At 37.1% G+C, this 141513-nt stretch overlaps 8 protein-coding genes across 14 annotated transcripts in view; 7 read left to right on the top strand and 1 right to left on the bottom strand.

Annotated features, from left to right (window-relative positions):
• Positions 1 to 15539: 15539 nt before the first annotated feature.
• On the top strand, positions 15540 to 34439 carry LOC137941442 (RHOMBOID-like protein 9, chloroplastic). 4 transcript variants are annotated; one of them, XM_068786855.1, is made up of 8 exons: positions 15541 to 15746; positions 15853 to 16024; positions 17740 to 18218; positions 18603 to 18843; positions 32891 to 33056; positions 33439 to 33609; positions 33746 to 33900; positions 33986 to 34439. In XM_068786855.1, the coding sequence occupies exons 3-8, from the start codon at positions 17747 to 17749 to the stop codon at positions 34206 to 34208; spliced, it is 1428 nt and encodes a 475-aa protein (XP_068642956.1). In that variant the 5' UTR covers positions 15541 to 15746; positions 15853 to 16024; positions 17740 to 17746; the 3' UTR covers positions 34209 to 34439. The 4 variants fall into 4 exon arrangements, with proteins under 4 accessions (XP_068642958.1, XP_068642956.1, XP_068642955.1 ...); XM_068786857.1 differs by lacking the exon at positions 15853 to 16024 and having other exon boundaries at positions 15540 to 15746; positions 32891 to 33038; XM_068786854.1 differs by lacking the exon at positions 15853 to 16024.
• A 1339-nt stretch (positions 34440 to 35778) lies between these two features.
• On the top strand, positions 35779 to 38821 carry LOC137941824 (transcription factor NIGT1). Its single transcript, XM_068787414.1, has 5 exons — positions 35779 to 36077; positions 36472 to 36701; positions 36841 to 37084; positions 37181 to 37257; positions 38207 to 38821. Exons 1-5 carry the CDS (start codon positions 35957 to 35959, stop codon positions 38576 to 38578), a joined length of 1044 nt encoding a protein of 347 aa, XP_068643515.1. The 5' UTR covers positions 35779 to 35956; the 3' UTR covers positions 38579 to 38821.
• Positions 38822 to 70543: 31722 nt separating this feature from the next.
• On the top strand, positions 70544 to 77535 carry LOC137940589 (uncharacterized). Its single transcript, XM_068785742.1, has 13 exons — positions 70544 to 70720; positions 70890 to 70984; positions 71075 to 71161; positions 71404 to 71536; positions 71659 to 72081; positions 74770 to 74912; positions 75050 to 75217; positions 75305 to 75395; positions 75475 to 75643; positions 75960 to 76070; positions 76165 to 76261; positions 77175 to 77303; positions 77426 to 77535. The coding sequence occupies exons 1-12, from the start codon at positions 70544 to 70546 to the stop codon at positions 77272 to 77274; spliced, it is 1794 nt and encodes a 597-aa protein (XP_068641843.1). The 3' UTR covers positions 77275 to 77303; positions 77426 to 77535.
• A 1299-nt stretch (positions 77536 to 78834) lies between these two features.
• On the bottom strand, positions 78835 to 82835 carry LOC137941802 (uncharacterized). 2 transcript variants are annotated; one of them, XM_068787385.1, is made up of 9 exons: positions 82446 to 82835; positions 81919 to 81965; positions 81693 to 81795; positions 80455 to 80541; positions 80214 to 80297; positions 79869 to 79922; positions 79484 to 79564; positions 79248 to 79293; positions 78835 to 79143 (listed from the first exon to the last, which is right to left on the bottom strand). In XM_068787385.1, exons 1-9 carry the CDS (start codon positions 82713 to 82715, stop codon positions 79085 to 79087), a joined length of 831 nt encoding a protein of 276 aa, XP_068643486.1. In that variant the 5' UTR covers positions 82716 to 82835; the 3' UTR covers positions 78835 to 79084. The 2 variants fall into 2 exon arrangements, with proteins under 2 accessions (XP_068643486.1, XP_068643487.1); XM_068787386.1 differs by lacking the exons at positions 81693 to 81795; positions 81919 to 81965.
• Positions 82836 to 91448: 8613 nt separating this feature from the next.
• On the top strand, positions 91449 to 92907 carry LOC137940590 (lipid phosphate phosphatase 2-like). Its single transcript, XM_068785744.1, has 7 exons — positions 91449 to 91667; positions 91775 to 91862; positions 91979 to 92088; positions 92179 to 92272; positions 92341 to 92529; positions 92614 to 92673; positions 92756 to 92907. The coding sequence occupies exons 1-7, from the start codon at positions 91452 to 91454 to the stop codon at positions 92905 to 92907; spliced, it is 909 nt and encodes a 302-aa protein (XP_068641845.1). The 5' UTR covers positions 91449 to 91451.
• A 4212-nt stretch (positions 92908 to 97119) lies between these two features.
• Positions 97120 to 104761, top strand: LOC137940313 (lipid phosphate phosphatase 2-like). Of its 3 annotated transcripts, none has more exons than XM_068785295.1 (8): positions 97120 to 97361; positions 98329 to 98553; positions 98647 to 98734; positions 98862 to 98971; positions 99055 to 99148; positions 103319 to 103507; positions 103605 to 103664; positions 104392 to 104761. In XM_068785295.1, the coding sequence occupies exons 1-8, from the start codon at positions 97275 to 97277 to the stop codon at positions 104595 to 104597; spliced, it is 1059 nt and encodes a 352-aa protein (XP_068641396.1). In that variant the 5' UTR covers positions 97120 to 97274; the 3' UTR covers positions 104598 to 104761. The 3 variants fall into 3 exon arrangements, with proteins under 3 accessions (XP_068641396.1, XP_068641398.1, XP_068641397.1); XM_068785297.1 differs by having other exon boundaries at positions 97243 to 97361; positions 98333 to 98553; XM_068785296.1 differs by lacking the exon at positions 97120 to 97361 and adding an exon at positions 97366 to 97419.
• Positions 104762 to 118731: 13970 nt separating this feature from the next.
• Positions 118732 to 120558, top strand: LOC137941118 (protein ASPARTIC PROTEASE IN GUARD CELL 1-like). The gene has a single exon (XM_068786382.1). The coding sequence runs from the start codon at positions 118844 to 118846 to the stop codon at positions 120299 to 120301; it is 1458 nt and encodes a 485-aa protein (XP_068642483.1). The 5' UTR covers positions 118732 to 118843; the 3' UTR covers positions 120302 to 120558.
• An 18393-nt stretch (positions 120559 to 138951) lies between these two features.
• The window catches only part of LOC137941242 (receptor-like protein 4), a 17445-nt gene continuing 14883 nt past the window's right edge, over positions 138952 to 141513 (top strand). Inside the window, 4 exon segments of the mRNA XM_068786564.1 lie at positions 138952 to 139035; positions 139601 to 140644; positions 141085 to 141168; positions 141171 to 141234. Coding sequence (XP_068642665.1) covers positions 138969 to 139035; positions 139601 to 140644; positions 141085 to 141168; positions 141171 to 141234 — 1259 coding nt within the window. The 5' untranslated portion in view covers positions 138952 to 138968.

Below are 141513 nucleotides of genomic sequence, written 5' to 3' on the forward strand. Positions count from 1 at the left end.
TTTTTATGCCAAAAATTACTCCTTAGGAATGTTAAAAGTCCTCTTGAGTCTCTCCTTAAGTTCTAGTTTGTTGAAGGAGTGACTGCTCAATTCAGTTATTAAAACCCTAAGTTAGGGTTTGAAGAATAGTTTTGGAAAGTAATTACTAGTTATAGTTCATTTTTTATTACTTTCTTACTAGAACCTAGTCCATTGTTTTCCTTTTTAATCACCATTGTTTGTTGAGTGATTAGAATTCTTGTTCAAGATCTCAAAACACAAAAAAAAAAAAAAAAAAAAAAAAAAAAAATCGAAAAGGGATCATGCTTGTGTGATCTATTGGTTGGTTTCCTTGCTTGTTACTTGTTGAATTTGATTACATGACATTACATAGTTTTGCATTCTATATCTTCAAATATTTTTTAGTTTTCATAAATTTTTGTCCTCTTCCCTCCTAAGTTAACCTAAAGGTGAGATTTTTTTAATAAAAAAACCATTTTAAGTCATAATGTCTAAATTGTCAAATACTTCTTCTACTACTACATATGTTGATTTTAGCAAAGGTGATCCCTTGAGGATTACTATAATTTATTTAAAAGCTTGAGTAATTACTTGACTTAGTCCCAATGTGTGAAACTTTTTTTATTACTAGAGATCTTGTTGAGCATATAACTCAGCCACCTATGCATGTGGATCAACCCTCTTACCATAAGCAGTAGAGGAAGTTACACTAGTTATTAACTCGTTGATTAATAGTATGGAGAAACATGTGGCAAACAATGTAGAGCACCTAGAAATGGCCAAAGCAATCCGGGACATATGTTTTGAATTATATTCTAACCCTAATAGTCTACAAAAAATTAATGACATTTTTCAAGAGATGTGTAACACAAAGTGTAAAGACAATCTTCACGAGTACTTTGCCAAATTCAGATGATTACTACAAGAGTGAAAGGTTACATAACCATATGTACTTGATGTTGCCACACATGAAAAACAAAGGGAAGCATGGCTTCGGCTATATGTCTTGCTGATCTGCCACCCTACTTGGATGTTGCCAAGTCACAAGTACTTAGCTCTGCAACATAATCTTCTTTTCATGATGTATGTGCAACCATGCCATGGATTCCAGTTAAGGAGTCCAACGGTCAACCAGAATAAGTAGAAAACTCAGATATATTCTCCCAAGGGAGAGGGAACAATGGTTTTAGTATAGGTAAAGGAAGAGGTGGAAAGACACCTAGCAGAGGAAGACGTAGAGGTGGGAATGCTCCCATCTCTAACACTGGTGGTTAGCAAAGAAAGTGTACCTTTTGTGGGCTCAACAACTATCTAGTTGAAATTTGTTGGAACCAACATGGCAAACCACCTTACTTTGAGGTTAATTAAGCATCAACCTCTACTATATCTACCAATAGTGAAGCACCCTCAAAGTTCTCCAGATGAAGATTGACTCTATTAGAAGAGGATCATGAATTGTTTTAGAAGTTCAAAAATATAATAGTTGCTCCCCAAAGCAACACAACCAGCACAATTGTTACTACTGGTATATCTTCATTTCTTTCATGCTTTAGCAAGCCACTTTGAATTATTGATTCCAAAGCCTCTGAGCAGCTGACAAGTAAAATTGAAATTTTGTCCTCTATGACACCATGCACTTTAGATAGTTTTGTCTCCGTTGCAGATGAATCACAAACTAGGATTCAAGGTATTGGTACATCCAACATTTCACCATCATTTTCACTTTATAATGTCTTGTTTGTCCCTCGATTTCCATTGAGTCTTATGTTAGTGAATCAATTGACCAAAAGACTAAATTGTTCTATTATTTTTTCTATCTTATTGTGTGTTTCAAGACATCAAAATGAAATAGGTGATTGGTAACGGCCATGAGAGTGAGGCCATTACTATACCTACTACATTGACAACAGTAGCAACAACCACAATAAAAGAGGCTTCCAAATGGCATAAAAGGCTTGGCCATCTCTCATTAGAAATTTTAAAAAGTCTAGTTTTTTCCCTTCATTCGGTTTTCACAATTGTTATGTAAATTTTGTGAGCTTGGAAAACACCATAGATCAGTTTTTCAACCCAGGCAAAACAATACTGCTTCTAGTCTTTCTACTTTAGTTCATTCAGATGTGTGGAGATATGTTAATGTCCCAAATAGATCTCAATCTAAGTTTTTTTTTTATATTTGTGGATGATTACTCGAGAGTTACATGGTTAATGTTACAATGTGGGACCCACCATGGCTACACTAGTTGGAGGGACCCACCATGAGGTTGAGAGATGTCAACAAGGGCCCTCATACAAGTTGGCTAGAGCTAGGAGACAAGGAACACGAGTTGGAATTAAATAGAAGATTTGAAGATCAAGTGGGACCCACAAAGATACCACGAGTTGGTATCCCTATCAACATGAGCTGGAAGATCATGTGGGACCCACGAAGATAAGACCATGAGCTGGCTTTCTATCTTGGTTCACATGCTGAAAGAAGAGTTAGGAGTTAATTTAAATTAGTCTCTTAAATAGATAATATAATCTTATCATGATAGGTTTATCTTAGAGAGTTCTAGTTGGAATGTAATTAGGAGTCCTAAGATTACCTGTACATGGACTTTATCACTTCTTCAACTATAAATAGAGGTGATTGTAACTTGGAAATCAATCAAGCAAGTCTCTTAGTTCCTCTTCTCTTGTGTGAAGTTCTCTCTCTTCAAACCTCTTTTATTTTTTTCATCTTCTCTCTCAACCCGAGAGTCTTTCTTGTTTATATTTTATTTTTCTCTCTCCCCTTGCTCGAGGTATTATTCATGGGGTCCTAAATTCAACATGGTATTAGAGCTACCAATGTAGGATCCCCGTATGCTCTTTGAATATATGATTAAAAGTTGCTCATAGAAGGCTCCTTATGAAGCAAGATTGAAGCTCATGAGATAAGTATCTATATATGATATTATTAATTTTATGCTACTGGTTTTCGGTATTATGAGGTGTTTCAAGAGGTCCTTATGCATGTTTTTATCTTATGATATGATGAAAATATATGTATCTCGGATTATCTTTGATTAGAAGAAATTATCAAGGTAGTTTTTTGTCGGTTTGCACAATACTTTGACCGAGACCAGTGCATATTGATTTTTTTTAATAACTCTATGGGAACAAAATTCCCGGATAAAGAAGAATAAGGTTGAGCCTTTTATGAGTCATTGACTATTAAAATTAATTACTTAGCTTTTATGCTAAGCATCTCCATTAACCGAGTTGGTTAAAGTCTTCCACTTGGTCATATTTGGATTACTTGATTGGAGAACTATTATACAAATACTATGGCTGAAGATAATATGAGTCACAAGAGTGACATACTCAGAATCACCACTGTACCCTTACATCGGTTCATTAGTTTCTTATCACAAAGGACCTAGTTGAACATCTGATCAACTGTGGACCACATATTGATGAAGATGATATATTCTAGACCAAATGGTTAAAGGAGGATACATTGGTTATTAGTTGGCTTATCAACAGTATGGAAGAACATATCTCCAATAATGTCATTCACCTAGAGATGGCTAAATAAATTTGGGAGACAAGTGCCAAGTTATATTCAAGCTACAATAACTTACAAAGGCCATATGATATTTTACAACAGATGCTTACCACAAAACAAGGTGATAATATACATGAATATTTGGCCCACATTCGAGGCTTTCTTCAAGAATGGAAGTTTGCCCAGCCAACCTCTACAGATATCTTTGCCCAAGATAAACAAAAGGAGGCTTTGATAACTGTCATATGCCTTGCTAACATTAAACCGCATCTTGAAGTTGTTAAGACTCACCTTCTTAGCTCTTCTGGGATTCCCACTTTTGATTATGTATGTGCTACACTTATTCGTATTCCATACGCTTCTCCCTCTACTACTGAAATACCATCCGCTATATACTTTGGACATAGAGGCACACCATCTAACGAAGGCCGAGGTCAAGGCAGATTTTATAGAGGAAGAGGAAGAGATGGAAGACTAGTTTGACCGAACAGATGGGAAGGAATGCACCTATTGTAAGGGATATGGCCACACTAGAGATACATGCTTTCACCTGAAGGAATGCTCTATATGTGGTAGATTGGGCCACTCTCGAGAAAGATATAGAGCTAACGAGAATAAGGCTCACAAAGCCTTAGCAAGTCATATAAAAGTGGAGCAGTCTACCACAACAACTGTAAAACATACATTTACTGATGAAGACTATGAACTTTTCCAGAAAATGAAGACCATGATGGGGTCCTCCCCAAGTACTTATTCACCGACAGTTGCCACCACTGCTTCAAGTATGCTTTCTGCCTCCTCTTCATCTTGAATAATTGACTCAGGAGCCTCCATATCGTATAAGTAACAGACATCTACTATACTCAATTTCTCCATGTCTTTCACATAATTTTTTTACCATTGTTGACGATTCTCAAACTAAAGTTCAAGGGAAAGGATCCACTTTTGTTACACCATCACTTCCGCTCACTGATATCCTTTTCATTCCCACTTTCCCTTTGAATATTTTATCGGTTAGTCAGCTCACCAAACATTTTAATTGCTCTATCACTTTCTCACCCACTTCATGTGTGTTTTGGGATCTAACAAAGAAGCGGGTGATTGGTGGAGGCCGTGAACAAGGGGGGCTCTACTACTTGGATGTGCCACAAATAAATACTGCATCCACCTATGACACTGAAACTAGGTTATGGCACAACTGGTTGGGACACCTGTCCGTCCAATCTCTTCATCATATTTTTCCAAAAGCAAGGTCAAACATTCATTGTGAAAACATGTCAAATGAGTAAACATTAGAGGTCTACATACTCACCTCGTCCAGAAATTAAAAGTGTCTCTCTTTTTTCTTTAATTCATACTGATGTATGGGGACCCTTGAGTGTCTCCAACATTTCTCAAGTGAAATATTTTATTACTCTTATTGATGACTTTCACTCGTACCACTTGGTTATTTTTATTTAAAGAGTGTTCTGAAATACCATTGATATTTAAATCTTTTTATACAATGGTACTCACTCAGTTTGGGAAGAAAATTAGAGTCTTTTGGCCAGATAGTGCCAAAGAATACACATCCAAAGATCTTGACTTGTTTTGTCAATAAAATGACATTATGCATCAGACATCATGTGCCTATACCCCTCAAAAAAATGGTGTTGCCGAACGGAAGAACCGTCATATCCTTGAGGTAGCTCGCGGATTACTATATGCCATGAAAGTTCCATACTTGTATTGGTTGCATGCAGTTCTTACTACATGTTTTCTTATAAACCGGTTACCATCTTCCGTTCTTGGAAAAAATCTCCTTACTCACTATTATTACCTGATGATGATCATTTTTCACTACCCTTGAGAGTCTTCGGTTGTCAATATTTTGTCCATATTTCCTCCCCAAGACACAATAAACTTGATCCAAAATCTATCAAGTGTATCTTCGTAGGATCCTCTCGTACACAAAAGGGTAATGTTTGTTATAATCCCACTCTTCAGCGTTTACTTGTGTCTTGGGATGCCACATTCTTTGTAGACTCTCCATATTATTCTGATAATTCTCCTCCAGGTTTACCTTCTATACCAGGTTCTCCTTGACCGGTTATGCCTCGTGCTACAAAACCTACTCAACCCCTAGAAACACTAGCTGACATCACACCTACTGAGTTTTCATATCCTACCAAGGTAAGTCCATCTTCTCCAGTTATTTTTGTCTCACAATATGATACACGTCCTATTGCAATTAGGAAAGAGCCCAAATCATGCATCATGCCCTCTACTTCTCATTCCATAACAAACTTTGTGTCTCATCATCGTTTATCCCTTGTTTGTTGTCAAATTTTGTCCACTATTTCCTCCATACTTGTTCCACAGTCCTAACAGGAGGCTCTCAAACATCCAGGGTGGAAGAAGACTATGGATGAAGAAATGCATGCCCTTTATGAAAATCAGACATGGACAGTAGTCCCACTTCCATCAGATAAGAAACATGTCGGTTTCAAATGGGTGTTTACTATGAAACACAATTTGGATGGGATGTAGCTCGGTTGAAAGCTACTATTGTTGCTAAAGGCTATACACAATGTTATGACATTGATTATGAAGAAACCTTCTCTCCAGTGGCCAAATTGAACTCGGTACATATGTTATTATCTCTGGCAACTAACTTTTCCTGGAAGGTATATCAACTGGATGAATGGGGATATCAAGGAGGAAATTTATATGCAGCAACCACTTGGTTATGTGGTTGAGGGGGAATCCGTATGTCGATTACAAAAATCTCTTTATGGTCTCAAACAGTCGCCTCGTGCATGGTTTAAAAATTTAGCCAAGCACTCACACGTGCCGAATTTCACATATGCTCTGGAGATCACTCCGTATTTATTAAAGACACAACGAAGGGCAAGGTAATTCTAGTCGTATATGTTGATGACATTATTATAATCAACAGTGATCCCGATGGCATCCAGAAGACAAAAGAACGGATATGTGCTGAATTCAAGACAAAGGATCTTAGACTACTCAAATATTTTTTGGGAATTGAAGTACTACAATCCAGACATGTAATATTATCTCAAAGGAAGTATGTCCTTGACCTACTAGAGGAGACCAGAATGCTGGGATGCAGACCAGCAGAAACTCACACGGACTCGAACACAAAATTATGTGCAGGTGTCGGAGAAGAGGTAGATGTCGGCAAATATCAATGATTGGTGGGAATACTTATTTACCTCTGCGTAACGAGGCCAAATATTTCATATGCAATCAGTGTGGTAAGTTAATATATGCACAATCCACAACTCAGTCATTAGCAAACACTAGAATGGATATTATGATATCTCAAAGGAGCACCAGGAAGAGGGCTTCTCGATAAAAACCATGGACACTTCAACATCGAGGGTTTTTCAGATGCAGACTGGGCCGGATCCCCAGATGACAGGAAATCTACTTCAAGATATTGTACGATGGTTGCAGGGAACTTGGTTACATGGAGGAGCAAGAAACAGAATGTAGTTGCACGATCTAGTGCAGGAACAAAGTACAGAGTCATGGCACACACAATTAGTGAACTCGTATGGATCAAATCTCTCCTTACTGAGCTGGGATTGTACAAAGAAGCTCTTATGAATCTATATTGCAATAATCAAGCCACAATACACATCACATTGAATCCAGTCTTCCATGAGAGAACAAAGCATATAGAAATAGACTGCCACTTCATATGAGAAAAATTCACTATAGGCATTTTATCTCTTAAACATGTATCTTCACAGAACCAGGTTGTAGACATTCTCACAAAACCAGTCACTCATAAAATTTTGTCCACCGTCTATAGCAAGCATGGCTTCTATGATGTTTTCTCACCCCCCGGTTGAGGAGGAATGTTACAATGTGGGACCCAATATGGCTACACGAGCTGGTGGGACCCACCATGAGGTCGAGAGATGTCAACAAGGGCCCTCATACAAGTTGGCTCAAGCTAGGAGACAAGGAACATGAGTTGGAATTAAATAGAAGATTTGAAGATCAAGTGGAACCCACAAAGATACCATGAGCTGGTATCCCTATAAACATGAGCTGGAAGATCATGTGGGACCCACAAAGATAAGACCACAAGCTGGATTTCTCTCTTGGTTCACGTGCTTAAAGAAGAGTTAGAAATTGAGTTAAACTAGTCTCTTAAATAGATAATGTAATCTTATCATGATAGGCTTATCTTAGAGAGTTCTAGTTGGAATGTAATTAAGAGGCTTAAGATTACTTGTATATGGACTCTATCACCTCCTCAACTATAAATAGAGGTGATTGTAACTCAGAAATCAATCAAGAAAGTCTCTTAGTTCTTCTTTTCTTGTGTGAAGTTCTCTCTTCAAACCTCTTTTATTTTTTTCATTTTTTCTCTCAACCTGAGAGTCTTTCTTGTTTTTCTTTTTTCTTTTCTCTATCCCCTTACTCGAGGTATTATTCATGGGGTCATAAATTCAACAATATTTGAAGAAGGACAGGGTTGAGGTATTTCCTATTTTCACCTCCTTTGTGTTATGGCAGAAAATCAGTTTAAAACCAAGGTCAAAATCTATCAGTCAGATAATGCGAAAGAGTATTTTTCTTCTCCCTTTTAGAATTTTTGCAAGGAAAAAGGGATTATTCATCAATCATCCTATGTTTATACACCTCAGCAGAATGGTGTATCTGAAAGAAAACAATCCCCATCTTGTAGAAGTTGGCCAAGCTATTATGTTGTCTATGAATGTTTCCCAGTTTTATCAATCTTATTTCCTCCCACTTAGGCTGAGACTTAGCGGGTGGACGCGTCCTCAAACAATAGCTCCTTGTAGTGATCATCAACATACCGCTTCTCCCTTTCCTTGTCTTGGCGATGGTGCTTGATTTCGTCAACAAGGGGATTGTTGATTTCCTTTAGCTGACCCAATCGACGAAGTTAAAACTTAACGATGAAGTCAATCGGAAAGATACCTAGAACCCTGCAACCACACAGGCATTGCAAAGCGTGAGATCAGATAGATTGGACTTGTAACCAGAATCAAGCAGCGTGGTTAGTTCTAGCTTGTTGAGCTAGTCTTGTTTGGTTTGGATTCCAACATAGATGGTAGGATCAAGGGGAGACTCAGAGGCAGCTACTATTGCGCCGGTTGGGTGCCTGATGAGGAGTCGTTGCATTGGTAGCACCAACAAGAAGTGCTTAAAGACAATCTTGAAAGCACTAGTAACAAAATCAGAGAGCTTTGAGGCATGCCCTTCTTGAGTTAGCATAGATCCAAGGAAACATGGAATCGAAGCTTTGGAACATTGGGCGACCGAGTAAGTACTCTATGCTGGCTGCATGCGTGACTTAACAGAGAAATGTTTGAAAACAAACATCTTTGGTGCATGCCTTCATGTTTACAAGAAGCTTGTGCTTGACCAAATATCATGTGGATGGCTGCCCAAGATAAAAAAAAAGGGTATTGTCTAGCTTGACAGATAAGAGTATCTTAGACATGGGACTTCGATTGAAAAGAGGTGATAAATATTTCTTGGTAAATCTTATAAACTAGGAGCTAGTCGATAGCGATGAGCAATCGTTGATGGAACCAACACATGGCTTGTTGTTGAGAACATGGAGGGCAATTCTCGACTCAAAGAAACACATAAGGACATTGTAAGAAAAAAAAATTAAACTAAACTAATGGAGAGATGGTGGATTGGAAGAAAAACATAGTCTTTGTATCGTTGATCGAGTCAACTCACAAAACTTTCTCTAATACCATATTGAATTTCTAGAAAGAGAATGATTCACTAACTTAATTATAATTGAGTACAATGAGTTTTTGTTGATAATAAAGGAAAAAGTTAGAATCAGGTTACAATTAAATTACTCATATCTCAATTATAGACAAATTTTAAACTCTTAAAGATAAGTCCTAGAATAATTACACAATTGAACATGAATATAAAACTAAAAAAACTAAAATACATTTTAACTGTTATGAGACTTCCTTCATGGTTGCTCTATGAAACTTGTTGTTGTGAAAGTCATGTAAGACACTTGTATACCTGCTTTTCAACAACATGCATGTGGGAGGTGGTCATTACACACATACATTAACAAACTTGACCCCCTATCCTAAGTGCAACAATGAATAATGCATGGAGTTCAACGTTACTCAAGCAAACCTCAAGACTATCCCTCAAGGGTCGGATTCCTATATCTTAGAATTCTTCATTATTGTGGGTCTTAAACCATTCTAATCAATTTTAAATGATTTAAACCTTAAGAGTTCCATTATAATTATCTTGAAAAATTAGAGACTTAGCTAAGTAATATTTGGAGAATAAAAACAAACCTTTGTATTAAAATTTTAAATAAAAATTAACTTTTCATGGTCTTCCTCAAATTGACTTTTCTCCATAACTTTTTTCTTCAACTTGAAGTTTTGAGGCCTTCATTCATCTTGAGAATGTGTGAATTTCTTCACATTATAATTTTATGGCAAAAAATATCATGTCATTTTACACTCATTTAAACAAGTTTCAAACAACCATTTTTTGTTATTAAAATTAAATCCACATTTAAAGTGAAACTTTGGGCTAAAAGTTCTGGACAATATGAAATACCATTTTTCCATAGACCCTATGGGATGGTTTTATTGTTCAATCAGACCAGATTTATCTCAATTTTGATTTCCCTCAAATCCAACTTCTACGAAACATAACGGATAATAATTTTAGTTGCATTGGATTGGGAAGATCTAATCTAAATAGAGAAATCTAAATTGAAATTTGAAACCTATATGTCTTGAATTGGTTGGATTCTTTAGATTCTTGTTTTTCAAAGATGAACGTGCAAAGTATTAACTGGAATGCAAAGAGTATGAAGCTAAGTGCAACCAATTTTTCATTTATACTAGTAAGTCCGGATCCATGATACAAAAATTTACACTTTCGAATCTTCTACCCCTAACTGAGATTCAAATTTGTATGCGTCTGCCTCTTCTGGATCCGCCGTCTATTTCTTTTCATGGTTTTACTTTCAGCAGTTTGCCCGTTTTCTTTCCATATTAAGGATTGTTTTGGTAGGACGGAGATGCCCATATTCTTTTCAAGCAGTTTGGAACCGTATTTGATGAAAAATCTTGTAAAAATATAGCCGAAAAGTTATGGGCAAGACGAAAGTGTTGAAATGAACTGTAAATTGTGTAATTTGTTACCGTAATTATAGGAAATGATTTGTTCCTGATTCTAAGATCTAAATTAGGTTATAAATTTATTATAAAAAGCCTCCATGAGGAGAAGAACAAACATCAAAAAATCATTCTTTGAATCTTTGTTATTGTTTTGGTTACTTCGTTTGACATGGTATAAAGCGGGAGAAGTCTTCTGCCGTCGTCGTGGATGAAGAAGTTGTCCTATAGCCGAAGACCAGAGCAACAACTTTGTCGCCGAAGGAGAGGAAAAAATAGAGCACCATCACCGTGAAGGAAGAAGACGATGTGCATTTTTAATTTTTTCTTCAGTCGTGGCATAACACCACCGAATTCCGCTGGAACTCACCAAACCGCTGCCGAATCACCAGCCCAGCGAAGAAGGAGAGCTTCCTTTGACGACACTGTGAACAAAATCACGGTCAAAGAAGACCGGCGGAATTTTCGAAAGCTGCTGACGCTAAGCCACCGCTCGGCCTCCCAGCAAACCGTATTGTCGCCGACAAAACCAGAAGGATTGTCGTCACCGAAGACAAAGATGATGAGGTATGCGGAAAAAAATTCACTTAACTTAGGTCTGATTTGATTATTTTGCCGACCTGAACTCGGATCGAACCAGACCGAACCTGACTACCGAATTGAACCAGACTACTTCCTAGACCGGACCCAAAACCGGGTCATCCCAACGGATCAAACCAAATTTCTAGACCGGACCAGAAAAAAAATCCTAATCAACCCAGAGACAGGCAATAGGGAGCTATCGTCCAATCTCTGTAAAAGCTAACAACCGGGTATGCACTCACTGTAGAGAAAAAAACCTCGAAAAAAGATTGTTGGGGAAAAGATACTACCTACGACAAATGTTGGCCATCCAGGTATTATCGATAAAACATCAGTATTCTCTGCATATTCTAAGAATAGAACTTGGATTATTGATATAGGTGCATCCGATCACATGACGAGGGATTCCAGTCAGTTAAAATTTGTCCTACCTTCTCCTCAATCTGTTATTTCCACCGCCAATGGTAGTACCTCTCCTATTACTGGGGAAGGATCAATTATCTTGTCGAATAATCTTACATTAGATACTGTCAGTTCCATCTCTTGAATACAATTTGTTGTTTGTTAGCTAAATTACTTCAACTCTTGCTTGTACTGTAACTTTCTGGCCCTCATTTTGTGTCTTTTAGGACATTCTAACCCGGAAGATTCTTGGTTATGGTGTTAGATGGGGCAAACTCTACTCTTTGGAGTTGATAGAGAATGGGGGATCAAAAATCAGTCAGGCAAATCAAGCTAGTAGTGAAGACAATGCTCAAACAACTATATGGTTATGGCACCGAAGACTCAGCCATCTTTCCATTGGTTATCTTAAGAAATTGCGACCACAACTTTTTTCAGGGTTGAATAATTTGGATTTTCATTGTGACACTTATGAACTGGCTAAGAGCCACCATATCTCTTATTTACTGAGTTTGAATAAGAGTTATGAACCTTTTGAGGTTATTCATTTTGATGTTTGGGGTCCTGCAAAGGTTCCCTCTATTTCTCGAGCTCGGTATTTTGTGACATTTATTGATGAATGCACTAGAATGACTTGGGTATCCCTGCTTATAAAAAAAAATGATGTGTGTCTAGCTTTTAAGATATTTCACCAAATGGTACATACTTAGGACCAGAAGCAGATTCGTGTTTTGCAATATGACAATGGTACTGAGTTTGTCGATGCTTCTCTTGGTAATTTTCTGAACAATCATGGAATTAGACATCAAACCTCATGCACTTATACTTCCCAACAAAATAGATTGGCAAAGAGGAAGAATATACAACTTTTGGAAGTAGTGCGCTTCTCTCTCTTTGGGCTGAACATGCCTCGATTTTAATTGGGGTGAAACTGTCAAATTTGTTGCCTACCTTATCAATCAAACACCTCAAGTTATTGAGTTTCAAACTCCTCGACAAAAATTGCACTCCCTAATTTCCATTCCCCCTCTTCCGAATCTTGAACCCCGGGTTTTTGTGTGTATTGTATAAGTTCATATCCCAAAAGTCTTGCGAAATAAACTTGATCCATGTGCCAAACGATGTGTAAAAAGGATATCGGTGTTATGATCCACACACCCAAAAGCTCCATGTATCTCTAGATGCCTCTTTCTATGAATTAAAACCTTATTACTCAGGGGGAGTCTCTTGGAATTCTCTTCAGGGGGAGAGCTCAAGTGAAGAGAATGTTCAACAAGAGAATAGGGGAGGGGACGAGTTTATAGAGTTAGAAGCGGTGAATGAATTGTTTAATCAACAAGAGAATAGTAAAGGTGCTGAGTTAGAAGCGGTCAATGAATTTTTTAACCATCCAGGTCGTCATGATGTGCAACAAGATTGTGCTCCCAACCACGCAACCAAGAGTGAATCATTAATTTCTCCTGAAGAATCCTCAGAGTTGCCTCCGTCTACACCATCAACTGAAGAATCAACCCAGAATGTTCCTCCTCAGGTAAATACGAATCTTGTGTTTGATGAATCTATTGAAACATGTGTTCCTATAGAAAATATAACTCTTAGATATCCACAAAGATTGAATAGGGTAGTTCCAAAGAAACAGTATAAACCTGATTCTGAAGCCAAGACCAAATACTCAATCAGCAACTACGTGTCCTCCCATAGGTTGACTAAATCGTATATATTTACTGTTGATCAATTATCTAGGGTTTTTATTCCTAGTAATATGCAGGGTGCATTAGCTGATCCAAAATGGAAGAAGGTGATGAACGAAGAGATGGAGGCTTTACAAAAGAATGCCACTTGGGAACTTGTTTCACAACCTAAAGGAGTGAAGACAATTGGATGTCGATGGGTGTTCACGGTGAAACTCAAACCGGATGGAAGTATTAAAAGATATAAAACTCGACTAGTTGCAAAGGGATATACGCAAAGGTATGGGATAAACTATCAAGGTACTTTTGCACCAATAGCTAAGATCAATACAATTCACATTCTTATATCTACAACAACAAATCGAGACTGGCCTCTGCAACAATTTGATGTTAAAATTGTCTTTCTCAATGGAGACTTAGAAGAAGAAGTCTACATGGAGCTACCACCTGGAGTTAAAAGTGGTTCTTTATGTCAAGGTGAAGTCTGTAAATTGAAAAAGTCATTGTACGAGTTGAAATAATCACCTAGAGCATGGTTTGGAAGATTCTCGGCTACAATGAAGGAGTTTGGCTATAAGCAAAGTAACTCAGATCATACTTTGTTTATAAAACACAAAGAAGGAAAAGTAACGACTTTAATTGTGTATGTTGATGATATGGTCTTGACAGAAGATGACCCAAGTGAAATGTAAGCTTTACAGGAGTATTTAGCCACTAAATTCGAAATGAAGGATCTCAGACAACTTAAATATTTTTTGGGAATTGAGGTGGCAAGATCGAAACAAGGAGTCTTCCTTTCACAACGAAAATATGTGTTGGATCTTCTAGCCAAAACTGGAATGCTTGATTGTAAACCAGTAGAGACACCCATAGAAATAAATCATAAGCTCGGAATTCTCCCAGATCAAATCCCAATAGACAAAGGGCGTTATCAAAGATAGTTGGAAGATTAATCTACCTATCACACACAAGACCAGATGTAGCATATGCAGTGAGCATTGTGAGTCAGTTCATGCATGCACCAAGTAAAGACATATGGAAGCGGTCTATCGAATCTTGAGATCTTAAAGAGTGCTCCAAGAAAAGGTTTGTTATTCGCAAAAAAAAGTATCTCTAACATTGAAGGATACACAAATTCTGATTGGGCAGGAGATCAGACAACCAGAAGATCCATGTCTGGTTACTTTACTTTTGTGGAAAGTAATCTTGTCATGTGGAAAAGCAAAAAACATAAGGTAGTATCAAGATCAAGTGCTGAAGCTGAATTTCGAGGTATGACTCATGGTGTATGCGAATTGTTATGGATAAAAAATATATTGAGGGACTTAGGGATTGAATATACTGAATTTATGAATCTCCAATGTGATAATAAGGTAGCCATCGAAATTGCAAAAAATCTTGTTCAACATGATTGAACTAAACATGTTGAAATTGATTGTCATTTCATCAAGAAAAACCTCGATGCAAATTTTATATAATTTCCTTTTATTCCATCCGAGAAAGGAGTATCAGGAAAAGTATTTCATGGTATAATTGACAAGTTGGGCATGATCAACATTTATGCACCAACTTGAGGGGGAGTATTAAAATGAGCTACAAATTGTGTAATTTGTTACTGTAATTATAGGAAATAATTTGTTTTATTGATTTGTTCCTGATTCTACGATCTAAATTGGATCTAAATTAGGTTATAAATATATTATAAAAAGAACATAAAAAAATTATTTTTAAATCTTTGTTACTGTTTTGGTTACTCCGTTTATCACGAAGACTGCGACCCTTGTATCTGTCTACGCCGATCCATCCCCTCTCTCGTCTGTGACTTAAATTTACTTTTCTGCCGCCTGCTTAGCCGTATGGAAAATGGAAACTATGATTCCCTTCGCAACCCCTCCTACAGAAATAGTCGATACAGGATGACAGCCACGACCTTCCATATATTGCAAAGAAAATGATTTGAGTCGCCGAAAACCAAGTGGAGAATGAGTGGCCCGGAAGAAAGTCCTTTTACCACTGGTTGTTCGGCCGAACAGCACAGCCCACGCAAAATCGCTCATGGTGATGCTTGGTGAAGCTTCCTCTTTCTACTCCGCCATCCTTGCTTTCCCTTATGGGTCCCGCGTATCTGCCATTTACGAGCGCTGGGAGACCCTGATTCGACGTGGTGTTCGCTGAGTGGGAGGTGCGTGGATAAGGCATATCTTTATGGGGAGTTTCAGTTGGACTCTTCTCTGAGCTACTTTTACGCTTTCCGACAGCACATAATACTGCATTCGATGTAGCTGTTTTCATTAATGGAAGTACTCTCGATCTCCTCGTCCTTCCCTTCCGTTACTGGACAGGATCCAACTGTTGTCGCCTTTGCAGGTACCTTCCTTCTTGCTCAGTATTTTGTCCTTCCTCCATCCCTTGAGTACCCCTTGTTCGTTCTTTTGCTTCTGTGAAGAAACCTGACGCAATTGTGGGATGTTAGGTTGTTGCATGTGATCCACAGTCGTACGTACTACGAATTTGGAAATAGTCTTTCTTCTGGGTGACATGTAACTGCTGTATGCTCATGTGCTCGCTGTACGTGTGGCGACGTGCAGCCGATCTTCTGAATCAACATAACTGCTCTGCCTTTCGAGTAAACAACCGAAGAAACGGTAGCCAGAGGCAGTTGATTGCTATTTTTAGTAGCATTACAGCTTCATGTGCAATTGTGGGTAGTGATTTAGTGAGGAAGAGTTGGAAAATATCCTACCTCCTCCAAGCAGGGAAGCCAGGATATATGTGTGTTGTGTGACTAGGCCAGTGGGTTGATGTGGGGCCTACTATAGCAAACGAGCAAAACCTGCCCTGTTGTTTGAACCTAAGATTTTGGATATTAATAAATGCTCTCACGGTCAGAATTTGTTCATGGATGTTATTCAAAGCACAAAATGGAAGGGGTGCAACCTTCCATATGATGGACTATCAAGAGGTGTTCTTGTAATGCAGAGGAATTCTTTTATTTTGGCTGATTGACAATGTGAACATAGTCAAATATTGCTTGTGATTGGCTAGTAGTGATGTCTTAAAGCTTTTGCAATAGATACTCAAAATCTATATAAAAACAGAAGAATTAGCGACCTTGAAGAGCCGGTGAGACAATTGAAAAATTTGTCAAAGTCACACATGTCCTTGTTTGAGTTGGTCCTATTTTAATGATGCAAATGAATCATGATAACATACACAGTGAATTTTTTTACTCTTCCCTCATCAATGGGCATGTTGTATTGTGCTTTCATCAGAATTCTCAAGAGGAGATACTTTCATGTTCCACATTTTAATGCTTGAGAAAATTTTGGATTGTTTTAACCACAAACTTTCTGCTACAAATCACAAAATTTATGTAATGATTTCCTCCTCATAGAAACTTCAGATTTGAGATAAGAGTGCCAGTTATTATTGGTGAGTTTTGTAATGATTTCCTCCTCCTAGAAACTTCAGATTTGAGATAGATTACCAGTTATTGTTGGTGAGTCCACTTTTGAGATTTAGGTAATATACTCCTCATGTGAAAATAATATGTTGAACTCCAGTGTAAAAACTGTCAATTATCCATTTTCCAAATATCAAACTCATTTTTCAATATGTTTTAGCTTCAAGATTACTTTGAACTATTATTCAGAAAAAAAAGAGAAAAATAAAGATTGGTCTGGACCATTCACTACAAAGAATCTCTGGAAACTGTTTTATTATTCAGGTCAAAGTTTCAGATTTTGGTGCAGTTGGTTTAAACAAATGTCCAGTTTACTCGATTGTCAATTTGTTGATGAGACATGTGTGCAGCAGAGTACTCCTTAGCAGTAGGGCACAAAAACAGTGCAAAGTGCAGTACTGGACTCATGTAAATATAGTAGGGTCTTCTAAGTATGATTTTAATTCTAAACAGGCTATTGAGGCTGTCCCAAGTCTTATTTCTGTTTATGCTTTTCCCATCTCTTGTTTTTCTTCCATTATCATTATCTAATTGCTGTTACAAACAATTTAGTTTCTCTTTCCTAATCAATATTTTTAATTATGCTTCTCCCATATGCCGTCTCTGGCATTTACTTCTTAAACCCACTCTCCTCTTTTCTCTCTCCAATGGTATCAGTATTATGCAAAGATACTTTTAGGAACTAGCTTTGTGGAACTGCTCTTTTTATCATTATTTCAGATGTTAAACCTTGAGAACTCGTAGAACTTTATGAATATCTAAATACAAATTTTAAAAATAAAGTTAGCAGTTCAAAATTCAATTGTTATCTCTGATATGGATACCATTTGGTCCTTATACTTCAAACATATTTATGTTTGGATGTAAGATTTCATTATTGCTCATTTGCTTGTGCAGGTAGACCATGGCTGCAGTGCCTATATGCTCTAAGATGTTCCAAAAAGATACCATTAGGATAAGACAGTACAATTCCTTCCTTTCCATAGCTAGTAACAGCAAATCTGTGCCATTTCTGACCCCCAAAAAGGTTGTGAACCTGCGGAAATTTTATTGTATGAACACTCACAAGAAATGGGAACACTCTTCAGATGTACAGACTGATGTGAGACAACTGAAGGCGTTAGATGCTTATTTGAGCAAGATTGACAACAAAGTCAGTAACCAGCAAAACTCTTCAATTTCTATGAGTAAGCAACAAAAATCTTCAAAGTCCAGGAGTGATCATGGAAAGGGTCAAAACACTGAAGAACTTCTCATGGAATCTTCTCCTCCAAAGCTGCCTAACAAGAGTAAAAATGTAGCCAACAGAAGTGAGCCACTTAAAGCAAAATCTGGATTGGGTTCTCTTGGCAGTTACTTTGGCAAACTTAAATCAGGTGATTAATTCAATTCTTCTTTGTTATCAGCCTCATTACTGCTACTGTTGTCTTTAGGTTTTACTAAACATTAATTTTAGCAAAAGCTAGGGAAAATTCAGTTATCACCAAAACAGAAATGATGCTTATATAAACGATTCTATTTTGCATGAAGGTATAAATACTTCACAACACTGCTTCACAAACGTCGAAACATCAATCACTCAATAAGATGGTTATGGAATAAATTAAGTGGGATAGTTCTTGGCAGTTAATTGCAAGAGCTTCAACTATGTGTATCGTTCTGTTATTCAAATAGTCTTGCACTTTGTTAAGTAAAAAAAGAAGAAGAGTTTTGCACTTATTTTGGATTCCACAGTTATTGAAAAAAGTGTATTTTCTCAGGAATATCGACACCAAAAAATGAAGTTTCAAGCTCTGAGGGAGAAATTTCAACACCCAATCAAACAAGTGAATCATGTGCTGTTGGAGAGGAGTTTCATGACAAGAAAGAGGATAGTACTGCTGATATGAGCAGTTACATATCTCCAAAAAGTAGTGGTGACATAAATGGTTCTAATGCCTTTGGCAGTGAAAAATATCGTGACTTCCAACCATATGATGAAGGCCATGATCTTGCTCTTATGTAAGATTTATTGCTTATTTCTCTATTTGGTAGCCTTGTGTTGCTCTTTTAATGAAGTTGAGTTTTAAGAGTCATCTTCTTTAATAAACCATCATTATTTAAACAATAAAACAAACAAAAGTAGTCCCACTTGGTAGTTCCAATCTTCTAGTGGACCAATACCATTGATGTTGGTTAGGATTTGCTCTGGGTTTTTTTTGTCTCATCTTTGTTTGCATCATTATTTATAGCTATCTCATGGAGGTGCCTAATGCAATCCTCTTAAGTGACGATTCTTGACCATGTGAACAGTTTATGGTTCACCTTAGAATTCTCACTTTGAAGCAAATTAAACCCATTGTTGATGAGGCCCAAATGGGTGTTATTGACATATAAATCTGGTGGTTTTTGACTTAGCTATCCATTTGAAGACTAGAAATAGGCTAGAATCATTGTCAATTGAGTATTGGATATGTTGAGTTTCTAGATAAGAAAATAATTCATTGACTTGATAAATAATTGAGTACAATGAGTTTCTATTTATATAGAGGAAGCAAGTAGAATTAGATGACAATTAAACTACCCTTGTCCTAATTACACCCAAAGTCTAATTCCTAAAGGTAAGTCCTAGAATAGTTAAACAATCAAACATAAATTGAAGACTAAAATAACTAAAACTCCTTTGACTAAAACACTTCAATGAGACTTCCTCCCATGAGACTCTTGTAAGATTTTGCATATTAATTATTGCTCTGTGTGACTTCTTTATGTGAGAGTCATGTAAGACTCTTCCATACCTGTTCCTCAACACTCTCCCTCAAGCTGGCGTTTGTAACTTCAATTTACATGGAAAAAAAAATTTCATAGATGCAAAATTCTTCATCTTTTGTTCTCCCCCTTACTTGATTATGTTGAATTTCTAGAAAAGTGAAAAACTTCATTGATTTGATGTAATTTGAGTACAATGAACCTCTATTTATAATAAAAGAAACAAGTAGAATTCAATTACAATTAAACTATCCTTATCCCAATTACACCCAAAGTTAAACACTAAAAGATAAGTCCTATCGGGGCTTTCTAGGGTGGTGAGGGACCTCTCTTGCTCAGTGGCCGATTCTTGGAGAGATTGGTCATGGAGTCTCATGTTTCTCCGGGGATTAAATGATGAGGAAACTTTGGATTTTTGCTCTCTCCTCTCCAGACTTAGCAACATTATTATCCGTGAGCATGTAATTGATAAACTGACATAGAAGCCTAGTATTAATGGCCGATTCACAGTTGCATCCGCCTACTCTCATATTAGAAAGCAAAATTACAACATGCATGAGCACAAGGCAAACTTAGCATTGAAACTCCCAATGCCAAGTAAAATCAAATTTTTCGTGGGGACGACCATCAAGGAACAAATCCTCACCTCTGACAATCTCCACAATAGAGGCTACACAACCCCCAATCGTACATGTCCCCTTTGTGGTGTGTGCGATGAGACAGTCTAGCATGTTCTCTTACATTGTGATTCTCTTGGCAAGTTTGGATGAGGATTCTTCAGAAGATTGGGCTTCAACTGGGGCTGCATCAGGACCTCTTTGGCACCTATGAGATGATTATGGGGATCCTCCTTCCTAGGTTAGGCAAGTTAATTCTCTTGGCATGCCTCGCGTATGTCCCTTGGTGCCTATGGCTAGAGCGAAATAACCAGATATTCAATTCCAAGGCTAGCACCCCATAAAATATGGCTTCTCATGCAGTGGGCCTTATCTCGAGCTGGTTACATACCAGAAAGGAGTTTGCCTCTCTATCGGGTGTCTCCCTTTGGAAAAATTGGGATTTGATCGCACATATGGCGGGCCCCTGTTGGAGTTTGGTTATGGCCACCTAGGATCCTCCCCCTTGCAACTACATCAAACTCAATTTTGATGGCAGTGCTTTAGGTTGTCTTGGGTCGGCTGGAGCAGGGTGTTTTCATAGATAGTAGTGGAGGCCCTATTCTATCCTATGCTGGGCCGGTGGGCATTGTTGATTCAAATACTGCTGAAGTGAGTGCTCTTTTATTCGGACTCCGAATTTTCAAAGAGCATCTCCATGGCAAGCTGCTTATTAAAGGATACTCAAAGACTGTCATCAGCTGGTGTTCAAAAGATAGCTACCCCCCTTGGCATCACTGGCCTACCACTGATTGTATCACTGACATTGTGTCATCCATTCATTATAGTTGGAACCTAGTTCCTAGATCAACCAATTCTCTGGCTGATAAATTGGCAAAATTCGGAACCTCACAACAATCTCTCATTGTTTGGGAAGGTTTCCCCCCTTGTAATCTGCTCGTTTGAGCTTTCTCTTAATAAAATTCAGCATTATTTTTTTTTTAAAAAAAGATAAGTCATAGAACAATTGAACATAAATAGAAGACTAACATACCTACAACACCTTTAATTGAGACTCTTCTGTGAGACCTCCTCCCGTGAGACTCCTGTAAGACTCCATATTAATTCTGGCTCTGTGCGACTTCTTATTGTGAGTAGATATGGAGGGCTCTTTCACGACTCTCACAGTAAGAAGTCTCATAAAGCCAGAATTAATATGGAGTCTTACAAGAGTCTCACAAAAGGTGGTCTCATAGAAGAGTCTCAGTTTAATGGTGTTTTAGTTGTGTTAGTTTTCTATTCATGTTGAGTTGTTTAATTATGGGCTTATCTTTAAACATTGCTTTAGTTAGTCCTTTTTATATATATGGGTGTTTTTAAGTCCATTGAGACTTTTTATTGATATCCTTGGGTCTTTTATCGTCGTCTAGTGAATAACAGGAATTACCCACTTTAGTGGTTATTATCACTATATTTGGTCGAAATCCTTTGATTTTGGTTTCGACTTATATTTTATCACCCATTTCTACCCTTTGAGAGTCGGTGCCCGGTGTTGGGACACCGTGATGGAGGAGCTTATTACTACATCTATGATATTTGGTTCAAACTGGGATCACTGTCATTACCTCCTAGCTTGAGGGGGAGTGTTGTAAGATATGATGTATGTTAAATTGGGTCGAAGGTCCTATCCCAAAATGACTAGCCAACTTAAGAAACCTCTTTACCAACTAATAAACTCAAGATCTTTGTACTCACTAATCTATGTGGGACTATTCCTTAACACTCCCCCCCACGTGTAGACCTTCTTTTGTGGCTCTACAAGTGGATAATTTAGGAGTAGGCAGTTTAGGTGTAGGCCCTCTTTTTTGTGGTTCTACAAGTAGATAGTTTTAGGTGTAGGCCATCTTTTGTGGCTGTACAAGTAGATAGTTTAGGTGCAGGCCCATATATGAGTACCCGCTTTGATACCATATTAAATTGGGTCGAAGGCCCTATCCCAAAATGACTAGCCAACTTAGGAAACCTCTTTACCAACTAATAAACTCAAGATCTTTGTACTCACTAATCGATGTGGGACTATTCCTTAACAATGTAATTAGGGTATCATGGATGTATTATGTCTCTTCTTCACTCTTACTAGGGTGAAGGGTATAATTATAATATTGTACTTTTATCAGTTATAAATAGAGCTTAAGGGGGAGAGTTTGGGACAAGCCCACAACCCTAATTCTCCAAATATATATATATATATATATATATATATATATATATCAAGGAATAGTTCCACATGGATTAGTGAGTACAAAGATCTTGAGTTTATTAGTTGGGAAAGAGACTTCCTAAGTAAGCTAGTCATTTTGGGATGGGCTTTGGACCCAACTTCACATAGTATTAAAGCATGTATTCATATGTGGGCCTCCACTCAAATTATCCTCATGTAAAGCCACAAAAGTGGGCCTACACATGAGGGGGACTATTAGAGAATGGTCCTACATGGATTAGTGAGTACAAAGATCTTAAGTTTATTAGTTGGGAAAAATGCTTCCTACGTTGGCTAGTAATTTTGTGATGGGCCTTGGACCCAACTTCACAAATTTGATTAAAAATGCCAACTTGTGGACAAAATCGGACTAGAACAAAATTTTTAGTGTTTGAACCAAGGTGGTCAGATTGGTTGGTCTGGTTCTGGCATGAGTACCATCTTCCTGTGGGTTGTTTTCTGTTTCTACCTTGCAACAACACATTAAGTATTCGAACATAAGTCCATGAGATAGGAGTCCAACTACAACTCAAAAACTTCACATTCATTCAAGGAAGAATTCTAATAGGAGAAGGAGAACACCACTGTCTTCATCAACGTCTTGCTGCTTCTTTACTTCTCCCCTGAGCCAACCAAAATCGTCGGAAACCCTTAAGATTGAAGAGATCTTTTAGGAGCCATTGCAATCGTCGTTGTGGTGTTGCAATCCATACTCCACCCAATTTGAGTGTCGTTCTCCAACTGGTGGCCATCAAACCCATTGCTCCATGGTGAGTCCATTCTTTGGAGCATGCTACATAGGATCAAGTCTTGGTTCTCATTCACCTCAAAATCCGCAGGCCTAATTGTTATCGTATATAAGGACCTTATTGTCCATTTATATCTTATAAGGGCATTATTGTAATTTATGTTTTAAAACCTCTATATCTCTGTATCAAACAGAAAATCAGAAATCGATTTTGATCTCTGTTTTGGAAAATCAAATAAGGTTCGGAAAAGATTGTCATGGTATTAGAGCTTCATTTCGAGCCTTGAATTTTTGTTCAGAGCTTGTTCGTCGCCCTCGGCGGTCTCAGTTTGGCGTTGGAGGTCCTCGGCGACTGCTCGTTCGGGTGAGTTCTATTTCCCTCTTTCTCAGTTCGTGGTATCTTGGATCTAGGTCTTGATTTGGTTTCGGTGGACTCTCATGGAGTCATTTGCGTGGTCGGGGAGGGTTTTGTGGTGTTTGACAGGAACATCCAGGTTCTGTGGTGTTCGACGGGAACATCCAGAGAGGGTTTCGGGTTCAGATTGTCGGTTTTGGTGTTCGACTGGCACTTCCGCCAGTAGTAGACGACGTTTTGTGTGCCTTTGTGGCGGTCTGAGACTCTCTGCCGCGAAAATATTTCACAGCAGAGCCGGCTGGAAGAGGAAGGCCAGCGACCTCATCTCGGGCTTGCAGTGAGAACCTGTACGGTGCTTTAACAGTGCCATTTAGGTGTTTGAAGACTTTCCTCACTGCTTTTATCATGTCATCTGATAGGTTAGACTCGTTCCCTATCCGTTTCACGGGTAAAAAATACACTGACTGGGAATTTCAGTTTTGTTTCTTTGTTATGGGAAAGGGGTTATGGGGTCATATAGATGAGACTGATCCCGCACCTCGAGAGGCCGAGGCTTTATCCAAGTGGACCATCCAGGATGCTAGAATCATGACATGGATCCTTGGCTCCATTGAGCCTCATTTTGTTCTCAATCTGCGGCCTTATAGAAATGCGACTGACATGTGGAGTTCTCGCCCAAGTTTACCATCAAGACAACTCGGCTCGGCGTTTTCAATTGGAGTATGAGATGGCTAATTTCACACAAGGTAGTCTATCCATCGAGGAATATTTTTCTGGTTTTTAAAACCTTTGGGCTGACTATGCCGACATTGTTTATTCTACTGTTCCCGTTACAACTCTCTCTACTATTCAAGTAGTGCATGAAACAAACAAGAAAGATCAATTCTTGATGAAGCTCCGTTCCAATTTTGAAATTGCACGGTCTAATATGATGAATCGTTATCTTGTCCCATCTCTAGCTGCTTGTTTCAGTGAACTCCTCTGTGAGGAGCAACGTCTAGCAACTCAGGCTGGCATCGAACATCGGGCTAATGTTAGTGCCCCTGTCACTGTGGCTTATGCAACCCAGGGGAGGAATCAGGGACGAGACATGCGTGCTGTTCAGTGCTATAGTTGTAAAGCTTTTGTTCATGTTTCTTGGGATTGCCCTAAAAAGTTCTGTAACTACTGCAAGAAACACGGTCATATCCTCTCTACTTGCCCCATTCGACCTGCAAGGAGGCCGAATACTGCTTATCATGCCTACGCTGGTGCCTCTAGTTCTACTGCATTGCTTGCAGCCTCGCCAGTTGTTCCTACTGCACTGACCACTTCCGCCCCACCGACCATACTCACTCCTGAGATGGTACAACAGATGATCATTTATGCTTTCTCTACTTTTGGGCTCTCAGGTAATCCTCAAGTTTCTTCTAAGTCATGGTATTTTGACTCCGGAGCTTCTAATCACATAACCAATACTGTTGTTTCTCTTTCCAATGTCCGCAATTATGATGGCAATTAGAAAATTAACACCGCTGATGGCAGTTCTCTACCTATTAGTGCTGTTGGTGATTTTTCCTCTTGTTTAATTGATGTTTTTGTGTCTGCTGACCTCTCCACAAATCTTATTTCTGTTGGTCAATTGGTCGATAAAAATTGTGATGTCCATTTCTCTTGATCTGGTTGTGTTGTGCAGGATCAAGTGTCCGGGACGATGATCGCGAAGGGGCCTAAAGTGGACCGACTCTTTCCTCTTTATGTTTTTCCTCCCACCATTAGTCCTAGTTTTCCTTCCCTTTCCTTTGCATGTAATGTTGTTAATTTTGAACCTAAGATGTGGCATAAACGTCTAGGCCACCCCAACTCTGATGTACTTCGAAAATTATTTAATTCAAGTGTTTTGGGACATAAAGCGTGTTCTTCTCTTGATCTTTCTTTTGAATGTCCATCATGCAAACTTGGCAAAAGTAAAGTTTTACCTTTTCCTCATAATGCCTCTCATGCCTTACAATGTTTCGATCTTATTCATACTGATGTTTGGGGAATTGCTCTTGTTGTTTCTCATGCGCATTACAAGTACTTTGTTACCTTTATTGATGACTGTAGTCGCTTTACTTGGGTTTACTTTCTACGGGCTAAGGCCGAAGTTTTTTTACATTCAAGCGTTTTCTTGCGCTTCTAGAGACTCAATTCTCTGCCAGAATCAAGGTCTTGCGCTCTGATTCTGGCGGCGAATACATGTCTCATGAGTTTTAAGACTTTCTTCAAAGCAAAGAGGCCGTCTCTCACGCTCTTGTCCTTCGACACCGCAACAAAATGGTGTTGTTGAGAGGAAAAATCGTCATCTTCTTGATGTGGTCCAAACCCTTTTACTTGAATCCTCTGTTCCTTCTCGTTTTTGGTGTGAAGCGCTTTCTACTTCGGTTCATTTGATCAATCGTTTACCTTCTCCTACATTACATCATGTTTCTCCCTTCTTTAAGTTGTTTGGCCATTCTCCTTCCTATTCTGATCTTCGGACATTTGGTTATGTTTGTTTTGTGCATCTCCCTGCTCATGAACGACATAAACTTACAACCCAATCCGTTAAGTGTGCTTTTCTTGGTTATGCTATCCCTCAAAAGGGTTATGTTTGTTATGATCCACTTGCTCGTCGTATACGTGTTTCTCGGAATGTGATTTTCTTTGAAAATCAATATTTTTTTCCATCTCATGTTGAGCAGCCCTCTGCCTCTTTATCACTTCTACCTTGCTTTGCTGATTCTCCGCCAATTGTGGAAAGGTTCAAACCTGGTTTTGTGTATCGCAGACGTAGTGGACATGAGCTTGGTTCTACTTCCTCTGTGCCCCCTCCCAATCTTGTCCTGGCGCTTGATCCTACTCTTGCTCCAGGTTCCACCGCTCTTCGCCGGTCTACTCGCTCTTCTAGGCCTCCTCATTGGTATGGTTTTTCTTCCACTGTCTCTCTTGTCGCTACTTTATCCTCTATTTCTATTCCCACTTGTTACAAACAGGCTATGGCACATGAGTGTTGGCAGCATGCAATACAAACAGAACTTAAAGCACTCGAGGAGAATCACACTTGGGATATTGTCCCTTGCCCTCCTCCGATTAAATGGGTTTTCTCTGTCAAACTTCATTTTGATGGCTCTTTGGATCGGTACAAAACTCGCCTCGTAGCTCTGGGCAACAAACAGGACTATGGGATTGATTATGAGGAGACTTGGCGTCGGTTGCCAAGATGACCACGATCCGTACTATCTTCGCGATTGCAGCCTCTCAGTCATGGCCGCTGCATCAGATGGATGTGAAGAATGCATTTCTCCACGATGACCTCCAGGAAGATGTATACATGAAGCTTCCCTCGGGTATGCCTACCTCATCTCTTGATCAGGTTTGCAAGCTTCGTCGTCCTTTGTATGGGCTTAAGCAAGCCCCCTGGGCTTGGTTTGAGAAATTTCGTGGCACCCTGATTCTCCACCGGTTTAAACAGAGTCAGTATGATTCATCTCTATTCTATCATAAGTATGCTGCGGGCATGGTCATTCTCCTGGTTTATGTGGATGACATCATTATTACTGGCACTGACTCTGGACTGATTACCAAGCTGCGATAGGTGTCACATGCCACTTTCCATATGACCTATCTTGGCCAACTCACGTACTTCTTAGGCCTGGAAGTCCATCATCGGGCCAATAATCTTTTCTTCAACGAGCAGAAGTATCTTCAAGATATTATTACCTTGGCTGGTTTGGAGGACACTTCTTCTGTTGATACTCCTATGGAGGTAAATGTCAAATACATGAAAGATGAAGGGGACCTTCTAGATGACCCTACTATCTATCGGCGCTTGGTTGGGAGTCTCATCTACTTGACCACTACTCGCCCCGACATCTCCTATGCCGTTCATCAGGTCAGTCAGTTTATGTCCTCTCCTCGTCATCTCCATCTTGCTGCAGTTTGACGCATCATCCGCTATCTTCGAGGTTCTCCTATTCATGGGTTATTTTTTCCTATAGACTCCTCTCTTAAACTTATTGCTTATAGTGAAGCTAATAGGGCTGGGTGTCTGGATACCCGTCGCTCTACTACGGGTTGGTGTATGTTTTTAGGTGATGCCTTAATTTCTTGGCGATGTAAGAAACAAGATCGTGTTTCTAAATCTTCTACTGAAGCTGAGTATCGTGCCATGTCTACTGCTTGTTCTGAGATTATATGGCTACGCGGTCTTCTTGCGGAGCTTGAGTTCCCTCAGACTACTTCTACCCCTCTTCATGCTGACAACACTAGTGCTATTCAGATTGCCACCAACCTTGTTTTCCATGAACGCACCAAGCACATTGAGGTTGATTGTCATTCTATCCGTGATAGCTTGGCTAGTCAGGTGATCTCTCTTCCTTAGATTTCGTCGGATCTCCAAGTGTCCGATGTCTTCACCAAAGCTATGACTCGGCAGCGGCATCAATTTTTGGTTGGCAAATTGTTGTTGGTTGACTTACCAGCATCAATTTGAGGGGGGATGTTATCGTATATAAGGACCTTATTGTCCATTTATATCTTATAAGGGCATTATAGTAATTTATGTTTTAAAACCTCTATATCTTTGTATCGAACAGAAAATCAGAAATCGATTTCGATCTCTGTTTTGGAAAATCAAATAAGGTTCGGAAAAGATTGTCACTAATAACCCTCACGCTATCAGTGCTAACATAGGTGACCTTCGACGACTCTTTATCAAGCTGGTTCCGGCGTAGACTCCTAATAGAATAGGAAATCAGGAATGATGGCGGTTGAAACATCCGATGCGAAGGCCCTCAGAGCCGGAAATCTCTTCGTCCATATGCACTGCACTGGATCCAGCCAAGTCGATGATGCTGAAGTCAAAGAGGAAATTGTCAATCCTGAAGGGGCTAACCTAGCCGTTCGTTAATGGACAAGAGCTTGTGTATATATTGCTGGAATTGGAAGCATGAGTAGCTTGAGATTTTGTAGCTTCTGTTTTTGAACCTTGTCGGAGAAATTCCCCACTCAAGAGGTAAGGTCTTGAAGGCAGGTCTGCATCATCCCATGACATCTCCTTCAAAATGATAGCAAAGGTCTATGGAAGCAACTCTTGAAATTTCTTAACAACAATTACTTGAGGAAACGGGATATGTTGAGTACATGCCTGACATCTTCCTAAACTCTAAATCATCATAGCAATACTTGATGGTCTCTTAATGTTGGAAGATATGATGTAATTAGGGTGTCATTGATGTAATTAGTTTATGTTTCTTGTCTCTTCTTCACTCTTACTAGGGTTAAGGGCATAATTGTAATATTTTACTTTTATAAGTTATAAATAGAGCTTTAAGGGGGAGGGTTTGGACATAAGTCCATAATCTCACTCTTTCTTCCTTGTCTTCTCCAACATGTGTTTTTTTTTTCCTCCATGATGTAATCCATGGAGTCCTGAAACTCGACATGGTATTAGAACATTGATTTTCAGGTCTTATAGTTATGGTTTTTTAGAATTCCAAACTTGCTATTGCTCGGTGGATGATCGATTTGTTGATGGTTATATTTTTTGGTTTATGGCGACAACCCATGCCAGCATGACCAGTCTTCTTTGTGATTTGCTACTGCAGTGATTATCTCTGTTCTGTTGCTGTTCTAATTGAGGCATCATCCACATAATGACAATGTGCTTCTGTTTCTAAACTTCTAGTAAATGCGTATCTGCTTCATCTTGGTGAAATCCTTCATCTTTCATATTGAAATCTTTCAAGCTATCTCTGCTCTGGCGGTTGCCATTGCATGTGCAAATTAACATTTCCATTGCTTCTGTACAAGAGGGTCGTTTTTTTCACTTTGGTACACTTTAATCCATTTTTTTCACATTATTTCAAATCTAGCACGGATCCACCACAATTGCGTACCTGAATAGAAGACCGGTCTATCTGGTAGTGGTCCTGTGATCTTGGAGGAGGTCGTCATAGAAAAGATGTGCGTTGTGGCGTTCAAATGTCCAGAATCAGTAGGGACGAAGGGGGAGATTCCATATCTTCTTGGTCTTCTTGCACCACTCCATGACGGCGTATGTGTGCTCGTTCACATGATCTCTGTCCTTTGGATCTTCCAACAGCCGAAGGATCAGATTCTCGGCAAATTCCATGATGAACCCCATCCTCGATTCAGCTCTCTTGGCTCCATTGAATAGAAATGCTCACATCTGCCATATACCAACGCATGAATGAAAGTCGTATTGCTCTGCTGCTGTTTATCTAGCTGTTTTGGATTAGTTGGATTAATTCATCTTCGTTGGGCGAAATCTACGAGTGGGAAACTCAGTTGCAGAGCTGATTGATCTCTGGTTGGTTGCTGATTGATCTCATATCTTTCTTCTATGGTATAATTTCTTCATCCAGCCTGGCCTAATCTGCTGTCATCCGACTGGTGTCTGCTTCATCCAGCCTGGCCTAATCTGCTGTCATCCGACTGGTGTCTGCTTCATCCAGCCCATCAGCTTTGCCTTCCTTCCAATGAGTCAACCGTAATCTCATTCCAGAAATCCGGTAATCTAGTTCATTCCACAGCTCGTTGGCGCTATTTATCTTTGGAAGAACTACTGCTGATTGATCACAAGATTTCCATCCCAAGCGGAAGTTTCACATTGCTTCTCTGTCTCTGTGAGCATTCAGTGCTCTTTCGTCCAGCCTGCCATCATTCTGAGTTGATCTCGTCCAACCTGGTACATTCGTCATTCCCGTCATTCCAGAAACCGTCGACGCTGCTGATTTCTTGGTGTTGTTTGAATGACTGCTATCTCTGATCTCATCTGGTTTTCTTTTCCTTTGGGAAGATTGTCTCCCGAGCTGGAAAATATCGGTGATCTCGGTGATCTTTTTGGAAGATCCTTACTGCTCCCGAGCTTATCTGGTTGACTGCTCTTTGGAAACTTATCTTCAACTCACTTGGTATCTTCGGTTCGCTGATCAAGCCTAACTCGGATTTACTGCTGTTAAATTCCAAAATAGACTCTGTTGTTAATCAGAGTCATATAACTGTTACTGGTTGGAAGATTTTTTGCTGAAAGTATAAAATGAGTTGCTGCTGGTTCTACTGTCCGAGTTACTGTTTATTAGTTCTGCCGAGTTAACTTGGGTCAATTCGGACTCGAGTCAGCCTAACTCAGTCCACTTGCTCTCTGCCTCTATTCTACTAGTCCGGGTCTAGAGTTATATTCCGATTCCTCCCTCAACTCGGCTATATGGGTCTGACATTGACTCAGCGTAACTTGGTTTTTAAACTCGGGCTCACTCACTCTTGACTCGAATATTATCTTGGATACTGTCAGTTTATTACTTGGTGCACAACTTCCTTATTGAAGGATGGACTCACTGCGGATTATTTCACGTGTCCTTATTACTACTCTTAAGAACTTTCAATATTTGGTACGTGTTATTTGGCCATTGACCCATTTCCATTGTTGCTATTGTACCTCTTTGATTGTGTCTCTTTAATTGATTATTATCACTATATTCGTTCGAAATCATTTGAGGTTGGTTTCGATTTATCACCTATTTCTTCCCTTTGAGAGTTTATATTGGGTATCGTACTTATCTTTGGGACACTGTGATAGAGGAGTTTATTACTATATCTATGTTATTTGTTTCAAACTGGGATCACTGTCATTACCTCCCAGTTTGAGGGGGAGTGTTGGAAGATATGATGTAATTAGAGTGTCATTGATGTAATTAGTTTATGTTTCTTGTCTCTTCTTCACTCTTACTTGGGTGAAGGGCATAATTGTAATATTATATTTTTATTAGTTCTAAATAGAGCTTAAGGGGGATGGTTTGGACATAAGTTTATAACCTCACTCTTTCTTCTTTTTCTTCTCCAACATGTATTTCTTCTTCTTTCTCCATGATTTAATCCATGGAGCCCTAAAACTCAACACCTAATAAAGCTAGGATATGTGAGAAGCAGAGACCCTCTCAGCCGAAGCTAGTCAATTCTCTTTCTGCCGCTAGGAATAAAGTGCCACCCAATTTTGATGCCCAACTCTTCTGAGTTCCATTGACACCAGCACTAGCAGACATGGAGACTGATTACTAGGTGCAAGAGTTGATACATCCATGGAATAAAAAATATCAATTAAACAAAACTACACTGTGAAATCGGAAGGTAAAAGCTACAGAAAGAGATGGAAGCAAAACATTAGATTTTCACGATGGGTTGAGTCAGGGTTTATGCCAAAGGATGAGGACAATGAAGAACGGAGACTGGTCGGTGTTGGGCAGACGATCTTGGCAACATTGAATCAATTTCTGAACAAGGTCATCATGTTGCAGAGAAGTTCTCTTATGGAGCATTATATATAAGGAAAAAAAAGAAAAAGACAACAAAAATAGGAAATTCTACCTGAAACATATAAAGGACTAAATTAATCAAAGATTAAAGAATGAAAACTTAAAATTTAAAGGATCATATTGAAAAAGTGCTCTATCATCCTTGTGGGTTGACTAAGTCAATTCACAGAACTTGCTTTGATACCATGTTGAATTTTTGTAAAAAAATAATTCATTGACTTGATTCATAACTAAGTACAATGAGTATTTATTTGTAATAGAGGAAACAAGTAGAATTAAATAACATTTAAACTACCCATGTCCTAGTCACATCCAAAGTCTAACTTCTAAAGGTTAAGTCTTAGAATAGTTAAAATGATTTAATATTGTTAAGGATTAGTCCCACATGGATTCATGAATACAAAGATCTTGAATTTATTAGTTGAGAAAGAGGTTTCCTAAGTTGGTTAGTCATATTGGGATAGGCCTTGGACCTAACTTCACATGATATTAGAGAAGGTACTCATATGTAGGACTATACCTAAACTATTCACTTGTAGAGCCACAAAAGAGGGCCTACACGTGAGGAGGAGTGTTAAAGAATAGTCTCACATGGATTAATAAGTACAAAGATCTTGAGTTTATTAGTTGAGAAAGAGGTTTCTTAAGTTGGCTAGTAATTTTGGGATGGGCCTTGGACCCGACTTCACAAATATAATTAGAAGATTAAAATAACTAAAACACTTTTGTGAGATTTCATCTCCGGAAACTCCTGTAAGATTCTGCCATATTAATTATTGCTTTGTGACACTTCTTTTTGTGAGAGTCATGTAAGACTCTTCCATACTTGTTCTGCAATAGGTTACTTCAGATGTTGATCATTCACTTTTTTGCATGAACTCTATTTTGTGCTTGTCACTATTTCCCATCTTAAAACATCCACCATACTTTTCCAATATCACGTCTCATTCAATAGAACCTCCATTTTTTTTTTTCTGATCTGTTTTTCTTAACTTGTTTATTGTACAGAAACTTGCTTATTTCTATAAATATCGCGGTCATCATATTTGAGATAGCAAGTCCAATCAAGAACACGGATGTAGCGTACTTGTCCCTTCCTTTAGCATACGGAGCAAAAATAAACCATTTAATTCTTGACGGGGAGTGGTGGAGGCTGGTAACCCCAATGTTTCTGGTACAAGCTTGAAATTTGGTTTGTATTTCTATTCCTATTATTGATACTCTTTGTCTTTTCTTTTGATTATTTTAAACATTTTAAAATCTTTAAAATCATTTTTTACGAACAATTTTTTTTTGTTTTTTTTTTAGAAGAACACCCCTTGGTGGTGTTAAATGCAATTTATAATTTGTAACTTCTCTTAATTAGAGTACTGTTTGACCATGAACATCTAACAGCAGAATTGGAATATAAGATTCCAGTTAAAAGAGAAGAAGTCTGGTACTTCCAAACTGTGATCTGAAGTTTTCTTTTATGCTGTTTGCATATATATTTTTTTATCTGTTTTAAATTTGATTATTATACTACTCATAGTTAATTGCAATGTTGCATTGCACAGCATTCAGGATTTCTACACGTGGCTCTTGGTTGTTGGGTGCTTCTCACATTTGGGCCTCAAGTTTGCAGAGTATACGGTTCCTTTACCTTTTTCTTGATATATGTTCTAGGAGGAATTTCCGGTAACTTGTCAAGCTTTTTTCACACACCAGAGCTAACTGTTGGTGGGACTGTAAGTCACACTAAATACCTCATTTTGCATCATACCTTTAATCTCAACGTTTCATTTAGATTCTTACTTTTATGATTCTTATATCTGCCAAGTAGGGCCTTTTATGATTCTTGCCATTCCTAAAACACATCTGTAGGGTCCAGTTTTTGCCACTCTAGGAGCTTGGTTCGTCTATCAAATCCAAAACAAAGAACTGATTTCAAAGGAAGAATCAGAGAGGATGTTACAGAAAGCTGTGATCACTACTCTTTTCAGCTTAGTACTGAATAATTTTGAACTAGTAGATGACTGGTAAGTTTTCAAATTGCTTGATATCTTTGGAATGTATCTTACTCGGTCTGGGTGCCTCTCTGAAGCTCCTCATCCATGGCTGTAGGACCCATCTTGGTGCAGTGCTTGCAGGTCTTATTTATGGGTTTCTGACGTGCCCAACAATGCAAATGGGTAATGCATCTCCAAGAAATAGTCAAGACGAGGGCATTGCGATCATAAGACGACAGGCTGGTCCTTGTAGATCATTCATTATATTCACAATCATCATTCTGATTCTAAGCTCACTTTTATTGTTAGAGCCTCAACTCGGCACCTTCAAATTCTGAAGAAAAGTTAGCAGCAGAAGCCGGTCAAAATAGTTCCACGGATCTCTCTCGATTGCTCCTTTGTTTAGTGTTCAGGACAAAAGTATCCGAAGAATATTCTGGGTGAAGAGAGAGCATATAGGAATATACTTACATTGCTAGGGGAATCTTGAAAGGTGCTTTTATGTATGTTATTTTAAAAAAAAAACTGTAACTTCAAATTTGGTTGTGAAAAATAAAATAAAATAATAATAATAATTATTATTGCCACCTCTGCCTATCTCCTTTCTGACGTCCAAAAGGCTCCTGAGGTTCAGATGCGATTGATTCGAGAGAATCTTGTGACGTGGTAACGTGGCACGCTTCGGATGGTCAGGTACATCCTCTCAACCCAAAGATCTCTTCCACCTGTCAAATAATTACATCCAGATACAAACGCATGCGGTGTTGGGCGACAAGATCTAACGGCAGCGATTTAACCAATCGACTGCACGGACCAACGATGTATAAGCGGTTTCGTTTCAGTTCATGCCCATAACGGTGCCCGAGTGGGCAGCGTGAGAAGCGTGAAGCACAGGATTCTCTGGAGGGCATTCTCGAAATAAATGAAAGATTCACGCCTATTTAAGATTGGACCTATCGATGTACATTGCCGAACAAGGAGAAGAGGAGGAGGAGGAGGCAGCTGTGTACGGTACGATTGACCTTTTGGAACACCAAAAGCCACCTCTTATCCATTCGCCATTTGCCAGGTGTTCAACTCGATTCCAGATTCCTTCGAACCAACTCTAGATTCCGATTCTCTCCGATTTTTTTTTTTAAAACTATATTTATTTATTTATTGTGGATTTTTGCTAAAGCGTTACTCTCACGCCAAATCTATAAAACGGGTAGTTATGGATCTTTGTCTCATATGATGAAAATTTAGTGGTAAATTTGTAGTTTAATTCCGAGTATTTCGCCTTTAGTTTTGTCACCATCAATCACGGTAGAAGAATAGTGACTTATCGATAGAGGTAGCTAACAAATTGCAGGCAAATGGATTCAAGATCGTTAATTGAATCCACTTAGAAAATACATATTTTATTATTTTTTTATAACATATTTATCATAGCTTTTACCTAATTTTTAATAATAAATTTTAAATACCCTTTATGAAAGTTTTATTTATTATTCACCTTTTTTTGGACCTTTTTTAATTTTTATTTATTTTTAGATAAATAAATAAATAAAGTATAATAATATAATAATTAATAATTATTATTTTTTAATAATAATAATAATGAATAATTTTGTTATTTTATAAAAGACCAACCACCATTCATGGATGAGGAATGAGGATATTCGTTGCTAGGTCTTCGATCTTATCTCTATGCTGACATCAGCGCCAGCGAATCGCTCCGACGAATATTCATGCCCCCACCATCAAAGATTCGTCAAGTACGCGACGGCCCGACCTCGAACCCCCCCTCCTCTCTCGCGTTTCCGCTCCCCCTGTCTACAACTACTTCTCTCTCCTCTCTCTAGCTGTCTCTGTCCCTCTCTTCCTCCTCTCTATATAGTTTCTCTCTCTACAGCACCTTTGTTTCTTCCCCCTCAAGTTTATTCTTTCCTCCAGGATACTCTGTTAGATCCCTTATTCCTCCTTTACTCTTTCGGAACCGTCGATGCTCAATCCCTCCATTGCATTTCTCCTTTATTACTCCTCTTTCACATCGTCTTGCATCCCCGACCTGATCTGTAATTGCAGACTCAGAAGAACCTGATCGATGGAGGTCCCTCCGACTGACCGAAGATTTCGAGGTTACATAGACGCTCTTGAAGAAGAACAGCGGAAGATCCAGGTCTTTCAGCGAGAGCTTCCGCTATGTATGCAACTTGTTTCTCATGGTAAGTTTTTTTTTTTTGCCATCTCGTTAATCAAAGTATTCATGATTCTTGTAAGAGAAGAATATGACAGCAGTTCTTCTTTTTCAGATTATAATTGTTCCAATTTTTATTTTCAGTAACAGAGCGTTTCATGTGTAATAGAATACTGCAAGGGTTCGTCGCATCCTAACTGTTTCTTTTCCAAAAAAATTAGCTGCTGTTTTAGGTGGTGAACTTCTTGAAAAATTCTGGATTTTGGAGAAAAAACGACCGTGCAAAGTCTTCTCTCTTTTTTTTCTTCTTCTGATTGGCCCTGTTCTTTTCTTTAGCAACAGCTAGCAAAAATAACTTTGAAGATTTTTCGGTTGATAATCCTTTTTGTTTTTTTCTAAAAATCATGAATTTCATGTTGCAGCAATTGAGACCTGTAAACAGCAAATGGCAACGGAGATTTTATTCCCCGGGCGATCCGACGGTGAGGCGACGTCGAGTGAGAGTCCAGTCCTGGAATTTATTCCGATAAAGCGCAGCTCCTCGTCGGAGGGCGACAAGAGCACCGAGAAGGACGAGAGAACCCCGAAGAAACCCGACTGGCTTAGATCCGTTCAGCTTTGGACTCAAGATACTGACCCGCCTCCTAAAGAGGTCTGATTACTAGAAGATGAATATCTCTCTCCGCGTTAATTTAGGTCAAAGACCTCGTTAAGATAAAAACGCGGCTGCTCGAAGTAGCAGCTTTTTTTCTGTGTGTGTCGGTTTCGACTAAATCGGGAGAAATTTGCAGGAAAGACGATCACTTGTGGAGCCCAAAAAGGCTGGAGGGGCCTTCCACCCTTTCAACCGAGAAGATAAAAGGACAGCAGCATCCGCACCTGGGCCTGCAGCAGCGGCCAGTTCGACTGCTGAGACAGGATCAGGACGAGATGAGAAAGAAGGGCAGTCGACGAACCGGAAGGCCAGAAGGTGCTGGTCGCCGGAACTGCACCGTAGGTTTCTTCATGCCCTTCATCAACTCGGTGGCTGCCACGGTGAGTAAACTTCTTCTTTCCTATAGAATTAACGCTCGAATACTCATCACTTTTTTTGTTCTTCCATTAACGTGAGAACATACCCGGTCTTTGCAGCGGCAACTCCCAAACAGATTAGAGATTTGATGAAAGTGGATGGTCTTACAAATGACGAAGTGAAAAGCCATCTACAGGTAAGAAGAAGATTATTCTCTCTTCATTTGCTTTCGCGACTCGTCTATTGGTTCTGAATAATAAAGGGAATGGGAAAGGACTAGCAAATGTCCCTTGTTCGCCTACCTGCACTTTGAATCGTTCTATTTGTTGAAGGAATCATTTCTTGCGCCTGTGAATCTGTATCTTTCTTTCTGCGATTTGGTTTTGTTTCTATACGCTCGAATCTCGATCCTTCCGAAGCTGCCTCAGTCCAGAGTCCTTTCGCCTTTTTCCTTAAGAGGATAGGAAAAGATTACTCGCGATGTCTTTGGAAGGTCTGGTTCTTTTTTGGTTCTCTAGCCTCGTCTTTCGCCTCATCTTCTTTCCCTTTTTATTTTTGGTCTGAAAGACATTCACATTCTAGTGGTGGTATCGATGGAGAGGTATCAATGTCAAAACTAGTTGCCGAACATTAGATGGTCCCTCCTGCAACACTGGGTTGGACGGTGGCCGTGGTAGACGCCTCCACTGTCATAAAAGTTGGTGGCAATGGAGCCCACTGTAAGTTTTGCGAATCTTTAGGGAAAAAAGCCATCTTTGCGTAGTCTTTTGCCATCTAACAACTCGAGTCTAGTTTGGATGAAATAGAGAAGTTGTTAAAAGTAGTAGTCACCGGCATCTTTACAACTAAGAACGATCTGTAAAGTTTCATTACCTGAGTTGAGAAACTTTTCTGTAAATAGTCCATAGTTTGTAGTTTCTGAAAATGAAGAAGCTTATGGCAACAGCTTGTGTAGTTTCTGTTAATCAACTTCAACTAGTCGCTTTCTCTATTTAGTCACAAGTCGCTCGATTACGTTTAGTTTATTTTCAAGGATGACAAATCTTACGGAATAGTTGCAGACAAAAAAATTAATTACTTTTATGCATTTTCATCGTTGACGGCGTAATCCTTTTCTTTAACTTCAATTTATCTCTTTGTTTCAGAAATACAGATTGCATACTAGACGGCCCTGTCCATCAGGTCAAGCCACCAATCCTCCGCCACCCCAGTTCGTGGTGGTAGGGGGAATCTGGGTCCCTCCACCTGAATACACTACCGCAGTTGCAGCCGGGGGCCAACCATCGGATGGAACAAGTCGCCCAGCTAGCGAAATCTACGCACCCGTGGCTACACTCCCGCAATCACCGAATTCCCAGCAAAAACAGAAGAAACCGCATCAGTCCCCGTCGGGGCCACTCAATTCGGAAGGGAGGGGCAGCAGAGAGCTTCAGAGCGTCGGGGATGACAGTGCCCAATCACATTCTCCGGCTACCTCTTCCTCGTCCCGTACCACCACCACCTCCCCTGCATACTGAATGGCTGGAGTGGGAGAGCTACAGAGTAACTTTTTTCTGTTGAGTGCATGACTTGTTTTCGCGCTTACCGTCGATACATAGGGAAGGTACAGTTTTTTTTCTTCCTTTCTTAGACTTGTGAAAAGGAGATGTAAGATTTGAATGCTTACTGTATGGTAGAGTTAACTCACAGAAGAATAAAATAGTTGTTTGGGGACGATGGAATTCTAGAATGAGTTTCTGCAGGCATTCCCATGGAAATTCGAATCGGGGCCCTGCTAATGTGATCATTCGGTCGAAAAATCTTTTTTGATCAGTTCTGATCACTAGTTCAACTGATATTGATATCAGCATAGATCATAAATCTTCCTGTTGGAATGGCTGGGAGCCCTTGCTGCCAAAGAGAAAGATAAAGAGGAAATCGACTGTGGATGTATTAGTTTGTTTTTCCTTTCCTTACAGCTTCAAATCTTATCGAACTTGGTTCAATTAGTATAACGTTATTTTTAAGCAGGATTTAGAGTAAGATCTCATAGTCGTGGGTAAATCTCATTAACGAGGCGGCAATGAAAGAAGCTGACTGGTAGGAAAGCTGGAGCCTTTACATATCTAGGAGTAATGGACATGTTTCAAGAACTCGTTTTTGCTTCTTTTTTTCTTCAAATCGAAACTCACAAATTATTAGGAATGCTTTGGAAAGCTTGTAGCAATATGTTTTCTATAGTGTGGGGTGCTAGTTTGCTTACGTAGAACTTGAGCAAATAGTAAAAAACTATTTTTTTTCATGGAAAATGACCCTATGCACTTATGCAAAAGTTGACCAAATTGAAGCCTAAAAATCTCCAAAAAGTAATTAAAATTAACGATTTCAGCCGCTATCACTGTGGCTAACCACTAACAAATTTTGGAGACCTAAAGTGGCTGAATTGAAGTTTTGAACTTTCGATCACAATATTTATTAGTTGTGTCATTTGAATGGTCTCCATTAAGTGCATATTTCATTTCTTCTGTTGGATGGTTAGATAGTTTCCAACAATTCCTTTTTTCTCTCCTATCGAATTGGACGATGTCTATATGGTTGAATTGCTTTAATTTTTTTTTTCTTTTGGCCTTCAATGGTGAAAAAAACCTCACTCGACTTGAGGGAGCTATCTCAATCTCTATTAGCTGGAATTATATAAAAGAGGTTCTAACTCCCCTTTAAGTCACATATATGCTCAAATACACAATTACAATAATCTCCCCTGAGATTTGGCTAGATTCTAGTTCTAGAAAGACTTTCTATCTAGATTCTACGGTTCTAGATGAACATATCAAAATAAAGAGTAAAATTACAAGAAAAAAAAAACTTACACCATCTTGATCATGGAGATACAACCTTCTCCTTTGAGTTGTCTAACCCTCTAACTTTGATGCATAGATTGAAGAAGTGGAGCTTGTCTAAGTGTATGCAAGGAGAAAACTTAGAGATGATTTGAAAGAATTACAAAGTGAAGATTTCTCTATCTAAAAAGTGGACTTTGGAAGAATTTCAAGAATGAAAGCTTTCAATTGTGTAGGTATACCAATAAATGCTCACTTATTCTCTAAGACACGTTTGGTGTGGTATTTATAAGTTTCCCAAGCCAAACTAGCTATTATTTGCCCATTTTCAAAAAGTTGTCATAACATTGATCGATCGATCTAAAAGAATGATTGATCAATCATGTGTAAAGATTGTAGTTTTTTCCTTTAGAAAAGGCTTATTGATTGAAGGATTGATTGATCAATATTTTTCCATTGGGTTTGACACATTAAGGTGTTGGATCAATGTAAATGATCGATCAATCAGTTTTTCTATTGGTTGAGTAATGCAAATATGATTGATCAATGGTGAGCCTTTGATCATGCTTTATGTCCCTTGTTGGTAAACTTCTATATGATCAATCATTCTGAAAGATTGATCGATCATGCTTTATAATTTTTCATTGCCTAGACATGATTGATCGATAAGTCCATAGGGAATGATCAATAATGCTTTATAATACATTATGGCCAAGTTTGGATTGATCAATCATGTTTTATATTTTTAGCCAATGCATGTTTTGGTTGATCGATTATTCACCAGTTTGCTAAATGTAATTTCAAAGCACGATTAGCTTCAGTTCTAAGCGATTCTAACATGTTTAAAACTTAGATATGCATCAGTAAAATATGTTATGAATTAAAATCATCCTAATGCTCCAAAAACTTCAATTGTACATTAAGTTTGAAGATGTTGGGGCTACTCTCTTACATACACAGAGTTTTTGAAATTTTCTAGACTTCTTAAACTCTTGTATTCAATTCTTTGCGTCTTGTTTGCCAACCTCGAATAGTTGTGTAGTAACCAGAGGTGGATTTTCTGTTATCCAGGAACCCAGCCTAGCCAGCATCAACAATGCCTTCAATTTTTATATGACCATGACATTTATATAGCAACCCTTGACCTGAACTTTTCTTGTGGTACTGAAGGATTCTTTGGCCCAAATACTATTTGTTGTAGTTGATGCATTTATTGGCTGATAAAAATGACTGAATAGGAAATATTTGGTCTTGTGACTATGAGATAGATTAGCTTCCCAACTAAGCATTGAAACCGATTAACATAAACATCACTACTAGTTCCTACACACAACTTAACATTAGGTTCCAAAGGTGTATCCATAGGTTTGCATCCAAGCATCCGGGTCTCCTTCAACAAATCAAGTACGTACATCCGTTGTGATAGGACTATACCATGTTTGGATTGAAGAACTTCAAGCCCAAGGAAGTACTTCAGAAGCCCGAGGTCATTGGCTTGGAACTTTATTAAGGTCATGGTTTACCTGCTGAATGCCACAAAGGACATTGTCTGTAATAATAATATCATCCACATATACCGCCATAAGAATGTTGCCCTTAGTGCAATTTTTGGTAAACATTGAGTGATCACTTTCACACCTCTTGAACCCAAGTTTTGTAACCATAGTGGTAAATTTATCAAACCAAGCCCTCAAATACTGTTTCAACCCATATTTCTTTATTCAACCAACATACTTTCTATCCCTCAACCACATAACTAGGTGGTTGACACATGTAGACTTCCTTAGAGAGTATACAATTCAGGAAAAAGTATTGAAAATTCTTTTCACTACTACTAAGTGAGATTCTCTTGGATCGGATTGAGATCTAGCACATAGGCATACCGAAAACATAAAATTTGGTCTACTAGCTGATAAGTAAAGTAGGGAGCCAACCATAATTCTATAAAGTTTTTGGTCTATGGACCTACCTGAGTTGTCCGAGTTAAGTTTCAAGGACGAACTCACGGGTATGCATGATTTTCAATATTGAATCTCTTATGAAATTCTCTAGTAAACTTGGACTAATTTAGGAAAATTTCATTTTCATTTTGCATAACTTGAAGTCTAAGGAAGAATTTGAACTCACCCATTAAACTCATTTCAAATTAATTCTTCATCACAGAAGCAAATTCTTAACATAGTGAGGGGTTTGTAGAATAAAAAATGATAGCTTCCATATAAATTTGGACAATGATGAAGTTTTGATAATGATTTTTGGTAAAAAGAGTCTTATCAATGCTACCTCTCTTATATCAAAATTTCTGCAAAAAAAATTGCTAGCTCTTTCATACCATGCTCAGGGAGCATACTTTAACCCACATAATGCTTTTTGGAATTTGTATACATGGTCAAACTTACTCATGTCTTCTAACCCTTCAAGGTTGTTCAATATAAACTTCATCTAGATTGTACTCATTTAGAAATGCACTCTTGACATCCTTTTAGTATTGACTCCCACATTTTTTTTGATAATAACAAAACTTAATTGAACTAATAACTTGCAAATCTAAAGTATTTCATATACTTCACCTTCAAGAGCATCTCAAGGTCTAAAACGTCAAAACCAAATTCAAGACCTCAAACACAATTGTATAACATCTCTTGGAGAAGCACCCACAAGAAAGAAGACAACGAGAAGACTCGAGTTCAAGCATTATAGACAAACATTTAAACTCAATCAATTTTTTTAAGAGAGTATTCTAACTCTCATTCCTTAAGTACTTGTGAAATCAGAGCTTTAGGTTAGAAATTGCATGCAGACATGTTTAGGATCATCATACACATCACTTAAAAACATGTTAATGCACTTAGAGAGAAATTTTCATGCTTTAAAAGTCTACACTTTTAACTAACATTGAAAGGATCGATAAACCATTGGTAATGGTCGATCATCTAGAATTGTGTAGGCCAAAATTATAAAGCATGATCGATCAACCTTAATCGATTGATCGATCATCCAGGACATGACCATTTCATGCCATAATGCATGATTGATCATCCCATTTGGATTGATCGATCATCCAGGACATGACCATTTCATGCCATAATGCATGATTGATCATCCCACTTGGATTGATTGATCATAGCTGTCCTAGCAAGCAAACTTTTCATGGAATGAACGATCATCCCTCCAGATAGATTGTTCAGTTAGAAGCTTGCCAGTAAGGCACTTCAAGCCTGATCGATCAAATGAAAATACACTGATCGATCATACTTGTATTGAATAGCCAAAGGGAATCTCGATTCATCGATCAACCACTGGCATTGATCGATCAACTTGATTTTCTGGGACTAATGGTAACATATTGATTGATTAGTCCATCGATCAATAAGTCACTGTCTGACAGAAAAATAGCCATTAAGATTGATGGATCAAATCATTTACCAATGATCGATCAATCAAAGTATTGATTTTTGTAAACAGGAAAATAACTGCTAGTTTGAGTTAGGGAAGCTATAAATACCCCCACCAAACCATGAGTAAAGGGATGAATGAGCATTTATTGGCATATCCTTAAGCCACAAACCTTTATCTTGCAAAATCCTATCAAAAGAGATTTAGAGAGAAAGAGAGAGAGAGCCTTACTCTCGAAAAACCTTCTAACTCTTTTAATCATCATTGTATACATCATAGTACAAGCTTCTTGATCTATTCACAACGTGCTATAAAGGAGGAGACAACTTGAATCTCTCAAGGAGAAACATCTCTCCAAGTAAGGGTGCAATTTTTGTTGGAATGGGCATGTCTTTAATATGCAAGTTGCGCCTTCGCTAACAGGTTGATCTTTTGGCGCAATGGTTAGTAACATGGTATCAGAGCAGGTTGGTCTCGAGTTCGAGTCCCGCTCCCCCTGTTTGTTTCGACCCCGCATAGGTGGGACTTTGTCTTTGGCCGTCCCCGTATAGGTGGGATTGTGCATTTGCATTTGTACACGGGTGTTCCCCGTGCGGGAGAGTGTTGAAATGAGGCTATCTTTAATATGCAAGTTGCGCCTTTGCGAATAGGTCAATCTTTTGGCGCAATGGTTAGTAACAATTTTTCTCTTTCTTTTTATGAAATTGTGAAATGTTCATCTACAACCTGTTAATCAAAATAAAAAGGCATCGCTAGAGCTAGAATCTAGTAACAATCTCTTGGGGAGATTGCCTTGTGTAAAAACGTGTATTGAGCTACACGTGTCCAAACAAAGTCAGAATCTCTTTTATAATTTTCAAGCTATTAGAATGTAATAGTGAAATTTTCCTAAGCACGTGTTATTGGGCGGTAACTACCATTAGGGGAACATCGATAACAAAAAAATCTATTTGTCCCTGTGGTGTGTGCATGTTATTCTTTCATTTAAATTACTTTTATGCATGTCTATTCAATCACACACACAAGTTATTTTTAATTTGAATATCTCAATTCACCCACCTCTTGAGAAGCCACCTGGACCAACAAATGTACACATTTAGGAATGCACTCTTATCATCCTTTTAGTACAATTTGAATTTTATGTGACAATCATAGGCTAATAGTATTCTTATTGCCTCTAGTCTTGCCACAAGTACATAGTTTTCCTCAAAACTCAATATTTTCTTCTTGGTTGTAACCTTTGGCAACTAATCTATCTTTCTCACTATTTACTTTTCCACATTAGCTTTGTTCCTAAATACAAAATTTTTACCTATTACATCAAAATTTGTCTATTTCAAATGAATTTAGCTCTTCTTGCATTGCCATGATCCAAAAATCATCTTTTTCAGTTTCGACAAAGCTGGGTAAGCATCATCTTTGTGTTCTAGGAAATCTACCCATGTCAACTTGGAATAGTCATCTATGTTGAATTTATGAAAAAGAGAAATACTTCATTGACTTATTGTAATCAAAGTACATGAACCTCTATTTATAATAGAGGAAGGTAGTAGAGTCCAATTACAATTAAACTACCTTTGTCCCAATTACACCCAAACTCTAACACTTAAAGATAAGTCCTAGTATAATTAAATAACCCAATATAAATAGAAGACTAACATGACTAAAAACACCTTTAAACTAAAACTCTTATGTGAGACCTCCTTCCATAATAGTTGTGGTTCTGTAAGACTTCTTCTTGTGTAAGACTCATAATGTCACCTCACGTGATCATGGTGGGTCCATGTTTTATGGGTTTGGGCTATCTTCCAACACACTTGGATATGTGGGTCTTCCTTGGTCGTGTGGGTTTGGGCCCATCTTCCAACACTGCCCCTCAAGCTGGGGGTGAGAGAACATCATGAACTCCCAACTTGCTGCAAAAGAGATATAGGATCTTCTCATATAAAATAGTAGTCCTCCATATCTTCCAACACTCCCCTTCACGCTGGTGCTCTCTTCCATGAGGCCCAACTGGCATAAGATACGTGAGAGTAAAATCATTCCAAGTTGTATGACATCGCTCCATACTATAGTCATAACCCATGTTGGATGTAGGGCACACTCCTATTATTTTGAGGTAGTGGCACTCCTATCTTTCGCAGGTAGTGGGTCTATACGTAGTGCTCAGGAGAATAGTAAAAACTCTTCCATCACCGTGTCCTTCCACAAGACAACGACTCTCAAGTGGTAGAAGTAATAAATTCCAATTAAGGGGGGTAACATATATGTAGTAATAAACTCTTCTATCACGATGTCCCAACTTGGGCACCGACTCTCACATGTAGAAAAGGGTGATAAATGCATGTCATTCACAAGATAGCGATAAAAGACCCACGGTATATATATATAAGTATGGACTTAAACTTCCAACCAAGGCAACATGCCAAAAGGTTGACCCAAAGATGTATGTGAAAGTCAAATAAAGGATGGTAGGAGGAAGGTTGTCAAATAACCAATAGGTAATGGGTAAAGAGGAAGTTAGGATGTTGAGGCCACTTCTTCTTCAATAATAATGTCTCATCCAAAGAGACACAATAGTTGCAGTTGAAATGGGCCCGAGCCCATATAACATGAACCAAAATAATAAAAATATTTATAAAATGACCCATGAAATAATCCGATGCGAATATCTGCACCAAATAATATGCTGACCAAGGAATATGTTGCAAATACCTCAAAATAATAATCCAGTCGGAGAAATAGAGTCGATTTGAGTAGAGTCAGGTATCACCAATAATTACCACAATTATTATTGTGAGTCAAAATTCTTGATCTACAATTTTCTTTGCTGCAAATTTTTTTTCTTAGATGCGAAAGCTTCTTCTTTTGTGCTCCCCCTTTCTTGAATATTTTGGTCGCATAAAACTTACCACAACATATGGAATAAAATACCTCTTTCTTGTACTTCTTGTAATTCTCCCCCTCAAGATGAGGTAATGGCAGTGTTTCCAGCTTGAACCAAATAAAATAGATGTAGTAACATGAAAAGGGTAAGTGAGATATTTTCTTGATATAGTTGATCAATAACAGAAACTCAAAAACTGATGCAAAACAATTGGCTTAAATTCGGATTTTTCAATGCAATTGGATACCAATATGACCTTTGATTCTTCCAATGAAAATATATCGTTAAATACAGATCAGATTGACATGAAAATTTCTCCTTCGGAAACTAAACTTAAATATATTTCATTCAAGTATAATATCTCTTCATAAAATATACTTCTATTGAGATATATAATCTGATAGATTTTTGTCTTTGCCGAACTAAGTACTCTTTCCCTTTTTTCCAACATGACCATTGACTCTTCCAAGATCAATATCTCCATATAAAAAACTCAAATCAATAATTGGTTGAATAGGTAAGAAAATAGACTTGTATATATTTCTTTTGATATATAATTCTCCATATAAAGTTGTTACAATGTGGGACCCACCATGGTGCACGAGCTGGTGGGACCCACCATGAGGACGTAGGATGCCAAGAAGAGTCCTCACTCAAGCTAGCACGAGTTAAGAAGATAAGAAGCACAAACTAAAATAAGTTATAAGACTTGAAGATCAAGTGGGACCCACAAAGATACCACGAACTAGAATATCATGTGGGACCCACAAGGATAAGGTCACGAGCTGGCCTCCTATCTTATGTCCACGTTATTGAAGAAGAGTTATAGTTCAACTTATATTAGAACTCTATTAGATTATGTTATCCTTTCATGATAAACTTATCTTAGAGAGTTAGAGTTGGAATGTAATTAGGAGATTTAAAGGTTAATGGTATAAGGACTCTATCACTTACTCTACTATAAATAGAGATGTTGTAATTCATAAATAATCAAGTTCTACAATTTTTTCTTGAGTAAATCTCTCTCTCTTTTCTTAGCACACACCTTGTTCCTCTTCTCTTCTTCTCTCTACCCGAGAGCCTTCTTCCCCTTTTCTTCTTTTTCTTTCTTTCTTCCTTTGATCAGAATATTGGAAAAGGTGTCCTAAATTAAACATGGTATAAAAACATTAAATTTAAGATCCCTACATCAAAAGGAATGTTCTAAGAAGATATGATCAACACCACTCATTGAAGGTTGGTTTTTATGCTCTAAGGATGGTTTTCCCATGCCAACTCAGACCGGGTCCATTTAGTGCGTCAACTCGGGTCAAAGCAAAAATAAAAAATAAAAAAAAGTACTAGACCCGACCGATTCTCTTTTGCATGTTATTCTAACCTTGTTTGTAGATTTTCAATCATGCCGCATGATCAAGAGATTTCATCATCCGGTGTTCTAACTCTACCATTGCAAGCATTAGTGGGGGAGATGAGATGGATGATGAGGGAGGAGTTAAAAGATATACCTGGGAGGTTGGATAGGGCATAAAAGGGAGCACAACGGGTGCAACAATCACTTATTCCGAATATCCCAAGGAGGAGCAAGTTGACCCCAAATGAAGTTGAGGATATGGGCGAATTTGATGATTTCGAGGAGTATGATAGGATGTCAATGGCCAGCCATAGGAGATATGACCGGAATTGAGAAGCTAGGAACCGGGTAGATCACAACTTGGGAAGTATCAAAATGAAAATTCCTGCGTTTCAAGGCAGAAGTGATCCTGGCGCATACCTCGAGTGGGAAAATAAAATGGAGTTGGTTTTTGATTGTCACGACTACTCCGAATTCAAGAAGGTCAAACTCGCTACAATTGAATTTACTGATTATGCTATTGTGTGGTGGGACCAGTTGTGCACCAGTAGGAGGCAAAATGGAGAACGTCCTATTGAAAACTCGGATGAGATGAAGAAAGTGATGAGACGACGATATGTGCTAAGTCATTACTACTGGGATTGATACATCAAGCTGCAAGGTCTCTATCAAGGTAACTGAAGCGTTTATGATTATTATAAAGAGATGGAGATGGCTATGATTAGAACCAATGTGAAGGAGGATCAAGAGGCGACAATGGCCAGATTTTTGAATGGTTTAAACCGAGAGATTGCTAATGCAATCGATATATACCATTATGTGGATTTGGAAGATTTGGTGCATATGGCAATCACAGTTGAGAGGCGACTCAAGAAGGGTGGTACACGGCCAAGACCAAAGCATTCGAGTGCAGCACCTTGGAGATCAAACTACCCAAAGAACGAAGAAAATCCGTCCACCTTCAAGGGCAAACTAGAGCCCAAAACAACCACCTCTACCACGACTTCTCAAGGTAAATCAGTTCCTCGTTTGATTCATTCTAGCGAAAATAAATGTCCCAAATGTCAGGGGAGAGGATACATAGCTAGCCAATGTCCAAACAAGAGAGTTATGGTGATCCGAGAAAATGGTGAAATTGATTCTGAAGACGAAGCTGATTACCTGTCACCATTGGAGGACGCCCCCATCGGAAATGAGAAGTTTGGGACAGATAATTGTGTGACGGTTGGACTAGTCGCACAGGGTTCCTTAAGTTTGCCAGCTAAAGAAGATGAAACAGAAGTACAACGGGAGAATATCTTTCACACTCACTGCCACGAGAAAGAAGAGGTATGTAGTGTTATTATCGATGGCGGTAGTTGCACTAATGTTGCTAGTACTTCTATGATTGAAAAGATAGGGTTCACAACTCTTAAGCACCCTCGTCCATACAAGTTGCAATGGTTGAATGATAGTGGTGAAGTAAGGGTTATGAAGCAGGTTGTGGTACCATTTTGAATAGGTAAAATATAAGGATGAGGTATTGTGTGATGTGGTAGCCATGCAAGTTGGACATCTCCTCTTAGGGAGACCGTGGCAATTTGACAAATGTGTTCAACATGACAGCTTCACCAACATGTATTCATTCGTGCACAATCAGTGGACAATCACTCTAGTTATGATGACACCAAAACAAGTATACGAGGATGAAGTCAGGCTGCAGCAATTGAGTAAGGTCAACCCCGGTGAGGATTTGAGGACAAATCCTTCTCAAGAGGGGGGGAATGACGCGAACAAAGGTTGGTTTTACTCTGTTATATTGTGGGACCCACCTTGGAGTCACAAGCTAGTGGGACCCACCAACATAGGTTGGTTTTACTTTGTTATATTGTGGGACCCACCATGAGATTTCGTAGGACCCACAAGGATAGCCACGAGTTGGCAATCTATCATAGAAGGGCAGGTTGTTAAAAAATCTTGTGGGATCCACAAGGATATGCACGAGTTGGCAACATATCTAGGAAGATCTCATTTGTATTATATTAGGATTCTATTTACATCAAGTTACCATAAGTAGTTTTTTTAACTGAATGTAATTAGGGAAAGGGTTTATTCTATCTAGATTCTACCACGTCCTCCATTATAAATAGAGGACTTGTACATGGATTTGAAGACCTTTGATCATTATTGAAATTGAGATTTATCCTTCTTGAGTTCTTGAGGAACTTTTTTGAACTTATCAAGGTTTTCCTGTGGCGTTCAAATCGACTTATCAAACGGATTTCCATCTCCGTTTGTGGCGTCTTCACTATACCAAGGTTCTTGTTTTGCTAAGCAACGAGTTGCGGTTTCCATCCAAGCTTGAAAGGTCTTGGGGACGATTACCAGATTTGGTATCAGGTTTCGTCACGGGTTGGCGTGGTTCGTATCAAAAGGCTCCTTGTGAAGGAAGATAAAAAAGAGTGAGATAAGTTCTTTCATTATTATTTTTTTATTACTTCATGTAACTGGTTTCTAGATTTATAAGATGATTTAAAGATGAGTATGTGAATGTTTTTCATCTTATGAGATTGTGGATATGAATGCCTCTCGATCTAGAAGAAGCTATCAAAGCAGTTTTGTCGATTTGGAATTTTTGTTAACCAAGACCAGTCCATTATCAAATTGTTGAATTTTTTTTTTGTGGGAACATGATTTCCCTAATATATAAGATTCATATTGAGTCTATTATGAGTGGTTATTCACTCAGAAACAATCAGAATAATGATTGTTTAGCGTCAATGCTAAATTTCTCCATGCACCAAGTTGTTTGAAGAACACTACTTGGATATTTTGATTAGAATTTTTTGGAGAATTATTTTCATTGAAGTGCCTATTATGGCTAAAGAAAATATGATTAGCAAAGGTGGTACACTTAGAATTACCACAATACCATTACGAAGGGTATCAAATTTTATGAGTTGGTCCACATCGGTTAAGAGGTTTCTTATAAGAAAGGACCTACTTGGTCATCTCACAACCCATGGACCACCTATTGATCAAGAAGATATTTTTTATAAAAAATAGTTAAAAATAATACCATTGTGATCAGTTGGCTAATCAAAAGCATGGAAAAATTGTGAAAGAATGCACTCATTGTGGGAGATATGGCCACACTATCGATACATGCTATTACAAGGAAAGGAGTTACTATAGAAAAAATGGTCACTATGGAGAAATATGTTATAATGCCAATGACAACTTAGACTTGACAAAGATAATCAAGCCTTGGTAGGTGATACAAAGGAGGATCAACCCACAAATTCAACTGAAAAGAAAAAAAGTTACTGATGAAGAATATGAGTTGTTTCAGAAAATGATGGGTTCTTATCCAAGTTCCTCATTAAATACAGCTCCCACCACTGCTTCAGTTATGTTAACTGCCTCATCTTCATCCTCGATAATTGACTTAGGAGCCTTCGATTATCTTTTAGGTAACAGACATTTATTACATTCTGTATCTCCGTGTCTTTCACATAAGTTTGTTACCATAGCTGACGGTTCTCAAACCAAGGTTCAAGGGAAAGGATCCACTTCCTTTCACTTATATCCTATTTGTTCCTACCTTCTCTTTGAATATGTTATCTATTTGTCAGCTGACAAAGTATTTTAATTACTCTATCACCTTCTCACCCACTTCGTGTGTATTTCAGGATCTTATAACGAAGCAAGTGATTGGTGGAGGTTGAGTACAAGGGGGGGGGGGGGGGGGGGGGGGGGGGAGAGGGGCGCATATGACCTTGATGTGCCAAAAATAAATATTGTTTCCACCAGTGAAAATGAGACAAGGCTATGGCACAACCGGTTGGGACATCCATCTTCAAAATCTCTTCATTATATGTTTCATACTCTTAAAGTCAGGTCCGAGTTTAATTGTGAAGTTTGTCTACTGAGTAAACATCAAAGGAGTACATACTCACCTCGTCCAAAAGTCAAAAGTATTACTCTATTTTCATTAATTCATACCGATGTATGGGGACCCTTGAGCGTCTCAAATATATCTCAAGTCAGGTGTTTTATTACATTTATTTATGACTTTACTCGAACCACTTGGTTGATTCTATTTAAGGACCGTTTTGAGATATCATTGATTTTTAAGTCTTTTCATGCTATGGTACTCACTCAGTTTAGTCAGAACATAAAAATATTTTGGTCTGATAATACCAAAGAATACATTTCCAAATAACTTGACTCTTTTTGTCGAGAAAATGGCATTATCCATCAAACATCATGTGCCTACACTCCTCAACAAAATGGTATAGCCAAAACAAAAAATCATCATATTCGTGAGGTTGCTCGAGGTTTATTATATGCCATGAAAGTTCCATACTTTTATTGGCCTCATGTAGTCCTTACCGCATGTTTTCTTATAAATCGTCTACCATCTTCCATTCTTGGTAATAAATCTCCTTACTCTATATTTTTACCAAATGATGATCCGTTTTTATTGTCCTTGAAAATCTTCGGGTGTCAATGTTTTGTCCATATCTCTCCCCCAAAACACAGTAAACTTGATCCTAAATCTATCAAGTGTATCTTTCTAGGATACTCTTGTACATGAAAGGGCTATGTTTGTTATAATCCCACTCTTCAACGTTTACTTGTGTCCAGGGATGTCACATTTTTTTGCAAACTCTCTATACTATTCTGTCAAAGCTCCTTCAGGTTTATTTTTAGTACCGGGGTGTCCTCGACCGGTTGTGCCCCGTGCTACAGAAACTTCTCAGCCCCCAGAAAAATTGGTTGACACCACACTTGCTGAGTTTATGGATCCCACCAAGGTAAGTCCATCTTCTCTAGTTGTTTTTGGTCCACAATATGAAACTCGCCCTATCGCACAAAGAAAAGAACCCAAATCATGCACCATACCCTCTACATCTCATACCATATCAAATTTTGTGTCTCATCATCGTCTGTCCCCTGCATGTTGTCAATTTCTCTCTGATATTTCTTCCATATTTGTACCAATCCGGAGGCTCTCAAACATCCAGGGTGGAAGGCAACAATGTATGAAGAAATGTAGGCACTTTATGAAAATCAGACATGGGCTCTAGTCCCACTTTCATCAGATAAGAAACTCGTCGATTGCAAATGAGTGTTTACTGTGAAACACAATCCAGATGGGTCTGTGGTTCGACTGAAGGTTCACCTTGTGGCTAAGGGCTATACATAATGTTATGGAATTGATTATGAGGAAACCTTCTCTCTAGTGGCAAAAATGAACTCGGTACATGTTTTATTATCTCTGGCAGCTAACTCTTCCTGGAAGGTATATCAACTTGATGTGAAAAATGCATTTATGATTGTGGACATCAAAGAAGAAATTTATATGCAACAATCACCTGGGTTTTTGGTTGAGGGGGAGTCAGTATGTCGACTAAAAAAATCTTTGTATGGTCTAAAACAGTCCCCTCGTGCATGGTTTGAGAAATTTAGTCAAACCCTCATACCGGTAGGATTTTATAGATGCTTTGAAGATCACTCAGTTTTTATTAAAAACACACTTAAAGGCATGGTAATTCTAGCATTATATGTTGAAGATATCATTTTAACTAGTAGTGATTCCGAGGGCATCCATGAAACAAAACAAAAAATATGTGCTGAATTGTAGGCAAATGATCTTGGACTACTCAAATATTTTTTGGGTATTGAAGTATTACAATCCAGACATGGGATTGTGCTATCCCAAAAGAAGTATGCCCTTGATCTACTGGAGGGGACAAGAATGTTGGGTTGCAAACCAGCAGACACTCCTATGGACTCAGATACAAAATTATGTGCCGGTGCTAGTGAAGATGTAGATATCGGGAAATATTAGAGACTAGTGGGAGGACTTATTTACTTGTGTGTAACAAGGCCAAATATATCCTATGCAGTAAGTGTGGTGACTCAATACATGCACAAAGCACAACTTAGTCATTGGCAAGCACTTGAAAGGATATTACGATATCTGCAAAGAGCTCCAGGAAGAGGGCTTCTCTATAAAAATCATGGTCACTTCAACATCGAAGGATTCTTAGATGTAGACTGGGCTGGATCCTAGGATGATAGAAAATCTACTTTGGGATTTTGTACAATGGTTGGAGGGAATTTGGTTACATGGAGAAACAAGAAACAAAATGTAGTAGCGCTGCCTAGTGCAAAAGGAGAATACAGGAGCCATGGAACACAGTCTTAGTGAACTCCTACGGATAAGATCTTTTCTCACTGAATTGGGATTCTACAAAGAAACTCTGATGGATCTATGTTGTGATAATCAAACAACAATACACATTACATCGAATCCAGTTTTCCATGAAAGAACAAAGCATATTGAAGTGGGCTGCCATTTTATACAAGAAAAGTTCCAAGTGTGTCTTTTATCTCTAAAGCATATATCATCACAAAGTCAAGTTGCATATATTCTCACCAAGCTGGTCACTCACAAGATTATGTCTACCATCTATAGCAAGTTGGGCATCTACGATGTCTTCTCACCCCCAACTTGAGTGGGAGTGTTACAATGTGGGATCCACCATGGTGCACAAGCTGGTGGGACCCACCATGAGGACGTGGGATGCCAAGAAGAGTCCTCACCCAAGCTAGCACGAGTTAAGAAGATAAGAAGCACAAGCTGAAAAGAGTTTGAAGACTTGAAGATCAAGTGACACCCACAAAGATACCACGAGCTGGAATCTTATCAATATGAGCTGGAAGATCATGTGGGACCCACAAGGATAAGGCCACTAGCTGGTCTCCTCTCTTATGTCCACATTATTGAAGAAGAGTTATAGTTCAACTTATATTAGAACTCTATTTGATTGTGTTATCCTTTCATGATAGACTTATCTTAGAGAGTTAGAGTTGGATTGTAATTAGAAAATTTAATGGTTAATTGTATAAGGACTCTATCACTTCCTCTACTATAAATAGAGGTGTTGTAATTTGGAATTAATCAAATTCTATAATTCTCTCTTGAGTAAATTTGTCTCTCTTTGCTTGGCGCACACTTTGTTCCTCTTCTCTTCTTCTCTCTACCTGAGAGCCTTCTTCCCCTTTTCTCCTTTTTCTTTCTCTATTCCCTTGCTTAGAATATTGGAAAAGGGATCCTAAATTAAACAAAACTCTCGTTCTTAATAGCATAAAATAAATCAGAATTTGAAACTTTCTGCTACTGCTCGAACCTCTTTTATAATTTGATCTTTGTTGCTTCAAATATCGATTTATCTTTTTAGATAATTCCGATTGAAAGAAAACCCTTTTCCCTGGAAAATAGACTCGAATATCTTTCCATCAATATATATTATGCAATATGAAAAGCTCAATATAGAGGTAAAAATGCAAAGCAAACAACGGGTATAGGGATTGAAAAGAGAAAAAAAAAAGATAAATATGAACTTAAACTGCTAGAGATAATAAATCAGAAAAAATCACATTACCTCTGTGGATTGACTGAGTTAACTCACAGAACCTGCTTTTATACCATGTTGAATTTATGAAAAAGAGAAATACTTCATTGACTTATTGTAATCAAAGTACATGAACCTCTATTTATAATAGAGGAAGGTAGTAGAGTCCAATTACAATTAAACTACCTTTGTCCCAATTACACCCAAAATCTAACACTTAAAGATAAGTCCTAGCTTAATTAAATAACCCAATATAAATAGAAGAATAACATGACTAAAACACCTTTAAACTGAAACTCTTCTGTGAGACCTCCTTCCATAATAATTGTGGCTCTGTAAGACTTCTTCTTGTGTAAGACTCATAATGCCACCTCAGATCATGGTGGGTCCATATCTTATGGGCTTGGGTCCATCTTCCGACAACCTACAACTACTAATTGTGAGACACTTCTTATTTAAGCTTAAGATTCAAGTAGGTCCCACTAAATCCATGTTGATTAGTTGAGAGGTCAAGAGGTTGAAATTATGTTTTTAACCTTGAAAGAGTTTTTGTGTTGCTTTCCAAGTTGGCAAGCATAACAAGCTTTTTCTCTTACAAATTTTTTATTCGGTAGTCCTTTCATTAGGCTTTCTTTACTAATTTGTTCAAGGAATCTATTCCTATGTGTCCTAACCTCTTATGTCATCACCAAGATTCATCGGTAATTGCACCTAGATAGATGTTCACACAATAGAGGTTTCTATTCCTATGTTCCTCTAAAAGTAGTTAATCACTTCATTCTTTATTAAACACTTGTCCTTTTTCAAATAAGAGTTTGTTTCATTTGTCGCCAAATTTACTGATCCTAAGTAAATCAAGCATCAACCCTTCAACATAATAGACATCAGATATGAAAGAGTTGGAGACACCTATTTTACCAATTCCTTTAATTGAATCTTTGCTACTGTATGAGCACTGTCTTTGGGTTTGAGTTCAACAAACTTCTTCTTATCACCGACCATGTGCTTTGAGCACCCATTATCCAAAATCCATACATTCTTTGGTGTCTTGCCTTGGAGACAAACCTACATCATAAGAAAATCAACCCTTTGAGATCCCATTTAAGTTGGATCCCTTTGGAATTAGATTTGAACTGCAAGGTGATCTGGATATCCAGACTTGTTTGCCAATAGTTTGGAGCGTTACCACAATCCTATTGGTTGCTTTGAGTATCCAGCTTTATTTGATGCCTTTTACAATTTTTGATTTGGCAAATGTGGGTACAATGTCCCACATCATTGTAATAATGGCATCAGATGTGAGGAATGGTAGTGAACTTGTTTTGCTTTTTTTTGTTCTTCCCAACTTTCCTCCTTGGTGTGTTTTTTTGTGATAGCTCTTTGAGTTGTTGCTCAAGTTCAATGCTCTTCTTCTCAAAGGCTAACTTATAACAAGAGAGTTTGCCTATCACATCACTTTTCCTTGAAGCATTAGTCGCATGGCTTTCATTTGCTTCCTTTTAAGGTAGCATGCTTACTCTTGAGCTTTGCAATCTCATGTATTTGAGCATTACATTTATTTAAATATTTTTTAACACAATGATTTTATTTTAAAAAAAGATATTCTAATTCATTTTCATAGTCTGAGTCACTCACCTCTTCAGAAGTGGTGGATTCATCATCATCCTCAATCACCATGAGATCCATGTGATTCTCTTCTTCCTCAGAATGACTAGACTCCTCTTCCATTGCATCGCAAGCTAAGATCAAAACTTTCTTCTTCTTGTTATTTGGATCTTTGCTTGAGGATGAGATTCCACCTTCTAGGTATGGGCTCTTGTCTCTTCTATGCCCTGGTTTGCCACACTCATAGCCAACTTCACTTCTTTTGAAGGATATGTCATTTTGAGTTTTAATTTGACTTCTTCTGTAATTTTCTTCTTTCTACACATATTTTGAAGATGTCTAGTGATAAAGTCCACTTCACAGGAGCTTTCTTCACTAGTGTCTCATTCATACTAGTTTTACCCTTAAGAGCAAGAGTCTTCCGCTTTTCTATTTTAGGTTCCATCTCATAAGCTCGAAGAATTCCAAGTAGCGCTTCCAGGCTCATTTTTCTCAAATTCAGATTGTCACGAACGGTTGTCTTCCTCATGTCACTTGATTTTGGAAGTGCCTTGAGAAGCTTATCGTTTTGTCTATATAAAGAAATCTCCTCGTAGAATATTCAATTCGTTTATTATGAGTAAACCTAGAGTTCATCTCATCTATTGATTCACCAGCTTTCATCTTAAATTCATCGTATTGGGCTATCAACAAGATCATTCTAGAGTCCTTGACTCTAGTAGTCTCTTCATGCATGACCTCAAGTTTGTCCTAGATTTCCTTTGCAATCTTACATCATGAAGACTCGATTGAACTCATTAGGACCTAAGGCACATAACAATAAGTTAATGGCCTTAGAGTTTGTTGTGAACAATTCTTGATCTTCCACAGTCAACTCATTAAATTTCTTACTAACAAGATGGTCATCCTCTATTTTTGGTGGCTCAAAGGGATCATTCTTTATCACATGCCAAACATTCCAATCCATGGATCGGATGAAGAAATCCATTCTTACCTTCCAATAATAATAGTTCATACCTTTAAATAGAGGGGGGCAATTGGTGAATAATCTTTCGAGAAGGATTTATCTTGAGATGCCATTTAATTTGTAATTCAAAATCAAGTGGACATTGATTTCAAATATGCTAATGCCTTCTTTGATACCAATTGTTGGTCCATGTGGCTTCTCAAGAGGAGGATTGAATTGAGTTTTTGCAATTAAAATATTGTGTGCATAAAATTGAAATTAAAGCAAGTAAATGAAAAACATGCACACACATCAAATAGAACCATACATTTTGTTATTGATGTTCTCCTATTGGTATTCACCTCCCAAGAACTTGTTTTTGGGAAATTTATTAGGACCTATAGGAAGGAAGTGTCACATAAGAAGTTTAGTTTGCAGGTATTTCAGTTATGTTAGTCTTCTATATATTATGACTTATCTTTAAGTGTTTGACTTTGGGTGTAACTAAGACTTGGGTAATTTATTTATAATTTGATTCTATTTGTTTCCTCTATTAAAAATTGAGGCTCATTGTACTCAGTTATAAACAAGTCAATGAATTATTTTTCTTTTCTAAAAATTCAACCACATAGTCGGTCAAATGGATGATTTGCCAATACTTGTTTTGAGGCTTTTTCTATCATTCAAGCTAGCTCAAATTGTGTTTAGTAACTTAAGAGTATGTCATCGTCAAAATTAACTTAATGGGAATCTTGAGAGTAATACTTTCTTTGGAAAATTCAGTTTATCATTCAACTTTATTTGCACCCTCATAGGACCTTAGTTCAATATTATGCCTTTTTGTCTATTTAGTTCTCATTTATTTACTTGACTATGTATTACCAAGTAGTAGCTATTATAAATTGCCTTATGATTGACAAGCCCCAAAATACTTTTAAAAATATAAATTGTATCAATAAGTAAGAATGTGTGAAGTAACACATTAAATTATTAAATATAGAGAAGTTTATAAAAGAGGGAAAGGAGGTTGTATTCAAGTTAGCCAACATTAGTTATACCCAACTTTTCTCCTATAAAAAGTCTTTCTATTTACATGAATGCCACATTCTTCATTGTATTTGCAACATTATAACTACTTCCATTTAAAATAATTAAAAATAATTAATTCAAACATAAATGCATTAGATAAGAAAAAATGTAGAATAAAAAGAAATCAATTTTTAAGCCATTCTATTTGAAAATTTTAAAATTCCTCAAACAACATTTAAAATTAAAATCTATAACAAGTATATGACAAGGTACGAAGATGAAGAAGAAGTGAATGAAGGAATGAGGGAGGAAGAGAGAAGAAAATGTCCACCTTTTTTTAGAGCAACAACAACGACATCCTCTCTTCTTTTTTCTATTGATCTTAAACAAGGAAAACAAGATTATAGGAGAAAAATAGGAGACATATGTTCTCTCCATAATTACATGATTACAGGAGAGGAAATAGGAGAAATGAGCCGCCTCCATATGTACAAACATTTTGGTTTAGGATATATACAAAACAAAGACATCCAAAAACTCAAATTGGTAATGAGAACATAACTTCCCCACTCTTAAGAATTTGGACATGAGTCTCAAAATAAGGCACCCAAGAAGGATTTCTTTTCATCTAGTAAGAAGCAATAAGCAAGGCATGTCCTTCCATTACTTTGTAAGACTATATGAACATAAGCGATCTTGTGACTTCTAGAAGATGCCTATTTTTTTCAACAACTCATTTTGTTGGAGAGTGGGGGCACATGAAGACTGATGTAGACACCAAACATTATGTAAAAATTGCATTAAGGATTTTTCAAAGTATTCTAGGATGTTATCTGTTCTGAATAATTTGATACACTTTTTAAATTGAGTAGAAACTCTGAGAGAAAAAATTGTATTTTAGTAACATGAAACATTTAACTATAAGATTTCATCAATGTGTTAGGAATTAGATTCCCTAATTCCAAATTAACGAGAGCAATAATAATGATCGCGGAAGAAAGGAAGAACAAGCATGAAAGCAAACAAGATTTATACAGGTTCGCCTCAAGGAGAGACTACGTCCTGTCTTCCACCTCTGCAGTAATCCACTATGACGATAAAATAGTTTACAAGAGAAATCACACACATTTACAAGTGTTATTTTTTCTCTAACCTCTCTCAACCGCAACTAAAGCTCCTTGGATGATAAAAACCTAATAGCGGCACCCCGAATATAAAGAGGACTAGGGCAACCATGATACAAGAGTAAAATTTCCAAACTGCCCTTAATGAAACAACAGTTAATATATCGTGGACTGGGCAGGGACTCCACCCCCACCCCAACACCCCTGGGCGACCTTACTGCGAAGGTCGATCCGCATATTGACTCTACGTAGGACGTAGATTATGCTCCATAAATCAACACAATGTCCACCAAGTATACGAGAAAAAACATCCAAAAGTATACTAAAATATTTAAAATTATGAATTTAGTCATTTGGGTATCGATCCCATACATCCAAATGAATAAATTCAAGGACTTTTTACCAAAATAACGGTTTCCAAAAACATATTTTGAAAAATAACGATGCCATGAACTCATTTTAAAAAATACCGAACTTTGACCGGTCCATTGTACATGTGTATAGTCAAAGCGACATGCTTTGATTGCGTATGTGTCGCCATGTCATCCATGTAGTGTGAGTGGATGAAAAAATCGGTTGCTACATCATTATTCCGACACATCATCTGCCATGTCATTAAATAATAAAAATTTGAATAAATTTTAAAAAATAAAATATTTATTATTTAAAAAAATTATCGTTACACTTTTTATTACTTTATATTTTAAAAAATAAAAAATAAAATAAGTATACTAATTATATATAAAATATTTATAAATTTAAAATATTTATAAATAGAAAAATCTTACTCTTCCCCATTTATTATCGATTTAAAATATTTAAAAATTAAAAAATATTCAAAAAAATTATTTTAGATTTTAAAAATACAATTTATTTGTATACTTTTTATGACCTTATTTACAAAATAATAAATTATTAAAAAATATATTAGTTAATTAAAAATCTTACAACACCTTTTATTATCAATTTAAAATATTTATTAACTGTATTGATAAATTTTTAGGTTTAAAGCCCTCGATGGAAGCATCGAAGCAAAAAATGTTAAGTTGTGGTCAAGGCACAAGGGAAAGTAAATGTTGTACAATGATGTCAAAGAGATCGTTAATTGGAGCCATGGCGTCCCAACATATTTGACATGGGTTCGAAAGACTGAAATTACATTTCTTGAACCTAGTTATAGCACACCCAGTTTTTCTAACAACCTTCATGGAAGACAAACCAAATAGACTCAAGCTGTAAAGCAAACCCAACATAGAGGACAAACTTCATTTATTTAGCAAGATAAAATTATGCATTCAACAAGTTTAAAAGTTGTCTCAAGTATCAACAGCCAAAGGTACACGTAGCTCATTCATCATCATAATGTTTGCGATGGTGGTGATGTTTGTCGTGGCGACACTCCTTTTCCTCATCATCAGAGTCATCCTTTTGCCAAATAGTTTCATCAATAAGAGAAAAATTAAAATCTCCATGTGACTCTCATATGATATCATTGCATGACTCCGTGCATAATCTTCAAAACCATTCTAGTCTGTCTCCAAGTCTATCCACCCATTACCAATCTGCACACAGTTTTCAATCTTTTTTTCTTAATTTGAAAGCTCTAAATATGATCAATGGAAAGTCATATATTAATAAATAATTTGACATCAAAATGTCAAAGAATATTAAAATTCTGATTCCACTCTTTTGTCTGATTATAACAAAGGGCCTTGCCTGAAATATCTTCATTTAGATAAACGTATCGGTCTTTGTCGGAACAACTCTTCCTTCTTTGTTCTGAAAAATAAAAAGAACATTAAGGCATGAAAGTGAGGGACCATGAAACTAGCGTGACTTCCATTACAACAAAAAATTTAAAAGAGGGAGAGAGAGTACTCACCTTTTACAGTGTTATCGCAATGAAACTCATCGACTCTGGTTCTGATGTTTAGCCATTTTTTCAAGACAGTTTTCGTCCATAATGACTGAAAATGATCAAATTCAAGGGCACATACTTATATTTCCTACCAAACAAGCGAAGTTGTGGAGTTTCTGAAATTCATTAAACTGAAAATACAAAGACAGTTATCTTCCGGTATCCACTTTGATTTGTTCTCATTTTTAATGCTCAAAAACACTAGCCAACATTTCCTGAAACAAGACAAACCTTACAAGCATTAAGACCACATTTCTTTACAAGCATTTCAAGAAGCAGCTTGACCTAATTTGAAAAGACATTGGATGTAGCTATTTAAAAGTGAATTATCTCAAAAGTTGACAAAGCCATTTAAGTTTTTTTTTTTTAAAACAAAGCATAGAAATTGAACAATAATCATGTCTCTTTCTTAGTTTTTTGTCAAATGTATTCTGCTAACATGGAATAAAAAAAAGCAGCTAACCATATAATGAATATCACCATCCCACCCCGTGAATCTGTACATCATTACTAAGAACTCAGTAAACTTAGTTGAAACTGCAATCCTTTTCATTTGTGATTGATCTCCATCATAACTATCAAAATATCCTTCAGTTTTCCATTGTATCGACAAAAGAACCTAACAACTGACGCCATATTATCTATAAAAACTACATAAATTAGTAAGAGTTTATTTATGCAAAAAATTATCTAAGTTTTAATTTTTATGATTAGTCCTAACAATGCAAAAACACACCTAAGTCCAAATTCACCGAACACCCCTGGTAGAGCCCCATATGACTTCGCAGTCACTACGAACCGTACCTCGTTAGTGATGGGGGTCGGGCTTCATTGGCTAATGGATGACCATGCAAGCGACTCAGCCTAGTTTGAACTGAACCCAACCTACTCTTAATCAGATTCTCTACCCATCCCTAGGGACTCATGGAAACTCAATAAAACATAGACAAAAAAAATACCATGTGGTGGTTATGTATAACACCCGAATCTCCTCCCCACTTGGCAAAATCATTCCATTATACTTCAAAATTATTCAACAACATTCAACAACAATTAAAAATTAATCGAACTAATTCTATAATAGATGACTAGTCCTAACAATGCAAAAACACACCTAAGTCCAAATTCATCGAACACCCCTGGTAGAGCCCCATATGACTTCGCAGTTACTACGAACCGTACCTCGTCAGTGATGGGGGTCGGGTTTCGTTGGCTAATGGACTCAACCCACTTTCCATTACCCAACCTACTCTTAATCAGAATTTGTACCCATCCTAGTAACTAGGGCAAACATAAAAAAACATAAAAAAACAAAAAAAAACATGTGGTGGATATTTATAACACCCAAAGCTCCTCACCACACAGAATGATCATTCCATGACACTTCAAATTTATTTAACAACTAGCAACTAAAAATCCTGCAAATCTTATCTCAATAGAGTAAAATGCAACTTCATAAATCAGAAAATTAAACAAAATTAACTAAAATTAAACTAGCAACTTTAGAAAATACAACACTCAATGGCATATGAATCCATAAACTAAAATACAGAAAATTATACAAAAAATCCATAAACTAAAATTAAACTTTACAATAATTTTAATTTATCTGCAATTGACAGAAATTTCATTAACATAAAATCAGAAATAAAATATTAAATCACAAAAAAATAGTAATTAAACACCTAAATTCAAATCAACATTAATATAAAACACAGTAATTAGATTCAATTAATAAACGCCCTAGAAAATCACCCTGCTAAATCAACTTCTAAATTTCAAATTCGGGTTAGGAGGGTGAGTGGGGCTTCGGTTTTGAGAGAAGGGTGGCGAGGGAGTGAAATAATAGGGTATTAAGAGAGGGGGCGCTGAGAGGAAATTATAGGGTTCGGTTTTGAGAGAGGGGAAGAGATGAAATGATATTTTTCAGTTTTGAGAGTGGAGGCGATGAAGAGATGAAATGATAGTTTTCAATTTTGAGAAAGGGGAGGCGAGAGGATGAACAGAGGGGAACGGAGAAGAAGAATGAGAGATGAGGCTGAGACGAAGTGAGAGCGGTTGACAGGGGGGCATCGAGGGTGAGGGCGAGGCCGAGTAGTGGCATCAGGGGAGCGGCCGAAGCCGTGCGACGGCAGCAGGGGAGCGGCGAGAGGAGAGGGGCCGAGACGAGAGGCGAGGAGAAAGATCGAGGAAGAGATTAGATTGAAAAACATAAGTGAGGGCTTACGTGGTGGGCGCTTATGAGGCCATAGATGACAGGGCAAAAAATGGTAATAAATAATGACATGGAAGCTTACGTGGTAGCTGATGTGTCGGGATAATAACGTAGCAGCTTATGTTTTAATCTACTCACGTTACATTGTTGATGTGGCAACACGTAAGCAACCAAAGCTTACGTGTCACATTTGACTGTACACATGTATAGTTGACCTGTCAAAGTTCGGTATTTTTTAAAATAAGTTCATGGCATCGTTGTTTTTCAAGATATGTTTTTTGAAACTGTTATTTTGGTAAAAACTCTAAATTCAAAAGGTTTCATACTACATCTAGTGGACAAACCTGGTCCATTTATCAAGCTCGTTGACTTCATATTCATAACAATCCAAAGAAATGAACTTAACATATTCGGAAAAGGTACCAAGTCCAATTTGTTGCTTTGTCTATAGATCCTAGATAGCATAATAAGAAGGAATACATATGACTAAACAATTCAAAGACTTAACAAGACTATTAACGGATTATAAATTATTGGTGAACTTTGGAACATGCTAACTAGACATCCAGTTAAGATTTGACACACAAATGTGTCCCTTTCTAAAACTAGAAAAAAGAGAAACATTTGTGGTTTTGATTGAAGAGGGTGTAGTTAGGGGTGGCTTCGAACCGAGCCAGCTGGCGAGCGGCTTGAGTTAGGCTCGGTACCGGCTCAGTTCGATTCGTTATCTATCGAGCTCGAGCACCGAAATCGGCTCATTTACCTTAACGAGTTGAGCTCAACCGAAGCCAGGTTCAGTTCGTCGGCTCGCAAGCAGGCTCGAGGTGAGTCAGAATCGATATCGGGATTGGAAGCGGGAGCGGAAGCAGATCGAGAGCGAGGGGGGAAAATTTTTTCCTCCCCTCGAGTCCTTCCCGTCGGCTGTTGTCGTCGCCTCTACCGCCGTCGCAGCTGTTCGCCGGTCGTCTCTACCGTCGTCGTAGTTGCTCGCTGGCCGCCTCTGTGGCCGTCCGTTCGATTTCTTCCTCTCCTCGCCATCGCCTCTATTTCTGTCACCACCGCTTCCTTCACTACCGCCTCCGTCGCAGCCGTTGTCCCCGATGACAGGTCCTCCCCAGTGTCATAACCCCCTTCCCTCTGCGTCGTCTCGGTGGAAAACCAGAACCTAACTTCAGGGGAGAAATTCGGGGAGAAATAATCTCCCCCTCCCCCGTGCGAAGATGATCGCACGTGCGAGATCATAAAGTAAAAAAAAAAAAAAAACTTTTTCCTCTCGAAAAAATTTAAAATAAATTTTATAGAAATAAGTTTCTATAAAATATTAGTGTCTCATTGTTCTTTAAATATTTTTCTAATTGAATTTTTTATTAAAAATCATATAATTTTCTAAGTAAGATTTTCGTACCAAGAAGGGGTAGAAAACTGTATAGAAATTTTTTGAATAAGTATATTAACAGTTGATGTTGTAATACTTTTAGCATGAAGCAATTTTCATTGTAATTTTTTGTTTGATATTTTATTTAATTAAAATTTTATCGATAAGTATAATAATACATTAGATTAATTATTAATTTTTATTTATTTCCCTAGAAATTTATTCAATCCTAAACCTCCCCTATCATTATATTTTTTAAAAATGTATGCATAATTTTACATATAATTTATTCAAAGCCACCCCTATGGGCGAGATCATAAACAAGGAAAAAAAAAACTCTTTGTCCCTTTCTCATGGCTCTTAAAGAAATTGAAAAGATATTTTAATAGAAATACGTTTCTATAGACTATTAGTGGTTTTTTCAATAAATATTGAAAAGACATTTTTAGTAGAAATATAGGGACCATTAGTGCCTCATGTTTTTTCAAAATATTTTTCTAATTATAAATTCTTTTTAAAAAATCATATAATTTTCTAAGTAAGATTTTCTTGCCAAGATGGGTTAGAAAACCATATAGAAAAATTTTGAATAAGTATTTGACAGTTGATATAATACTTTGAGCATGAGACAATTTTCATAGCAATTTTGTGTTTGACATTTTATGTGATTAAAAATTTATCGATAAGTATAATAATATATTAGATTAATTATTAATTTTATTTATTTCCTTAGAAAAAGCCATAAGAGGTCCATTTAACTTTCCTAAGAAAAATTTAAAATATTTCTTGTAATTTTCTAGTAAGTCCCTAATAGTAATAAGATTTTATTTAAAAGATTTATAATTTTTATTTGGCTGATTGTAAATTGATAATGATATTTCATTTAATTTTGTTGTGTTTGATTATTATATGGAGTTTATTTATAATGTTATGCAGTGTATGGAGTGTATAAATAATTTCATGGAGTATCGATGGAACGTATAGACAATTTTATGGAGTGTTTATGCAGGTATTATGTATATTGATTATGCCCAATTTTAAGTAGAAGTCATACTGAATTTTATACAAATATTATATATATAGATTATGATCAATTTTAAGTAGAGGTTATGCCCAATTTTATGTAGAGGTCATGCTAAATTTTATGTAAAATGTATACATAATTTTATATACATTTTATTCGATATATATATTTTGAAAAGTTTTAAATGTATGTTGAGGCTCAAGTTCGGGCTTGGCTCGGCTCAATGCCACCCCTAGGTGTAGTAACAAAATAAGCAGAAGAAATAATACTTGATCAAGCTAAGGCAATGGAGGGAGATAGTGATTGTCCATCAAGTCTGGAGTACAACTAACAAATAAGACAAACAATCTCATCTCGGACCAAAGGCACAGAAGTAGAACCACTTGCGGAAGAAGAAACCACCACCTTGAGTTCCTCTGTCTTCTTTGGCACCGCAATGTGCACAAGGTTTGGGAATTAAGTTTGGCCCCTTGTTGTGCAGTTCAAAGATCCAAGCCTCCAAGAAAGTATAATTAATCAAATCCTACCTTCGATTAATTAAAAAACATTCATCAACAAAATGAACGAAAAATCAACTTTGATATGAGACTTCAACCATTCAATCTATTCTATACATAGAACTAAGGTCGACCATTCATAATTTATAAAAACCCATCCAAGAAAATCAAACAACAACCATAAACCACAAGAAAAAAGCACCACCACCATGGCTGCCCTAGGTCTTTTTAATCCATCAAACTAGCATGAGAGAGAGAGAGAAAGGGAAAGAACTCTCTTGATTACATAAAGTACTAGACCAAACTGGCTAATCTCCTCTTAGTTTAGTATGGGTGGGAGAGGCAGAGAAAGAGAAAAAATACGTTAGGAGAACAACATTCGTTCGTTTCATCTTCACCGCTCTAATTTCATGTTAAAATTTCTCAAGTAACCTATAAAATTAAAATTTGGAAGAAATATATGAGAAAAAGTAGGAAGAAGAAGTGAATGGGAGAACAAAGAAAGGAAGAGAGAAGAAAAATTCAACCTTTTTTTATCAAGTAGTAGATGTTCTTTCTTTTTTATTTATCTTTAGCAGGGAAAACATGATCACAAGAGAGAAAATAGGAGAGGACAATTAAATGAACATGGGATAAAATAGGAGAAGTGGGTGGTCCCCATAATTACCAAAATACACCCAATCTCACAACAAAGTTAATGGTTAAATTAAAATTTGGATTAACCTAACTTAGATGGGCTTAGATCTGTATTCCTTTTTGATATAATAGTTCAAAATATTGTAACATATTGATATATAGGAATCTACTAATAGATAAATAGATAAAGCAAATATATGTGTAGTTATACATTTATTCAATATTTCAAATAAAATTTCTAAAGCTTGATTTATAAACTTAATATGGATAATAGAGAAAGAAAATGGAAAACAGTGAGAAATGGGACTATGGGACTATGGGACTAAAAACAAGAGAAAAGAGAGACAAGTGTAAAACAATAAGGGAAAACAAGACTAAGAAGATACTTTTTTTTCTCTTAAATGAAACTTGGCAAAACCATAAAAAGATTTTTTTATAGGCTATTTAAATAGGTGAAAATGTATACCTAAAACCATGGATGTCAATTTGAATTTAGCATGCTCTTGTAATGTTCTTTAAAAAAAATTAATCTTTGCAATTTAAATTAAGTTATTTGGTTCTAACCATAATTTTGAAAAGATACCCTCATAATGGTCATTGAATTTACAGCATAAGCCACTGTCATTAGGTAGACCCCATTAAATATAAAGGAATGCACATGTGAATGAATAAGTCCTAAGACACTCATGTGAGGCCTTCACAATTTGGTGTGAAGAGGGATCTACTTAATGACTATACTAAGAATATTCCTCACAATCCAATAAGTGTTATTGAGTGGGTTATGTATGACTCATACTCTCTCATACTAAATCAAGGGCTCAAAATGTTTTAACCAAAAAAATAAAAAAATAAATCAATGACTCATAATTCATATCATATGGTATGAATTACAAATATGTTTTTAGATTGTGATCTTTACTTAAAAACATGTCAATTTTGATTTTGTGTCTTGATGCAGAGGTGTAAATTCTAATCCCTTGGCAATGGGGACTTGAGTTCTTATTAGTCCATGAATTAACTTTCCAACTTGTCCATTTGGATTAAATGTGAAGGATGTACAAGACATGTGTCCTTATTTAATTGGTCTCAGATACAATTTTTTATGTGATCAAAAGGGACCGACCCCAGTGTTCTTTCCTGGACTAGCATGTTTGAACATGTTTAAAGGGTAAACATTTTACTATCATGATAAACTTCCTCTAAGTGATTTTTTAATAGACTAGCAATCTTTAAAGAATTTATCAAAGGATGGCAATGGTCGAATTTGGTCAGGTCAATTTAAAAGATTAAACATATGACCCAAACTCGATCCATATATTAAACAAGTATAAAATCATATAAACATGTACTTGACCTCTGGTGATTTCAATTGGTTGCAAGTTAGCCTATTTAAATATTGAAAACTTCATAAAATATGACAACATATATGAACTTATTAAAATTAAAGAATATGAATTTTATGAAATAATTTTATTAGTGAATAAATTGTTTTCAATAATAAAAAGTAAAAGAATAAAATATTTGGTGTAGTTTAAGTATATTGAATCCGACCATTATGGTTCAATTTTTGTTGTTTTACATTAAGACTTATTGAGTCTTTGTGTCAAACTTGAACCCAATTAGTTTAATTTAATCGATTTATGATGAAATCTTCCCATACCCAACCCATTTATAATTTGGGGCAGGTACTGGGTTAGATGGAATCCAATTATAAGTCGGGTCAAAATTTGCCAATTCTATAATTTATCCCATAGAATTTCAAACCAGAACAAGTTTATTTGTTGATGACCCATTTTATCCTCGGCATTGGAGAAAACTACATTTTTAATACAACAACAAGGTAGTTTATGAAGAGGGGGTGAATTTAGAATTTCAAGTTAAAACTAAGTGGTGCATGTAATAAAAAATTATGCGATAAGGCAATTTTAAAGTAAAATAATCATGCACTCACCAAAGGAGACAAGATATTTTTTTGTTATCGATGTTCCCCTATTGGTATTCATTGCCGAGGAACCGTCTTGGGAAATTTCACTATTTTTAAAAAGCTCTATTAGATGGAATTACATAAAGAGATTTCGGCTTCATTTTAAGGAAAGGTAGTATATGGGAGATTGACTAATGTGAAATACAAGGATAGGTAGAGGAAAGATAATGTAAGTGTGTAACTATCTTTCACTCGAAAATACTTTTAGAGAAGAATTGCAAGCCTTTGAGAATAAAAATTAACTTCTCCGTGTGTGATTTGGTGGGGTATTTACAACCTCCCCAAGCCAAACTAGCCTTTTTTACGTGTTTTTAAATATCAGAATGTTGATTGATCGATAACTATAAAGTGATTGAACGATCAATCGATCATAACAACTATTTTTTTTCTATTAGGACGTGACTTATTGATCAATGGACTGATCGATCAACAAGTTATCATTAGTCCAAAAAAATTAAGTTGATCGATCATTAACAGAGGATCGATCAATCAGAATTTCCTCTAACTATAGAGTGTAAGTATGATCGATCAATGAGTTTACTATGATTGATCATATTTTATGTCCGTGACTAGCAAGATTCTAAATTGATATGGGATGATCTAGCAAGGTAACTTAGTCGGTTGATATGGTATAATGTCACTATAATATCATTTTTATAAGAACAGGAGGAAAAATGCTCCTCCCTCTCCCCTGCCATGCGTATAGGGGAGAGTTATATAGCACATGGAGCAGGATCAGGCGGTTAGCAAAGTCATCCCGGATCTCATTGAATCTAATACAATCAATGGTGTGAATTTTATAATAGTGTAAAACAAATAAATTTATTGTAAAAATATCAATGAGGAAATAAGTTTTATTATTTTTCGTTAATTAATTTCGCGTGCGACGGTTTCCTTTTATCGTCCCGTCCAGTCTCCGCCTGTAAGCTTTTCTCAGGTGTAGTTTGATGACGCACCATCGTTAAAAATGAGGAAGGAGCTAAAGATGGCAAGCGCCGAGGATCATTTAACGTATGGCGTCGTACAGCTGCCGAAAAAGCTGCTTCCAAAACGCGTTAACGATGTAACGAACACTGAACAGAGACGAAGTGTTGAGGTGGCGCCTTCCATCTGTCGCGGGAAGTAATTTTCGAAATCCACTTTAGGACAAAATCCCAAAAATACACACTCTGTCCAGCCTCGCGCCTGCCGGAACAAATAAAAGCCAAGAACGGAAACCGTACTTCCACCTGAAACTCTCTGCTCCCTTGCTCTTGTCTACTTTTGGGCCATGGCTGTCTCTCCTCCCGCTTCTTCCCTGCCCGACACAACTCCGACCAACGAGAAAGTGGATATTTCTGAAAATGACAAGGTCGATCTTCCACCGGAAAAAGCCGGCAATTCTTCTCGAGTTCGCAAAGTTGGCAGTAGGAATAATGATTCACAAAACGGGAAGAGTTGCCACCAGGTATTCATTTTTTTCTCTATGGAATGTCATTTCAGTCTGCGATTCGTGGATCGTCGGTTCTCTTCGCATTGCCTCGAGCAAAAACTGTCAATTTTCGATGACTGAACGGTTTCTTGTGCGTCTTGTTATGAAGAAATTTGTGTAAATACTCGTTCCTTTTCGGTTACAGTGCCGGCAGAAGACGAGAGACTTGGCGGCCTCATGCACCAGAGTAGGCAAGCGGTGCTGTTGTATAAATATATGCCGCAAATGTCTTCTCAATAGGTAACTCTCAGATTTCCGGTTATAGTAACTTTCTTTCTCGATCCATTATCATTTTAGCAAATTGAGCACCTTAAGCTTACTCTACAATAGGTACGGAGAGAACGTGGAGGAGGTTGCTGCCTTAACTGATTGGTTGTGCCCTAAATGCAGAGGAATATGTAACTGCAGTCTGTGCATGTAAGCAATTGACAACATTCTTATTAGAACGATAACTTCATAGCGACTTCACTTGCAATCTAAAGCTTCTGCTTCAGATAATAAAAGAAAGGATTAGCATTTAGAGATTTTAAATTTATCATCTAAATCGGGGAGGACTCATGTGGAAGTAAATTTGGTACTTTTTTTAAATCTTTCAAAATCGTTGTGTCGCTCTTGTTCCAATTTTTCTATCAAATATCGCCCAAAACCTTGTTTTGTAGGAAAAAGAAGGGACATAAGCCAACAGGAATACTTGTGCATGCGGCAAAACAATATGGGTTTTCTTCTGTACATGAACTTCTTGACGTACAGGGTCCTGATGTTGTGACCATCAAAGACAATGTGCTTAGCCAGGTCCATTTTTTTATTTTTATTTTTATTTTTATTTATTTATTTTCTTCTGTTTCCTCTGCTCATATGTTGGCAGTGCTATGTTCTCTAGAGTTATAATTGTCGTGCTTAATGGATTTCTACAGGGGCTAGTGCCAGAGAAAAGAAAAAATGGAAAAGAGAACACCAGTTCACCTCATAAAGAAGCAGATGACAACTCGAAGTTAAATGAGAAAAGGGTTCAAAAGAAACTGAGATTGGATGATGGTGATAGGAATGTCATTGATGATAACAGTGAACACAACAGCAGGTCGGCAGCAGAATTTAAAGAAGAGAATTTTGCAATTGACAGTAAAGAATCCAGCAGGAATATCAAAGATAATAGTTCATCAAAGCCTGTGGATAGCTCAAAACTGTTACGTAATAGTAAATCTTCTTGTAAAGATGTTACTGCCGTAGTCACATTACCTCAAAAGAATGATTTATTAACTGTAGCTGGTGTCGAGTTACCTTCAGAAGATGTGGGACCGGCTCTGCAGTTTCTTGAATTTTGTAATGCATTTGGCGAGGTAAAATTCAAAGTTAAACTTTGTTTAGCTTCAGCAGAAACAACTATTTCTTGCATGAATGGATTTACTTGATGCTCATAGCTGTAAGGTGATTTTCATATAAAAAGATATGGTGCAAAATTTGGTAACTTCTCTTTATTGTTTTATGCATGATTATGTTGGAAGAATATTTTTCTTGGGTGGCCATGACCTTCCTTGCAATTAACTAGTGTAGAATGCAAGGCAAGTTGGTTGTCTAGCTATTAAAAGAGAACACCTCATTATCATCATTAAACTGGTTAATTTTTTTTTACTTGTTTAATAATCATGTATGCTAGCATTAAATCCATATATCTAATATTAAAACAGTTCTTTCTTTTTTGAAAAAAGTGAATTACTAGAATTAAACAGTTCACCAAAAGAATAGTAAAAGACTTCATTAGAGAAAAGGAAAAGTCTGCCCACCTACTAAAAAACCTAGGATAAAATTCACCAAAAAACTCAGAGACCAAATACACCTAGGCAACCCGAGAGATCAAGTTTAACAACAGAGAAATGGAGTAAAAATTTTACGGAACTCACAAATCTGGTCAACATTTATCTATTATAGAAAGTTTATATCTGATTATTCCATGACAAAGATATCTGTATAAGAAAAAAGGAAGTTAGAGTAGACCTTTATTTTGCAAGGCGATTGAGACCATTCCTTCATTTGTTATGTCATCTTTCACAAAAGGATTTGTCATTCCTTTTTTGTTATGCGACATTTTGAGACCGATATACATATATACAAACATATATATATATATATGTGTGTGTGTGTGTGTGTGTGTGTGTGTGTGTGTGTGTCTAGAATGTTCATAACACAAGCTTACTGCTCCCCTTTCCTTCTGTAGGACTTTCCAAGACCAAACCCCCCACCCCCCAACAAACCAACACCAGAAATAAAAGCTTAATTTGGGATAGAACAGGCTATGAACCAATTTTCTCATTTTTAGAGTTTAGGAAAGCTGTATCCCATTGTAGATGCCAATGTGTAGCATGTTTGGGACTTGGCACATAAAAAATTTTGTATGACAAAAATAATTTGAGTCTGAAGTAGGTGCGTTTGTTCATTTTATTTTATTTTATTTTATTTTTTAATGTTGAAACTTATACCCTATGAGACTTGAACCCATGACCTCACGCTAAAAACTCCTCCGTGTGGCCATCGAGCTAAAGGTGCCTAGTTCACATTTATTTATTCAACTCTTTGAAGCCAGTAATTATAGATTACTTTTTTAATAATTGTTCTACATCTGCAAATTATTTGGAATTAACATATCATTTTCCCTTTCCTTCTTGTTTATTTGCAAGTAAACTTGGTTTGGCTGGATTTCAACTTTTTAATTTATAAAAAATGACATTACTAGTGGGATTGTAATATACCTAATTGTTTGCCTTTCACATGGATATTGGGAGTATAGAAGAAAATTACTCCCAAATCATAATTAGTGAAGTTTTAATGTAGCATCTACAGAAGAAGAAATTGAAAAGATGAGAATATTGAGATGTATGTGGAGCAAAGATGGAAAAAATGCAACCAACATTTTAGAGGTTGATAAAGAGTAGCACCAAAGGGTGAAAGGCTAAAAAGTTGTTTGAGAAAGTTAGGGCCTGTGGTTGGAAACCTCCTAGTGCAATGGTGAGCAAAATTTGTTGATATTGATTGATGGATCAACAGGAAACTGAGGATGTCAAGAAGGATGTGGGTGGAAGTGGTACACAAAGGCTTGAAGAAGGGTGTGACGGATCAAACAAAGTAGAATCAAGGAAGATGATATAGAATTAAATGGTTGATAGAGTAAAGTCAGAAAAGCTTCTCATTTATGATATTCCTTTCCTGGAAATGCGAAAGATTTCTGTTAGAATGTTCCGTAGAGAGTAGAAGTTAGGTAGTCAATTCTGAGTCTCTTTTAATAACGTAAAAGTAGTTAAGATTCTGTTAACTTTCTGTTATACACCATCACTTCTGCTCTTTCCTTTTCTCAATGTAATACCCCAAGACTAACAGAAACAAAAAAAATAACTATAGTGAGTAGGCCTACCAAATATGAGAAACGATTTAACTGAACGATCCTTGGTAATGATATCATTATTAAGGCCATTCATATGGGACTGAAGTGTGGGTGTTCTGTCCCGAGACATTCCCATACCCGAAAATTCGAGACATGTTAGATGAGACGCATCGCATCTCAGACCATAACATCCTGTCCTGGGTTAACAAAATTATTAAAATAATAAAAAAAACAAGGTGTAACATATATGTGTACGTCTTTGATTTTGGCGATCAAGATATCTCAGTGAGACGGCCTCTGCTGATTGGGTTGAGCTGTATAACTCATGAAATTAGTTTTTTCAGTTGCATTTCTAAGCCTTCAAATATGTTTTGTTATGCTGAGATAACACTTCTCTGTTGTTCTACAATTTGGTAAATCTCTTTAGAGCTGATACTTCCGATTTAACTAATTAAGTTCATTTGTACAACTTTATTTGGTAACCACCATTCTAATTTTTTCTCTTTTTTGGCAAAACACGTGATTTAATGTAGCAACTTCATTATTCACGAGTGCATTTAATTTGAATTTATTCATCTATATTTCCTTTTCTCACTCCGTTATGTTCTCCTTGCCTAGACTTATTTTTAAGGGTTTTTTATTTTTTCTATAGTTCTTCGATCTGGAGAAAGGTCAAGCAGAATTAGTTCTTCGGGAGATGATGAATGGAAGACTTGGGCGTGGGGGGTTATATTCTTCAACAGTTCAGTTTCATGTGAAATTGTTATCAGTGCTAAAGATGAACCCAGAAGAAGAGTAATACTCTTAACTTAGTCCTTTTTTATTGAAAGTAATAGTCCAATCATTTGAAATAGAAATAATTTTATTCTTTTTTAGTGTTTATTTGTGGTGGTGGCCCAGTTTTCTGATCATGCAATTTGTTTGCCAAACAGTGGTAATTCATGGAAGGAAATTCTTGAGAAATGGATCTCCGAATTTGAACAGGCCTCTAAATACTTGTCATTTTGTAAAAACAATGGTCCAATTCAGTATGATGAATTAGATTCATCTCAAAAACTGAGGGTCTTGAATTTCCTTTGTGATGAGGCTCTTGGCTCTGAGTAAGTGAGTCTAAACTTTTTGGGTTATGATTTAGATACTGTCTTATTCTTCAGCAATAGCATCTAATTACAGCTTTCCTTCTATAGAGACATGAGGAGTTGGATTGAAAAAGCAACTACAGAGTTTACTGAAAGAAATAAGGGAGCAAAGAAAAAAGTTATTGCTGCAAAAGAAAAGGTTTTAACTATTGCTATCAAGGAGAAATTGTTTTTCATTTAAAGAGGTGCTTATACCTAAAAGACTTTCATTATTTCAGGAGAAGCTTTTGAAGCAAAAGCTAAAGGATGAATTAGCCCAAGCGATTCTGTCCAAAAATGGTGATTCTCTTTCAATTTCTGAGCATGAGAATATGGTTTCTGAAATAAAAAGTGAGGCAGAGAAAGCTTATGTGGAGAAGCTTGAAGCAATGGGCATGGTTCCCAAAAGTATGTCATCAGCTTGTTGTTTTCTGTTCTTATTACAGTACACTCAGCTAATTATCTAACCACATGCAGTCATTTCATGACATTGCTTATTTTAATGGGTTTTTGAGGTGTGATCGTCCCTGATCCATCTTATTCTCAAAGACCATCAGTTTTGGGTAATGCTACTTAAAATCTTATCAACAAATTTAACAAGATTTCACTTCTTTTTTTATTATAATTTAGTGTTTTTCCTGGCCTCTTAGGAATGTACCAAATTTTTATTTTCAAGTGCAGTTACTGATTCAGATGTTTTGTTTTTCTCATAAACAAATTACAGTGAAACAAGCAGATGCACTAAGAACACAGCCCATTATAATGGATGAAAATGGTCGAGTATTTTGGAGGTTGAAAAGCTGTTCTTCTGATGAGCATTGTATCATGCTCCAAGGTTATCATTAACCATATAACTCTCAGTTTTGGTTAACCAAAGGAGCTTTATATTACTGACTTTTTTTTTCTATCATATTTTTCTCTTTGAATAGAAGTTGGAGATAAGGATGTGGTTACACCTGAAGATAAGTGGTACGGCTATAAAATGGAAGATGAAAAGGAAGTCGAGCAGTATATTTCTTTTATAAGGTGGGTGAAAGCCTTCAGGCTACTGTTTTGAGTTATTAACTAAATAACAACACCATATTATTATTGTCATGGTGAGGAACTCTAAAAGGGTATGGAGTACATGGCATGAAAACAACCCATGTTGTGTTTGAATTGTGAAAGGTGATTAAATCATCAAATTAAAGAGAATTAAATAAATAAGAGAAGTGAAGAGAAGGCAAAGAGTTGCAGAAAAGAGGGAGAATAAATTAGGCTCCCTGAGACCCCTCCTCGTTATTCTCTTAAAACCAGTTTACATGTCAGAAACGTCATTTATCACTAACAGCCACTTAGGTCCCAAATTAGAAGTAAATCATGGAGCCACATCACACCAAACAGTAACTATTACACTTTAGAACCTTAGACTAGTGCAGGACAATTGCAGTTATTTTCTCAAAGATTAAAAGATCAAACTATCCCTCAGGTATAAAACTATACTTCTCAAAATAGATGATTCAGGACTAAGAAGAGATTAATGCTGCAAGGCTGAGACAAATGAGAACACCCTACCTTCACAAAATCATTGAAACAAAAATAATTCTGAGAAAAAATACATGAGAGGCAAGGGGGAATCACCCTTGAATCAAGATGTGATGATTGCTTGTTGATTTACTGTAATACTATACTTTTGGCATATGATCTTCTGAGCATCTAATGGAGATCAGTGTGATTTTTTGAGCTTGATTAGAGCATTTTTTCTTTTCTCTCCGCTAATTATGATTTCTATAGTTGATATTTTTCTTATTTTAGTTGATTTCTTTTATTGGCAACAACGTGGCTCAGTTTCGAAAGAAATGGTAGAGAGCTGTCAAGTGTTCTTATGCTCTCTACCTATATTTATGCTGATAGACAAGCAAACTCATTAATTATTTATTTCTTCCTTTTTGTTTTGCAGAAAAATGCTAAAACAATCGGAAAACGGCAACATGGTTGTGCCTGAGAGTGATAATCCAGTAAACGATGAACCTGTAAGTGATGATTCTCCTGTTACTTGACATGAGATATTTGACCTTGAAGAGTTAAGGTATGATGAGACATAATTAAATCTCTGGTTATTTCCCAGCTGGATATCATTCTTTCATGAACTATCACTCTATAAATATGTACTAATTCCAGTTGGTTGGATTACTGTTGATCAAAATGCAGGATATGGGTTCGATTAGAGATGATGAACCCTTTGCGTGCTTGCAGAAATGAAGGCAATGGCTAACAAAAGCTCATAGATACCTGTGAATTTTCATTAAAAAATCAACTATATCGTTCATTCATATAGAAGAAAGAAAAATGAAACAGATTTTTCCCTTTCTTTTGGTAACTTGGTGTCCTTAATTTTTAGGACTGCCTTAAGGCATGGTGGCTGAATTTTGAATTTTGGGTTAGCTGTTGTAATGCAACTCCATTTATAGTTTATTTATAGATACAAATAGCAACTGTGATTACAAAAGCTATTTGATGCTGTCATTTGAAAATATGATTTTTAAATCCATTACTGGTGATTCATGAAATTGCAGATTGAGAGGACAAAGGGTTTTAGTTGACATAAAATATTATAATTACCTTTCATAGGTGATTATGAACCAATTAATTTAAACAAGCTTTTTATGGTACATTGATTTCTGCTTACTACCTTTCATAGATCAGGTGTTCTGGACTGTGGATCTGGAAATGGCAAAGGCGAGTATATAGAAAGGTCGGTTTAAATTCATAATCTTCGTTCAAATTTTTTAATCTTTCCTTCACGAAGGATGGTGAGTTGCTTGATATCAATATGAGTGCTTTAGCAATAATTTAAGTGCTCGTTACTGGTAGGCATAATTTGTTTTTGTTATTGTCATTTTAAGACCAATATCAGTAAAGGATGGATGGCAGCTCAAACTTGAAGCTTAAATGACCCAAATCTTTTAGTTGTCATTCCCACATTTGTATTGGGTACCATTTTAGGACCTTTCAATATTGTGCGACCCACCCTGAAGAGTCTGTTTGAAAACTTGACTTAACTCAAACCCAAACCCAAACCCTAAAACAATTGTTCCTAAAACCCTGGCCCGATCACCGTCCCTGTAATTCTGTCTCCGTCCCTGTAACTCTGTCTCCATATATCTGATCCTTTCGTGCTTTGGTTCATGGCTAATTTTAAAAAGGACATGTTATTTCAGTGTGGTCAGGTCGAGTTCGGGTCGGGTTTGGTAAAACACATTCCTCCTCAAACCTGTCTGGATTTTTTCTTCAAACCCGTGAAGCTTAAAACTCATCCCCGAGGTTTTCAGGTCTGTTAGGGTCATGTTCACCCCTAGTTATATCTACACCAAAGAGAAGTAAAGGTATTATAAATGATAAAATATAAAATAGAGAGGTAAGAGGTGAGTAGTCAAGGACAACCAATTCCAATGATTCTCTCCAATGGTGTTGAACCAAGAGACTTTTTGGAAAGACATAGATATCAATTATAAGATGAAGCATTAGTCGATTAAAATTGAGTATAATCATTTATGCTTAATTCCTATATTCTGCACAAACACAAGAAAATTTTGATCAAACAAAAAAGCTTCGGCTAGTTGTTTTTCCTATAATGTTTTATTGATACCAAACACACCCAAAACAAAGAAGGGATGAAATAAACACTCATCCCTCTTATCCAAGTGTTGATGCCTACAAAATACAAATGATTTGCTATTCCACAATACATAGAACATACAAAGAACATTATACTGATTGCTTTACAAAAGCCACCTTAATTGCTGGCAACAAAACTGGAAGAAAAAAACACTTGTCCAGGGATTTAACACCAGATGACAGTATCAGGCATTACTGAGGAACTGTATTAGAGATAAGCTGAACTTCATAAAGACCATTCTCGCCTTTCCCTGAATCCATAAACTCAACCCACTAAGTATATTCTGTCGACACCCAATCGTAACACTTCAAAATAACATAAATCCAAATATTAATTAGTTTTTCAGAAACTCACCAACTTCGGCTGTAATTCCTGGTCCAAAGAATGAAGCAAATTTTGCCTACAGAGCAGTTGAAAGAAAAATAAGGAGATGTCATCTGACATAAAAGAATGCAGCCCCCTTCAACAGGTTTCAAGTTTGGAATCCAAAAAGACTATGAGATCAAACAAGGTTTATACACTTATTGCAGCAAATTGATGTAAAGATATACTGTTGAGATGTCTTGCGTCTCATGTAAGTTAGGAATTACCTGTCGTTGTTCAAAATCTGATAACTGCAGTGCTTTTGCCTGAAATACGAGAACTAAAGAGTACTTGCCATCTTGAGTCACCTGTAGGGAAATCACTAAGACCATAAGAAGCTGTGTTTTGCTTTAGACTAGTTGAGCACGAAGCTTGATCCATAAATGACCCAAATCATATAGATGGGTTGCCCACATCAGTATTGGGGAACCATATGGGGACCAAGCTAAGTACTGCATTCTTAAACGCAACAGTGACTTTTAAGCGATTACTGGTCGAAAATCTAATCCACTATGCAACCCTTTCATCAGGGACTGTGAAAATTATTTCTCGCTACTGCAGAAAATGGATGAACTGAATTATAAGAACAGATCTGGAGTAATGAAAGCTTACTTCTTCACGGATCATTTTCAGAACGGGAGCATTTCTCCTTGGAATGCCTCCACCCTAAATTAAGAAAGTAGTTAGGACTAAATGTCATGGATATAGGTGTGTCTCTCCGAGATTGGACATCATTTTAAAGGAAACATAACTTTTTAACTTCTGAAAATGAAACTACCCAGTAAATACACTAAAACAAACCATTTAAGTAAATAACATCACGAGTAATAGGAGATTGAACATTATTTTAAAGGAAACTTAACTTTTTAACTTTTAAAAATGAAACTAAACAGTAAATACACTATGAAAAACAAATAAAGAGTAAACAACATCACTAGTAATACGAGCACACCATACCAGACCATATTGAAAAATTCGTTTTAATGCCTCATCCAGATGCTGCTCATCTCCATAACGAAATCTTGTTACATCATCTCTGACCTAATGCACCAAAATATAACTAAAATTTTAGGCCCTACTAAAAACCCATAAAGGAGGACATGACTCCAACAAAATCCAGAATCTGCACCAAATTCTGCCAAAGTATATTTTTACTAGCAGCCTCGACTCCCTTTTTTGTTAATGAAATAAAAATGACCTGTTTAAGTATAGGAGTAGCACACGTTTCCCTCAAGGCTTGGGCATCAGCATACGTTATGCATGGCACAGGCTTGAGCTCTGCATACTGAAAACAGGAATGGATTTACTCGCAGAAAAAGATACCCAAACTAAATATGAAAATTTATGGTCTTCACATTGTGATTAAATTGAGTATTTTTCTTTTTTTACATTAAAGATAATGAAAGTATACAAAAACTAATATCATGCTACAGGTTAGGAATTATTTACTATATCGATTAAGAGCATTGAAATCACCTGAAACAGCTGCATGAACAAATTTAACCTAAAAAAACTCTACATATACAGTGCAAAATCTGCTTTATAGAAGCCATCCTCTACTAACAGGATAAGGTCGAATATTATCAGTTCAGAGAACTCAGAGGCAGATGAAAAATATTTTTACTAAATCCTAGAATTTTTATGTGTAAACCAAGCTGATGTATCAAAAGAAGAGACCAGAAAACAGTCTCGCAGCCAGACACGCAAAATGGTATAAAAGGTGAAAAACAAAACCGTGAATAGAAGCAATGAGTGCCCAATACAGAATCACATGTGCATCATAATCCTAAAAGCTAGCTTAAAGGACAATGAAGAAACTTACAATCCCGTTATTAAGAAGTAAAAAAAGAAAAGATGCTACTGATCACTGCAGTTAGTAAAAGTGATATTTCGTTAGATACATACTGCCTAAGTAGGAAAGTTACCACATAATATCATTTTGTACGAATTCCTTGTTAATCATAAATAAATAATCACTGCACAGAGCCTCAGGTAGAACACCCAAGTTCTTCTGCATCAGTCCTTGTCTCCTTGAAGCAATTCCAATCAGAAAACTACCAGAGGAAACCTTATAAATGTAGAATTTTTGGGCCAAAAAGCTAAATGACTTCATACAACCTACTGTCTTCATGAACCCATAACTTTATAATAGGCACTGAAATGATGCAATCATCTTTCTGGAAGGATGTAAATGATCATTCCTATTAATGGAGCAAAAAAAAAAAGCAATGGGAACAAAAAGCTTAACCTTTTATTATTTAAGAATAGATACATGCCCCATTTTTTTCACATATGATTTGGTAATTTAGATGACATTGTGTTGTAAAAGAAAGGTACCTAGTCCTTTTAACATGCTATTATACCTAGTGATGGGGCAATCCATAACCGTGTCACTGTTAATAACCTAGAATTAAAGACCACTAATAGTGAACTGACCTTCAGCGCCATACCAATTATTGCAAGAGGAAAGCCATAAGTCAGCATTAAGGCTGACCATTCAGAACCAGGAAGAATATTGAAATATGCCCCAAAGCCATAACTGCTCCAAAGGATAAGAATCAGAAACAGATTCCTAATAATCTTTAAGATAAAAGAAAATTAAAAAAAAAATTGTTAAAATCTGCTCGAAGATACCATGAAGGATAACAGAACACAAACTTACGACAGAAGTGTGCAGCCAACAGCTAGTCCAATAACGCCAAATGAGACCTGCTACAACAATTATACTACATTACTGGATTCTTTGAACAAGCGTGCAGTAGCTGAAACATCGAGACAGGATGGTCCTATGGCTAAACAAATGGTTTTACGCAGCTATAAGGGCAAGGAGTTTTTGAGTTCAAAAAGAGTAAACTGGCAAACTTTGTCTTAGATTTTTTTTCGGATACATTTGTGACTTAATTCACCTGAACTGGTTAAAGAAATTCCACAGACAGTGGAAATAATCAAAGATATCACTAAATGGTTAAAGTTCAGGTAACTCCAGCATCAGTTCCATTCTTCTCCTAATACAAAAATTTGTCAACAAATTCGAAATAGATTAGCTAAAAAAACACTTCGAGTTACTCAACTCCATCTGCACTGAATATCTCTAGCAAGAACAGAGTACAAGACACTCAAGAGCGGAGAAGAGTATCAAATGGGAAGGATGTAGTTAGAAAAGGTTGATAAGCTAAAATAGAAGAAAACCTTCGTTATGGAGAAGCCGTCGTCATCAGGCACAATTGCCTTGCCGGATAAGGTGACCGTAGAGGAGGAAGGTTGGGTTGAATCGACAGCGTTGGTGACTATCACGAATTTAACATTACGCAGTCTTGTGGGTGGACGACCGAGTAGAGAAGATGTCCTCAAATGGGTCGGCGGGTTCCAATTCAAAGAGAGAACTTGCCTGCGTTGGGCTAGGCTATAGCGAGAGGGGCAGAAGATAATTCCAGTTCCTGCTGCTGCATCGGCTGACATGGCTGGACGAATTTCTCTCTTTTTCCCCTGCGGCCTAAGATATTCTCCTCAACAGAATAAGGGGCTCGCATTCGAATACAAGGAAGTGGTCACCTCTTTCCTGCTCGTTGCAACCGCCAAAATTAGAGACTGGAATTATTTTTTTATTATTATCGTCTCCTCATATAAAACAGGTTCAATTTGTAGGGGTTAGGGCTGTAAAGTTGTAGGCGGCATAAATAGAAGGGAGTAAATTGTTTTATATATTATTTTATATATATATATATATGATTTTATTATATATTTATTGAATGGTAGAACGGATAATTGGATAAATAAGTGAAATAATAAGAAAAATAATTTAAATTTTATAAAGTCATTAGTATACAAAATTATATTTTAGAAGCCTAAGAAAAATATCATTCTAATGTAAACAAAATTCCTTAAAAAATATTACATAAATATTTTAAAAAGATATATGAATCATAATTTATGTCAAACATATATTCACTCAAATAAAAATTTAACAAAATTATTCTTATACGAAATCAAGTAATCAATTGGTCGGGTATGAAATAACTCTTACCTAATTCTATTCTATTTAATAAGTAACAAACGAATAATCAAATGAAATTATCCAAATACTTAATAATGTAAGAATTTTTGTTCCATTCTATTTTAATAAAAAAGAAAAATCAGGTAAATGGGTAAAATTGTCACCCTTAGTAGTTGTAGGCATGGTCGAATTCTATTCGAGCTTTTGAAAATGTAAAGGCAACCCTATCCCTCTTTTCTTCAACCTTGTCTGTGCTTCATCTCCATATCTTTGTTTACTCCCATTTCAATGCAAGACCCATTTAATTTTTTATCTATTTTAAAATTCTAAAATTTTTAAAACATATAAAATAGTTGTAAGACATAAAATCAACTTTATGCCATAACAATAAAAATAAAACTAAAAACATTATTAAAATTAAATAATTTTATTAATTATTCTTAAATATTTATGCTTTTTTTTAAAACTATATAGAAGCTTGGGGTCACCTACTTAAAAAAACACTAAGTAAACCAATTTCAAGATATCGATGTTTAATTTATTATTAATAATAATTTTTATTTATATATTAGATTTATTTGGTTTGAGGATCCTTATTGGGGAATTCTCTAAATTTTATATATTTAGTAACTCAAAAAATACTATCCACCAATTCCTATATTAAAAAATAGTATAATTTAAATTATAATAAAAATAAATATAGCATACAAAATGTAGATTCATAGTTGATTTTCTCTTCCATCCCTTCGACAGGGTTCTTGACTTGCTCGCCCATTGAATTTTATATAGATTGCTCGCCAACTTATTTTGAAACACTTTATGTAAACCAATCACGAGATATTTAAAACTACTTATTTTTTAAATTTACATTATGTTTATTTAAATGTTAATTTTCTTTCAAAGTCTACATAAAATTGCAACCTAGTTATCAATTCCTATATCTAATGTGGAGCAAAATTTACGTTGTGATATTTTTTTAAAAATAACATATAAAATAAAAACATATAATTGATATCCCAGTCTTCCTTGAAGGGGTTCCCTTGTGTTCAATAGAAAGACTTTTATAGATAAAAAGGGCTACAACTTTTTTTTTTTTAACTAATTTAATAATTAACCTTAAATTTAAGAAATTTCCAAGAATCTCTTGTGATAAAGACATTTCACATAAGTAGTATGTGTTACCATAGTTATAAAATCCAAAACAGCCCCATTCCCATCCCTTATCTAGGTTATAACTTCGTAAGACCTAAAAAATTGGTAAAATCCGGTATCTTGGTTTAGTTGGTGAATTGCGTTATCCACAATCGGATAACTGAGTTGCTGAGGAGGTAAGCTTGGAGAAATGGTAGAAAGAATTTATAGAGGAGAGAGGAGTGACCCCCTACAGGCTATGACTCCATGGGGATCCATCTCCCATCACGAAAAACGCACAAGGGGAGGGTGACGGAGCCTTTGCCTTCGCCAATTCTTCTCTTGGCAGGGGGTGGGCTCTTGCTCTCCCCTTCATGGCGGGGAACCGTTAGTAATTTACACTTTACCCGTTGTCTTAGAGCCTCTTGGTGCACCGTGTCAGTGAAAGTGAATTCACTTTCATTGGGAAAAGTGGCCCCAAAAGTGTTAGTACGTTGTGTAAATGGAAAAATTCACTTTCGTTCAGTGAAAAAAGAAGTAAAAGTAAATTCATCCCGTGAGACCAGTGAATTCACTTTCACTCGTCGTTTCACTCGACACTCGATGCTCGATGGTTTCACTCCTCTGACTCTCGCTCTTTGCTCTCCGCTCTCCTCTACCTGTGCTCATCGTCCATTTGTCTATTGTCAATCGCCTCTCATCTTCTCGCTAACCCTCTCTCCTTTAATTTCTCTTTTCGGTGCTTTGATTTCTCCTTTGATTTTCACTTTCTCTTTGACAGTGAGGAGTTCACATTGACAATATTGCATCTACAGATTTTGCACCGACGTTTTCGTCAATGCAATCTCGTAAACAAGCCAGCCATTTCTCACTAGTTAGAAGAGTTTTTGATTATCATTGTATAGCCTATCGTCAAAACTCAAAAAGGCATCACCCACTGTTGAATTTAGGACCCCATAAATAATATCTCGAGCAAGGTGAGAGATAAAGGAAAAAACCAAGAAGGAGAGAGAGCGCTCAAGGGTAGAGGTGAAAGAAAAAGAAGAAGAAGAGGGAGAATAAGAACCTCTCCTTGCCTTGATGATCTTATTATGAATACAAGATCCTCTATTTATAATGGAGGAGTGATAGAATTTATGTAAACTTTCCTAATATAATTCAACTCAATTTAGAACTTACTGTTAAATTGGGTCGAAGGTCTTATCTCAAAATGACTAACCACTTAGGAAACTTTTTTTTTCAACTAATAAATACAAGATCTTTATACTCACTAATGTATATGGGACTATCCTTTTAACACTCCCCCTCATGTGTAGGCACGTGGATAATTTGGGTAGAGGCTCTCACGTGGTTGCACGTGGATAATTTTGGGTGGATGCCCACATATGAGAACCTTGCTTTGATACCATGTTAAATTGGGTCGAAGGTCTTATCCCAAAATGACTAGCCACTTAGGAAACCTTTTTTTCCCAGCTAATAAATACAAGATCCTTATACTCACTAATGTATGTGGGAATATCTTTTTAACACTTACCCAAATTCTAACTTCCTTAACTTTTGACTTACTTAAATTCTAAGTCCTCCATAAGGACACGACCTCTTAGCTGGATTTTCCAGCTCGTGTAATATATTTTGTGGGTCTCACGTAATCTTCCAGCTCATATGTCAAAGATACTAGCACGTGGTATCTTTTGTGGGTCCCACTAGATCTCAATTTTGCCAACTCGTGCTAGCTTGTGTGTTGACTCCTCTTGGCTTCTTACATCCTCATGGTGGATCCCACTGGCTCATGCAACCATGGTGGGTCTTACATTATAACACTCCCCCTCAAGCAGGGGGTGAGAAAACATCGTAGATGCCCAACTTGCTGCAGATGGTGGACAAAATTTTTTGAGTGATTGGTTTGGTGAGAATATCTGCAACCTGGTTCTGAGAAGATATACTTGAGAAATAAGATGCATGTAGTGAATTTTTCTTGTATGAACTGGCAATCTACTTCAATATGTTTTGTTCTCTCATGAAAAACTAGATTCGATGTGATGTGTATTTTAGCCTGATTATCGCAATATATGACCATCTGAACTTCTTTGTAAAATCCCAGTTCAGTAAGAAGAGACCTGATCCATAGGAGTTCACTGACCGTGTGTGCCATGGCTCTGTACTCTGCGTCTGCACTAGACCATGCAACTACGTTCTGTTTCTTGCTTCTCCATGTAACCAACTTCCCTCCAACTATCGTACAAGATCCCGAAGTAGATTTTCTGTCATCTGAGGATCCCACCCAGTCCGAATCTGAGAATCCTTCGATGTTGAAGTGACCATGATTTTTATAGAGAAACCCTCTTCCTGGTGCTCCTTTAAGATAAGCTAAATCCTTTCTAGTGTTTGCCAATGACTTAGTTGTGGGTTGTGCATACATTGACTTACCACACTAACTGCAAATGAAATATTCGGCCTTGTTACACAGAGGTAAATAAGTTTTTCACAAATCTTTGATATTTTTCGGTATCTACCTCTTCTCCAGTACTTGCACATAATTTTGTATTTGGGTCTATAGGAGTTTCTGCCGGTCTGCATCCCATCATTATGGTCTCCTATATTAGGTCATGGACATACTTCCTCTGAGATAATATAATTCCATGTCTGGATTGTAGTACTTCAATACCTAGAAAATATTTGAGCAACCCGAGATCCTTTGTCTTGAATTCAGCATATATCTTTTCTTTTGTTTTCTGGATGCCCTCGGGATTATCATCAACATATACTGCCAGAATAACTTTGTCCTTTGGTGTGTCTTTAATAAATACGGAGTTATCTCCAGAGAATTTGTGAAATCTGGCCCATATAAGTGTTTGACTAAAATTTTCAAACCATGTACGAGGAGACTTTTTCAAACCATAAAGGGATTTTTTTAGTTGGCATACGGACTCCCCCTCAACCACATACCCAAGTGGTTACTGCATATAAATTTTCTCTTTGATATCCCCATTCAAAAAAGCATTTTTGACATTGAGTTGATTGACTTACTAGGAAGAGTTAGCTACCAAAGATAATAATACACGTACAGAGTTCATTTTTTCCACTGGAGAGAAGGTTTCCTCATAATCAATGCCATAGAATTGTGTATAGCCTTTATAAAAAAGGCAAGCCTTCAGTTGAGCCACAGACCCATCCGGATTGTGTTTCACAATAAACACCCATTTGCAACCGACAAGTTTCTTGTTTGATGGAAGTGGGACTAGTGCCCATGTCTAATTTTCATAAAGAACCTGTATTTATTCATCCATTGCCGCCTTTCACCCTAGATGCGTGAGAGCCTCCTGATAGGACTGTGGTACAAAGATGGAAGAAATAACAGAGAGAAATTGACAACATACAAGAGACAAACGATGATGAGACACATAATTTGTTATGGGATGAGAAGTAGAGGGCATGGTGCATGATCAGGGTTCTTTTCTGAGGGCAATAGGACGAGTATCATATTGTGGGCCAAAAACAACTGGAGAAGATGGACTTACCTCGGTGGGATCCATAAACTCAGCAGGTGTGGTGTAAGTCAGAGTGTCAGGGGCTGAGTAGTGTCTGTAGTACGGGGCACAACTGGTCGAGGAGACCCTGGTATGAAAGATGAGGAGCATGGTTAGAATAAAATGGAGAGTCTTCAAAAAATGTGACATCCCTGGACACGAGTAATCATTGAAGAGTGGGATTATAACAAACATAACCTTTTTGTGTGCGAGGGTATCCTAAAATGATACACTTTATAGATTTTGGATCAAGTTTACTGTGTTTGGGGGAAGAAATATGGGCAAAACATTGACACCAAAGACTCTCAAGGGCAGTGAAAAGGGATCATCATTGGGTAATAATAGAGAGTAAGAGAATTTATTACCAAGAACAGAAGATGGTAACCGTTTTATAAGAAAACATGTAGTAAAGATTGCATATGGCCAATAAAAGTAAGGAAATTTCATGGCATATAGTAAACCGCGAGCTACCTCAACAATATGATGGTTCTTCTATTCGGCTACACCATTTTGTTGAGGGGTGTATGCACAAGATGCTTGATGAATAATGTTATTTTCTTGACAAAAAGAGTTTTTAAATCGATAATGAAAGAGTGTTAAATAGATTAGAACATGATTTTAATTAATTAATTAATTAATATATAAAATTTATATTTTATTTCAGTAAAATAAGGTAATAAAACATGTACCGAAATATAAGATTTTTAAAAACGAAAATATTTTTTAAATTTAAAAATATCTTAAATGATAATGAAAGGTATTAAATATATTGTAATAAGATTTTATTAATTAATATATATATATATATATATATTATATTTTTACTATAATAAATAGAAAGTAATAAAATATGTATCAACAAATAAAATTTTAAAACATAAAATTAATTTTTATAAAATATTTTTAAATTATAAAAAATTAAATCAATAATAAAGGAAATTAGGAGAAAAAAATCGAGTTGACGTGGTGTATTGGTTGACTCGGATGCTGATGTGGTAGTCGACATGGTATATGATATGACACTTTATGACATGATATATAATGTGACATAAACTTCTTTTGATGGTGACATGGCAGTTGATGTGGCCACACGGATAGTCAGTTCTGACATGTCACATCGGACTTTCTAAGACGGGTAAAAATTAGGTAGTTTTAAAATTAAATTTATGAGTTGGTTATTTTCCTAAATATTTTATTAAAAATAATTAATTTAATAAGATTCCCAATTGTTTATCATGGCAGACAGACGACAATAAAGAGTAGGGGTGGCTTCGAACCGAGTTAGCTCGCAAGTGACTCGAGCTCGGCTCAGTTCTGGCTCGGTTCGATTCGGTATACCTGGATCTTGAACCGAGTTCGAGATCCAGATACGGCTCGTTTGAGTTAACAAGCCGAGCTCTACCGAATCAAGGTTCGGCTCGAAAGCTCGTGAGCGGGAGTGGGATCGGGATTGGGGGGGGGGGGGGGGGGGGGTTGTGGGTGGGGGAACGCTTCCCTCTGTTTCCTTCAGCGCCGCCTTCGTCGCCAACGACAGGTCCTTCCCGACACCGCTCTTTCGCTCCGTGTCGTCTCGGTAGAAAACCAGAGTCCAGATACAAAAAAAAAAACTCTTTGTCCCTTCCTCATGGCTCTTACAGAAATTAAAAAATCATTTTAGTAGAAATATGTTTCTAAAGACTATTAGTGGTTTTTTCAATAAATATTGCAAAGACATTTTTAGTAGAAATATAGGGACTATTAGTGCCTCAAGTTTTTTGGAAACATTTTTCTAATTAGAAATTCTTATTAAAAATTATTTAATTTTCTAAGTAATATTTTCTTGCCAAGATGGGCTATAAAACCATATAGAAAATCTTTGAATAAGTATTTGACAGTTGATGCTATAATACTTTTAGCATGAGCCAATTTTCATAGCAATTTTGTGTTTGACATTTTATTTGATTAAAAATTTATCAATAAGTATATTAATATATTAGATTGATTATTAATTTTTATTATTTCCCTATAAGAGGTAATAAGAGGTCCATTTAACTTTTCTAAGAAAATTTTAAAATATTTCTTGTAATTTTCTAGTAAGTCTCTAATAGTAATAGGATTTTATTTAAAGGTTTTTTTGAAATATGTATCCTAGGAAAAATATTCTAGTTTTTCCTATAATATAAATTTTCAATCAGGGGCACTAAGGAGGCCATAGTAAATTTATGGCCAGATTCAAAAATTAAAAAATAAGTTAGACAACATTTGGGGTAAAAAAGATTAATATTGGTGGGTTCTAATTCATTATCGAGATTCAATCCCGAACCTCCCCTATCATTCTTTTTTTGAAAATGTATGCATAATTTTATAGATAATTTATTTGACATATATTTTATGTAGTGTATTAAATGTAGGTTAACCTTGAACTCAGTTAGAGCTCAAGCTCGAACTTGGTTAAAATTAGTAGGCTCAAGCTTGATTAAAATTTTAGGCTTGAGGCTAGGTCGGCTCAAACTCGAGTTCGAAATCTTTAAATCAAGCACAACTCGAACATAGGAAGGTTCAGACTCAACTAGATTCGAGGCCACCCTTATGTCCAATTTTAAGAAGAGATCATGCCCAATTTTATGTAGAGCATGCCCAATTTTATGTAAAATGTATGCCCCATTTTTTGTAAAATGTATGTATAATTTTATTATACAATTTATTTAATATATTTTTTTGAAAAATTTTAAATGTATGTTAAAGCTCGAACTCAAAACATATAATTTTGGAAAAGTTTTAAATGAATGTTGAAGCTTGAGCTCGGCTTGAACTCGGTTAAAATTATTGGGCTCGAGCTTGATAACAATTTTAGGCTCGATACTAGGCTCGACTCGAGCTCGAAATATTTAAATTAAACTCGACTCGAATATAGGCAGGTTTAATTCAGCTAGATAAAGAGTATTCAGGATCGTTTACGTACATAAAAGTCACGTACATAGACGGAGACTGATCGACATCTTATCTTAGGAGGCGTCTCACGAGCCCAGACTTGTGACCCAATCTCTTTCATTAACCAAGGAAACCCGGAATACTGGCTTTATTATGATTTCAAGGAAACCCGGAATACTGGCTTTATTACGATTTCTAGGAAACTAGCTTTTGGCAAAGCAAAATTCCTCTTTACTAGGTTTTATTTTAGCTATTTCGGTGCCAACGTCCGTTCCAGTCATCAGCATGCAGAAGCACAGAGTGACACCTGCCTAAAGCCACTGACCACTTTGCTGGTACAAGCTCTGGTCTCTGCTGCTGAAGCTGCTCCGAACCGCCTTCACCTGCGACTCTGTATGAATCCAAAATTCCTCCCAAAACAAAACAAGGACGATGACAAAAGCTATACGGTTTCGCTCTTGGAGAGGTCCTGTGCATAGATTTCGGGGTCAACGAGCCTGCGCTGCTTCTGTTTCGCGTGTTTCGACCCTTGCTCCTCCCTCTTCCTTCACCCGTTTCTTCTCAGGTTAATTTGTGAACACCTGGTTAAACTGTTATCATCCATATTGGCCGATTGTCTGCTGAACAGAGAAAATGCCAGAGATTCTTCTGGGTTCTCACACTATAACCTCACATGGAGTCAATGTGGCAAGATTTCACAAACACGACTGGTTCATTCTAGCACTTCTTGGCGCGATAGAACTCGTATTGTATATTATGCAGCCATTTCATCGCTTTGTAAGCCGGGAATTGATGGCAGATCTCAAGTATCCATTAAAGGACCCGACCGTTCCTTTCTGGGCCGTTCCGGTAAGATTTTTGTTCTTGCGAGGGAGGTTTACAAATTTGCAGAATCGTTATCTACTGAAACGGGTTTCGTGCTATTTTCTTTTGGTTGCCTTTCTTTTCTGTGGCAGATTATTTGCATTCTGTTGCCTTCTCTTGTCGTCCTTGGATACTACTATTACAGGAGGGATGTATATGATTTTCACCATGCTATACTGGGTATCCCCTTTGCATTTTTCCTGCTTATTGTCTCAAATGTATGATTTTTTTCGTTTATAAATTGAAAAGTCTCCTCTTTGTAACTGAGCTCCTTTCGATGATGTTTGCAAACCCAGGCCTACTGTACTCTGCAATGATCACCGGGGTGATAACAGATGCAATCAAAGATGCCGTTGGGCGGCCTCGGCCGGACTTCTTCTGGCGTTGCTTCCCTGATGGAAATGCTGTAGGTCCTCCTTTTCATGAATTTAACCTTAATTCGCAGTTGAGGAATACAAGATAAATCACATAGCTCTTCCCATATCATCCCTCGCAGACCTTCCACCCTGTCTCAGGCGATGTCATTTGTCATGGCTTGAAGAATGTTATTAAAGAAGGGCGCAAGAGTTTTCCCAGTGGCCACACTTCATGTTAGCTTCTCCGCCAACTTGAGTAGTTGCATATTGCGTTCGTATTTATTTACTTGGATCATTTGCAGGGTCGTTTGCAGGTTTGGGCTTCCTTTCGTGGTATCTATCTGGGAAAATCAAATTGTTCGATCACGAAGGCCATGTTGCAAAGCTCTGCATTGTGCTTCTCCCCTTTCTTCCCGCAGCCTTCGTTGGAATTTCACTCGTTAATGACTACTGGCATCACTGGCAAGATATTTTTGTCGGAGGTTTTCTAGGTTTTTTTTTCGAACTCGTCGGAAATTCTTGAACAAAATCAAATAGTTTCTTCTCTTTATCTGTTAACCCGATTCCTTTTGCAGGATTGGTAATTGGATCCTTGTGCTATTTGCAATTCTTCCCGCCTCCCTACGATGACAATGGTATGATACAAATTAGTTTTTCACGATTAGCTTGATTCGATAGGCAGTATCTGAAATTTTATATTTCATGGCGGTGATGAAGGCTGGGGACCGCATGCATACTTCAGTATGCTGCAAGAAGAGCGCAGATCGCGAGCTGCGATAGTGCTGGAGGATGTTCATGTTGCTTCTGAAAGTCGGAATAGCAACGATAATGGAGTGGGGGATGGCAATGGTATGATACTCCGAACATAAATTTTTTATTGGGAATCATTTAGAGCCTGTTAGCCAACTGTGTTAGTGGAGAGTGAATTTCACTCGTTTAAGTGACAAAAAAAGATTAAACTAATTCAGTTGGATTTTAATGGAAATACTCATATTATTTTATTAATAATATATCTTATTTATTTATTTATTATTTTTATAATTTTTTAATATGATATTAAATTATTAATTTAAGAGTGATAATTAAGATATCGTAAGAATTTGCTCAAGTATTTAGAGTATATATATATTTTTTTTAAGTATTCTATTTTTTATAATTAAATTAATATTTTTCTTTTACTTTGTAATTATTGTATTTATTTAGACTAAACAAAAATCTATTTTATTTTATTAATCAAATATCCTATTTATTTGTTTGTTATATTTATAATTTTTAATAACATATTAAATTACTAATTTAGATATTGTAAAAGTATTAATTTGATTGAGTACCTAGACATTACAAAGGTAACCATGTTTATTTAGGTATATTATTTTTATATTTAATTAATTTAATATTTTTTAATTATTTATCTTAATTTTTGAATTACAATGTTAAATAAAACTATCTTAATAAAGTTAAATCTATTAAAGTATTTTATTAATAAACTCATTATCTACGTTCCATTAAATGTTTCATTATGCATACTAACACAAAAAAATAATTCATTTTCATTTTTCAGTGCACTAACCCCCCCCCCTACAATTGTTGAGAGATGGCAGATTATTTTAACTTTCCAACCCCTTATTTCTTTGTCACTTGCTCTTTTAAAGAATAAGAGTATTGTAGCTTTTTTTTATTATTATTATTATTAGAAAATTTATGTTAGAGCTATGAAAGGGGCTCATTCTGTTCCCATCTCGATGACAGGAAGACAAGAAGAGGGGGAGGTTTTACCAGGATAACTTAAAAGAGAGTGGGAGGAGGTAAGTGTTGAATATGTTTATTAAATTTTATGAATATTTTGAAATTGAATTATAATTATACATAATGATATAAGGGTTTTTGTCGTGGTTTTTAATCAATATCTCAAATTGTTATTCTACTTCAAGGGAACTCTTTTCCCTGGATTTCATTAACATCTACTATAACAAACCATAAGGGTCTAGTTACAATACCAGCTTCATTATTTGTCACTTTGGCCAGCAGCAACTAGATATGAACATTTAGACTTAATTAAGGGATTTTCAATAACTATCGATCAACTTACCAAAGTCTTAATTAATTTGTAACTTAATAAGGACAACTTACTTTTCAATTAAGCTCAAAGAGTTTAAATTAGACAAGTATTACAATATCAAGTTTAACTAAAATACATCCAATCTTATAATGTTAATAGCAAATGAATTCAAATCTTGCAAAGTGAATTTCAAAGTGCATACAAACTTAGTATATTTCAAAGGATTTCAAACTCTAAGAGCTCAATGTATCTGGGAAAAAAAATACTTAAATAGGATCAATCAAAATAGTAAAAAAAAGTCATTTGAATGTTGTTTAACCCAAAAATGACACTTTGTAAAGTTGGACAAATTGATTTAAGAAACCATGGAAGAATAATTTAAGTTAACAATTTGAGTTGCTAAAGACAATGGTAGATCACTTAAAACTTATTGTGATTTATATTGGTCGAATCGAATAAGTGAAACATATTGAATTTCAAAATTTGAGCATGTTGTAAGGCTAAGTTGGTTGTCTAGTTGTTCTATGCTCTCTTACTAAAGGTCATCTAGCTAATGCATTGATTGTGCTCTCTTACTTAAGGTCATCCAACTAATGCATTGAATAAGTGGTAGCAGAGGCTTTTTTGCTTTAAGTTATCCGATCAACTTGCCTTACTCAAATCAGTCTGTCTTTGTATAATGTTTCTGTTTTTTTGTTCCCAACCTAGTCAATGAGTCTTTCTAGTGCCAACTAAAGAGTTTTCCTTGAATATCATTCAATTGACTTGAGATGGGTCTGTTGACCTTCTATAGTGCCTTTTCTCTTTTAGTATTTGTACACCTTGCTTGTCCAGTACGACTTTAGACATAGAGTTTTTTCTCTCTAGTTGTTCAATTGAGTTTTACTCAAATGTTCGACCTCTATCATCACTCATAAACTCTTATATGTATAGTCTAATTGATCGAACTCTGTCTAATGAATGTACTATTAACTATATTTTCAAGTTATTTTTTGTCCATAGTTTCTCTTTTAATTTCACCGATACCAAAATAAACTCTTAAGTACGATTTTTCAACCAACACCTAACTATATAATATTTTGTTAAACGAATAATAACAAGTTAGATATATTTTTCTCCAAAAAGTGTGAGTAATGAGGGGAACAAGATAACCTCTTATATCCTTGACTATATATGTGTTCAGACTAGCTCTCTTTCCTCTTGTCTTACATTGTACTATCCAATCATAAACTCTAAGATCTTATTAATGTTTCTTCCTAGAAATTTTAGAAATGCATTTTTAAGTAGAAGTTAGTTTTTCACCCTCTCCTCCCTCCCCTAGAGGCTGACATTGGGTTACTCTCATCAACACATTCTCTTTCCTTGCTCAAATGAGAATTATTCGCTAGCATTGGGTAATTCTAATTAATAGATTTTGTGTTCCCTTGATCAAGCCAAAATTATTCTTTTACACGATCAATGGAGCCCTTTTTATCGACTCTACAAAAGGAGGGGGTTGTGTTACACCAATGGTACAATCATATTGATTTTCATTATTTTGATAATAACAAAATGGGTAGCTTGAAAGTTTACGACTAACAGAGTTATCGGTATAACAAACCTTCCAGCACAAATATTACAAAGTTTATGACAAAAGTTCAAGACAAAAGGATGTTCAATCAATTTGCCAAGTTAAGACCCGAAGTAAAATATTGAAGATTGTTGTTGTGAAGAATAACTGCAAAAAGAAACGAACAAAGATTTGATGACTAGTGTCCAACTATCATTAAAAAAATCACAATAACTCTAGCCACATTACCAAATTTTGATTTTTCAAAACTATGCATATAAACTTTTTACAATGGCAAAACCTTTAGAATAACCCGTGTCATAATTAAAGGTGAAAATAATATATTGGAAAATGGCATGATCAATCACCCTATATGAGTTTGACCGATCATCCAAAATATAGTCTCCCACAACTTATAATGTATGATCCATCATTTACTCAAGCATGATTGCCCAGGATGATGCTATAAAGCATAATCGATCATTTATTGTTGCGTGATAAATCATACAAAATTATGTATAACTAGTTCTATAAAGCATGATCGACTAATCGAATTGAGTTTATCAATCAATTAGATTTCTAAAAGGTTAAAAATTCATTAATTGATACCCTGGTCGATCAATAGGCTCAAGGAACCTAAAAAATATAGTTGTTATACATAACACATATGAAAAAAATTGGCTAATAAACAAGGTGAAGTTATAAATTTCAATTTTAGAGGGAGTATTAAAGAATAAATACAGAATACTCTTACATAACTCTCATAGAAAAGTTATATGAGACTTCTACTGAAATAACCTTCAGAATTTCCCTCTTTCAAGCGTGCCCTGTTTGAGTAGCCGAGTCAATCATAGTTGTTGCAGACCATGATAAAAAACATGTTGATGACAGCAGAGACGAGTAATTGAGCAGGTGGGCATTTGGCATGTGGCATGTGGCATGTGGCATGTTTCAGGTTTAACTCGCCCACAACCACAACAACCCTACCACGGTTCTTTCGTCGTCTAAACTGTCACACTCGTTACGATGTTTGAACCTCGAAGAACGGTTTCAGAACCGGCCTGCTCCGACAACCCGATACGATTTTATCCGAAAGAATCCTTAGGCGGCCAAGCTTTTTTTTTCAAATTTTCTGTTACCACGCGTAGGGCAGAAAAGAAGTGGGGGCCACAAAAAACAAAAGTGAAAGTATATTCAGGATGTCTCGATCGCGTGTGGCGTTTGTAAACCATTTCCTCAAGTCCAAACTCATATAAACTACTGAATAAACCAGCAAAGATCAGGCAATAAATTGATTTCTGGGTTCGAGAATTTGCCTAAAATGGAGAAAATTCACGTGGCGATACCTCCCTACGCGCTTTCCTTTAAAGAGAGAGGACAAAAAGTAAAAAAATAAAAACCATTTCACAATTTGCTCGCTTGTTCTCTACAATAAGCACTGGATTGGGTATATATACTACCGTTCATCTGCAAAAGCCACTTGTACCTGCTCGTTTGTCTTTTTTAATTTGCTTTCAGGTTTCCTCGAAGCCCTTCGAGCCACTCGTCCGGTTGAATTCTGACGCTCTTCTATTAAAAATTATGATAATGGTGAACTTCAAACGGTTTCGTCACTCCAAAGGCCGTTTATGAGCATCTCGCCTCCGACAAGCCTCCCGACGGCTCTTTATCGACCGTTGCTCGTTTCTTCAATCCCTTCGCCTGTCATTTTTCAGGTCGGTATTTGATTTCTGTCTTTCGCTGCCTTGACGCTTTCGCCTCCTCCTTTTGGCTGTAAGTTTCCTGCGAAATTTAGGTTCTTTATGCGCACTTTGCCCTCTAATTAAGTCCTCGATTTGTCGTCGAGTTTATCATCTGCAGTATTTTTGGTATGTTCGCTCTAGGCCTTTGAAAATTGTCAGAATGCGCTTGCCTTTTGTGTTTGATCATTTTTTAATTTTCTCGCAGTTTCTACCGGCAGCTCGACTCCACATTGTAATTTTCTTTTGTATCGTTTTTTCTCCCCCGTATTACAATTAGAGAATCTACATGTAGCTTAATGCTGATAAAGATCTGCAGCGGTCATGATTTCTTGATCCTAATTTTGGGCCATACTGCAGCGGTCGCGTCTATTTCGTAGACGATGTGATTAGAGGTCTATAATTGAGAAGAATATGGAGAATTTTGGCCTTCCGCTTATTTAGTGATTCTCTGCGTTAATGATGGATTGAAACAAGCTCCTGCTGTCACATATAGGAAAGAGGTTGACGGTTGATGGGAAGAGTTCTTTAGCATAACTGAACTCAGGAACTCTGTCAACTGTTTCATCCTTTTACTTTTTCTTTTTGTTTTCTTCTCAGGAAAATGTCAAGTGATTCTCTAAGAGCCGTTTGCCTTTGGAAGACTCGTGCTGAGACATGGTTCCTTTGGCCGCTGATTGGAAATCCTTGTGTCTTTTACTTCTAATCGTCATGTTAAAGCTGAAAATACCTCTCTTGTCATTTTATATATTTTCTACTGGCTTTTGGCTGTACTCCTGACCCGCATTCTTTCAATTTTCTTGTCTTATGTGGTATTAAAAAATAATATGATCTTAATGCTTATTCCATTTTAATGTTTATTTTTTGGAACATTGTTAGCTTTTATTTTTTTGAATTGTTGAGAGTTACAATTCTCTAAAATCTTTGTTTCATTGTCTCTTAGACAGAAAAAATGCCAGAGATTCATTTGGGAGCTCATACTATAAAATCACATGGAGTTACTGTTGCGAGATTTCATATGCATGACTGGCTTACACTGATACTTCTTGGCGTGATAGAGATTGTCTTGAATGTTATCAATCCATTCCACCGCTTTGTAGGACAGGACATGATGACAGACCTCAAGTACCCGTTACAGGACAATACTGTGCCTTTCTGGGCAGTTCCTGTATGTTTTGGTTCTAATATTCTTCTTAACACTTTGAAAATACATTATCTATGTATAATTTTTTTTCTAATTTTTCCTTTTTTCTTGCAACAGTTGATTGCAATTCTGTTACCTTTTCTGGTTATTATTGCCTTCTACTTTTACAGGAAGGATGTATATGATTTTCACCATGCTATTCTAGGTATCACCTTTTTTTTTGTGCATTGTTTCAAATACATGCTGAAGATTGCTTTAAATTTATGGTTGCTTTCTGTCAATAGTCAATCTTCATCTCTTTAACAATTAACTGGTGATGTTTACACTGCCAGGCCTTCTATATTCAGTCTTAATCACGGGGGTTATAACAGATGCAATCAAAGATGCTGTCGGTCGACCTCGGCCTGACTTCTTTTGGCGCTGTTTCCCTGATGGGAAGGCGGTAGGTCATTTTTTATAACATCCTTAATTCTTCATTCGTTGGTTTCATGGTGTTGAATGTAATTGCTTCCTTAACCCTTGCAGGAATATGATTCTGTCACTGGGGATGTTATTTGTCATGGGTTGATGCATGTCATTAAAGAAGGGCACAAGAGTTTTCCAAGTGGTCATACTTCCTGTAAGCAGATTCTCGACTATGTATTTCCTTTGACTCCAAGTATTGATATGTTTTCCCAATCAGGCATGTATGAACAAAGGCATACTTGTCGTTTCATGTCTTCTGCAATATTAAAGGATTGAATGACCTTGGTGGCAGGAGAGATAATCTGTATAGTTTTCAAAACCTAAAGCTACACTGCCTCATCCCTTTGAATTTTTTAGGATAACTTAAGTTATAATGTTTAACTGAATACAATCTGTTGAAGTGGTAGTGTTTTATTTCAAAAATTATAAATTCATGGTCTCTAACATATTAAAAGTAGAAGTGTCACTACAGATTAAAAGTTGTGAATATACTAGCTAATTTTAGTAAATATATAGTTGAACCTTGTGCTGCGTTGGTTTTCCATGAGGTGGGTTTGTTTTCCTTCCCAATCCCCCGTCCCTTGTCCACTGTACGTTACCCATCCCATTAACCCCACCCTGTGGCCATCATTACGTGGCGGTACCACACATTATAGCAGGTTCTTGGGTATCATCCTTAAGGTCACAGGCTCAGTTCTGCCATAGACCAGTGTAGAGTGGCATAGATGGATGTGCTAAAGAAAATTTTAAAGAATGTGAACTGAAAAAGTTAAGAAGAGAGAGGGTTCAAGAGAGATAATGAGAGCGAGAGAAAGTTGGGATGAGAGAAACTGAAAATTAATCTGCGTTGGGGACCTGCACGTCCCTCAATCTCTATTTATAATAAAGGTTGATTACAATTTACAAAAATGCCCTTAAATGAAAACCCTAATTCTCTATATCTCCTATTCTACTTGTCCTTTTTACATGAAACTTGGTCTATAGATATAGTTGGTCATATAGAACAAAATTACATTAAGATATATAAATAAAGAATAACCAAAATACCCATGTACTTGTTTTTAACTCCCCTTCAAGCTGGAGAGTATATGTCAAATAGTCCCAGTTTGTCACAGAAGTTCAGAAATTCACACTTTTCCAATGCTTTAATTAATATATCATTGAGTTGATCACCAGACCGAACATATGGAGTGGTTACCTCTTTTCTCATTAATGCATCCTAGATCTTTTCACCGTGCTATTTCATTTTGCTAACCCAAATCTTTAGTTTGAAAGTGATTCGCCAAGTGGGATTTAACTTTTAAATGCCTAATCCGTCACTTTCTGACAGGTTGATTTCATCAACATACACCAATAAGATAATAATTCCAGATGATTGTTTCATAACAAATAGTGGTGATCATAGTGGATTCTACGAAATTCCATGGATATATAACTACTTGACTAAATTTCTCAAACTATGCTTGTGGACTCTGTTTTAAGCTATATAAAGGTTCTTGAGTTTACATACCTTATGTGTCTCCCCCTGAGCAACATATCCTGGAGGTTGATCCATATATATTTCCTCCTCAAGATCACCATATAAGAAGGCATTTTTAATATCTAGCTGAAACAGAGACTAGCTTTGATGGACTGCAACAGAAGTGAGTATGTGAACAGAAGACAAGTAGGCAATTGGCGATAAAGTCTCAAAAACATCAATACCAAAGGTCTGAGTATACCCTTTGGCAACAAGATGAGCCTTATATCGTTCAACAGATCTATCAGAGTTATATTTAACAGTATAGACCCACTGACAGCCAACCACAACCACACTTGGAGGCAAATCACATAACTTCGAAGTCCCTCTATCAATTAGTGCTTCCATCTCAACATCCATGACTTTCTTCCAATGAAGAGTAAACAGAGCATCTTGCACTGAAGAAAGCATAGTGCAAGTGGAGTGGACAGAGCAAACTTATGATAATTATCAAACATGGAATCAAAAGAGACAAAGTGAGAGAGGGTGGCGAGTACCTTTGCAAACACCTTTTTGAAGAGCGATAAGAAGGTGAAGATCACTTATCTCAGGATCAGAAGACGATGTAGAATCATGGTTTGGTGTGAGTAGGGGGTCTGGAGCAGGATGAGATGGTTGCTATCGGTGTTGATATACTTGCAGTGGTTCTCAGTAGGAGCATCACGTGAAGTTGGAACACATTCATTAACTGGAAGAGAAATAATAAGACTAGGTACAAAAGTTTCAAGTGGAACTGACTCAGACCTAGAAGATTAAAAAAATGAAAATCCTCGCAAAAAGTAGGGAGGAGTCGTATGTGCCAAGGATGTAGAGGGAATAGATAGTTGTGCCATACGTTCCGAGACCTGTTGCTGCTGTTGTGAGATCTCTTGCCGTTGTTGGATTAATTTTTGTAATTTATTTAGAGCACCAGATGGGACTGATGTTGTAGTTTCAGACCTTGGGACTATACCCTCGTGTGTAATAGTGTTTTCCCATGCAGGCTTCCCAAAATTTATCTGACATCTATTTGAGTAATGGTTTGTGTATCCATAGTGAACACATTTGCGCTCAGATTTACCATCTCCTCGATTATGCCCTTTGCCTTTGTCGGTTCTTGTGCGTCCTTTGGATGTCTTGGTGGAATCAAATGTTGTAGCTGATGTATTAAGGGCAGTAGCTTCACCCACTTTGATATCTTTTCTAGCTTTAGACGCAATTGTCTTTTCAGCTCTTTGTACCCTATTAAAGGTAGTAGAGAGGTCAGGTGCTTCATTGAAGGCTAAAATTTGTGTTTTTATGATGTCAAATTCAGTACCCAAACCACCTAGAATTTTGCCACAAGGAGTTGAATTTTGCTGTTTACGGAGTTCCCGTTCATTCCTAGTAAATGGATGATAGACATTGATCTCCTGCCAAATACTCAGAAAAGAACTATAATATTCTGTAATAGTTCTATTACTCTTTTTCAAACCTAAGATCTTTGTATATAGTTCATAAACCCTAGAAAAATTGCTCTCTTGTCCATAAAGAGCTTCCAAAGACAGCAACTTGGCTTTGGCAGTTTCAAAATTCATAACTTGGTTTCTGATATTAGATTCCATGTTGTTAACAATCTCATCACTTGACTGTCTTTAGCCTCTTAATCATCATTTTGAGGGACAAGAGTGTCATATTTAATAAATTTCAGCTTTTTTCTTCTCTTTAAGTACATTCTTACAGATTTGGACCGAGTACAGTTGCTATCACCATTCAACTTTTCAGAGATGGTAGGTAATAATATCCTTATCATCCGGAGTATATGATTCTTTAGATGGAGTGTAAACCTCACCAGAATCATCTATATCAAATATATAAGAATACCAAATAGATCAAATAAATTTCCAAAAAGGTTCAAATCAACCAGCTTAAGTGGGCTCCATCACGTAAAATCACAATTAGGGCAGTTAGATGATGTGTGCAGGTCAAGAACTCCAAAAGATTCAACACAGGGATCAAATTCCAGAAGGTAGACTGCACTGTGAGCAGCACTAGGTCTGATGTCAACAGATGCCGAAGATGATGTCAACAGTAACAGATCTGGATGTTGGTGCACATTTCGAGATCAACTTAAAAAACCCTCTTTTGGGCAGTTTAGAACATCACAATCTGTTCTTAGAATAGTAGAACCAATAACTCTAGGGTTATGGGAGAGAGAAAGGGAAAAAAATTTTAGGATTTTACTAATCAGTAGCTGAAAAACTAGATAAAGATCCTTCCTTTATGTCGTCTACTTCAAAAAGATGAAAAACTTGACAAAAGTCTTCCCATATGCGATCTACTGCTCTGATGCCGTAAAAAGTTAAGAAGAGAGAGGGAGAGAAACTGAAAAGTAATCTGTGTTGAGGGACCTGCACGTTCCCCAACCTCTATTTATAATAAGGGTTGAGTACAATTTACAAAAATACCCTTACTTAAATGAAAACCCTAATTCTCTATATTTCCTATTCTACGTGTCTTCTTAGCATGAAACTTGGTCCATAGACATAGTTTGACAAAAAAAAAAAGATTACATCAAGATATATAAATAAGGATAAGGTAAAATGACCAAACTGCCCCTGGACCTTTTTTCAACATGAACTAACAAAAAGAGCTAGGGAAATGGTGGGGCTGAATGAAGAATGATTCATGTAATGGGCTTCAACTAGGTTGGATAAGGTTCTGGTAATGATGATGATCGGTAGAGTTCCATGATGCAGCTCTTCCACTTTATAGTGGGTCTGCTAATAACAGACTTGAATGCATCTGGTGGTCAGGAAGAATTTACTTTCTTGGATCTCCTTGCAGGGTCATTTGCAGGTTTGAGTTTTCTTTCCTGGTATCTATCTGGGAAAGTCAGAGTGTTCGATCGTAGAGGTCATGTTGCAAAACTCTGCCTTGTGTTTCTTCCCCTTCTTACTGCAGCTCTGATAGGAATATCGCGAGTTGATGATTATTGGCATCACTGGCAAGATGTGTTTGCTGGAGGGTTTTTAGGTTTGTTTCGTTCTACTTGAGTGGTCATTTTGTTTGATGTCAAATATTTCTCTTTATGCATTGTACATCAAACTAATAAACCTGATGTTATTTGCAGGACTGGTAGTTGCATCATTTTGTTACTTGCAGTTCTTCCCACCCCCCTATGATTCTGATGGTATGATCTGATTCTTTTTTATCACATGTGAAGTGGCTAATTAGTTAGAAAATTTTCTGCTAATGTTCTGTCGATTGATGTTAAGTTAGTAAATAGCTTTCTAATGAATCGGATTAATAAAATGCTCAAATTTGCATTCTAGATTATGCAGAAAAAGGTCTCTTTTTTAGTAGCAGAAGTTAAATCTGGAAAGTAGTTGAATCTACTTAGGAAAGACTCATATTCATCTAACTGTCTTTGTTGTATCTTCCTGTCTCTTGGCATCCAAGATTTATCAACAGTTATCTAATAGTCTTAGTTGTATCTCTCTGCCTTTTGGCATCCAAGATTTGTTTTCTGTTTAGGTGTTTGATGTGTTCTTTGTCTTTTAAGTTTTATGGGATGAATTTTATGTGAAGATGATTCCAAAGGAACGCTGACCGGTTCAGCATCTCATGGCAAGATAAATATGTGCTGTTCTTGCCAAGTTTTAGTGGCTTGATTTGTATATGATTGATCTTTTGGGAGTTAGGTTGCAAAAGAAAAAGAAAAAGATTTTTGTGATCCAAACTTCCATGTATATTATGGATCGCCCCTCTAATCCATTTCAGGCTGTGTTTGGAAGGAAAAGTGGCCAATTTACTGTGCGATCATTATGATTGTTATTATTTTGTGTGCTCACTTCACATGAAGGCGTCACCTTGCTTCAGTATGAGTGTCTAAAGTTGCTAACATGGGGATTATGCAGGTTGGGGACCTCACGCATATTTCCGGATGTTGGAAGAGTCGCGTAACAGTGTTCAACAATCCAGTGCTGCAAACCATCTCCGAATGCAGCCAACTGAACTTGAGAGTATTCACGTTGCTTCTGAAAATGGTATGGGCATGTCCGAAATCCACCGAGGGGAGTCTAGTCCAATTCTTGACATGTCAGAAGCTGGAAGAAGACGGTAACTCCATGCGTCCAATATGTCAGAAAGCACATAGATGTACAATATTCTGTAGTTTCCACACTTTTGAGCTTGAAATTTTGTTCATAATGCTGTTCCCTGTGTTTGATTTTCTGATTGGTTTAAACATCACATCGTTAATTCAATTGATAGTGTTTTTCTCTGGTAGTCCTCTTTAGTACTGGGCGGAAAATTGTTGTTGGACTGCTACTGGTTTTAAGAGTGTTTTTATGACCTAATATACGAAAAATCCAGACATTTCTTTCGTCTTTGTAAATTAGATTGGATGGACGTGTTAGGTGAGCTTATCCAAATCCCAAGTGTGCATTTATTTCCATCAACCTCTACCAAAAGCAAGTAATGAGGCTAGTTCCCTAGTACCACGATTCGCTCTATTAGTACATTTTTGGCAGCATTTATTATGCCCGACAAGAATCGATGTAGCTGCATCGGTTGTCCTTTCCGATCTTCACCTGTTTGAGGTGCTGGGTTGTGGAGCAGTCGCATCATGAATTGATTGACGTCCAGTAGGGCAAAAGAGGTATCCTCTCAACTGTTGGTTTTAGTACAGCGAAAAACAATTGGTTCAGAGTTTGCTTGATCTGCTACTCTGCACAAAATTAGTTTATTCGAGCTCCATTTTAATCCAGTAAGTCCTTCTAGAGCTCAATCACATCTTGGAACTAATAAAAATCGTGATTAGCATGGCAAACTTATCTACAACCTCCTTTTCCCAAAATTGTTGTAAACCTGGAAGGGAAGATTTGTTTGATCTTTCTTTTTTTTTTTTAATTTATCAATCATTCTCGTTTATCAGTGCTTTCAATTTGTTTAGAAAAGAATCCAATGGAGTAAACATGTTTTGGAGATCACCGAAGAGGGTTTAGTTGGGCCCTTGTAACCAGTAGCAGAGCGCTATGCAACAGACGAGGACCCTGGTTTCCAAAAAGAAGATACGCTGCATCCAAAACCGTGCATGCAGTAGGACTTTCGTCTGTAAATAGAACTTTTTTTTCACAAGGAAAGAGGATCTCGTTTATGGGGAACAATTTAGAGTAGATTAAGGGGGGGTTAGTAATTTGAATCAGGAGATGAACTTCAACCATATTATTCAGCTTATCTCTTGCCGTTGTTAGTCTAGCACCATTGTTCGATTCATGTTGATGAATTAAATGAATATGAAGATAAAACCCACGGTTTAATTTCGGGATTTCGGATTTCGTAGTATATTGCAAATCAACCGGATAAAGCGAGCGGCATGCGTTGAACCATCAAATTTTTTTTCTCTCCCGCACTCTTTCCTCTCTCAGTCTCCTTCTCCGGCACTCTTCTCCCTCTCTCTTCCCCTCTTGACCTCCCCCTCTTCTCTCTCTCTCTTCTCTCTCTCGCCCTACGACGAGCAACGGAGGCCAATGACGAGGGATGAGAGACGGAGGCCCGCAATGAGAGATGAAGGCCTGCGACGGATCGACGACGAGCGATAGGGCCTCTACAGTGAAAGGGCAATGTTGGTTGGCGCAGGGTGAGCCAGTGACTGTGACCGTGATGATGGCGACCGACGAGGGGCCGACATCTAACGTCTAACGAGAGGGTCGATGGTGGTTGCCATCGAACCCCCTCTGCGCATGGCTGAAGGTTGAAGAAGACCTCCAGCGTGCAGAAAATAGATTATATTTATTGAATAAAATTCTATTTTTTTGAATATATTGATAAAATAATATATTTATTTATTTATTATATTTATTTTTTATTACTGTATTAAATTAGTGATTTAAGAGTGGTAATTAAAATATTATTAAATCATGCATTTGATCAATTATTTGGGTTTATTTAACCCATTTTTATAATTAATAAAATCAATGGTTCTAAATTTAACGAAAAAATATTATTAATTAATAATATGTAAAAATATATAGTGTGTTAAAGCTAGCATTAGATCAATTTTTTTGTTTAATCATTCCTTTTTATGTTAAAGTATATCATATGTTATTAATAAATTAATAACTTAACTTATTATATTCTTTTATGTTATTTTTAACGTTATTTACTTATTTTTTATAATTAATCATGTGCATAGTTAATTGGCTCACGTAATTACTGTATTAATATACAATAAATTTAAATCATTAAATAATATAACATCTAATTTAATTAATTAGTATATTAATATATTTTACTTATACATTAAATTACTTATTCGTGTAGTAATCATGTTTGCTTTACCTAATTTTGGGTTTAAGTATTATTTTTTAATTAAGTATATTATTACAAGTTACTCATTTTCTTGTTTTTTATATTTTTCTCATTTGGGGGTACTAACACTGGAAACTGTTTTCCAATGCACATGAACTCGTCTACACTAACATCAAAGTTGAAGTTGAAGTTCATGTCGATGATTCAAATGAATTTGAAGTTGAAGTTCAAATTTTAAGTTTGTTGACTAATCCCTCCAAAATATTGCATTCGAAATACTGGCTGCAACATATATCCAACTACTCTTTAGGGGCAGAAGCGCATCGGCATTAGAAATAACTGGACAACTAAAATAGCACCATTTTCATACAAGCACACTCCCTGGCAAGGTATGGCTGAGTTTTTTAAATAAAAGGTATACTAAGAGATACATGTGCGTGTCTATAGCTTAGTTGGTCAAGACTAAGAGTGTCATCTGATGTGCAAATCCCGTAGGTTCGTTGCCTGTTCACACGTGTGTGTGGTGTGTCATATGTGTTCAGGTGGGCCCATATGTTATGTGTGAGGCAGAATGAGCTTTTTGATCAAATTGATTCGATCGTTGGGATGGATCAAGATCAGAGTTGTAGGATAGAAACGGTTATAGATCCAAACCATTAGATCAGTTAGTTACAGATCTAACAGTCAGATTGGGTTTAATTATTTAAATTGTCAAATAGAAGCAGTTATAAATCTGGACAGATTAAGAGAGTGATAGATAAGAATCCGAGCTCTGAAAAGCATTATAAAATGAAGAAATTGTTCTTTATGTTCCTGAGATAAGTCCCAGTCTTTTTCAAAGAAAACGAGAAAATATCCTCCATTTGATCCGGTTCGAGCAGTAAAAAAAGGTCATGCAAAGTTAGTGGACCCGCTTAGCACTGTGCACATCTAAGAGGGCAAAAAAAAGTCTGTTTGTATCTTAGGAAGGGATCATTAGAATCTTGTACATTGTAGGAGAAATCTATTTCGAAGACAGTGAATACATGTTTCAGGCCTAACAAAGGTATTATTTAATTATTTTCTGTTTGATTGGTCAAATGGATTGACAAAAGGTACACATCGGCTTTGGGTTCATTATAGTGTTTATTTAAGTTCTATGAGTTTGCTTTATATTATTTCCAACAATTTCGTCAGAACTTCTAAGATGAGGAAATTCGAAAACTCATTGAACAAAACACTAAAACCCGAACCGTTTGATAGGAAAAAAATTATTAGATGGCAGAAATGGATGAAATACCGGTTAACAATTCTAGAGTTGCTTTATATAATTGTGAGTGTCTTACCAGTTAGTAGCCCGAGGACCATGAACCAACAAGATCTGGTGTTAAACACAAATATGAGAAAGATGATTATTTGTGTTGTTGTCTGATCCCTAGTGGACCAAACAATAGTTTATATGACTTGTATTCTGATGCAAAAAGTGTGAAAGGTTTATGGAAGACTTCATAGTCAAAGTACATGCAAGAAACAGAGTCTAAACAAAAGTTTTTCATAGGAGAGTATTTCACCTACATGATGGCAGATGGGAACTTGGTAATCAATCAAGCAAATGAAATTCAAAACATAGTTCCTAAGATTATCCTAAGGGTATTCTTATTGATGATGAATACAAACATCTGCCCTCATAGAAAAACTTCCTCCATCATGGTCAAACTTTAAGATCTAGATGAAACATAGAAGAAAACTTCCCACATCAGACAAAGTGTTGGTGTCGATTCAGATAGAAGAAAAACACAAAAACAACACTGAGAAAAACTTGGGTAATGGTTTTGAAGTTGGTGGAAGAGAAAATTTGATAGAATCAAATAAAACTAACTTTATAAAGAGGAAGCCAAAAAATTCCTTGGTAAGCTAAACAGAAAATTCAGAAGGAACAGAATAAGAGGACATGTTATGTCTGTGAAAAAATGAATCATTTTTTTAAACATTATAGATACAGGAAAAATAAAGGGCAAAGTGATAGTACGACTCCTCAGGAGAACATGATAATCAGAACTAGCTGGTTGGAACTAATGATTGGTTAGTAACAACTAACTTGGAAATAAATTTGGCATTTAATCCAATCGATTAAATTAACACAAAAGCAATTGTCCATATTTGTTCTGACATTTCCTCTTTTTCTTCCTACTAGGAGGTCAAAGGAAGAATTATGATAATGGGCAATTCCAGTGTTGCTCAAGTGATAGGTGTGGGAAAATAGAGTTAAAGTTCACATTTGAGAACACTCTCACTCTTCTCAATGTGCAATACATGCCAGACTTACAGAAGAATCTTATTAGCGGTTTCCTTTTGAGTCATTTAGGCTATAAATTAGTGTTTGAATCGAATAAGGTTATAATTACCAAGAGTGTATCTTTTGTAGGGAAGGGTTATGTTTCTGATGGTTTGTTCAAATTAAATATAATATATGCCAGAAATATTAATGAGAATAAAACTTCATCTTATATCATGCTAGTTGACTCTTTCGACTTATGGAATAGTAGACTTGGACATGTAAATGTGAATACTCTAAAAAGAATGATAGACTTAGAGTTAATACCTACAAATAACATAAGTGTTAAAATATAAATCTGAGATATATGTCCAATCAAAACAACCTAGAAAATCATATAAGTGAATGAGTAGAAACTTTGACCTTCTAGAGCTTATAAATAGTGATATATGTGAGATGAGAGATATTTTGCCCAGAGGAGGAAAAATGTATTTTATTACCTTTATATATGATATGGCAAAATACTAATATGTGTATCTAATTAAGACTAAAGTTGAAGCTTTAGAAAATTTTAAAATTTATAAACAGAAGTAGAAAATCAAACCCAAAAAACAATAAAAAAGACTTAGGTCGGATAGAGGAGGAAAATATAGTTCTATAGAATTTGGAAAATTTTGTGAGGAACATGGTATCATACATGAAACCACAACTCCTTATTCTCCTTAGTCCAATGGAATAGCTGAAAGGAAAAACAAAATACTTTTACACGTGATTAATTCTATATTGTCCAGTTCTAGTCTTCCAAACAATATGTATGAAAAAGCTTTACTTTCGAAATGTAAAATATTTAAATCGTATTCCATACAAGGACACTCGAAAAACACCATATGAGTTATGGTGGGGTAGAAGACCTAATCCTACATACTTTAAAGTATGGGGTTGTCTTGTAAAGTTAAAATTAACTTTAACAAGAAAAAGTTGAGTCCTAAAATTTACGATGTGGCTTTTATAGGATTATACAGAAAATAACAATGTATATCGATTTTTAGTAGTACATTTAAATTTACCTAAATTTTTTGTAAACTCTATAACGAATTTGATGATGCTATATTTTTTTGAAAATGTATTACTTATGAAATAAAAGATAAAATTAGAAGTAAGAGAAACTTCTAGATACTGCAATGAGGATACTGAAACTTAGCCACAAATTGAACTTAGGCGGCTAAGAGACCCATGATAAAAAATAACCTAGGAGATGATTTTTGCACATTCCTCATAGAGGATGATCCATTGACTTTTACCGTGGCAATGAAATCTAATCCATGTGGGAGGAAGCAATTAAAAGTGAAATGACTTCAATTCTTTCAAACCATATGTTGGAATGACTTGTCTTTAATATGCATGTTGCGCCTTCGCTAATAGATCGGTCTTTTGGCGCAATGGTTAGTAACATGGTATCAGAACAGGTGGTCTTGAGTTCGAGTCCTGCTCCCCTCATTTGTTTCGTCCCCGCATAGGTGGGACTTTGTCTTTGGCCATCCCCGTATAAGTGGGATTGTGCATTTCCATTTGTACACGGGTGGTCCCCATGCGGGGGAGTGTTGGAATGACTTGTCTTTAATATGCATGTTGCACCTTCGCTAATAGACCGGTCTTTTGGCGCAATGGTTAGTAACACCATACATGGAATTAATAGACTTACCTCCAGGGTCTAGACCAATTGGATGCAAATGGATTTTCAAAGGGAAACGTAATCCTGATGGATCCATAGAAAAATAAAAAAACTAGATTAATTGCTAAAGGTTTAAATCAGAGAGAACAGATCGATTTTTTCGATACCTATTCACTAGTCACTAGGATAACTACAATTTGAGTGCTTATTGCACTGGCTGCATCATATAATCTCAAAATACATCAGATAAATGTTAAAAAAAAATTTCTCAATGAGCGAATTAAAGGAAGAAATTTATATAGAATAACGAGTGGGTATTGTAGTTCCTAGTCATGAGAATAAGGTATGTAAACTAGTCAAATCTTTCTATGGTCTAAAATAAACACCTAGGCAGTGGCAAGAAAATTTTGATAGGTCTTTCATTCCCATTATATGGTCTAAAATAAGCTCCTAGGCATTAGAAAATAATCCTATCATATGGTTTTAAAATATGTAATTTTGATAAATGTGTATATTTGAAAATATACGATAAGTCTTTCATTATGTTATGTCTTTATGTTGATGACATCTTGATATTTGAAAATGAAAATATCAAAATATTAGAGGTAAAGAAATGCCTTGATGATAATTTTGATATGAAAGACCTACGGTTAGTGATGTAATATTAGGAATCAGAATAATTAAAAAATGAGATTGCTTTGAGTCAATCTTATTATGTGGAAAAATTATGTAATGGTTCGAATATGAGAACCGTAAACCAGTTAGTATACCATACGATTCTAGCATAAAATTAAAGAAGAATGGTGGGGATTCACAGTTGAGGTACTCTCAAATTATTGGGTGTCTCATGTATTTATCAAACAGTACTAGACCAGATATTTCCTACGTGGTAAGAAAACTGAGTAGGTATACAGGTAACCCCGGTAAAACTCATTGGGATGCTCTTCAAATACTTCTTAAATATTTGAAAGGTACTATTAATTATGGAATACACTATTATGGTTTTCTTGTTGTACAATAAGGGTGTGTAGTGATGCTAACTGGATTTTTTATTCTGAATTACACTAAATCCACTAATGGTTTTGTATTTACACTATGTGGTGGGGTTGTCACTTGGAAATCTTCCAAGAAGACCTTGATTACCAAATCTACTATGGAGGCTGACATGGTAGCCTTAGAGTTGGCAGGTGGAGAAGTTGAATGGCTTAGGGGTCTATTATTAGAGATTCCTATGATGGATAAACCAATTCCAACTATCTTAATTAATTGTGATAGTAAATAAGTTGAACTTCCATAGAGAAGGCATAAAATTATAATTTTGCAAGTTGGTGTATAACCTCTCATGTCTTTTTCCTTTTGAAGCATGTAGCCCTCAGGAGATTGTATGTATTGTAAACACTTTGACACAACTATAAATATAGCCTCAAGGCATAAAGTAGAGCATTCAAGCCTCTTCCTCTTGGCTCAAATTCATCCACATACTTCTCTCTCTTTTCCTCTTCTTTCTCTTCCATGGTTTCTTTTTTCTTCTCTCTCAAGAGCTAGAGTTCTTCTCTTCTCTCCTTCCCTTGAGATCTCTTGTGTTTATGTGTTGTCCCTAGAAATGAACATGGTATCAGAGCAAAGAAACATCTGAGATGGAAATGGAGAAGAATATGGAGAAGAAATGGAAGAAGAAGAAGAAGAAGAAGAAAAAGAGGAGTTTCTTATTTTTTTTCCTTTAAGTTTTTCTTTCCCAATTCCTATTTTTCATTTAATGTTTTACTCTCTTACCATATGTTTCCTATAGAAAATAAAATACCTTTGTAAAGATATTTGAGTCTAGTTTCCAACTCAAAATAATCATTAAAATCAGATTTTTCTAGAAAGAGAAATTGATATATGAAACAACAAAGGTTTAACAACAGAAAAGTTTCATGTGGCAACAAAAAGCCTCAACTTATTGAATGATTTTTACAACATTACCGAGGATTTATATTGAGAAATATATCTCAAAATAAATATATTTGAGTCCACTTTCAATTCCAATAAACCATTTCTCAATCTTATTTTGCTAGAAAGAGATATCGACATTGGAAGAATCAAAAGTCATGTTGGTATCCTATTGCATGCGAAGATTCGAATTTAAGCCGAATTGTTTGCTTCACTTTTTGAGTTGCTAATGTTGATTAAGTTTTCTAATTGTTTTCAGAATCTACTCAAGATTTTACCAACTTGAGTACCATTCCTTCGGTCCTGCTATGTTAAAAAGTAATTGTCTTTTATGAGATGTCTATGTTTAGAAAGTTTCTATTATTATGTTTAATATCAAAGTTTCTTATTGGAGATTTCTTTTAAATTTATTCAATCATCATGCTTATAGAAGAATTTTTTTTATCTCTCTATTGGGTCATAATTGATCGAATTTATTAAGTTAATTCAGTACTACCATTACAATCTCCTTCTTATTACGGTGGTGATTATTTTCTCTTCCTTAAATCCCCCATTACCCTTTTACTCAGTTGCCTTTCTCCTACCATCATTTTTTACTCTCGGCTACCCTCATAAGCCAACCCCTTGGTGCGTTGCTTTGGTTGATCCTCATTTTATATATGGGTATGTTTAAGTCCATTGTGACTTTTTTATTGGTACCCTTTGGGTTTTTATCATCGTCTTTTGAGTGACGGGCATTACTCTCTTTAGTTATTATTATCACTATTTTGTTCAAAATCCTTTAAGGTTGGTTTTGACTTCTGATTCATTACCCATGTTTTACTTTTTAAGAGTTTATGTCTGATTGAGTATTTCTCCTTGAGACACCTTGATAGAGGAGACAATTATTACAACTATTTTTTTTATTTCAAGCTGGTATCATTGGCATTACCTCCCAGCTTGAGGGGGGGGGGGGGGGGGGGGGGAATAAAAGGAAAAATATGAATAATAAGATTGGAAGTTGAGTGTTGCGGTGGTTGCGCCTCCTTTCGAATTGAAATATGGATGTTGTTATTATTTGAGAAGAAGAAGCATAATCTACAATAAAGAATTTCACATGTTGTGGTAATCAAAATTTATGTGACTAGAATATCCAAGTGAAGTTACAAACACTAGCTTGAGGGGAGGGGGGGGGGGGGGTGTGAGAGGGGTTAAGAGACACCGATGTGTGTAAGGGTGGCATGACTAGTAAATAAGGAGAACTTCCAATAGAATTGTAATTATGCAAGTTGGTGCATGTCCTCTTATGTTTTTATCCTTTTGAAGCATGTAGCCCTAAGGGCATTTTAGTCGTTGTATATACCTTCACACAATTATAAATATAGTCTCAAGACATTGGGGTAGAACATTCAAGCCTCTTCCTCTTGGATCAAATTCGTCCACATACTTCTCTTTATTTTCCTCTTCTTTTTCTCTCATGGTTTCTTCTCTCCTCTTTCTCCTCTCTCCTTCCCTTGAGATCTTTTGTGTTTATGTGTTGCCCCTAGAAATCAATACAAAGTGCCATAGTTGTGGAGCTTCCTTGGGTTTGTGAAATACTATCGGAGATTCATTAATGGATTTTCAGCCTTAGCAGCTCCCTTGATGGAACTTTAAAAGAAAAAACAATACTGACATTGGTTGAGCAAATACCAAGAAGCGTATGAGTTCGTAAAAAATGCGGTCATCAAGGAATCAGTCCTACAACTTGCTAATTTCAATAAGCCTTTTGAGGTAGCTTCTAATGCCTCTTAAGCTGGTGCTTTAGAACATTATGAGCATCCAATCGTTCTCGAGAGTCAAAAGCTCAACGAGACGAAGTAGCACTTTGTTGTTCAAGAACGGGAGATGACGATCATAGTGCATTGTTTACGCACTTGGCGCCACTATTTGTTCGGGTCAAGGTTTGTAGTGAAGATGAACAACGTAGCATCCAGCTACTTCCTCACGCAAAAGAAGCTTAGCCCAAAGCAAGCTTGGTGGCAAGATTTCTTAGCAGAATTCAACATGTTGCTTGAGTACAAATCCAGTGCGAACAACAATGTAGCCGACGCATTAAGCTAAAAATTTAAATTGGCTATACTTAAACTCAAAGTTTTTGCTTCAATCATCCAAGTTCATTCAACATTGAACGTTCACATTAAGGTGGGTCTTAGGCAAGACTCACATGCTCGCTATTTGGTGGAGATCGCCACTCTTAGAGGTATACATCGATTTTGGTTGGATTAAAGCATCTTGTGCACAAAAGGAGGAGGACTTTTTGTTCCCAAACATGATGGTCTTCGACGAGAGTTATTGCGGGAATGCTATGATACCAAATGGGTTGGAAATCCGGGACAAAAGTCAACGCTTGCTCTATTGAAAGACAATTACTATTGACCTGGAATGGAGCAAAACATGGAGGAGTATATTCATACTTGTCTTATTTTCCAGCAAGATAAGGTAGAAAGGAGTAAACTAGGAGGTTTGCTCGAACCCCTATCTATTCCAGAAAGATTGTGGGAGTCTGTTTCTATGGTCTTTATTTTTGGACTTGGAAAAGTCGAAGGCTTTGGTTCCATTATGATGGTAGTGGACCAATTTTCAAAATATAGTACGTTCGTGGTTGTACCAAGTGATTGTATGTGGATGAGGCGGCACAAACTTTCATGACCAATCTGGTGAAACATTGGGGAGTGCCGAGAACAATTGTAAGTGATCGAGATCCTTGATTCACAGGTAAGTTCTGGACCAAAGTCTTCAAAATTCTTGGAACTACCCTTAACTTTTCTACAAGTTTCCATCCTCAAACCAATGGGTAGATGAAGCGGGTCCAGGCTATCTTGGAGGAACATTAATGACATTTTTTAAGTGCTAATCAAAAGAAGTAGCCAACACTACTTGATGTAGCCCAATTCTCATGCATCTTGCAGAAAAGTGAATACATCGGCCATAGCTCGTTTGAGTTGGCAATTGGTCAACAACTGTTTGTGCCTCATAGCATTCTTCCGAGCAAGCTTGGGAGGAGCCCAACAACCTTGCAACTCGCTAAAAAATGGAAGGAACGTATCAATCGTGCTCGTGCTTTCTTGCATAAAGCAACACAGTGGACGAAGATTGTTTTCTGAGTTGGTTGACTGAGTGGTAGTTTTTACTCAAATTCAAAATTTAAGTTTTTCCTACTCAAATAGCTTTGGAATAAGGTTGTTTGAAACAAATAAGGGCACATAGAGTTTGACCCATTTAAATTTGAATAGTATGAGATTTGGCCTATTTATGTGGTGAATTCTCATTGGCTCATGTATTACAAAAGATAAGGGTGGATTATCATTGATTTGGCTATAAATAGGCATAGTAAACTTGATGTATTTATCTTGAAATTAATGTAAAGAATACCTTAATTCTACCCAACTCATTTCTCTCTCATTCTGCTTGAAACGAAAGACTTACTAGCCAACTTTTTCACCCAAAGTAAAGTAATCTAGGCTTCAGAACTGCAGTTGCGGGACATCAGTATTAAGGGGGGGTTAGTCAACTTGATGCAGGAGATGAACTTCAGCCACATTACTCAGTTCATCTCCTGAAGTCGGTAGTGGAGCACCAGACTTTAAGTCAGCTCGATGACTAAGATGAAGTTGAACATCATCTCCACGTTATAATTTATGGAATCTGGTTTTCAACCTTTTTTGTCAATCATCCAAATGAAGTAAACACCGGGGTTCGAACCCTCGACATTTTTTTTCCCCTCTCTCCCCGCACCCCCCATTCTCGCTCTCTTCTCATTTTCATTTTTTTCCCTCTCCCGCACTCCCTCTCTCGTCTCCCTGCGCCCCCGAGGTCTCTGCTCCCTTTCTTATCTCAGACTTGCTCTCCGTCCTCCATCTCTAGGTCTTCTCCTTTTCATTTTGTTCGCCCTCTCTCCCGCACCCCCTCTCTCATCTCCGTGCACCCTCGAGGTCTGTGCTCCCTCTCTTCTCTTGGACTCACTCTCCGGTCTCCCTCTCTCGTATCCCTCTCGGCCTCCCTTTCTTCTCTCTCTTCTCCCTTTCGGCCTCCCACTCCCTTCTCTCTCTCGCTATTCTCTTTTCCCCCAAAATACCTTCTGATTTCATTCAATTTCCCCAATTTTGATTTCAATTTTCTTCGATTTTGACATTTGGGCATCGATTGCTTAATTTCTACTTTGATTAGGCATTGATTTCCCCATTCGGCTTCGATTTCACCCTTCGGATTTGGTTTTCCCCAAATTTCAGAAGGTATGACTAAACCCTAATTTTTTTTTATTAAATTAGTGTTGTATTTGATTTAATTTTAGTTTTAGTGCCTAATTTGGGGTTATTTGTGCATAATTGTGGGATTTAGGGTTTATTTTTAGGGGTTGGTGCTTGGTATTTAAGGGTCCTATAATTAGGGTTTAGGGTTATGGTTAAGGATTTATGATATTTTTAAGGTTTAGGGTTCTTAAGGTGTAGGGGGTTTAGGGTTTGCACAATTATATACGTGGAGAGGATTACGATGATCTATTTGAAGATGAAGATGAAGATGATGATTCAGGTGGTGAGGTCGGTGGAGGAGGTGATATGGTCCAATTAGGTGTAATGGATGATACAGATAGAGACGATAACGATGGTCTTGAGGATGAGGGTAGCGAAGTAAACAAGTTTTCGGAGGCAGCGTGCATTAGAATCAACAAGAGCTGCACAATTTCGAGATGCCATAGCGACTTCCATGTGGAATGATAAATAATAGTTGTATCTTATTACTTTTGAACATGTGTCATTCATATGTACTAAACTTGTAACTTGATAATTAATTAATTATTTTTAATTTTTTCAAAATATATTATTAATTAATACCATGTAAAAAAACCATCTTATGCTATTAATATAATACTTATTTATTTATTAATCATATTTATTTTTATGAACTCTATTGTATTAGTGATTTAGTAGTGGTAATTAAATATTGTTAACTCAAGCACTTGGTTTAATTAACTCATTTTTATAATTAATAAAATCAATGATTTTAAATTTAATGGAAAAATATTATTAATTAATAGTATAGTGTGTTAAAGTTAGCATTTGATAGATTTCTCCTGTTTAATCATGATTTTTTTATGTTAAAGAATATCATATATTATCAATAAATTAGTAACTAAAAGTATTATATTCTTTTATGTTATTTTTAACGTTATTTTTTTTTTATGATTAATCATGTGCACAGTTAATTGGCTCATGTAATTACTATATTAATGTATAGTAAATAGTAATCATTAACTAATATAATATATAATTCAATTAATTAGTATATTAATATATTTAAGTTATACATTAAATTAGTTATTCGTGTAGTAATAATATTTATTTTACCTAAATTAATATTTAAGTATTATATTTTAATTAAGTATACTATTACAAGTCACTAATTATCTTATTTTCTGAGTTTTTCTCATTTGGGATACTAATACTGGAAGTTGTTTTCCAGTGGACATGAAACTAATACCCATTTCGAAGATAAAGTTCATATACATAATTGAAATGAAGATGAAGATGAAGATAAAAATGAACTTCAAATTTTATATTTGTTGACTAACCCCCTAACAGAAAAGTTACGTCCCTTATCTTGCAGGCAGGAGTAATATTGTCACAGTGAGGCACTGACCCACCAGGTGAGGCCACCGCAACCATGAACCTTGTTTTGGTCGATTAGATTTCTTGTGACCCCAAAGGACGAACACGACGACCGACCTCCAATTTTGAGACGAGGACACTCTTAAGGACTGTCTTTATGTAAGCGACTCTCTTACGCTCACTCCCTCGGAAAAGGAATCCACGACCCCGAGAGGTGCGTATCCACCTCAGTCTTCATGGGGTCTAACTGCCGTCAAATGAATCTTTTCAAAATTTCAAGAATCTGTTCTCTGTCAATCTTCATGGGTTTTGACAACTTTGCTTTAATATTTTTGTCGGTCTGAAATTAAGTGGGCTCTGAACCCTCTTTTCTGCTTTATCTAAATTGACCTCCGAACGCCACTGACGTGATCCCTATTAATTCTCTCCACCATCTCCGCCTCACTTTATCTCTCCCCACTCTACTTCATTAAAGTGCCCCACCCTCCTCTCCCACTCCTCCCTCTTCTTTTCCGCACTTCCCACTTTCCTTTTTCTCTCCTCTCTACGCTCTCAGCTCGCCTGCGGCATCAATGGCGGAAGGGATATTCGCTTCCGCCCCTTTTCTATCTGCTCTCTTGGTCGTCTTCTCATTTCTGTACCCCGTTCTTTCTAGAACCACGCCTCGCCCGCTTGAGACCACGACTCTCGATGTATCCACGTCGCTCAAGAACACCCTAGCCATCCTCTCCGTGGACCGCCGGTCGTTAGATAGGCCTGCTACGGAATCATCGTCATCCCACGCCACCACCGTATCGCTTCATTCTAGAGACTTATTGAAGGGATCTGCCACTCATGAAGATTATAGAGCTTTAACCCTGGCACGACTCGCTCGGGACTCGGCCAGGGTGGAATCCCTCACTACTAAACTCAATGTCGCCGTCAAGGGCATCAAGAAGTCGGATCTGACGCCGTTGCAGACGGAAGATCTGGAGGGTTCCATTGTTTCCGGGACGAGTCAGGGGAGCGGCGAGTATTTTTCTCGTGTGGGTATTGGTAAGCCGCCGAAGTCCATGTATATGGTTCTGGACACTGGAAGTGACGTTACGTGGGTTCAATGCCAGCCCTGTTCTGACTGTTACTCGCAGACGGACCCCGTCTTCGACCCCGCTGCGTCGTCCTCCTATTCTCCGCTGTCCTGCGGGTCCACCCAATGCAAATCACTTGATGTCACCGCCTGTCGCAACGACTCCTGTCTCTACCAGGTCTCATACGGCGATGGCTCCTACACGGTCGGCGACTTCGTGACCGAGACCATTACTTTCGGCGATTCCGGCCCCGGTGTGAACAACATTGCGATCGGCTGTGGCCACGATAACCAGGGGCTCTTCGTGGGTGCCGCAGGTTTGTTAGGGTTGGGCGGGGGCTCTCTTTCGTTTCCCTCGCAGATCAAGGTTTCTGGGTTCTCGTACTGTTTGGTGGACCGCGATTCAATGTCGGCGTCGACGCTTCAGTTGGGTTCAGGCGCGCCGGCTGGGTCGGTGACAGCGCCTTTACTGCGCAACAGAAAGTTTGAGACTTTCTATTACCTGGGAATGACTGGAATTTCTGTAGGTGGACGGCTTCTTTCCATCCCATCCTCATCATTTTCAATGGACGAGAGCGGTGACGGAGGCATTATCATGGACTGCGGGACGGCTGTGACCCGCCTCCAGTCGGAAGTCTACAACGTCCTCAGGGATGCCTTCGTGTCGGGGACGCAGAAACTGCCGTCGACATCTGGCGTGGCGCTGTTCGACACGTGCTACGACCTGTCGTCCATGTCTAGCGTGGAGGTGCCGACGGTGAGCCTACACTTCCCGGAGGAGAAGAAACTGCAGTTGCCGGTGAAGAACTACCTGATCCCGGTGGATTCGTCGGGGACGTTCTGCTTCGCGTTCGCGCCGACGTCGTCGGCGTTGTCGATAATCGGGAACGTGCAGCAGCAGGGGACGCGTGTCGCATTTGACCTGGCTAAATCGGTCGTAGCCTTCGAACCGAATAAATGCTAAAGGTTGCGGGGGACGGAACGGTTTGGGAAAGGGAGCCCCTCCAGGCTGCAGTGGAAAAAGCAAAAAAACACTGCTTTATGCACTTTAATCAGGGGTTCGGTGAGGGGGAGAGACGGGTGTTAATAATGAAGTGGACTCTGTTTGCTTTCTTTAGTGTCGATAATTGGCGTTTGTTTTATGTATAGTTAGCACAGGAAATGACGGTGGGATCGATCTCTTCTGAAAAAAATATATATGTTAAGTGGCGTTTTAATTTAGACGCCAGAGAAATCGATGGACGTTCTGCGTTACAATCAAAGACAGGTTTTTTTTATGAAATCTCAGTTTTTGATAAAGAGGAAGGAGGTGTTCAGTTATCTTCTCTCTTGTCTTTTTCCCGTCATCAAGCCGTAACGCAGTCCTTTCTTTGTAGTCCTTTCTGTGTTTTTTATTTGCCCTTCTCTCTTCATTCTTTAATTTTACAGGAAAAACCAGGTTGTCTTCTCAGTAGTGACGGATTTGTCTTCCTGTCGGTGTGCTCTCGAGCGAGAGATATCTACAGGATGTCCATTCCGACTCCTTCCTTGCATTTTAAATGTCTGGAAGAAAAACCCTCCACCCACTAGGAATCTGTGCTGGTGAGGGCGAACGGTGTCGTGATCTCAAGGACCAGGTCCCACTTCTCTCATTTTCTCCCACCAGTCTGCTTCTCGTCAATCTTCTGGGAATTCTTCCGGTTCCGATCCGCACTCTATTTGAATGTCGAACACTGATACGAAGTTTATAGAACTACAGATGTTGATTTATTCAGTAACGAGCAATTAGTTGGCAGGAGCTTCCATACACTCCCCATCGTCTCCTTTCCTACGCAAGCAATCGATTTTGCTTTGGGTAAACGGATGGTCTTTTACTGATATTTCGAAAGAGAGAGTAGCAGCCCTTCTCGCCGGAGTATGGCCAGACCATTACTGAAGTAGAGGCAGTGTGAGTAGTCTCCCTTGAGGAAAACACAAGACATTCCACTGAGAGTTGAGATATTCGTGGTCGGAATTGGACGCTACCAAGTCGTAAAGAATCTGGTACACCTCATCGAGCTCGTTGTTGCATCGCTGACATTAAAAAACCTCCTTATAAAACCAGAATAACCGAAAGTGATGAAATTCGGCAAGGGCAGTGAGTCGAGGACGTACCAAAGGCCCAAGAGACTCATTTGTCTCATAATATAATTATGTTTATATGGAAGATTGGCTTGTAGGTCAGTTGCCATCCTATCCTATATATCCAAGGATGGTTCCCAATTTGTTCCATTTAAACTCAGCACGACCAGCGAGCTCACCTCTCTTGTTGTTGGTTGGTGGGAGAGGAAGGAGTGGTGGTCTCAACCCCTTCTTTATGCCTACAAAAGGGGAAATGCATGCCTAACACATACACTTAAGATTCAACAATAAGTGGTAGGTGGGGCCTTACAAAAATGTTGTCATGAAGCCTCATGAACTGTTGAAAGTGAGCCCTACTAGTAAATAATTGTTGGAAGATAGGGCCCAACTCTACACGACCAAGGAAGGCCTACATATCCAAGTGTATTAGAAGATGGGCTCAAGCCCATAGGACCAAGGAAGACCCATAAATCCAAGAGATATAGAAGACTGGATCAAGGCCCATAGATCAAGGAAAAGGCCCATAGGCTCATACAATAATGGCAGGATGGTAAATAAAGAGTCATCTTATAGATATCGTATTGATGTAATTAGGTTAAAGTTCTAGGGTCAAAAGCTTAATTTCAGAGGTATTATTGTAATACAATAGTTTGATTAAAGTTCTAGGGTCAAAACCTTAATTTCAGAGGTATTATTGTAATACAATAGTTTGATTAATCTATAAATTGAGCTTCAGGGGAAGGGTTAGGACATCAAGTCCATAACCTCTTATTCCTCAAGTTTTCTCCCAATAGGTGTCTCTCTCTTTTTCTCCGTGCGCTAAATCCATAGAATCTTGTTTTTCAGGACTTTAATCAGAGTTATGATTTCAGGATTCCGACTATGGTTTTTAAGGTTTCATCCTCCTCCGTGTAGGGTTAGAAAATATTTTTTTATTCTTTTATTTCTTTCTCATGATTTGTTTTTTGCTTAGATAGAGTTGTTTCGGCTCTTCGTAAAGAAAAAAAGACAAAAAAGATAGCTTAGGATTCCAGTTTTATTTTTGCTCGATTGATCAAATTCATTAAGGCTATGGTATAGATTTAACTTGATTGCCCATCTATTGACTTGATTGAATATGCTCTTCATCCTTTGCTGCTGCTGGATTATGATTTGTAGTTCAAATTATCTCTCTGTTACGCCTACTACTAATGTTGGTTCAAATTATCTCTATGTTATGCCTACTGCCAATGCCCCTTCAATCCTGATGGTAAGAGGTGCTTGTGGCGATTATCAACATGCTGCTAACCTCTCCTGATCGTAAGAGGCATAGAGGCAGAGGCGTCAATTGCCGATACCGGTTTTCAAGAGAAGTTTCAAGCTGCTATTCTGGAAAGCTTCCATAGCAGAGGTAGCTTCGTCTTCGTTGGCTATCTTCAAAAGATTTTGCCTTGCTGTTTTTCAAAAGTTGCTCATAAGTTGATGTAAGTCGTAAGTGAGCTTAATCGGGAGAAATCTGGCACGTTTCTTCGCTGGTGTTAGATCGGATCCACTCCGTTCGGAAGCCAACATTCGAAAAAAAATTGGACCGTGATCCCTGGTTCATTGGATCTTTTGCTTATTGATCTCCTCATTGGTCCTCGCTATAACTCTTTGTTGGCCTTTCCTTTGCCAGCTTCAGTGATGACGACACTGTTCCTAGCTGTTTGGCGCTGCGGGGAAGAAGAGATATTGTTGCTGATTGCTTGCCAAGTATCTCTACCGAGGTTCTATTTCTTCCAACACTTGTTGGAGTGATTTTTATTTGGAAACTTTCCTTTGGATGTATCACTGCCGAGCTTCCCGAGCGCCAACACTGAGTTGCCGTTTCTGGACTGTTTCCGTTGAGAGTCCTTCGGCATCGGGAAGACAACACTGTTGAAGATTTATATGTTTCGTAAGTTAGGAAACTGAATTAAATCCTAGTCGAGTGCCTACCGAGCAACTCGGACCCAACGAACCAGACTCATTCTGTCCGCTCTAGTTAATCCAGTGGGTCGAACCGGGTCAACTTAGTGAGTCAACTCAGACATGGCCCACTTATTTTTTGCCTCGGTATACGTGTCCAAGTTTTATACATATTTATGCCGCAACTCAGCTATATTGGTCTACTATTTGACTGAACGCGACTCGGTATTGTCTCTATGGCTGGATTATTATTTTAAAGTATTGACAGATTATTCTTTGGTCAACATATTATTTGGTACAAATATTTGTATTAGATTATTTCATGGGTCAATTTTACAAGGATTTTTGGTTTGTGTTATATAGGCCCAAGCCTATTTCACTTGTTGTTATTGTGTTTCTTTGGATAAGACATTATTATTGAAGAAGAGGTGGCCTCATACCATCATTTATTTGTCTCCGTAAAAAATATCAAATGTCAACGGTTGGGATTCCATGACGGGGGAACTTAAAACCCTATAAAAAATATCAAATGTCAATGGTTGGGACACCATGACAGGGGAACTTATTATTTTCTATGTTATATCCCCCTAAATGAGCCAGTTGGGCCACTTGGAAGAGAGCGCCAGCGTGAGGGGGAGTGTTGGAAGATGGGAGGATTGTCATTTTATACAAAAAAAAAAAAATTATATATCATTTGCAGCAAGTTAGGAGTTCATGTTGTTCTCTCACCCCCAGCTTGAGGGGGAGTGTTGGCATATAGTGTTATGGTCCCTAGCCATGGATCTAGTAACTCGGCGTGGTAGTGGTGAATCCAGCATGATTAAAACGAGTTCAGCATTGGTAGGTGTTGCTGCTCTCAGTAAGAGGTATAGGGACCTCTTATGAAACTCGAAAAAGGGGGATTCAGGACCCCTTGCTAGTCTCGAATGAGAGGTTGACAACCTTCTTGTTCTTCAAGGAAAGAGAGGATTTTTATCCTCTTGTTATTCCTGGAAAATCAAAATTGGATCCATCTCTCTCTCAGTAAAGTTGTAGAGAACAATAGAGATAAAAAAGGGGTAGAAGACAAATAAGATTCAAGAGGTAACTTGGACCTAGAGCTCGTCAAGGAGAACTCTTAAACCTTGTTTAACCTAAAAATCAATACTTGCCTTCTCTTCATTCCCCTATTATCTAATTAGGGTTTAACACATATAGTCATAATTATATTTCTGCCCCTATGGCATGTAGTTTTAAATACTTAATGAAAAATATACTTAAAAAGAAATATAAAATATTAAAGTAAAAGCAATTGACTCAGTGAATCAGTGGTGACTCCTTTGGGTGACTCGGTTAACTATTGAGTCCTCAACATTACCCCCCTCAAGAATCTCCCACTGGTCATGGATAAGGTGGGAACGCAATACTGTGGATGGCGTAAGACTAACCTGTCCATTGTCCATCAGAGGAAGGGATGGGGTGGAAGGAGGGGGTGAGCTCTGAAAGGGTTTAAGTAGGGAGACATGAAACACATCATGAAGTTTGCCCATGGTGGGAAGTTGCAGTTGATAGGAGACAGGTCCCACGTGCCGAATAATAGAGAAATGACCAAAATACTTTGGGGAAAATTTATTACGCTGTTGGCCAACAATCGAGTGTTGTTGGTGAGGTTGGAGGCGTAACCAAACGTAGTCCCCTTCCTTGTATGATATATCCTTGTGCCCCTTGTCATAGAAATCCTTCATAGGAACTTGTGCTTTGAGGAGGCGAGCCGAAATATTCTGTAGCTCCTGGTCCTGCTCAATGAGTGCCTGATCAATAGAGTCTACTCGGGTGGAGCCCAAAGTATAAGAGAGAAGCCGAGGAGGATCTCTTCCATATAGAACGCTAAATGGAGTAGATTGCAAGGTTGTCCAGAAGGAAGTGTTGTAACAATATTCAACCCCAGTAGCCATTGAACCTAGTTTTTAGGACGATTGCCCACAAGGCATCGGAGATACATTTCCACAATGTGGTTAACCACCTCTGTTTGGCCGTCTGTTTGAGGATAATAGGATGATGAGAATTTCGGCTTGGTGCTGCATAGAAGAAAAAATTTCCGCCAAAAAGTGTTGGTAAAGACTGCATTATGATCATTGACAATCGATTCTGGAATTCCTTGTAAACGAACAATATGCTCGAGGAATACTTGTGCCATTCAGGATGCAGTATATGGGTGCGCCATGGGAATAAAGTGAGCATACTTGGAGAACAAATCTACCAGCACAAATAATATCGATGTGCCTAAAGACTGTGGAAGACCTTCGACGAAATCCATAGATAAATCGCCCCACACTTGTGTAGGAAGTGCAAGAGGTTGCAGAAGACTTGTTGGACTTAAGTGTTCGGCCTTGTTACTTTGACAAACTGGACATGATGTGACATATGATGCAATAGAGGTTTTCATGGCCTGCCAATAGAAATCTGCTCGAATGCGAAATAAGGTTTTCTGTATACCTTCATGAGTGCTATCATGGTATGTAGAGAGATGGCCGAAACCAACTTTGAAGTGTGTGGTACATATAAGTGCAATTTGTAGTAAATAAGAGTATCTTGAATGGACCATCAAGAGTCTAGTGCCCCCTCTGTAATTTTTGGGTCCAGATTTTGGAGGACCGGATTGTTGGTATTTTCCTCCTTTACCAAGTCTAAGAGAAGAAAACGAGGCTAGCTGATGGCGTAGAGAAGCGCCGAATTCTCCAAACGTCCTGTCGACTGCCTAGTTTAACCACCCAACGCGGTATTCTACAATAAAGTCGAACGCCACCAATTTACTAATCCAGTGTTGTTGAGGAGAAGTCGTGAGGCACTGCTCCAACAAATATTTAAGATTGTAATGATCAGTGTTAATGAGAAATGCACGACCCCATAAGTAAGGTTGCCAATGTTGGACAACTTTGGCCAACTCAATTAACTCACGTTCATATGTTGCCAATTTGTGATGTTGTTCTGCCAATTGTCTGTTGAAATATGCAATAGGGTGAAAGTTCTGTTGTAGAACGGCCCCAATGCCCCCATTGGATGCGTCACACTCGACCTCAAATAAATCTTCAAAATTTGGAAGTTGCATAACAGGTGCAGATGCAAGAGCTAATTTGAAATCTGTGAAGGACTGTGTGGCCTAGTCATTCCAGATAAAATAATTTTTCTTGAGGAGGCTTTTCAATGGTGTTGCTAACGGCCCATAATTCTTGAATTTTTTTTGTAATATTCTGCAAATCCCAAAACTCCTCTCAAAGCAGAGGTATTCATAGGTTGCGGCCAATCGATAATGGCTTGAATCAACCGTGACCTCATTATGGGAAATAATATGACAGAGATAGGGTACATGTGACGTCGCAAAAGTGCATTTAGATTTTTTTTAAATATACTTGATGTGCACGTAACAATCGAAATACCACTCTTAAATGCTCTAAATGTTGAGTTTTGGACTTGCTGTAAATGAGTATGTCATAAAAAAAAAACAAGTACAAATTTGTGTAGATAGTTGCGGAATACCTCGTTCATTAACGCCTGGAATATGGATGGGGCGTTGGATAACCCAAACGACATCACTAAAAATTCAAAATGGCCATGATGAGTGCAGAAGGCAGTTTTCTCGATGTCAGTGGATGCATACGAAGCTGATGATAGCCGGAGCGCAAGTCCAATTTGGTGAATACCCATGACCCATGTAATTCATCCAGAAGCTCCTCCACCACAGGAGTAGGGAACTTATTTTTCACAGTTTGAGCATTCAAATCTCGATAATTGACACAAAATCTCCATGTACCATTATGTTTCTTAACGAGGAGGACTGGTGAAGAAAATAGTGAACGACTATTGCGAATAAGGCCATGCTGCAGCATTGCTTAGCATTGTCTTTCTATTTCATTTTTCTGGAGGTGTGGATACCTATATGGTCGAACCACCACTACATCTGAGCCCGGTTTTAAATAGATCCGATGGTCACAGTGCCTCAAGCGAGGTAGCCCAGGCGGCTCTTAGAACAAGTCCAAGAATTCATCTTGGAGATACTCTATAGTGTTGTCCGGATTGTTCCGTGTGTGAAGGGTATGAATGTGATGTGGCTTGTCAACTTGACTTCCCTATAACATTACTTGGCATCCGCCCATTTCAAAACTCATAGTTAAAGCAATAAAGTCCCATAAAATAGGGCCCAAGGTTTGCAACCATTTAATGCCCAATACCATATCGAACCCCGCTAAAGGTATGACAAAAAATTCTGAATGAAAGAAAGTCGTACCGATTGAGAAGTTTACTGCTTTGCTGATTCCATAGCTAGGAAGATTCTCTCTATTGGCAATCGAAATCATGGTTATTGGGTGTGGAAGGATTAGTAGTTGAAGGTGTTGAGCAGCTGTTAAACTGAAAAAATTATGTGTATTTCCCAAATCCACCAGGCTAACAAAATCCTAGTCCATCACCCGAGTCCTGACTTGCATAGTTTTGGCTGGTAATGTCCTGCAGAGAGATTTCTGGTGCACCTGCCTCAGTAGGATCGTCACTCTATTCTGGTTCTGCTATTTCATCGACTTCTAACCAGAACAACCGTTTACACTAATGGCTTGTCCTGTACGGTTCATAACAGTTGTAACATAAGTTATTTGCCCTGTAGTCAGCCATCTTGACAGTAGTTAATTTTCGAATATATTGGGTGGGTGGGTTGTTGGGCCGTGTGTCTGCTATAAGAGTAGTAATGGGATTATTTCTGGCATGTTGCTCTGCAGGGAAAGTTATCTGAGGGGTAATGTTGTGCCTCCCTTGCGAAGTATTGGAAGTGTTTCGATCCCCTTGCCAAGTTGTTCTATTTTGAACTTTTTGTCGAGTTTCTAGTGTGTGAACTAAATTCATTGCTTGAACTAAGGCAGCAGGTGCGTGGAGCTCCACCTCTAACCTTAAAGACTCATTAAGGTCTGTTGTAGATAAATTGACCTGTTGGTCTACGCGAACCATCTGACTGGCTCGTGCTAATTATTCTTGGAACTATTTTTGATATAGTTCCACTGGCTCAGTTTATCGTAACAACACCAAATCCCCCAAGGGGTTGCTGTGAGCTGGAAGACCATACCGTATAGTGCATAATTCTTTAAACTCTTTCCAATCCAGCACCAATCTATCCAACTCTACTTGATGAAACCAAAGTTGTGCTTCATCGAGCATGTGGAAGGCAGCCAATCCCACCTTATCAATTTTTGATGTTCTTTGCTGGATAAAATTTCTATGTAACCAAATCAAGGGGTCGTCTAACCCATTAAAAGTAGGGAAATCCAATTTTGTATACCAGGTACGGCGCCTCCTCCCTGGTTGAAATTTCCAATCTGGGCAGGAAAGGCAATGCACCCTGCAAATTGGTCTCCCCCTCTGTTGTGTGAGTTGTCCTCTCCTCTTTGTTCCAGGGTTGAGTTCCTTCCAGCCGTAGTATTTCTCATCATTCCAGAAAGTCTATTGATCTAGAGATTCATATTTGGAAGTTGTTCCAACTTCTCCACAAATATAGCAAACTTTCTTTTATTTTCCGCCTGCCCTTTGATCAACAATTCTTTTAACTCACCATTGCTAATCTCCCCCGTGTTACCCTGCTCTGATACCACATTGTTATGGTCCCTAGCCATGGATCTAGTAACTCGGAGTGGGAGTAGTGAATCCAAAGTGAGAAAAACGAGTTCAACACTGGTAGGTGTTGGTACTCTCGATAAGAGGTATAGGGACCTCTTATGAAACTTGAAAAAGGGGGATTCAGGACCCCCTTGCTGGTCTCAGATGAGAGGTTGAGAACCCTCTTGTTCTTCACGGAAAGAGATGATTTTTATCCTCTTGTTGTTCACAGAAAATCAGAATTGGAGCCCTTTATCTCTCAATAAAGTTGTGGAGAACAATAGAGATAAAATAGGGGTAGAAGAGAAATCAGATTCAAGAGGGAACTTAGACCTAGAGCTCGTCAAGGAGAACTCTTAAACCTTGTTTAACCTAAAAATCAATACTTGCCTTCTCTTCATTCCCCTACCCTCTAAATAGGGTTTGATGCAAATAGAGTTTAGGGTTTCATAATTACATTTTTGCCCCTGTGGCATGTAGCCTTAAATACTTAATGAAAAATATACTTAACGTCATTATAAAATATGAAAGTAAAAGAAAATGACTCAGTAAGTCAGTGGCGCCTCCTTGGGGTGACTCAGTTAGCTATTGAGTCCTCAACAGATAGAGCCCAAGGCCACACAACGAAGGAAGGCCTACATATCCAAGTGTGTGGGAAGATGGGATCAAACCTATAAGACCAAGGAAGGCTCATACATCCAAGAGATATAGAAGACGGGTTCAAGGCCCACAAATCAAGAAGAAGACCCATAGGCTCACATACAATGACGTCATGATGGTAAATAAATAGTCATCTCATAGAGATGGCATTGATGTAATTAGGTTAAAGTTCCAGGGTCAAAACCCTAAACCCTAAGTTCAGGGGTATTATTGTAATATAGTAGTTTGATTAATCTATAAATTGAGCTTCAGGGGAAGGGTTAGGACATCAAGTCCATAACCTCTTCTTCCTCTAATTTTCTCCCAATGGGTGTCTCTCTCTTTTTCTCCATGAGCTAAATCCATGGAATCCTGAAAATCGACAATAATGTTAAATATGACCATTTTAGTTGACTCATTATTAGGTAGTTTTTCCTTGGATGTAGGAATAGTTGGATAGTTGCAATTGTCTATTAGTTACAACTTCTCCTCTTTTGATGGGAAAGAGATTTTGGAAAAGTTGTACATAAAGTTTTTCACGGTGAGTAAAAAGTGGATTTGATCTAGCAAAGAAGTATGTGCCTCCATTTATAACACTTCAGATAAACTAGAGCAATTGTCTAAAAATTCCTGGAATCTGACTATCATGGCTAGATGTACATATCTTCGGCTTCCGCTTTCAGTTTTTTTTTTTTTTTATGAATTTCATAAATGTTTAGATATTCTACTTACATTTAGCATCAAATCAGAACCTCATGTTTGGGTTAAATTCCATTAAATTTTTTCACGAAAAGGAGAATGGTGAAGAAGAGAAACACTTCTCTATGTAAAGCCCATGGTGGTGGTAAGTGTTATCTCTTCGTCCGAGCACCAGGTGGTGCATCGGAGCACTGTTGAGACCAACATTGGGTGTGTTGACGTCTTCTGTGTCCATCCAAATATGTGTACTATTATGCGTGGCTGGAGATTGAAGACAATCTCCCTCGTGCAAAAATAAAAATAAAAATGGCATTGAGTGTGGGATTTTAATCCACGGCCTCAATTTGAGGTTGGCGCCTTAGAACACTCGATCATCTCAACTATGTGTTAAAATTAATAATATTTAATGCATATATCAATAACAAGAAAAATAATATATTTTGGTTTTCATGCCTTTTTATTTTATGCATATGAATTAGATAGTTGTACATGCATATATAAATGTTTAATATGCATATTTTAGTTAATTTTTTATTTGTGATAATTTTATTTAGGTTTTATGTAGACTTAATTTACTATGCATTTTTTTGTTGACCTAAATATAAGGAAATATTAATTGGCATAAAGTTTAGTCAATTATTTTGATGTCATATTTTAGTTTACATTTGAGTAATTAAGTAATAGCCACAACATTCTTAATTATAAAAATGTCTAGTGCATTAAGCTTAGTCACATACAATTAATGACATAAAAACTATGTATATTTTATGTTTATTAAATATTTGAACTAATGACTTTGAAATTTACATAAAAATTAAAATATAAAAAAATACTCTGGGAAATAATTTCAAAAATATTATAATTATTTTGGACAAATTATAATTTTAAAAATAAAATAAAATTTATTATTGGCAAAAAATTTCTGTAATAAATCAATTGACACTTAAATTTTTTTGTCATAAAAACTAAAAAATATTCTCAGTAATTTTTTTTTTTTTTTTGTAAAAACTTATCTCGGCAACCTTCTTCTAGTAACTATTTTAAAATTTTAATTCTTGGCAATATTATTTCATAGAGAATAATTTTCTCGATGAATGAATTTTGTCGTAAAAACATTCTAGGAAAAATAATTTATTAGTATTTTTTATAAAATCAAAGTATTTTTCAATGAAATTATTTCATTGATAAATATTTTTTAAATAAAAAATTCTCAAAAAATAATTTCATAAAAAATAATTGAAATTAATTTTAATCTAAATTATTTCACTGAAAAAGGTATTCTAGGCAGAATTATTTCACCGAGAAAAATATTCTCGGTGAAATAATTTATTCGAGAATTGGTTAATTATTGTCGATCAAATTTGTTTTTCCTCGACAATTATATTTTTTGTATGTTATTCCCTGTGAACTTTTTAATCGAGAATACTTTTATTAGCAAAAAAGGTGGGCTTTTCATGGGAAAACTTTTATCAAGAAAAAGTCAAACTTCTTGTAGTGTAATAAAATCCACCAAATTAGTGAAATCAAATTTTATGAGTGATTGTTCTTCTTTTTATTTATTGAGTGAAAATTATCTAAGAGTGTAAGTATATTATCTTCTAATTGTCTTTCGCACACAAAGCACTTTGTTTTCTTTCAATTAAATCACGCATATCAGGTTTCAGTTGATTGACTAAAACTTTTGATAAAGTTTAATGTGACATATTATATAAACTAATGGGCACTATGGTTTCTTTCAATTAACTCACGCAGATCAGGTTTCAGTTGATTGACTAAATTTTTTGATAAAGTTTTATGTGACATATTATATAAACCAATGGGCCTAAAATCAATCCTAATATCTTCACATGCTCAAAATAACAAGATATGTTTATCCTACCTCTTCATCAACGTTAAACACCACCTCAAGTTTCATTCCTAGGTTTTATTCTATCAAACTTCTCTTTCTGAAGACCACAACATATCTTCCCTCGGTTAGCCAATCTATCCTCCACTATTTTTACCTTTTCTCTTGGTGTATTTTGTTAAGGAATAGTCTTACATAGATTAGTTAGTACAAAAATTTGAGTTTATTAGTAGGAAAATAACTTTTCTAAGTCGGCTAATAATTTTGGTATGAGCCTTAGATCCAACTTCACATGGTATCAGAATAAGTACTTGTATGTGGGCGTCGGTTATTCGATCAATCAAATCAAATCAATCATTCAATTCTTTGCTCCAATATTCTATGCTTAAGGGTATATTTGTGTTAACAGAAATCAAACCAAAAAACACTGAAGTAAACCTGAAAGTATTGAAGTGGACATTGACCACTTATCTCTTATGATCTAGCAGACACAGGAACTATAATTAATTTTCTCTTGTTTCCTAGAGCAACACAAAACTTTTCGTTGTTGTTGAACCCTGGATAGTTTGGGTGTGGAATTCAGCCAGCATGTCTCCCACCTACTAGTTACAGTTGGAAACGATGGGTTCTATGAGCACAGCTCATAAATATGGAGTCGTTGGCGATTTTGATTTCATGAGTCTTCATGGTCCATTAATTCTTGGAAGGATCATTTTCAATCCGGCCACAAAAGACACCCCAGAAGCCTTCATGTGGTTTACTTGTGCAGAATCGTCATAGTGAACCTAGGACTGCTGCTGGAAAGCATGCTCATCACCATCCCCTCCACGCCTGCTCTACCCATGAAAATCCATCGCCAAACTCCGAAGATCAGATAAATGGGTCTTTCAAAAATGGATTCGGATTAATACCTGCATTGGGAGTACCGAGATGAGTTTGGTCATCGTCCCCTGCACAACCCCAACTACGGAAGGTTTCCCGTGCGCTGATCATCGACAAGACATTGTTCGGAGGGAAACTCTCTCTATTGCTCCTCAGCCTCAGCCCTACCTCACTGTCTGCGTTGCATTGTTGCTGTCTCATAAATGAAAAGATTTGAGTAGTGCGTTTGCAGAACAAAAAAGCGTATGAGTGCTTAATAATTGGGTCAAAGTCAGAGCCATTAAACAGTGGCAATGAAGCCGATGATGAAACACTTGAAGAAAATCCAGATCTACAAATAAATACCACTACTACCGAATTGGAGAAAATTTGGAGAAAAACATAACAATGCAGGAGAGATAGAATTATCTACTAGATTTCCTTCGACCTTTATATATGTATATTAATTATTATTTTTATTAATTTACTTGCTTATATGAATATTTTGGTTTTTTTACTAGTTTTATAATTTTTTTATTCAATTTATTATCTACCCAATTATTCGCAAACAATCGGGTAAACAAATGGATAGTGAAATAGTTATCCCATTTTGACCAAAATGGGTAGTGGAATAAAATATAAGAGAAACAAAGCGGGTAAAGGAATACCTCTTGCCCGTTTTGTCTATTAATCGCTTAAACCTCTAACTGGAGATTGGGGGAAGTGTGTGGAGGAGGTGGATCCGGTTGTGAATCCATTGAGCTATCGTGCTAGGATCTAAGTCTGGATTCGAGTCAAGATCTAGTAGGTCCATTTTCAAACCTAAAATTTGCTCCATGAGTCTAGTCATAACTCTCGAGTCAGGACAACTCTAATCTAAGAGGGTTGCGAGCAAGTCAAGTGATTGGACTCGACCCTTGTATCTAAGGATGGATAAGAGAGAGAGAGAGAGAGAGAGAGAGAGAGAGAGAGAGATGGATACATAGAGGAGAGAATAAGGATTGTGAAAGATGTCCAACCCTCCTCATGCCTTTATTTATAGATGTCAAGAGTACATAAATTATAAGTATACTCTTCACCCTATAGAGAGTGAAGAAGAGACAAAAAAACTTAAGATATTTACAATAAAGTTACCCAAATTTGTCTATGTTTTTCAATATTCCCCCTTAAGTTGGTGGTAAAAAAATATCATATATCCCTAGCTTGGTACATGCAGTGGCGAGAATTTTGGAGTTGATTGACTTCTAAACATATCAGCAAGTTGTCTACGAGTTGAGACATTTAAGACTTATGATTCCTGCTTGCCATTTTTCTCTTACAAAGTGATAATCCAACTTGATATGCTTAATTCTCTCATGGAAAAATCAGTTGGAGGTAATGTGGATTGTTGTTTGATTATCACAATAGAGTTCCATTAAGTCTTCTTGGAGGGATCCCAATTCAATTATAAGAGATTTAATCTATAGAAGCTCACTTATCGCATATGCCATAGCTCTGTATTATGCTTCTGCACTGAACTTTACAACTACATTTTATTTTTTACTCCTCCATGTAACAAAGTTGCCTCCCACTAGAGTACAATATCCTGAAGTAAATTTTCTATCATTTGGTGATCGAACCCAATCTACATTGGCAAAGCTTTCAATATTAAGATGACCATGACACTTATATAAGAACCCTTGTCTTAGTGCCTTTTTCAGGTACATCAGAATCCTCTCTAATGCCAACCAATGAGACATTTGAGGTTTATGCATATATTGACTGACCACACTGACTACAAAAGAAATATTTGGTCTAATCACAATAAGATAAATAAGTTTGCCAACTAGCATTTGGTACTTGCCAACATCAACAATAGGACGATATCCCATCATTCATGTTTCTTCAAGCAAGTCAAGAACATATTTTCCTTATGATAAGATAATACCATGTTTGGACTAAAGAACCTTAATATCGAGAAAAATCTTATGGAGTCCCAAGTTTTTTGTCTTGAAATCATTGCATATCTTGTTTTTTACTTGACTAATACTATTGGTATCACTACTATTCAAGATAATATCATCCATGTATAAAACAAGTAGTATGGCTCCTTCCTTAGTATGCTTGACAAATACAAAATGGTCCATAGAGCACCTTGTTAACCCTAATTGAAGCATTGTTTGACTAAACTTATCAAACCAGGCCATCATAGATTGTTCTAGACCATATAATGATTATTGAAAGTGGCACACTAACTCCCCCTCAACCATATATCCAGTGGCTTCTACATATAAATTTCTTCCATAATATCGCCATTGAGGAAAATATATTTTACATTGAGTTGAAAAATATGCTAGCAAGAGATAATAAGAGATGCATCGAGTTAAGTTTGGTGACTGGAGAATTTTTTTTCTCATAATCAATCTCATAACATTGGGTATAACCTTTAGCCACAAGGCGGGCTTTAAGGCAGGCCATTATGCCATCTAAATTTTGTTTGATAGTGAAGACCCATTTACAATCCACTAGATTTTTTTTCAGATAGTAGGAAAACAAGGTGCCATGTTTGATTCTCGAAAAGAGCTGTCATTTCTTCATCCATGGATGCTTTCCATCCTGGATTTTGTAGGGCCTCCAGATAAAATTGAGGAATAACAACTAAAGAAATAGAGGTAAGAAACTGATAGCAAGACTGTGATATCTGATGGGTAGATAAAAAATGAGCAATGGGGTGAGGTAGAGGGTTGGGTACAAGCCCTAGGTTCTTTCCATAGAGCAATGGGCCGAGTATCAAATGAAGGACCAAAAATAGGAGGAAGACAAGAGAGCTTACCTCAGAGGAATATGGAGACTCTACAGGTGTAGTGTCGGCCAAGGCTTTAGGGGGAGGGGAAGGTACATCAATATAACCATGAGTTGTGGAGTCATAAATTGTCACAAATAGGTTTAGGAAACTCATTGACTGTAGAAAAACCAGGCAAGGGCATCAATGGATGGATAAATGGGCTAGTCCTCAAAGAATGTGACATCACTAGAAACAAACAATTTCTGAAGAAGCTGTTTGTAACACACATGTCTTTTTTGAATACAAGAGTACCCAAAAAATACATTTAATTACCTTAGGATCCTATTTAGTAGTATGTGGAGAAATATTATGAAAAAATCAGGTACACCCAAAAACTCTCAAATGAAGAGAGAATAGCTTATCACCAGGAAAAAGGTAAGAATATGGTATCTAGTTACCAAACATAGAAGAAGGTAACCAGTTGTGAGGATGGCATGGGGCCAGTAGAAATGAGGCACATGCATATGATGGAGTAGAGCATGACCAACCTCAAGAAGGTGCCTATTTTTTATTTTAGCGACACCATTTTATTGTGGTGTGTAGTCCGTAAGAGGTTTGGTGAATTATGTTTTTTTTTTTGGCAAAAAGATTAGAAGTCTGTAGACAAATATTCCTTGGCAATATCGGAACGAAGAATCTTTAAGGTAGTATTGAACTGAGTAAACACCATGACACAAAAGGACTTAAAAAGATGTAAGATTTATGATCTCTCTTTTAAGAGGAACAACCATGTTGCTCAAAAGAAGTCATCCACAAATTTAATAAAATACTTTGACCGAAAAACATTGGAGATATTCATAGGGCCCCATATATCAGTATGAAGTAAAGAAAATGGGGGCAACACTTTTGGTTTCATCGTGAAGAGAATAAGTACTCCGCTGGTGTTTTACTCACTTGACAGTCTTCGCAGTTGAAACTTGAAATGGACTATAAGGTGGGAATAATTTGTTTGAGTGACTGAAGGGATGGATGTCCTAACTTATTGTGTCATTGAATAATCATATGCTGAGCACTGGTGGTGGCTGTTAGTGCTGATGAATCAAGATAGTAGATCCCCCATCTTTCAAGGCCTCCACTAATAACTTGTTTGGTATTCAGATCCTGAAGAACACATGAAGTGGGAGAAAATGGTGATTGAATAATTAAATTTTTTTGTGAGTTGACTAACGGATAAAAGGTTTAGTAGAAACTCAGGAACAAATAGGACATCTTTTATATGAAGAGTAGGTGTAGAAAATGTGGACCCCACCCACGTATCTTGGTTTGAGATCCATCAGCTATGGAGACAAATTTGTCAAGTAAACAAAGGAGATATAGAATTCAGGAGGGTACCATAACTTGTCAAGTGCTTTAAGGCCCTAGAGTCAATAATCTAGGATGGAGAAATAGCTGAAACCATACCTATTATAGAAGTAACAACAATAAGAGAAATCTTATTGGAGGTGGCCTGGCAATAGAAATAAGAAGCAAAATGTGGTTCTTCAGGTTAGTACAAAGACAAGTATAGAGCAATGACACATGGAGTAAATGAGTTGTTATGGGTAAAATTTGTTTCTTTGAACTTGGGTTTTATCAAGACAGACTAATGAAATTCTATTGTAACAACCAAACAAACATTTACATTGCCTCAAATATAATTTTTCAGCAAAGATCAAAACATATTGAAATTGATTGCCATTTCATATGAAAAAAATATTAGTTGGAATCATATGCCTTGAATAAGTCCCATCTCAAGATCAACTTGCCGATATCTTCACCAAGGCATACAATTACATCATGATTACATTCTACTTATTCCAAGTTGGGTGTCTATAATGTATATGCACCAACTTGAGAGGGGATGTTGAAGAGTTAAAAGTTAAAAAGGGATTGTGTTGTAATTTACTTTATATTTCAGTCTTGATTATGTTACTTATTTCAATCCATGAATATGGGTAACCTTATAATCTTTTACTTAGGTGAAAAGTTATAAATAGAAGGCTTAGGGAGAAAGGGTGAGACTCAAAACCTAAACGCTCTCCTCCCCATCTCTTTTTTTTTTCTTAAAAATAACAAAAAATCATAAAGGAACATCAAAATGTTAAATAATAATAAAATAAAATTTATGTTATTTAATTTAATTTTAATAATTTAAATAATTTTAACAAAAAAATAAACATACCAAAGTTTAAATGAGTTGAGTTTCCTCGGCTTTCTCCCTCACAGGCATTAACCTCTTTCAATCTCCTCTGTGTGAGGCCACCGAAACAACCGCCAATAGATCAGGCGAACACTGTATAAAGTCAAAATGGATTTACGTGATTACGTCAAGCGGCGGCCGCATGTACCGGCGAAGACTGTGCTCGTGATTTACGGCGACTGAACAACCTTGAAACCTGTGAAAGTGTCTGAGATCATCAGCCCATGGTGGGTTCGGTCCCCTGCCCTTGGTTCCCTGCCCTTTACGCGTCTCTACGGCCATGAGAACTAGGATAAACAAGGAAAGAACGTTGAGAATTGACACGAGAAGATTTCCTCTTGCCCTGCCTAACCATTTTGTCTCTTCACTGCTACGGTCAACGGCGTAAATGGCGGAATTTTACTGCTCCAGAGTTTATTTATGGGAAGCCGATGCGATGACTTTCCAACGACTCGTTAAACGGCTGCAGTCAAATCTCCTCATCCTTGCGCCAATCTTCTGTTTGTGTAAATTCCACAGAAAGGTCGGGGGGGGGGGGGGGGGGGGGGTCCCCTGGCGACTGTTTCGTGGTCTTTATCATCTATCATCTCGCAGCAATTAGGGGACCAGGCAAAATCTGAAAGAAAAAAGGAATCAAACTGATTGACGTCGTCACATCTACAACCTAACTATCCTATCTAATATCACTAGTAATCTCTCTTGTTTTCGTTCAAGTGGGCCCCTGAGGATGACCATAGAGGCAGTGACATCCAACGGTTTGGATTATTTAAAGTGTAAGCAGGAAAAGACATTACTGAGGACAGCTATACATAAACTAATATAAGTCATTACTGAGGATTACTGGTTCAGTGGGGCCCATGTGCTTCACGGGCAACCTCCCTTTATCGAGCGCGACTCATGGAGCGCTGTCCCTTCTTTCAACAACTTCGTTTGTCTGAAGGATGAAGATGCTGCTCTTCTTCCTCCTCTCGCTTCCCCTCCTCGTCTCCGGAGCTCACTATCGCTATGGTACACTTTTTCTCTTTTACGTTTTTAGAATTTGTGAATATCTCCCATGTTCTTTACTGCATATGAGGATCTTTTCAACTGTCACTTGCTACTGTTCCAAGTGCGTGTGCGTGGCTTTTCTGCATTCTCTTGTCCATTTTTTTTGGATGGTGGTGGTAATATTTTTTATTTTTGATAAGAGTACGTTTATTGAAATGCTAAGCATTCCGTCTACAACAATCGCTGTTTGTTTTTCTATTTCATTTCTTAAATTCATTTCGTTTCTCGAATCGCTAAGACCTGCATATAAAATGTGCTAAGTAATTTTATCTTTACTCTGCTTCAGTGTCTGCTGCTTTGAAGTTCAGGAACTTGTCTTCACTGGTTTTGCTCTAATTTTACCTTTTCTTTGCCTCCGGTTGCTTTGCCTGAGATCTTTCGTGATTTCTTTTCTAGATCAGTCTTCTTTGGCTGCATTGTTTGCTGAGATTTATTTATTCCTGTTTGTTACTTCAATTTTAGTTACTTTACTGTCCTTCATTCTGTCTTTCTCAACCATTACCCTGCATCCTTTCCCCACTTGCAGATACTTCTTATCTGATTGATTGTGGTGGGTCTGACAATTTCACCAATCAATTCAATCAATCATGGCTAGCTGATCGGTGGTACACTGGTGGGGCGCCTGGTTTAGTCTCTGAACCCCACAATTTCCTTTCACCGCAGGAAAGAACCTTGAGATTCTTTCCAATTTCTTTTGGGAAAAAAAACTGTTATGAAATCAATGTACCGAATGGCCGATACTACATAAGAACTTTCACGGTCTATGACAATTACGATAGCAAGCTACACTCTCCAAGCTTTGATGTCTCAATTGAGGGAACTCTGGTTTTTAGCTGGCGAACTCCATGGCCTGAAGATATAAGCAAAGGTGGTGCATACTCTGATGTATTTAGCTTCATTAAAGACGGAGATGCCACCATATGCTTCTATAGTATAGCGACTGACCCCCCAGTCATTGGATCTCTTGAGATAATACAAGTTGATCATCTATCTTATGATTCTTCCACTACTACTGAGGATCTCATATTAGTGAATTATGGACGTCTTACATGTGGGTCATCTTCATTTGGCCCTGGGTTTAGCAATGATACTGATTTGTTTGGGAGAGCTTGGCAGTCGGATTCTAAGTTCCGTAATACAAACGCAAAGTTCAGAGTTTTGACAACTACAAGTCATATCCTTGCTACTAACCAAGCACCTAACTACTTTCCAGAACATTTGTATCAGACAGCAATTATAACCTCAAACGATGCGCCTTTGGAATATTTATTACCTGTGGATACAAGGTTGGATTATATGATCTGGTTTCATTTTGCTGAGATTGATACTAGTGTTTCAAAAGCCAACCAGCGTGTTTTTGATATTTATATCAATCAGAAGAATGTTAGTAGGATGGATATATTCAGGGAAGTAGGGAGTTTTACAGCCTTTACTTGGCATTACACAGTAAAGAACTTGAACAGTACACCTATGAGTGTTAAGTTTGTACCACTTGTGGGACCACCATTGGTTAGTGGTATTGAGAACTATGCAATGGTTCCTCTGGATCTTTCAACTATGCCTACTCAAGGTATGTTTCTAATTTTTCTTTACCTTATCTTTTTTCCTGTGCTATGTATGTTTTTCATGAACCTGATGAGAAACGATTATTAAGTGGAGAACAGTACCAGCTTGTGCTTTTGCTGTGTTGTCGGTCTAATATCTATTGATTTCTTAGATTATGTTTATATGGGAGGACCCAAAGATTTTCTTCTCACTGGATCAGTTTATCCTTTATGCTCCAAAAGCACATGCTGAGTACACAAATTTTGTAGTTTTACAACAAAGAATACTTTGACAAGCATCTGAATTTAACTTTAGTAGAGGAACTGTCCACATTCACTAAGAAATCTCTGAAACCCACCAATTGTGTATGCCACATGTTTATGGAAGCTATTGCTAACATCTTCGAGATGTGAATCAGTACTTAGTGGAATATACTTCTTGACCATTATGTATTCATTTCTGCAGTACTGGCAATGAGAGCGTTGAAACAATCATTTCGAGTTCCCGATCGCATGGGTTGGAATGGAGATCCATGTGCTCCTTCCACATGGATGCTTGGGAAGGTGTTACATGCCAACACAGTGAGGATAGGTCTGGCCTTGTGATCACCCATTTGTAAGTACTTTGGCAAGTCTAAGCATCTTTTTGCTCTTGAAATCCGTTCTTCTCTTTGTTGAATACTATTGTTCCCTAGATGTTCCAGGTGACTATTAAGATTTAATATAGTGAAAATTACACTGCCCCCTGAAAAATTGTCCAACCACACTCACCCCATAAAAAAACTCACAGTTGCTCTTTGTCTCCTAGTTTCAAAGTTTTATTGTACTCACTCCACTGGTTATTTGCCAATATAATAAAAAAGAAAGTTCTTAGGCTATTGAATTTATGAAATTC

Source organism: Aristolochia californica, unplaced genomic scaffold, assembly GCF_029961685.1.
Source record: "Aristolochia californica isolate CCGP_79_NKW_82.1479 unplaced genomic scaffold, dmAriCali1.0.hap1 SCAF_9, whole genome shotgun sequence".
NCBI classification, from domain to species: Eukaryota; Viridiplantae; Streptophyta; class Magnoliopsida; order Piperales; family Aristolochiaceae; genus Aristolochia; species Aristolochia californica.

Excerpts from the sequence above, each read along its gene's own strand:
- LOC137941442 (XM_068786855.1), top strand. The coding sequence starts at position 17,747 with ATGGCTGCAGTGCCTATATGCTCTAAGATGTTCCAAAAAGATACCATT. Across the intron at positions 18,844-32,890 it reads GGCCATGATCTTGCTCTTAT|AAACTTGCTTATTTCTATAA; the intron begins GTAAGATTTATT and ends TTTATTGTACAG. Across the intron at positions 33,057-33,438 it reads TGGTAACCCCAATGTTTCTG|CATTCAGGATTTCTACACGT; the intron begins GTACAAGCTTGA and ends TGCATTGCACAG.
- LOC137941824 (XM_068787414.1), top strand. The coding sequence starts at position 35,957 with ATGGAGGTCCCTCCGACTGACCGAAGATTTCGAGGTTACATAGACGCT. Across the intron at positions 36,078-36,471 it reads TATGCAACTTGTTTCTCATG|CAATTGAGACCTGTAAACAG; the intron begins GTAAGTTTTTTT and ends TTCATGTTGCAG. Across the intron at positions 37,085-37,180 it reads TCAACTCGGTGGCTGCCACG|CGGCAACTCCCAAACAGATT; the intron begins GTGAGTAAACTT and ends CGGTCTTTGCAG.
- LOC137940589 (XM_068785742.1), top strand. The coding sequence starts at position 70,544 with ATGGCTGTCTCTCCTCCCGCTTCTTCCCTGCCCGACACAACTCCGACC. Across the intron at positions 74,913-75,049 it reads AAGATGAACCCAGAAGAAGA|TGGTAATTCATGGAAGGAAA; the intron begins GTAATACTCTTA and ends TTTGCCAAACAG. Across the intron at positions 76,071-76,164 it reads GCATTGTATCATGCTCCAAG|AAGTTGGAGATAAGGATGTG; the intron begins GTTATCATTAAC and ends CTCTTTGAATAG.
- LOC137941802 (XM_068787385.1), bottom strand. The coding sequence starts at position 82,715 with ATGTCAGCCGATGCAGCAGCAGGAACTGGAATTATCTTCTGCCCCTCT. Across the intron at positions 80,542-81,692 it reads TAATTGGTATGGCGCTGAAG|TATGCAGAGCTCAAGCCTGT; the intron begins GTCAGTTCACTA and ends TCCTGTTTTCAG. Across the intron at positions 79,565-79,868 it reads TGAAAATGATCCGTGAAGAA|GTGACTCAAGATGGCAAGTA; the intron begins GTAAGCTTTCAT and ends ATTTCCCTACAG.
- LOC137940590 (XM_068785744.1), top strand. The coding sequence starts at position 91,452 with ATGCCAGAGATTCTTCTGGGTTCTCACACTATAACCTCACATGGAGTC. Across the intron at positions 92,089-92,178 it reads GCTTCCCTGATGGAAATGCT|ACCTTCCACCCTGTCTCAGG; the intron begins GTAGGTCCTCCT and ends CATCCCTCGCAG. Across the intron at positions 92,674-92,755 it reads GCCTCCCTACGATGACAATG|GCTGGGGACCGCATGCATAC; the intron begins GTATGATACAAA and ends GCGGTGATGAAG.
- LOC137940313 (XM_068785295.1), top strand. The coding sequence starts at position 97,275 with ATGAGCATCTCGCCTCCGACAAGCCTCCCGACGGCTCTTTATCGACCG. Across the intron at positions 98,735-98,861 it reads TTTTCACCATGCTATTCTAG|GCCTTCTATATTCAGTCTTA; the intron begins GTATCACCTTTT and ends TTACACTGCCAG. Across the intron at positions 103,508-103,604 it reads GTTTGCTGGAGGGTTTTTAG|GACTGGTAGTTGCATCATTT; the intron begins GTTTGTTTCGTT and ends TGTTATTTGCAG.
- LOC137941118 (XM_068786382.1), top strand. The coding sequence starts at position 118,844 with ATGGCGGAAGGGATATTCGCTTCCGCCCCTTTTCTATCTGCTCTCTTG.